A 121,896-nucleotide genomic window follows, 5' to 3' on the forward strand; every position below is an offset into this window, starting at 1 on the left:
AAATTGCATTTGGCATCATGAAACTAACAAGACACCCCCCTTTAGGAACCTCCTTTGTACTTTCTGGAACCTAAAGGGGAAGTTGCTATTGTGTTCCCTATGAAACAGGTTATTGTTTTGTTTGTCTTGTTTGTTTTGCTGTTGGGGAAACTCCTCCTCCTCTGACCTCCCCTGACCCTTGTATCCATCCAGGGGCAGGATCTCGAGGTGGCTCACTCCTATAAATACCTCGGAGTGCACCTGGCTGACACGCTAGAGTTGCCTTGAAACACAGGGGCCCTCTATAAGAGGGGCCAGAGGTGGTGCAGAGGCTTCAACATCTGTGCTGATGTTCTACCTTTCTGTGGTGGCCAGCGCTATCTTTTATGCTCTGTGTGCTGAGCGTGAGACATCAACAATACAGCAAGTCAGTTAGAAAGGCCAGCAGAGTGATTGGATGGGGAGTTGAGCTGGATTCTCTGGAGGCGGTGACTGAGAAGAGGATGCTGTCAAAGTTGGTTAGCATTCTGAACAACGTCTCTTGAGAAGAGCAGTGTCTTCCTCAAATAGTACGTGAGATTATTCCTCCCAGTGGTCATCAAACTATTAAACTCACTCCTGCCTTGTTGCAGTATGGACATCAGTGGACAGGGCGGCTGCCAAGGGCTTACTAGACTTGCTAAATGGACTTGCAAATGCAAATCCATCCATCCCTGCTCTGTCTCCACACCTGCACAGCCTCCCAGTCCTTTCACAGGTGTATTTATATGACTGAAGGCAGAGGAGAGAGACCAGGGAAATGGGTGGCTTGTCCAAATGCTAACATGACACCTATTGTATCTGCTTGACTGGATGCCCTCAAGTGTCTTCGTCTGTGTCTAGGTAAATTTATGCACCAACACTGTCGCTGCATGTGTGAATTTCTCCTCCTGTTTAGCTTCAATTTGTATCTTACAGCATCTTTTCTCACAGTATGTTCTGTAAGCGTGTGTGACTGCTTCAGTGTCTGGCGACCATATAGGAGGTTCTCAGCTCTTAAAGCCACTGTGTATAGACTTTTATTGTGATTACAGCATATTAATGTTAATCGCTGATGTTACTGGTATCATGGGCAGATGTAAGCATGCTAACACGCTCAACTGAACCTGCTAGACATCAGCATGGTAGCACTGTCACTGTGTATGTTAGCCCACTGATTTATATCATCAAGGCACTGCTTCACCGATCTTGCCTCAGAGCTGCTAATGTGACTCTTGACTCCTTTTCAGTAATGTCAGCTTGTTAATGAACAGTATTGTTTCACAATCCACTATATTTTCTTTTACTGAATTGACCTGATTTTTTTAAAATGTCAGTCTCTCTTTCCTTGTTTCTAGCCTGGTTGTTGTGGTCTCATCCATTATTTGCAGTGAGTTGTGACCACACTGACCCCAGATCTGTCTGGCCTGCTGCCCCAAACCCAGATAGATTCTCTTCATTTCAGTTTTGGTATCTTGTCTGTAATGACGCTAACCTCAGCTGTCACATAAGAAACTTTCAAAACTATTGACTACAGTCCATGTGTGTTAGTTGTCTTCTTCTGAATTTAAAAACAAGATCAAACTATCGCAGAACTGTCTCCAGTTCACTGATCCACAGCCCCCGCTTAAGGACAGATACTGTTGCTCAAGGGAGCAATTTAGTAGCTCCTATAGAGAACAGAGAAAAAGCTCTTGTTACTTACTGGAAAATAAAGATATAAAAGCAGATATATGAGTCATATCTTGAACCTACATCCACCCATGCATTGCCTGTATGGCCCTTTGGATGAACACACTGAAAACGCTACTGGAGCTTGTGCAGCTGGGCAACTGCTTTGGAAGACAAAGACTACAGATTTGGAAGATGCTTACTTTCACTGCTATGCCACATCAGTTTGCTGGAGATTGATGCAGTGGTGTGTTTGCCCTAACATTTGCAGCATCTCCCGAGTGGCAAGGATGTGTCAGTGAGGACCGGCAGCCGCAAGGTGGAATTTTAAATTACCAGGCAAAGGGGGGAGTCTGGTCTGTCTTGCTGTTGAGAGATGGAGAAAGCTTTTGAATCTAGGCCTCGGAGACAGTGCACTTTGTGAAGCTCTCCACATACTCTGCACCAGTTCCAACAACACATCTAGAGGCAGACCCCCACGAGACATCAGGAGCCAGCTTGTGGCTCAGTGTCAGAGAGAAGTGGCTCATTGCCCCCTATGGTCCTCCCTCCTCTCACATCATTGCCATGAAAGCTTTTTCATTTACCATCTGATGACTCTTCTCTTGGAGAGAATTAGACAACTACCAATCATTCTGGCAGCACCCTCTTGCACAAAAGCCCTGTCGTTTAATATGCAGAACTACATAGCATAGCGAAGCACTTTTGGGGGCCTCGCCAGAAGCAAACGGTGCCTTGACATTAATATTGTGCATGCTTGGCTCACTCACATGAGGCACAAAGTGTAAGTTAATACCAGGCTAAAAATCACTTTTTCACTGCACTCTCGGGTTTAAAGTTTCCAGTCTGTTGCATCTCTGTTGCATATGATTCGGAAGTGGGTCTGCATGTTTCTTTATGGACTCATTTGGTTGGTTTTGTAGACACATTGTTTCTTGACATGTGCAGCAACAGACAAACACATCTGCAACATCCTGCTCACAATAACTCGCCTGACCTGAAACTGGGCCATTGGATTTGAAGCGAATGATTACTATTCTCAATTCCGACCTGCGCATGGACGACGTAGGACCACGGGATAAAAGAGAACCCTATTTAACCTGAACAGGAACAAGTAAGGCTGAAAGACAAGGGGGGTCAAGCCACACAGAGTGGTATTGTTTTGGCCTTTGCCTTAGTTGTGTTGTTTGTATAATGCTACTGTTGTGCAAGTCCAGACCCAGATTCTGATCCTCTTAATATCAGCCAGAACTCTCCATCATGGGACCAGTTACTTTGTGGGTCTTGCAGCTGCCAGAGGGCTGTGCCTCTTGCCAATACACACGCTGTACACATAAAGTCAAAATACACAACACCCGTGCAGGAAGGATGTGTTTGTTTGCTGAAGACTTCAGGGAGATGGAAAGAGGATAGAAGTTAAACGTTTAAACATGTTGCAACCTCACATGCACTTTGTGCGTGTGTGTGTGTGTGTGTGTGTGTGTGTGTGTGTGTGTGTATACTTACTAGTTTTTAACCAACAGAATGAGGACATTTCAGTAAGTGAGGATTTTTTGGCCTGTCCTCACATGCATCTTGTCTTTGAGTGTCCTCACAAGGATGGAAGTACAAAGATCTGTGAGGAATTGCTACTGCAAGGTTGAGGGCTTAAACTTGGTTTTAAGGGTTAGGTTAAATTTAGGTTCGGGTTAGGGGCTGGAGAATGTATCATATGAGTGAGTGTCCTCACAGGAAATAAGTGTGTGTGTGGATGGATGTGTATAACTCATGTTATGGGGGCGTGAACGTGTTTGCACAGTGATGTTATGGCTACTCACCTCCCTATGGGGACATAACGCAAAAGGCAAGCGGTGGTTATGGTTATGGTTAGGGTAAGTCACCAGGACAGTGAATGTAAGTCTATGTAATGTCTCCAGAAGTGTGTTTTTTAAGGATATTTGGTGATGGAGAAATTGTTGAAAATAAATACTTGATTTGGTGCTGTGACATGAGAGATGCAAACGTGCAGAAAGCATGGCGACCTCAAGTGCACAAGGAGAAAGGCACTAGATACACAATCCTCTCACTAACCTTTCCTGTAACTGTGCAAAAAAAACTAAGTTAAAATTGATCTGCTGTCGTCCTCATACTGTATCAACACTTCAACACTTAGCATTCCAGAGGTGGATTAACTTCATTGAGTTTAGGGGAGTTGAAGAGGCACTTATTCTGTATTATGGAGCATTAGACAGCATTAGAGAGCATTAGAACTATATTGTTGTTGAAATGGAAGACTTCGGAATAGGACGTTATGCAAGCAGTGGAGTGGGTTATGAGGGAAAGGGTTGGTGTGCCTCAGTGTACACAAGCTGGAAGGCAAACAGCGTGATGGAGTAAGGAGAAAAGGAGGTTAGGGAATCTAGGAGAAGCATCATAAGACGTTAGTCTTCCTGGAAGATGCTTAAATTCCTCAACATCCTTCTTCTGCTCTTCACAATCGGCCATTATTCCCAATCCATCTTTCAGCCTCTCTGCCGCTCTCTCCGTCCACATGGTAGAGCGCTCTCGGCTAAATGTCATCTCGGATGTGTAGAGATGAAAAGCTTGCTGTATTGTTCACCCGGGAGCTGTTACAGTCCCAAACAACCGTGTTCCTGCTGCAGGTCGCTCTCGCTCTGTGTATCAATTCAGTTGTACCCTTTCTAGAAATCATGAGACTGAGAAATTAGTGCAGGTACACGCAGATTAATGGATCTCTGATCTCAATCAGTGTCCTTTCTGTGATTCTGTCCTGTGGCGGCGCTGAAATAACATTAGCATTAAGCTGTGTGTGCGCTCAAGTACACAAATGTGCTTTATTATAGGTCAGCGGCACATAGAAAAATGTAGTTCTTCATTTAGAATTTTGGACAAGAAATGATTTATATTTATGTGTCTAGATTTAAATAATCAGTATTTTTTTTATGTGAACAATGGACACAACTGCCTGTATGTGAAAGGGGTCGCAGTCGACTCTCATGTGGTCGTGTACCGACAAACAGGTGAGTGACATCATCTTTTCAGCACCATTCAGCAACATCTCTTTGGCACGTGTTTGATCAGCTCCCTGAAGATGGATATCTGTCGCTGATCCGGTGCATCAGCTATTGCTGCTGTAAATCAATTTATCTAAAAGAAAATTGTCCTATTTTTCAACTTGTATTTTCATAATTAGAGTCCAGGTAACACGGCACTCACCACATCTATCGCAGAGATCAGGTAAAACAACAAGTATCGATGCAACAGGACGACAGATTCATCTGCAGTAATGATAAATGAACAATAGCCAAGTTAGCATAACCAAGAGAGAAGATGAGAATAAGACTCCCTTTAACTTTCCTTCAAGTCTTCATGTTTCTGTTAACACCTCCCTCTGTTTTTCATCTGTATTCTTACTTCCTCGCTCCGTCCTTCTTTACCTTGGGATTAAAACATTACATACACACTGAATATCTGGCCAAATCACCCCAACCCCCCCAAAAAACAAATACTTGTTTAATCCTTCCATTATCTACTTGTTTCTCCAATCCTTCTTTAGTCTTTGCAGTAGCATGTTCTGATGACCTCGACCTTTCTCCACAGATGCGTTCAGAAGCCAAAGCCTCTCCCTGCCCCTAATGAAACACGCTCCAGTTGTCTGAGTCACATCTCTGCAATACAATAAATATAGATTTTATTCATTATTGCAGAAGATGTGAGCAAGCAGCACATGAAAATGGGCTCCTCTTCTGCATTAAGGGAGTCTGTGAATGTGTTCCTGCGTTTGATGCTTCTTTGCATGATAGTAGTGTTCATTTTTACCCTTTACTTGTCTGTTAGCATTGGAGAGAGCACAGGGGAACTGAAAATGGGAAGGAAAGGGCAAAGAAAACATACAAGGGGGGCATTGATGTGAGAAGAAAAGCTGCTCCATTGATTCCTTTGAGTTAAATAAACAAACAGAAAAATGGCCACTTCTATCCATGCACACATGCACAGGCTTACCGACACATTCAGAGGCATCCCCAGAGCAGGGATTGGACAGAGGGAGGGAGAGGGGGGAGAGAGAGAGGGAGAGAGGGAGAGCACTCCTTTCCCACCCTTCCACAGCTGCTGTACTACCAGTAGCCCTGTCAGAGTGAGACATGAGAGCAAGGTGGCAATGATGTTGGGCCACTTGGACTCCTAGACCACTTCAGAGAGACTCTTCACCTTTCCGGTCCACTTCCTCACACACAGCCGCTTTTCATTAACCACCGTGGACCGGGAATGGATTCCAAGCTGCTGATTGGACCGGGGATCCCCACGCCGGACCCGACCGCCCGGGCACCCTGGAACATCAGCTCCATCAGTCCGCACCGTCTCATGGAGCTGACACCAGTCGCTACAGCCGTAAGTATCATGCCCCATTTTTTTTAAACTTATATTTTGTTTGTTTGTTTTGTTTTGTTTTTGGGTACTTGGAGGAATACCCCGCGGTGTGGCCGGAGAGGCTCCGTGCGCTGCAGCTATGCGTAACCGCTGCAAGAGCCGATCCGGAGCAGCTAAACTCCCCACATCTGGCGCAACAGCGAAGAAACTGTCAGGTTCATGCCTGCAGTGGTTGCTTTCATCCCTCCACCAGATCATTCATAAAATTTGAGGAATACCGTGTGAGGGGAGGTGTGTGAGGGAGAGGTTAACTGTGTGTGAATGAATGAATCGCACCATCCTCTCCTGCGCGTCTGCGCTCCGTTCATTCAGCACCGGCCCTGAATGAAGGCAGGAGTAGAGCGCAAATCCCCTTATCTCCTGTGTTTCTGTAGCTTGTACTATTGTAGGAAATGGCTGTAAATCGCTGCAGTGTTTGTAGGTATTTGTCGTCTCCGCGTGCGCTCTTTTGTGCCCGCGTCTGCGCGCGCGTCAAAAATATCATTCATGAATTACTGTTACGGTATTGCTCAAAATTACATGAATTCGTGGTCTGTTGGTGGATTTCATCTCCCGTCAGAGGACACGTCTCTTCTCAGGAGTGACTTTCGCGATCTGGTGATCTAAACAGCGTTTATAGACGATTTTGGTCATTTATCCTGACAGCTCCATACAAACCCTGTCACTGACTTCTGTGTCCTGATCTTAATTTACCACATTTAAGCTGCAGGCTAAGACCAATTCAGATCTGTATTGTCTCACAAGAACAAATTTAGCAAGGCAGCATAAAAAAACATGAACCATCTGATTTGTGTGTTGATTTGGATTGTTGGCTGTAGTTAAAACACTTTAATGTAAAGGCGTGCAATCACGTCCTGACATCCTTCACATCCCCTCTGCAGTCTCACTGACACATTTTCACTGCTGAGAGATGTGTGGTCACCAGCAGGAAGAATGTATTCATTACTAAGTCTCGTGAATCCATCAGGAGTCCATCTCCCTGTGTCTCCCTCTGTGTCTGAGAGTGGGATTAGTTTACGCATTGCTTTCAGGGAAATCCTTTCAAAAAGATGCATATCAGTGTATCCACCTCTGTGGTGTATGGAAAAAAAAAAAAAAACAGCGTAAAAAAAAAGAAAGTACAGCCCCAGGAGCCCGGACATCACCTCTGATTTGAGAGACGCAGCTGTTTGAAAGACATACTGAGGAACACATGGGTGCACCGCTACATTAAATGCAGTTCAACAAGTGTGAACGTTGACTTTGAAGTTCAGTCCTGCAGGCTTCAGTCTCTGTAGCTTTTGTGGTCTGGCCTTCATGGTGGGAGTGCTGGGAAAGCCGATACTGAAGCAGTGCCTGAGGCGAGCTTCGGCTGAGACAGATGGGATCTTCTATAAGTGTGGTTTCCATTTAAAAACCCTTTAGAAACGTTCTCTCCAGAGTCCTCTTTCCCTTTTACCACTGTTTGTTGCTTTTTCTCATGTAATTATCCATCAAATCTACAATCGCTGGATAATTAAGGAAATATGGGTCGAATTTCTGAACGCTCATGTGCACAGGTGTGTATGCACACACACGTTTGTGCAGGGGTGTGTCTGTGGAACGAAAGTGATGTGAGTGCTGATGTGATTGTATGTGGATTTGTGTGTCTCTGCAAGGGGACAGTGATACATTGTGTGTGTTTGTGGGGACATGTTTTCATGTTGTGGGGACATAAATCTGTTTACACAGCCACAGTGTGGGGACTTGCCTTCCCTATGAGGACAAAACACAAGTCCCCATAAGACAAAGCATTACATTTTAGGTTGAAGACTTGGGTTAAGGTTAGGTTAGGGTTAGGTTTAGGCGAGTCATGGTTATGGTTAGTCTCCTGAAAATGAATGTAAGTCTATGTCATGCCTTAAAAAACACTAAAACACGATTGTGCGTGTGCTCCTTTGTGATCATGTTCTCTGATCTGCAGTTGATTAGAGTGTGGTAAACAAATGGCTTTGCCTCTGAAGTCACAGATAACATTTACGTGCAAACTCACTGATAGGCTGATTAACGACTTGACGCACGGCAGATTCAGTAGGCAGATAATCAGCTGTGCGGTTAGCGAAGCATGCATGAATACTGCGAAGCCTCTGGACAACTGAGAAAAGGGTAGCAGTCGTTTTTGGTTTTTTCACATTAGCATTCAGTACGACAAAAACGTGGTAAAAGGTAAGCTGAGGGTTTAATGTGTGCCAGTAAATAAACTAAAACTAATGAAATGAAGACTCCATTAGCAACTAGTTGAAATCTCTGACTGTCCGTCTTTTAATCTGTGTACATTTTCGGCAATATGGTGGAAATCAATAACATCATATATAAGGAAAAGATTATTCCAATACTGCTTTAAATGAGGATATGACATGCATGCAGAATCAAGTGATCATTTCAGTGCAATTAATTTGGTTCTGCTGTTATTCAACTCATTTTGTTTTGCTTCTTAATTAGAATTTGCTTGGCACACATTATTTTGGACAACAGGAACGACAATACCTGCTTCGCCTTAGATAATTGAAATTAAATTGAGAGAAAGAGATTTAACAAATACCTCCATCAGAGGTGTCTGGTCATACTGCCTGGTTACTAGAAATGAATCAATACGTGACAGCCAATGAGAATGCAGGATTCTCACTGACACTGAATTATCAGCTATAGCAGCACAGTTTCTATATGAAAGTGAAAGCTCTTCATTAAGGTGCGTTCACTGACTCACGTTGTTGCTCTCTGTTGTAATCTGACACCTGAGCGGCCACAGGCCTGTTTCTAATGAAGACACATTGCTCTGCTCTGATGAACCTTCGCGCTGATTCAAAGTATGATGATGGTGTTTTTTGTGTTGAGAGGGAAGCCCCTCAATCACATCTGTTGAATGAGTCTTTGGTGTTACAGAGTGATGTAATTTCCTGCATTTTGTTACATGTGCATACAAATTCATCGGTTTGGAAGCGCTCAAACACATGTGAGCACAGCTGTTTTTGCTTACATGAACATGCATATGCTTGCATTTTAATTCAGATTTAATTCCTTCAATGCACGTTTATTTGTCCTCCCCTCCTTCACCCTGTCTTTCACTTATTTGTCTCTGCCTGGTCTAAATCGCTGTGCATTAGATAACCACAAGACCAAGAACATTCATATCACTTGCTCTCCACTGACGAAGGGAAACCCAGAAACGCTGCCACCACAGCTTCAGTACGTGCTCACAGAGGGGAGAGTAAAGAGAGATATAACCACCCACCATTTCCATCTTTAAATCCCACACAAACATACAGTGGAGGAGACTTCACTTACACAGCGCCTCTCCTTCCTCCTCACCGTGTGATCGGCATTAATCTGGCCCTGAGCCGCTAGAGCTAGGAGAGAAAGGGAGGGAGAGGAAATGAGAGAAAGCAAGGGGAAGGAAAGGAGTGATGGACACAGTTAGGGGACAGAGGAGCAGGCGTGAAGGAGGAATTAGGAGGGATCGGGAATCTGGGAAAGATCCAGCGGGGAGAGCGGCAAGAATGTGGAAGGTAGAGCCGAAGCAGGGAGGGAGGGAGACCTTGAGGGTGATCCACCACATCACAGCTGACAGCTTCAGACTGGAAGTGTGTTTACATTCCACACACACATATGCACACACACACACACACACACACACACCACATCTGCATATCACCTTCACTCACTGCGCTCGCCCGCTCCTTCAGTAACACAGTGACTTTTCTCTCTGCTAATCAGATGCCGTCCTTTCAGCAACAGGAGCTCGTGACTCCGCAGAAATGTAGGACTGCTGAGACAGATGTCAGACACTCAAGCACACGCGTGTCAGCAGATGCACACAAACACACACACACACACATGCGCGCTTAAACACGGCATCCAGGATTAATGAAAGGAGACGTGTGTGTTCCAGTGGAACACCGGGGCGAGGGAGATTTAGCTCAGTGGAAGCAGTCCTGGCGAGTGGGCGTGTGCATCTGTGTGTGCGTGTGTGTGTGTGTGTGTGCGTGGGCTTGAAAGAAGACAAAAGGAAGGTGTGAATGCAGGGGAGTGTGTCACCATCTCTGGAAGGAATTCTCAAGGGAGCTGTGTGCTCTGAGGTGTAGCAGCGTCTCACAAGCTAAACACGCCTGTGAACTGAAAACCCAATATTGACAAAAAGTCAGCTTTTAGGGAGGTTTTTTTTTTTTTTTTTAGCACATTAATACTTATCGTGAAAATAATAGTCATTATTCTGAAATGGGTACTTTATTTTGGTGCTAATAGTTTTGTACTTTTACTTTGCAGCTTGCAGCGTATTTCTACACTGTGGTATTGCTACGGTTGCTTAATGTAAAGTCTGAGTACTTCTTCCACTACTGTATATAGGTGTGTGTGCGTGTGCGTGTGCGTGCGTGTGTGTGTGTGTCTGTGTGTGTCTGTGTGTCTGTGGGGAAAGTTCTCTTCAAGGTTAAGCTGTCTAGGAGTTAACAATCCGAAACAAACGTGGCACCTTCAAGCTCTTGAAACGTGTCCTTGCTGCGTTCAGAAAGGGACTCGCAGAGAGGCAGAACATAGAAACTTCAGAAGAACGGTAAACAGACGTCGTCCTTCAGAGTCACTATACGTTCGACTGGCGTCTCCTCCGGACTAAATTGAAAGTGTGTGAGATATTTTCGGATGAAAAATGCAATTTTTCAAGTACTGAACTTCAAGATGTCTTGCGGTGTTTTCTCGTAAACAAACAAAAACTCTGTTTCTGTTCAGTGTTCCTCATCAAACCACGTGTCGATCCATTTCCCTTCCTCTTAAACAAAAGACGGTTTTTGAAGTATTTAAAATTGTTTACATCCATGTTGACGAGCTTGCCGTCTTCTTTTCTGATGCATTGCACTTAACCGCCACCTACTGCTGATCGCACATACATTTTAGACAGAAATATGATGATAGAGGAAAAGATCATGGGTCAAAATAAGTATGTCACTGTTACGTATCTGATGTAATTTAAGCACGTTACGTTAAAACAGATCAGTGTTGAGTTTAGCTTTCACACGGGACATGAACAGCAGTCATCCTCCGTCCTCATGCAGACTTTCTTGCTCTTTATACTACGTCACCTGACTTCCTCTTTCGCTCCTGACATAATTACTGCAGCCACTAGAGGTCGCTTAGCATAACACTGGCTAACCCTCGCCCTATTGTTAAGTAACTCCAGTTTTTGTGTAACAGCTTGTTCCTTTGCCTCTGGTGAGAGCTTCTCTTCATGTGGACGCATGTCTTTTGTGTGGACTTTATACATTTCTGATGATGAACAAGGCGCTGTAACTGACAGTAAGCTCGTGTGCTGGAGGCCTTGTTAAATGTCTTTGTTGCTGTCAGGGATCGATGGGCGTCAGTGTCTTCATGACCTTCAAAAACAAAACAGTTACTGGAGCATAAAGCACAGATAGATACTTTCATCTTCTCTCAGCTCATGAAAAGGGAAGAGCTTGCTCAGAGTGGGTGTTTCTGTTCTGTGTAGGTTGCTTGAAGTCCCAGCGTGATGTTTTAAACCTCATACTAACATTGGAAACCAATTATTATTACCCTAATTATATTACTGAATATCCTTTTAAACTATAATTTGAATGGAATGGATTTGTGGTTTATGGACTGGGCTCCAGAATAAATGGATTTTCTCTCACTCCGGGGATTTGTCTAACAGTTGTTGACACTAAGTAATGCGTACCCACCAACCAAAGCCACATCTGGAGTCATTATGGTCTGGTACAGATCCAAGCTTAAAATACAAATCAAACCATGTAGAAAACCAGTCATTGTAGTTTTTTCGAGGCAGTGGTACAATGAAAATAAGAACATGTACTCAAGTACTGTTCAGCCCAATGAAGGCACTTCACCTGAATATTTCCATTTTCTGCAACTCTACTACATTTCAGAGACAAATATACTTTTCACTCTACTATATTAGTGTGGCTGCTTTAGTTGTATTTCATACCATTTTTGTCCAGCGAAAAGTGAAAACCATGTATCTCCAAACGTGTTTTTGAATTTAAATTGTTCCTTTAGGTGTTTCTCACAGGACAGAAACTCTACAAACATCCTATAGAATAGATACATTGCTGTAGATGAAACCACCCAACAGCATATAAGCGGCTGAATTGTAGTATTAGTTTTTTTTTTTTTACATGAAGTAGAGGATCTGAATACTACCAAGAAAGGTTTATTTTAATGAGATATGTTGATTTTGTGAAACTAACAATAAAGTTGTGTGATATTACAAAAGAGATATGTTGTTAAAAACTAGTGATAATTGCAAAATATGTCATTATAACATGAAGAACATCTTGCTATGATGTATTACAGTGAAGAAAGTTTCTCATAAAAACAAGAAACGGATCCTAATACCACAAATTAACCCGCTCCCTCCTGTTTTCCTGTGGCTAGGGTTCCATGGTTCCGAGCCACCCGTTTCCAACGGTGGACGTTCCGGACCACGCTCACTACACCATCGGCGTGGTCATCCTGGTCGTGGGAATCACAGGCATGCTGGGAAACCTCTTGGTCATTTATGCCTTCTGCAGGTATTGTAAGCATCCTTTAATGAACTTGTTCAGTCACATTTTTTATGTATCTGTGATAACATATGTGATAATGAGATGACTGGTTTATCCATAGTTCTAATTAGATGAATGGTAATATTTCAACAACTGTGTGTGTGTGTGTGTGCGTGCGTGCAGGAGCAGGAGCTTGCGGACACCATCCAATATCTTCATCATTAACCTGGCAGTCGCAGACTTCCTCATGTGTCTTACTCAGACGCCCACCTTCTTCATCAACAGCATGCACAAGCGATGGATCTTCGGGAAGAAAGGTGAGACGTGCACACAGAGTGACATGAGGGATGAACATTTCAACTTTACGACCTAACACACTCCACATTTTACACTTGTGTCATATTTCAAACCGCTGCACAGTGACAACGACAACCTGAACAGACTGATGATACACTCGTTTACACGCATGTGCACACATACACATCATTAACGCTCGCGTACACACATGCACTTCAAATTCCACAGGGACGTGTGTTGTTTGCCGACCCTTTTGAGTGTGACCTTACAGTTCAATTAAAATTCTGCACACACACACACACACACACACACACACACACACACACACACACACACAAACCTGCCATCCCTCATCACCCTTTTCTGCTTCAGTTTAAAAGCGACACCGAAGGCTTACTCTGAGAGTATCCAAATCCCATCGATCACAAAGAGCAAGCACGAATGCATGTCGGTCGTGTGTTTTGCATGAGTGCATTGGGAGGGGGCTGTGCTGTAGTGTGTATGTCAGCATGCAACCTAGTGGGAACAGATATAGAGCGAGAGTAAAAGAGACTCCACACTCTACTGATCAAACGCTGATAGTCAGAGCGCTGTGTTTTCCTTCAGGAGTTGTCCTGACCTTGATGAAGACAGCCAATCATTGTTAGATCTGGAGCTCAGCTCTCAATGGTGGTTTCTTTTTTCCTAACCACTTCCAACCCCCTCAACCACTTAGAAAGCATTTCTTTTTTACCTCCTGCCATTCCTTTTTAAAAGACAGGGAGAGAAAGAGGTGTGGATCATAAGAGAGGTCAAGAACGAATCAAGAGCCACAAAGCAAAAAGCCCACTGCGCCCGGCCTTTTATTTGTCTTTATTCATCCTGTTTTACAAGAATTCATAGAAACTCCCTGCGAAATCTTTAATGGTAGGGCTTATTAGTAGCACTGTGGCTTTCAGGACAGCAACACCCAGCCTGTGGTTTGTTCATTTTTAACAGAGGCGATGGTCCAGTGTGAAGGTTAGGGTTATGGTTAGAGTATATAGGCAACAATATAGTACAGAATTAATTATTTGTAGTATATAGTTTAGATAACATAGAAGATCAGAGATGAAACTGACAGAAAGGCAACAACAATGAATAAGGGCATCATTTATTCTGACACTGTTTCATGCTAGCCCTTCCCTGTCGGGAGGGGTTGTTAGCAAGTTAGCGAGTGATGAGTTCTATTCGATGTCAAACTGTGGGAGAGAGTTATTAACAATGTGGTACAAGACATTCACTATCGCCAAAGGATGAATTCAATATCTAATCAATATCAATTCATGTCTTCAGTGACATTTAAGCCGCATGCTTCATGTATGCCATGATTTATTCGCTAAGTCCGTTTCCATTGTGCTTTGTCTCATTTTGGTTTTTGTCAGTACACCAACATTTTTACTTAGAAAATCTTTCACCTTTTTTTTCTGGACTGAAATTTCTGTGCTTCCACTTTTTTTCGTTCAAATTGAAAATGTGCATAAAAGCTGGTGTATGGAAACACACTTACTGTTTAATGCTTCCTAAAAACTCATGGTAGGACCTTATTGAATGACCTTTCCATGTCTGAGATGTTTTACATATACTTATGTAGAGTATGTTGATTTGGCCACAGTGCAGTGATCTTCGCTGTTAGACGAAATGCTCCAGGACTTCTTAATTATTGTTCCTCTCTGGAGAACAGCTGCTGTTCTTTGGGTTTCAGTCTGGACCTTATTAGCTTCAGTAAGGTAACAAGGGCTGTCAAACACACGCAGACGGTCAGGATGACGAACGTACAGGCTTTGTGATTTATATCAAGTTGCCTTGAGTTTCTTCACGCGGGCGACACATTTCACATTTTGGATGTGAGGACTGTGATTTCAGGATGTGTGACAGGTCGGCGGTAATCACACACTCAGGGCCTGAAGGGACAGCAGCTGATAAAGTGATGATGGAGTGTTTGTATTGTCTTCATGTGTATTGTGTCAGTGTGTGTGTGTGTGTGTGTGTGTGTGTGTGTGTGTGTGTATGTAGGCTTGCACTTAAATCCGCAAGCGTGCATGAATGTGTTCATCCGATTTCTTCATACATAATGGATTGATGCAGCATAATGATGGACCATAGAAACACTGTGGCAGTCCCTGAATGAAGCAATGCACAGTATGTCAGCATAAGAGTTTAGGTTTATAAACCGTTATACACACAGTAAGTATGTTCAACATGTACTAAATATTCCAAAACTACATTTAATATTTACATTTTTAATCACTACTATGCAGTTTTTACATGCTCCACTTTCTCCGTCCTTCCCGTTTCCTCCCTATTTGTCTCCAGTCACCATCCATCTTTTATAATGCTGCTACTTGTCTTTGCCTGACACCCTGACTCCTCCTTCACCTTCGCCTCCTCCTTCACCTTCGCCTCCTCTCGCTCAAACTCTTCTTCGCCCCTTCTCCCTTCCGCTGAACTCAATCCAAATGGGCTTTTTTGCAATAAAACACAAAATGCTCAAGCAAAAGATATAATTGAAACTGATTTTTTTTTACCAAACGGAACATTAAAAGTGAAAAGGAATGCAATTTGGAGATGCCTAACAAGTCTCAAAACAGCCTTGGCTGATATCTCAGAGGTCTGAATATGCTGTGTACAGTGTTTAATTAGAGAGGAAGTTTATATGCAAGAAGTGTGCTCAGAAAAGACTGACGAAAAGGCAGAAAGACAAAACAAAACTGGATGACAAGTGAATCGGTTCCTTTATAATTCCTTCATCCCTACGAGAGCAGGACTGACCAGAGGGCAGTCATGTTGAGCTAATGGGTTAACACTGGTGGTGCTACATGTAAATTCAGAGGATGAACAACATCATCAGGAGTTAACAAAGTGTCGCCCCAAAAGACTTTTCTTTTCGGCCTTTCTCGTCATCTATCACACAACTCATTCGACTGTAGCTTGAGTGGAGTCAGTCAGTCCAATTAAATCAGCTGTTTGTTAGCTGGCCAAGTAATCAGGATTCAAACATGTCAAAGAAAGTAATGACTCCTCATCATCGTTGTTGTTATTTTGATGATTATCAATATCACATTGTTTTCTCATGTTGTCGATTATAGCTGCTTCAATGCTGCATGTAACTTCTTGCCGTGACAATTTTCTTAAAAGGAGTTATGGAACGTGGGTGTGACACATGTTCTCTAGGTAATACGATGTTAACAAAGAGTACAATAGATCCACTGTGGCAGTTAGATGATCACTTGACAAAACACCATCGAAATTACCCACCAAACAATCTCATACAGTCCACAAATCTGAGGCGCAGGTTTAGAAACACAATCAGCCACATTATTCCCAGCTGTTGTTCAAGACCTGTACGACCTACTGGTACAGCTACAGTCAGTAAACATTTGTCCATCCTCTCCACTACCCCTCTCTCCCCCTCCTCACCTCTCTCTACAGGTTGTGAGTTGTACGCCTTCTGCGGAGCGCAGTTTGGTATTTGCAGTATGATGACACTAATGGTGATTGCAGTGGACCGGTACGTAGTGATCACCAGGCCTCTGGCCTCCCTGGGGGTAATGTCGCACAGGAAAGCCATGAGCATTGTGGCTGTTACCTGGGTCTACTCCATGGGCTGGAGCCTGCCCCCCTTCTTTGGCTGGAGTGAGTACAACTGAGACGGTGAAGCTGAGTCATCATTGATCTGTGTGATTCCTCTGAAGGATTCAGTTTGTTGAGTCTGTCTTAGTGCTTCTCTCTGGATGTTTTTATTTGTGTCAGATTCCTGATGAAAGTCGTACTGCTATGTCGAATGGATCTGAGTTTGCCTTTCGTCAACATGCCAAACACATTTCATGTAAAATCAGTCATCAGACGCCGGATCACCTCGTGATTTCCTGTCAGCTAACCAACAATAATCGATGATGAGGTCGTGTCCGACTGGCTTTTCTTTTTCCTTTGTTGTATGTGCTCCCAAATATCTTTGTATGTTCGTGTTAACATGTCAGCATCTATTAGGCCACTAAAACTTTGTTCTACTCATTCTACCATCACATTCAACACAAGCTGCTGTCACGGTCACAGGTTGTCATTTGTCATTTTGATTGCCTGACTATCTTTAATTGGGTGGGCACTACCTAATATAAGCCTGTCAGAGGGCAGACGCCAGAAAGATGGAAATTAATTTCCCAAGGGTTAACAACAAACGACAAGGACACTGCGTACTGAACTATCAGAAACTAACAGCGAACAGCTCTGTGTTCTCAAAATGCACTTTTACAATAAGGTGTCTGTCCAAACGGGGCATAAATTATGGCAATAGGCACAACAAAATACAGTAGGTTTTAGTTTACGAACAGCACACACATTTGCACTCAACTGTATATATAATTTAGACACTCATTGAGGTCAAGGGAAAGTACAATTTAGTGTCAGCTGTTTAAGATTTTACCAGTGTTGTCTGTATAGTGTCGCATGCAGAGAACAGTGAAGGACCGAGTATAGAGCCCTGGGGAACTCCACAGGACAAAGGAATCTTTGATGAACTCAAAGTCCTTTTTGGAAGAGCTATGAATCAAAGTTCAACCTGACACTGAGATTTATACATACAGTACATATGTAAGAACATACAGCATTAATTATTCGGATTTTCTTGTGGACAGCATTTAGCTATAGGCTCTGTCTCTATAATGTGTTGCATTCTTGTGGACAGTCCGTTATAGTGCATTGGTTTTCCCTTTGTTCCTTACAAAAAAGGAGGGTTTAGTTCCATCTCTACATCCACTGAACTGAGACTGGACAACAAATGTACGAGGTCAGACTTATTGTACATTCAAACAGAAAATATATGACTTTTGGACACGTTTTGCCACCCTGCTTCGACTCTGCTGCTGTGGCTGCTTTCCACTTAAAAACCTCTCTGAGGGTTTGGAGCCCCACTGCTACAACAACTGAACACATGTAATAAAAGTGACTTATGGCTTCCCTCCATGTCTGGAGAAAAGGGAAGTGTTTTCCAAAGTCTGCTGCTATGTGATAGTTAGAAATCGTTATGTGTGTACGTGCATGGTTAGTTGTGTTTTCATGTGTAAGCCAAGACACAGTGGTGTCTCTATGTGTGTGTGTTTTCTTTGTTGATTTTGTGTGAAATGAAAGATGTAGTCCAATATGGAAGGAACCCGTGGTGTGCATACCAAACACTACGAGTGTTAGTTTTCACAGCAGAAACAACCAGAGTGCTCCAAAAGCTTTTTCTGATGGATTATGCACATGGGCCACTTAGGTCCCACAGTCATATATTAACGCCTCAGCTTGGCAGGTGGTGTTACATATAACAAAATGCCGCATGAATTTGCATGATACACTTTTAGTCAAGCAAGCTGCTGTAGGTGCTTATTAGCAGTGTGAACAGCATGACTCTACGATGGTAATGTCATTTGGTCAGTGTGGTGGTCAAACAGGTGACTGTGGAATGTCAAACGAGGTACAAATTCAACTGTACCTACAGGTTATCGTTATCAAGACTGCGTACCGGAGGACAGTAGGATGGATGTGTTCCTATTACAGATGCAAGTAGTTCAAGGTCTTACAGATAGGGAAGAAGCAGGAAGTTATACAATACAGATGCAGAACAATAGGAACCACTAATGTGTGTGTGTGTGTGTGTGTGTGTGTGTGTGTGTGTGTGTGTGTGTGTGTTCTCCCACAGGTGCCTACGTCCCAGAGGGTCTGATGACGTCATGTTCCTGGGACTACATGACGTTCACCCCTTCTGTCCGCTCCTACACCATGCTGCTCTTCACCTTCGTCTTCTTCATCCCCCTCTCCATCATCATCTTCAGCTACTGCTGCATCTTCAGAGCCATTCGACACACAACGCGGTCGGTACATGCACGCACGCACGCTGTGCACCTCTTCAAACACACACTCCCATATACATCACTAAACACATGGGTGTCTGACAGCAGACTGTGCAAGTGTTGACACTGATGTCTTGTTGATTAACAATGTGTCTGGGTTTTCTATTGATTTTCACTGATGTCTCACTCAACCTGAACACTAATACTGCCCGTGCAGGCAGCGCTGGCAATGAAGTTGATGAGGAAATTGTGTGTGCGTGCGGAAGAACAATATGTCTAAGTCATTTACCTTAGCTGTCAAAATAGATGAACTGAAAAGAAAAACACACTCGAGAGGGACGAAAGATTTGAATGGCAAAATCTAAAATTACAAATTCCATTGAAAGCAAAAGCAAAAAAAAAAAAAAGAAGGCTTCATAACTATGTGTATGTGTGCGACAGGGCAATAACAAAGATCAATTGTGAGGGAACCAGAGACTCTGCAAAGAGGTTCAACAAGATGAAGAGCGAATGGAAGATGGCCAAGATCGCACTCATCGTCATCCTGCTATTTGTCATCTCCTGGGCCCCTTACTCCTGTGCAGCCCTCACTGCATTCGCTGGGTAGGTGTGTATGTGTGTGTACTTAGCCTGCAAAAGAGACATTTTTACAGTCCGGTGATGTCAAAACAGCTCCATAGGAACTGAAAGCCGGCGAGGCACTTTATCATCCGGGACTACGGTTCATGATAATAAAACAGTACTGGTAAAGGTCATCCATCTATCACTCCAGTTTAAATGGGAAGGGGCTTTGGAGGCAGGAGAGAACATCCAGTGTCAAGGCATACATTTACTTTGTGTTCAATCTGGATGTATCTTGAAGGATTACGGTGCCTGCAGTTATCTCAGCCAAGCCCCCGCACGTTGGTCGTTGCGCTGACATGAACTGAGAGCGCTGGCTGCCTGGAAGGTGGGATATTAATCCTGATGCAGACACATTTTTAGATGAAATGGTTATACAGTTAGATTAGTATCTGCTGTTTAAGGGCGCTCTAAAAGCATCCGAGCCGCAGCGAGGATTCTGGGAGAGCTAGACTCCATGATAGCAACCATATATGTACATGAACATGGATCATTGGACAGATCTTATTTGAACAGCGAGTTACTGTTTTGGCTCAATCTCACAGCTCTCATAGTGTATTTTCAGACGCAGCAGGTGGCTGTTTTTACTGACAGCTCTTAAAAAAAAAAAAAAGCACTGCGCAGTACCTGCTCAGCTCCAAACAGCAGACAGGCACAGTTCGCGACTCGCTGGTGAACATCGTGGATCATTTAGCAGCTAAAGAGCCAGACTTCCCTCTGGAGTTGGTAGAGACTAAAAACAGAGCTAAAAGAGGGAATACTGGACTTGTTGATTTGGACTGTTGGCTGATGGAGTGAAAGGCAGCTTAATAATTGGATGCTACAACTACTGCAGAGTCAATAAAAATACAGTTTTCAGTTGAAGTGCACATTTTGTGGTTTGATCTTTGTTTGATCTTCAAACAGCAGCATGACTCCAGTGAGTGACATCCCACTCCCGTGTCACAACATTAATTCTGTACCAGGAAACACACCCACCACTGCCCTCCTCACATCAATGTGTCTCATTTCCTTCTCTCATTTTTCTTCGTCTTGCCCACATCTGTCCCTGCTCTCCTCTCTCCTGCCTCTCAGGTACGCTGACATGTTGACTCCGTATATGAACTCCATTCCTGCTGTGATCGCCAAAACATCTGCGATCTACAACCCCATCATATATGCCATAACGCATCCCAAATACAGGTAGGATGCACGTCTGAAGTGTGGCGTTTCATTTACAGCTGATGAAATTAATGGCGTGGAAATAACATTAGGCTGGATTTACCATTTACTCAGTCTTTATTGGAGACGCAATCATGCTTCTCAATCTCTCTCAAATTCTAGTCTGTTTTATTTGTGTGGCGATAATCAAGCACAGCATTGCCAATGCACGAGGTTTACAATGCAGGCAGTGGTGTAGCCCACCCTGCTGCCACTGAGCAGAGACAGTGGAGGTCCTAGGCCACATACGATACCATACCGCTTGTCAAGGATAGGTGTGCAACTGTTGCTCTCAGACTCTGTCTTTCACTTTTCCGCTGCTCGTCTAATACAGGCTGCATCAGCGTCTCATTTCTGTGAAATATCAAAGTGCTAAGGTGCTAAAGGTTTTCAGTCCGGATGCTGTAAAGAAGCTGCAGATTGTTGTACTTTTCTTCTTCTCTGGCTATGAGAAAAGGGGCTATTCTGAGGTCATGCATTGTTAAGATTTATTCTTGACTCTAAGGGTTAAGTCTTACCGTATTAAACTGGATTTATTGTTCAGTGTCAGATTCGGTCGTTGGTAGCACCACTGGAACACTACATGTATGTATTGTACACGATCATGTCGGATCACGTACAACAATGTATTCCTCGTAGTAACTATATAAAAATTCATTATTTTGTGATACAGCGTGGCTCGTGCTGTTCAACCATCAGCGCTGTGATGGAGAGCGACAAATGGAAAAGGCTCTGCTAGATGTGTTCTGAATTACCGTTTCTCATCATTTCATGTCGTCTTCCTATCAACAATCTCAGAAAGTCGGAGGGAAAAACACAAACAGCTGACCGACCACAGTTGCAGAATAGAGTAGAATACAGTTTGATGTCCCTGTGGAGAAAGTTCTGAACACAATACATCCAATATACAGTTAAGAGACATAAAATACGATACAACATGTAATTACCTTTTTGACAGCTACATCATGGCCTACGTAGTCTTCACCCGCCGTGTGCGAAGGAGAAACTACAGGTCCTTCCTTCCTGCTGCTCCCAGTAGACCATACGCACCAAAACTGACAAATCACCCGTGTGTGATATCAGTGTGCACTGAACTGCAACCTGAGTGTTTCCTCTGTGTATTGATGTGAACTCAACCATTGCCTTGTTTTACTGATGTTGTTTATTTAAGTATCACCGCTGATGCTTTTTATTATTAGACTATCCCCTTTGCCGCTGTAACACTGCAAATTACCCTGCAGTGGGAATAATAAAGGATTATTGTATCTTACTGCCTATATGGCGTCTAAGTGGCTCGGTAGCTGTGCCGCAACCCCTTAATGCACAACTATAAACCAGCTGCCTGAGGAGGTTTTTCTCCATTTTCTCCTCATGGCAGCGCAGAGCTGTGTAATGCCGCCACTGGGGTCACTGGTTTTAATGTGTTGAAATGTGCTTAGTGTAGAATTTGATTGCTTTTTTTAAACTCCTAATTAAAAGGTGAAAATGACCTAATTTATCTCGGCATCCAGCGATGTCAGGGGGCCCCCACACGTCACTATCATATAATGTTTGTTCAATTATGGTTTGAGCATTTCTCTCTCTCTCTCAGGTCAGCACTCAACAAGTATATTCCCTACCTCGGGGCACTGCTGTGCATTACTGGCAGAGACCGTTTCAGCAGCAGCAGTTTCCTGTCCACCCGTCGATCAACCCTCACCAGCCAATCAGAGAGCAAGGGCCCCAGCAAGCCCCGCAACTCCTCCCTGTCTGAGAGCGAATCAGTGAGTGTATCTCATATCTAATATGGTATGTCGCCGTCTTACACTTCCCACGACAAATGCATCGAGTTACGAGTTGATGATTTTAGTCTCGTGTGTCTGTGGTTTTGTCTCAGGCCCACTTCTCAGACACGGAGGACGACTGCTCGTCTCGGACGCCTGTCAGTCGTCAGTTGTCCAGTGATGTCAAACAGGTGCGTCATAGCAGCCAGAGGTCAAAGGTGAGAGGTCACAACATGGGGGAATTTGATAGAACTGCCGCCCACAACCCCACTGACCCAGCCATATGTCTCCTCTCACAGATCACGGTGAGTGCTGGTGCCTGGCTTATCTAAACATACTGTTTGCTTACTTTAATATGCTCCAGCATGAATTAAACTGAAGATTCATGCAGTCTTAAAGTCATGCACATCGAGCTCTATTACTTTAAGTGTGGTCAGACTGAGTGTCACGCGGGGCTCATCTGAACTGTTCCCACAATAGTTTGATATTTTGATGGGATGCTTTGCTTCTGTTTTGGCATTACGTCAAGACTGATCTTAATCCTCTCCACCTAAATTTGAGAAGTGAGGTCATATTGTTTTAGAGTCCTGTTAAATTCAATAGACGTCATGTTTATGTTTGGTACTCATGGCAAGTAACGCTGTGAGGTCAGGTTAGTAGGAGGCCTCTTAAAGTCCAGGCTGAAAAGGATTCCTTAGGGTGTAATCTGATAAGGTCATGTTGCTTTGGTCCCCTGTGGCAGTACGGTTTGATTTTGTGATCCCAGTGTTTCAGTGTCTAGTCCCATGTTGCTTTGGGTTCTGGATAACACTCTGACCTGCAAGTTTGTGGTCTTAGTATACATTTTGTTTATTTTATTAAGTCACAAAAATGAAGGTGCCAGGCAGAGTCCAGTTGCACCCAGACTAGCATGACCTCTACATGATTGTCTGAAAGGCACTACTAACCCCCATTGACTGGACTAACATGACCACATGGCATTAGGCTAAATGCTTTAAAGAAACAATGTGTAAGGTGTCACCAGGCCATGGTGGGGGGGGAGGGTGAGATGAGGGGTGTTCAGCTGGATCTCCACACTGGACCTTCAGCATCCTCATGAGTAGAACTTCTGAGTAATCACAGCATCTACAAAACCATTCAGTTATAGTATCATAAAGGAAGTAAAGTAAATAAAAAGATGATAATCCCAGTTCAAACTGGTGCAGTTTGATGGGATTTTTGATTTAAGGCCATATTCTGAACCATTTATTTGTAAGTAAGTCATCCAGGATGTGGTATATTAAGAAGGCATTGAAGACATCTCCCCTTTAATTCAAAGGCATTCTTTCGTCCTGACTAAGGGTCCAGTTTTGCTTGTTCTGTTGTCTGACCACTTCATCAGAACCACTTCATGGATGATCAAATAGCTTCAAAACCTCCCTCCTACCACACCTTTCTGACGTCAGATTAGACCATTTCTGTAACGGTCGGACACTCACGCCATGATTGACCAGCTGACGGGAGGTGACGCTTTGAACTTCTCTCTCAAGCGCTCTTTTTCCATTCTTTGTCCAACTATTTCTGTGCAGCAGCATGAATGACTTCCGAAAGAGACTGTCAGAAAATGTGTCATTCCCATCTTTAAACAATATCTGATGGATATGATGGTAAGCTTTTCACCCTGCCATCCCATCCAAGGCCCATTCACACCTTGACTCATACGACTCTAATGACTCTCACATGGCAGCCAGGTGGACTTTTGACCCACATGTGAACTCAGCGGCTCTCAAGGAGTGAATGACCTTACAGAGGTTAAATGATTTTGACTCACCACCAGTCAGGCAGAACGGATGAAGCCTCTTGACTGAAGGTCAAACATCAAGAGGACAGCGTTAGCTTGACCGATCAGGGAAGTCTCGCTTTCATGAGCTGACAGGCAGGGAAAGGATGGAAACATGCATTAATAGCTTCTTGATAGTGAATTGTTAATTGAAACGCTATAGAACTCTTTTTATGTGAGCGGTGCATCTCGGCGAATGTTTGAAACATTTCTAAGCATCGTGCTGTCGGGTCAGTGGAGAACAACAGTTCATTCTGTTCGGACTTCTAATATATGGAGCATTTCCGTCTCTCTGTAATCATCTTAGTTCACAGAAAAAACACAAGTAAGCCACATAAGCAAGTGCGCACACACACACACACATACAGGCATACTGCCATGCAGGTCAGGTTCGCTGAGGACTCCATTACAGAGGGTCCGAAGACTAATCCAATAATCTGGGTGTTTCAGTCTTAATCCGCAGCTTGCATGATGCAGCCCTGTGTTTCAAAGTACTGCACTTGGCAGCTGAAGATGGATGATTGTCTAGGAGTCTCTGACCTCCATCTGCCTCCATCTTTGCACAGAGCAGAGGATATTCACTTTTACTTTTGTCTGCAGTCACAGTTTACCTGCTTGTTCTCCTGTAAACGGTGTCATTTTATAAAATGATAAAGAAGAAAAGTGTGAAAATGTACTTTACTGTGAAATACTGACTGTGATTAGTCTCACCTTTGCCATATTTTGATTTTCTTCAGTTTAACACATTTTTACCAAATTATTTTTTGATGCAATTTTGCCCATTTTTGAGCAGGCACAGTAACTCTGAAGTACTTTCACTTTCACCTTCACCTGATACTTTTGGAGTATCCGCTCGTTACCTTTCCTGCAGAGTTAAATGAGAAGATGGATGCCACGCTCGTGTCTCTACACTAAATATGAAGCTACTGCTACTGTATGATGCAGCTGCTGGTTAAATTAATGTAGCATAAAAACTGGATACTGGGGAAAACAGCTAGCCTGGCTGCCTCTATCATCTTTCCAACTCACTTTAGATGAAACCGTATGAAACTGTAAAATCCAGTTTTATAACACCGCGGGTTTGGGTGCCCCTGTTTTCACTGCAAAGGCCGCGTGTGATTGTTACTTGCAAGCTGTGAACTATGGGAAGAAACATCACTACATAATTTTCAAGAGAGATGCTCCTTTATGTGAAGGGTCTGTGTCCAAGTCTCCGAGTTGAAGTTGCTCTATATGTAGTTATGATGTGACCTGGAGGCTCACACAGTACAAAAGATCTTGTGATTGTAGCCAACACTAAATGGCTGTGTTTATGTGCGCACTGTTCAGACTCTGACAGAACCTGAAGACATCTTCATGTCGGACATCAACCCGCAGCCAACCAGTCATCTGCCTGCTACTGTAAGAGTCCGTCCGCCTCGTGCTCTGTGCAGTGGATGTGGCATCTGTTGTTTTGCGTCATGAAAATCAACAAATCCCATGAAAAAAAACAAAAAACAAAACCATAATTTTTAATTGTACTAACTATTGTCCGTGTTGAAAAGCTTGGCGTGGCTTGTGCATAAGTTCCAAAGAACTCTGAGGAGTGTTGTCATTGTTATTAATTATACATGTTTCAGAATAAATGATTTGCACATTTTAGTGAAGGAATATTGTCAGTCGATGCAACATTTTGGCTTTGTATTTTATTCATAGTTTTTGGACAACAGTGGAGTTCAAAGGAACAGAATCCTATTGAGCGTCTCAAAACAGCACAGTAACTTTTTTAGGTTTGTGGAGGTGGAAAGTTGATTATTCGATAAAATGTGGAATGGAAAAACATGCATGAAACAAACAGAAATGCCACGTCTCTATCGTTTCTGACATTGTTTTTCATCGTTTGAGCTCATTTAATTATGTCATATCCATTATGTCATCAGCTCCTATAGGTTGTTTGCAGTCATGTGACGTACAATTCAGACGGAGGGCAGGAAGTGAAAACTGCAATGGACGAGATGGAGGAAAGTTCTTACTGGGCTAGTTTAGATGAAGTCACAGGAGAAAGGTGTCCTGTGGATTAACCGAGCAACAAACTCTGAGCGCTAGGTTAACCACCGGCAAAGGTCCGGTGAAACGCCACTACAGACGTGGATCGTTGCTAATGAGACAGGGTACGTTACTTACGTCCAGCTGTCTTCTGTGAAACCCTTAACGCTGATTTAACAAGTGTGAGTGATTGTTGCTTGTAGCTGTTACTTTAAATCTATCACCGTAGATTTAGAACAATAGCTAATGTTACACCATTTCCACCATTAGCCCACCCAGCTCCTCCCATTAGCAAGGCTTTTTTTTTTTTTTTTTTTTTAAGCATTTTTTTCAGTCAATCTCTTGCCTTTTTCACCATTATGAACAATTTTTGGTACTCGATAAAAGCTCCTTGTGGTTTCTTGGTTTAATTGATTTGAGTAACTTCAAAACATCGGCATCTTGACTGTGTGTTATAGTGCATCCTATGGAGAAAATCACTTCCTGCCCTCCATCTGCAGTTTGCGCCACAACAAAAGAGTGACGTTACATCATCTGTAAGCAACCTCATAATTGCGCAACGGTAGTGGATGGAAACGTGCATCAATTGGCTTTTTTTGTGTGTAGATTTTCTTGGAATGTGGTTAAAATGCGAGCTACATGTCGCTACTAAGATAAATTCCTTCTTTGTTTTGTTGTCTGTTAAGGGATTTGTCCACTATAAAAAAAAGCTCCACCTGCCAAATGGTTGGCATATCTCTCTCGTCCTTCCATTTTTCCCCTCCTGCCCATTCTAGTTCATCCAATCAATCGTACTTTCCGTTCTGTCCGATTTCATTCACTTCCTGCTGCTCTGACATCAGTGCTAATCAAACCTCGTGGAAAATCAAAAGCCGGGGCGCTTCAGCCTTTCATTATCTGTTCATTTTTCACACCCACACCCCATGTTTCTAATCGTGTTATGTCTTTTGGATGCCCCCTGCTGTCAATGCAAAAGAGTAAATTGACAATTGATTGATTCCTCACAGACGTTATTGACCAGCCGCTCTACAGAAATGAAAGGAATGCTGTACTAAGAATTACCCAACTTTGAATAAGCTGTTTCACAGTAAAAAGAATATCTATTGTTATACAAATAAATCACATTACATCAGTTTAACATGTAACTTATTTGTCTTTTAAGCAAAAAAGCCAGAACGCAGAACACAATTTTGTTAAATTCCATAATTGTGACATTTCTATTTAATGACTTCCTTCCTGTGTATCTACAGACAACTTTGGACATGCTTGTGACAGGCTAGCTGTTTCCCCCCATTTCCAGTCTTTATGCTAACTGGCAGCAGCTTCACACTTCAGTCATAAGAGTGGTATTGATTTTCTCATTTAATTTGGGAAAAATGCAAAGAAGCACATTCCACAATTACTAGAATCAATCACTCTTTCACTGATTGTAGCCGAAAAAGACCAAAGCTGTTAAACAGATTCATCCTTTCAAAACGATCTACTTAATCATGCTTGGTTAGAGCACTTTGCTCCTCTAGAGCATAGCCATTGATCTCAGGGGTCAACCCTGTGATACAGTCACACCCCATCAAGAATACTGGGAGAGCCATTCATCAATCCACCCAATCAATGCCTTTGATCAGCTGTGACTGGTTCTTGTCTTTTGCTGCCAGGCTGAATGGAGGAGAGCTGCATTGAGCCAGATCCCAGCAACACTTCATTCTCTCCTTTAACCTCCATCTCCATGTGTTTTTTTTTTTTCTTCCACACAAGCATTCAGCCACCTACTCACATTCAACATGCCAAGTCTCAGCCTCAACACCTGAACATCTCTGTCTCTGCCTCCCTCTGCCTACACAGCTGGAGAACGTGATGGAGGAGTCAGGGCCAAGGACTGCACGGAAGACCTCGTCCGTCATTGTCACCTCTATATCCAGCCCGTCCATACTGCACAGCCCCCCAGGTTTCCATGGCAACATGAAATTGACCAAAACTTACAGCCCGGTTGCCAAGGAGCCCCTTGATATCACCAGGCTGGAGACGACAGCATTACCATGAACAGCTGGACAAAAAGAGTAACGACAGTGTGTAATGTGTGTGTGTGAGTTTCAGTATTTCCCCCATGAGACTTTTCTGTACCAGCATGCTGTTTGCTACTAATGCTAATTCAAAACCAGAGCATGCTCTTCTTAATTTTTCTTTTTTTTTTTTTGCACAGCACAGTGTGAGTATGCCAGCGTGAGTGCCCAGTAAATTTAAATGCATGTGTGCATATTTGCGCACATGATTGTGTTTTACTTTTTCCGACATATCTTGGTGGCTGGACTGGAGATGGTTTACCTCAGAGCCGGAGGCAACAAAATTAGCCTTAAGAACACAATATGAAAAGCTCTTTTTGTCCAGGGTTGAGCATCAATTGGATTTTTATCATCATAGCTGAGTTGAAGAGTCATGAATGACAATGTATTGTCTTATTTTTTCAGTTTCAAGGTGAAATCTCTTTGTATTGCCATTCAGCAGTTGAATGTTTGCTGTTCGAAACACGTTTTTTCCTCGAGGTTTGTTCAGTACGGTTAGCTGATTCTTTGACTACGACTGTGGACATAAAAAAAAAAAAAAAATTATGAGCCATATTTTAAACACTATATGCGTTAACGCATACCCAACTTGTGATGTAGACAGAAGCGCAGTAGGTCCAAACTTTATAAAAACATCTTTTTTCACCAATCTTTTAATATGAAAACATTAACAATTCAGAACCAATTCTCAGTACCCGACCTGAAGTCTTTCTATTGTTTGTATTCTTCCTTTTTCTACTGTACTTGAGGATGTGAGACTAAACACACTGACATTAAAAATGCATTTAGCAGGAGTTTTTATATTAACATTGAATAAAATGACTCCTGGTAGCACTACTGATCCCACTGTGAATCAACACCGAACTTTGCATCTACATGCAGATTGAAGCCGCTTAGAGCTCACAGTTTTGGTTCTCAAAATTTAAACCATATGAAACTGTGTGCATGCTCACCTGCAGACTCCACCGGGCACGGCTGTGTTGTGTTCTGGCTGATCGCACCCATCCAAGATGATGCTTGAGATTCCACCAGAAGTGCTGCAGTGCATTGCAGAAGCATCCCAGCAGCGGCTCTCTGCTCTGAAAATATGCCGAAGCATCAAAAGCACAGAGCACATCAAACTGGGCAAGCAGTCAGACACAGGAATGGCTTTAGAGAATTCAACCAGTTTTCAAAATAAAACAGCCTGTGCAGACTCCCAATCACATATCAACAATAAAAACAGTTACAAAAAAAAGAAAGCACTTAATAACTGCGTAGCCTACTCCCCCATGGTGGAAGCGCAAACACCTGACGAAGACAAGCTCGGGAAGGCGTGCCGCTTCTGAAACGCTCCCAGCAACCAGAACACGACACATCCATGCCCAGTGGAGTCACGTCGTAACTGCACCTACATGATGCAAAATGTCAGTTAGAGTAGACAAATAACAGGTGATGACTGTCGCAGATTTGGTCACAAAGACAGACAGAACTCTTGCAGCCAGAGCTAAAGTGACCACATTTAACAGGTGAAGAGGAAGAGACCTCCACAGGGAAGCTCACGCTGCTTTGTTTCTACCAGTAAACGCTGGTGCGTTTATTTAAAAATGCAAAACTTAAAAAACAACCTCCCTAATGCTGCTCCCCAGCCGACTCTAAAACAAAGCTACTGCAAATTAATTAAAATTCAAATCAGCCTGAGACAGTCTGCCAACACGGCATGTTAGCAAGGAGAAACTGATGGCTCATCTCAGTCCTTCTGCCCCCTGCTGGTCAAAAGAAGCTTTAAAGCAGCTTTAATATGAGGTGAGTTCTGAACTGGGTAAACAGACACACATACACGCACACGTTAGTTTTGTTTCCCCTCTGGCTCTTTCTCATTGATTTTTCCATCCAGTGACACGAAGCACCACAGATCAGACAAATCAGGTCACATAGGTCTCAACACCACAGTACATCAGCCAACACTGTAGTGTGAGAGCGAGTGTGAGTGTGTGTGTGTGTGTGTGTGTGTGTGTGTGTGTGTGTGTGTGTCCGCACTGAAGAACTGGACTCAGTACTGTACTTTGCATTTCTCTTGATGCCATACTTTGCTGTAGTATCTATGAAGATCTACAGGTGAGCTCGCTAAATGACTTGTGGTTTCAGGATTGTCATGGCTGCCCTCCTCATAGATGGATGCACAGAACTGCATCACGTTTTAATGTCTTTTCATTAAGCGCCACATTTCCAAACCTCTGTACGTTGCAGCTCCCTTTGAGATTTCTAAGACTGCTGCATCGTTGACTATGATTGTAATAACCGTTCTGTTCTCATGTCGGATTAAATCTGACACGTGGTCATTGCTATGTTTGTTAAATGATAAACCGTCAAATTAAAAGGGCAACAAAGGTCGACGCGTTCCCGCTGTTGCTCATTTAGCCCTCCTGCCCATCAGTGAATGTACAAAATGACATGAAATTATGGCATTATGACAAAGCTAACGTGATATTATTATTATAAATATGAAATTGAAACTCTGCTTTAATTAAGTGATGTTTTATGAAGTGGTCGTTCCATGTTGATTTTGTTTTCTTTGTACAAAATGTTTTGTGTTGTTATTTATTTTTCTAAATAAAAAAAGTTTTTAAAATGCTGAGTTCTGGCTGCGTCTCCATGTCTTTGCCTTCGTCCATCACAGTTTGCAAGGCTCCAAACTCCAAAGTATTCAGTTTTTTGTTATAGAAAGATACAAAAACAGCAAATTCTTATATACAAAAGCTGGAACCAGGATAACTTTTGCTCGAAAATTACTGATGGATGATCTAAAATGTTGCCAATTAAGTTCATATCATCGACTGATTAATGGACAAATCCTATCAGCTCTACACTAAACGTCCTTCATTACACCATCCGTCCTCTAAAAAAACAGTTGTTTCACAAACTCCACCTAAATTCACACACACAAACATTGATGTATGCATCATCTGTCCGTCAGTGTCGACTGACCGATGCTCTCATTGGTCACTGGATCTGTTTCCTGAATGGAAGAGGTCCATCCAGCACAGCAGATAACAGCTGGAACATCCTGATCTCAGATAACAGTGTGGCATTAGTGTAGGTCATATCTGTCCAGCGTGTGAGCAGATATCATGGACAGTTATCCTGCTGGCTGTTGGACCTGAAAAGACCTCCCTGCAGAACTATGGCGCCCTGCAGAGGTGAGAGTTGGTACTCAATTTGCATAAGTGAGAGGGGGCAGACAGACACAGAGATTATTCATTCATTCGCATACATTAGTATCACAGTACCATCCAGGTCGGAATCACCTGTTATCAGTTAAATCAATGTTTTTCTCCTTTTCCTCAATAGTGATGATCCAAAAGACGAATATTTAAATGGTTAAAACTTCCTTTTAGTCCCCACAGTGTTGCATGATGGGAGAATACTGTCACGACCATTTGTCCCCTAAACAGCCTTCATTTCTAAATTCCTTGTCCTGTCCAGAAACACTGGTGACCCTCGCTCATTACTGAAGCACGGCGGCGCTTCCAGTCGTGCTCTGAATATTTTGGGAGCCAGTTTGTGTTTGAGTCCTCTGCAGCGTGCTCAGCGGTTGGATTGAACGGGTTTAAACTCTGATTTGTCGACGTTCAGCCAGTTCAAAGAGTGCTAACCCCAGACTAATCTTCTGTAAGCAACATGTCTGTTAATTCCAGCCTGTTGGAGGAAGTATTCTGCACTCAACACTGAAAAAGAAACCTGTTCCTCTTCAAATCGGACCTGATTCTGATGGTAACAATGTTGCAATATAGAAGTAAATACTCAAATACTAGTAACAGTCCTGGGCTGTAAATGTCACATAAATAAAAGTGTGGAATCTTACCAATATTTACTTTAAGTATCAAAAGTAAAAGTACTCATTTTGCAGAAGATTTCCTTGAAGTTGCAGTTGTATTATCACAGTACGTTACTGCATTATTAGGCCTGCAACACATTTCTGTACAACCCTGATTCCACGTAAATAAAAGCAGATAATTTGCAATAATTTACATACAAACTGTGTTTATTGACAGAAGTTTTACAGTGTTTTGCTGCATCAAATTTAGAATGAGCAGATATTTACACAAATCAATGAAGTTAATGAGGTAAAACATTAAATATATTAGGTTAGTTTAGTAAACTAAATTTCCCTGGTGTGGGATCAATAAAGTCCTATCGATCTATCTATGCATTCTGTTCTATTTGTATTTCACACAACATCCCAACTTTTTGTTGGTGGAGCTAATTCTAATTTCTTTATATACTGTTAGTTTGTCTGATCAGTCACAGCGCGTCATTTTTTCTCAGCTCATCAAACATTTTCTAAGTAAAATCTTAATCTGAGAAGCAACTAGCCGACATCGGTCTGACAAATGTCGTGAAAACTACAGTTTCTCCTCTGAAATGTACTGAATTATGAAGTAGCATGAAATGGAAAGTACAAATTTGTACTAAACTTAAGCACTTCAGTAAATGTACTTTATATTGTAATGAGACAAAAATAAATAATGGAATACAAGTAATCGAGCGATGGGATATGCTGTAGTTTGAAAACTGAATGTCATAATATTGGTGAGAAACACCAGAGAAAGAAGAGACAGGTTTGATTTCATGTGACGTTCTGCTGGATTTCCCTTAAGCTCCAGCATAATTCGATGCTTTCATGGCAAATTCGGTCTTTTCCCCCCATATAAATATCGAATTTTGTCTTTTGGTCTGACAGCACTTTATTCTGGAGGACGATTTGCTTCCTCTGATGTGTCTTTCTTTGCCCTCTCTGTCCCACTCTCTTAGAAATCTCCATGAGGTCATACTACATAAGCGGCGCAGCAGGCTCTTTGGTGGCCACTCTTCAACAAGTGTGTGTGTGAAATTGTGTGATGTGCACAAGTGTGACAAGACGGCGCTACAAAGGAGCGTCAGTGGCATGTCTGGTGTGTAATTGCGCTCGTTATCCGTCACACCTTTCCTGGAAAGTAAACTCCACTGAGCATAAGTGCTCACGTGAGTGTGTTTCAGCGTGTGTGTCTTTCTGAGGCGGCAGAGATGTGTGCGTGTGCGAGCGGTTCTGACTCTGATTACTGTCCCCGTGTGGAATAAAACTAAAATAGACAACATAGAACAAAGTATAGAACGTATATATACACACACACATGCATGAAGAGTGTGAGGTGTCTTGTGTTTCTTCCTCCCAGTTCTGTGCAAAACTATCCACCATCCCATCATCCTCTTCTACTTTGTACCTCATTAAATCCACTGGAGCTAATAAACAGACAGGTGTCATTGAGGTCCTTGATCAATCAATCATTTGTCACTAACTTATTACTGATTAGCTAATCGGCTGTTGACTAGAAGGCTCGTGCTGAAAATTGCTTTTTTAAATCTTGGATCAGTGCAAAGCTGGCTGTTTCCTCCTCCCTCCAGGCTTTGTGCTCTGTAGCAAATGATTTTTAACACACGTCTACTGGAGGAGATTTGGACTAAAGGTATTCAACGTGAGCTCTCCAACTGAGTGTGTCATCAATAAGGACCGATAAGGTCTGTCTGGAGTCACTTGCTGCTTAGGGGCCATCTCCTGCGTCTTTCTCAGCATCTAGAACCAGGTGTTAAGTGTCGCTCCGGTGCACAAACATCTCCATGTCAAGGTGTGTGAGTGTGACTAATATTCACAAAAACATCAGGAGCTGATTAAAAACATAAATCCACCTCTTAAACTGTCTGAATCCGCTGTTTGCGTTCGTTTAACCGTAACCGCTGTGGCCGGCTGCAGATTGAATTGCTCCGTATCACAAACACACAGAGGCCTGGCAGCTCAGCGGTGCGGGTGTTTCGAGGGAGTCGGCTTTGGGTAATTTGTCGTTTCCTTTCTCGAGCAGAACGAGAGGCTGCGAGGCTGAAAAGCGACTGACATCAGTGCGCAGAGGCTGATTACGGATAATAAGGTGCTAGCAGCATGAACTGATAGCACGGAGAGAGGGAGGAGGAGGAGGAGAGAGAGGGAGAATGTGTTGCAGTAAGAGGGGTCTATATTGGCGACGTGAATCGGCAGTGAAGCATTCTGGGGCTTCGTGTTACAGGCCTTATAAGGGCCAGGGCCCCTGTGTCTCTGCTCACCTCGGCTATTCTTAGGCTGTCTGTCCCTCGCCCTCAGCAACTCTGCAGGCAAGAAACTCTGCTCCATCTTAACATTAAGTTTGAAGTTGACTTTTGAGAGTTCGCACTTTCTCAAATTTGACTCTTTCATTTCACTGTGGGCTTTTTTTGGGGGCTCTAGAAACGGTGTTTTTCTGCAGCGGCTCAGCTCGGGTATACACTCTCCTTCTGTGCATCTGTGTGTATTTGTGTATTCCTGTGTGTGTGTGTGTGTGTGTGTGTGTGTGTGTGTGTGTCACAGAGGTTCCACAGCACCTGACCCACCCGCCCACCACCACCCCAGGGTGTTTGTCCTGAGAGCTGGGAGCAGACGGGGAGAGACGGTAGTGAAGCCTGGGCTGACGGAGGAGAAGCGACCACCGAGGCGCCGGCAGGGACAAAAGGATAGCAGGGGAGGACGGAGAACAAGGGCACCGCAAGCAGGAGGAGAAACCACGCAGCAGGAGTTGTTAGCAGGAGGAGTGTTGACGTTTAACCGAAGATGAGTACGTACACAGTGACTCTGAATGGCCCGGCTCCATGGGGCTTCAGACTACAGGGAGGAAAGGACTTCAACATGCCGCTCACCATCTCCAGGGTAAGAGCAGAGTCACCCTCACAGGCTGACATTGGTTGTGACAAAGCAGCTTATAAATAAAGAACGAGTAACTGGCAATGTGGCACTGACAAGGTGGCACACAGACAATAGCGGACTGATAATCTGCTGTGACAAGAGAAAGCACCAGCGGCTCACAAATCACTTCAAATTGAAGCGTCCTCTGCAGAGATTGCAGTGCACTGATTGACTGACGTTGGCAAATTGTGCCCCTGAAAGACGATCAAAAAAACAAAATACGTGACGCAGAATCATGTAAACAGACTCCAGAAAGCTTCACTTTTGTCACATTTTCATGCATGAATATCTGATTGAACAACAATACTGGTGATTCGCAGGTGAAAATATGCACAGACGTCCCAGTAAAAACCAAATGAGGTTGAAAAGCAGAGTTTTTTTTAGACTTGTAGTTTACATCTGACTTCCGCTTCAACGTTTTAATGGACTATAAGTGGAGCATGTTTATTAAAGGACCTCCTACACCGTATAATGCAGCCCTTTGAACACTCAAATGTAACTTAGAAGTCTGTAAAAGTGACTTTTTTTCTGTCCTTTTCACCTGAAACTAACCTTTTCACCTGGTTGGACGTGTTGCATGTTCAAACTCCATCAAGCTTGTGTGCACGCATGCACATACTGTATATGCGTGTGATATGTGTGCGCGCAGGTTTGATATGCGAGTGTGTGAGCGGCGGTTATGTAATGTTGCTGTACGTGATGATGACAGGGAGGCTCAGATGTAATCTCCAGAGAGATTTCTAGAATAGAGCAGCAGTGGAAAGACTGGAGTAGTTTTACTGGAGTTGAGGCGCTGCGGCATTAGTCAACTTATGCGGTTATTACACGGTTAGTTCAAGAAATCTGAAATGCCTGGAACTTCCCTCAAACTTCAGCCGGTCGTAATCAGCTCAATTAATCACCAGTAAAGCGAAATTAATTCTTTATCTTTGCACGGTGAGCAATTTGGATGATGACCTGACTTATTTTAACTGGAACATCTCTCAAAAATGACATGATTTATTAAAAAAAAGTTATAGTAAGAACAGAAATATTCTATTTCATCAGTGTAGATACACATTATTTTCCTAAAATTAGCAGAATTTAAGAAAAAAGGTGGAACATTAGGTGTTCTGCAGCAGATTGACTGGGCGTCTCTCTCTCTCTCTCTGGCAGGACTGCTGGTGTATTTACAGCTTTTCCTTTAAATAGCAGGGGTGGAGAGGTGGACGGATGGAGAGGGAGAGGGGTGGGAATGGGGCAGGAAAGAAGCGGGCAGAGCGAGGAAGCTAACGGGCAGCTTGTGTTACCTTTAGTAAGCTTTATTCCTGCTCAGTTTCAGTTTCACCATGAGGAGCTGAGGGGACGCAGCTCGTCGTTGTGAGGGAGCGGAGCCTTTCATAGACTGAGATGAGGAAGAGGAGAGGAGGAAGGTGGAGGAGATGAGGTTTACCTGAGCGGAGCATTAACTCTGCTCCCTCCCACCACCAGCTCCTCATCTTTCAGTCCTGATTGATGCTCAGCTGGTGATATCAGCCTGCGTTGCATTGACTCACGGCTGCAGACATCTGTTACTTTATTGTCTGCTGATCCTGGTCTCAGGTGACCGGGGGGAGCTTTGGTCCGGGGTGACATTGTGTCATCGGATTTGTGTTCATCCTGTGGTCAAGTTGGGCTCTGACAGCTTAACATAAAACACTGCAGCTTGATATGACAACTCGGGGCGTCATTACTGTCCTTTCTCTTGCTAAGAAAGGAAAGAGGGATGAAGAGAGCGGATTTATTACGTCTTGTTAGCCAAGCTGAGGCACTCGCCATGAAATATGTAACACACCAAACTGTTTTTCTGCTGTCCCGTGATTTTTATATGACTATAGGTGGGATTATCCTCGTTAAAAGCATGAAAAAGTGCAGAAATATGATTTAAAATTAATAGATTCACAGCACATGCTAAGCTAGCTAGGCTAGGCTAGGTTAGCGATAATGTTAGCTAGCAGGTTCGGCTAGCCCATCAGAGAGCTGCAAAGCAAATGTAACGGTCTTTAAACTTGGTATAAAAAGCAACTTATAATGAAATGTGACATTAGCTACCTGTTGAATTTACCAGTGGTAAATTAAATTGTTGATGTCTAGTCCAACTGCAAATGGTGACTTAACAATATGACATAAAAATTGTGGATTTAAGTCATTTTAGGTTTATTTACATGCTGTCTTGAGGCTAAATGAACAAACAGCTCTCTGGGGATTGGCTACGGTGATACGCTGACATATGTCAGTGATGGTTTTGAGATATAAATCTTGCAAGAGACATTTTTTTTTTTCCAAAAGCAAATCCAAGATAATGTTGCTCTTTCATTACTATCCAATTTTCAAGGAATCCGCCTTCATATTCACATTTCCTGTTTCTCATCAGTTATGTTTGAAGTGTCTGATGCATATGAAAACATGCATGACGGAGCGGTCGGGCAGGGTTATGTGTTTACATGTGTGTTTGATTACACCGAGGCAGCCGTGCAGAAATCAATTTTTCTCCTGTCAAGTTTCCTGCTTTCTACGCACACACACACACACACACATCTACACACAGACGCATAATAAGTGTAATTGAAGTACAAAGAAAAGGACAATAAAGGAAAAAGGTGGACAGGAGGGACAAGGACGAGGTGACGGTCTAAGACGAGGCAGAACATAATGACACGTGAAATGGTGACACAACAAAGGGAAAATGTGGACTGTAGAGAGGACGGCACTTAATGTAAATAGAAAAACAAAATCTAGGAAGTCTTGTATGAATGTCAGTAGCAGGTGTGTGTGTGTGTGTGTGTGTGTGTGTGTGTTTGGGTATGGAGGGGGGCTCAGCAGGGTCAATCACAGTGAAGCCGGGCAGGCATCACCAGCATTGCTTATTTTTAACTCTTTAACGAGTTGACTGTAAGCTTAGACCCAATACTGTACGCCGCGGTCCTCTGGGTCCTCTCCGGCCTCCTCTCCGGAGTTCAGGTCCGGCTTTGTAACAACTGAAAGTCAATACATGGCTGACAATTGAAGAAAAGTGTGGAAAAAGTTCTGCAAAGTAACAGTAGTTTACTGGATTTGAGCTTTCAGCCACTGTGCACGCGCTGCATGAACAGCTTGAGTCTTCACCTCACTTCCCTGTCCTGCACACCTCACCTCACTTTGGCTTTTATTAGACAAATCCTGCTGTTTCTACTTATTTCAGCGTCAGATCGCCTAACGTGCAGCTGTGGAGACTGATAAGACTCTCAGATAAAATGCGGCTGCGCTCTGTTCACGAGCCCTTCATCTGCACAAACACAGCTTTAGGATTTATTTTGCTTCATCAGCTGGTTTCTTCTCCACCTTTAAGGCCTGTTTACTGACCTGCCACACACTCACACGCAGCATAAATAACGATGTGAGCTGAAGCGACACAAATGTCACCTGAGCCGTGATGCTGTTTTGACCTGAGGGTTACAGCAAACATGCACTTTTACATTTTATTTTCTCATTTCACACCCACCCTGGGGGGTTAATCCGGCGTTCATAAATACCCATCTGTACTGTGTGCGTATGTTTGTGTAACTGCACATGTGTTTCAGTTGCTTGTGTCTCCTGAGGAATCTGGGTTAGCGGTCCTGGTGTGACCTGCTCTTTCGACCCCTCCATAGATAACCCCGGGCAGCAAGGCAGTGGGCGGGAGCCTGGCCCAGGGCGACATCATCTCAGCCATTGACGGGGTCAGCACCGATGGGATGACGCACTTGGAGGCCCAGAACAAGATCAAGTCTGCCACCAACAAACTGTCACTCACCATGGTGAAGTAAGCAACCAGCTCACTGAAACACCCGTCCAAAAGACAAACTGGTGTGGACATTTTGGGAGATGAGGAGGATGTTAAAGCTTTAGAAAAGGCTGTACATGTTGCTTTAGTTGAGTCATGATTTGGTTATAGTTTCTTTGTAAAAAAAAGTTTTGTTTTGTTTTGTTTTTAAAACTGACTAAATGTGATCTAACAGTATATTATTTTAAGGATATTCTCTTGTTTAATCTTCAGATCGAGACGTCCTGCACCGGTTCCCACAGCAACCCCAAGGATGGACTCACCCATGCCAGTCATCCCCCACCAGAAGGTATGAACAACAACCATGAACAACATGAACAACAGGAACAACAACATATCAGCTGTCCATGCAAACACAACATCTGCGCACTCGCACATAACTGTCTGTATGTCTGCAAAACATGTTCTATGTTCTCGTCCATCAGTCACATACGGTGCCGTAAGTTAGTGTCCTGCTGCCCTCTAGTGTCAGATATTCACAGTGCAACTGCGGGAGACCCTGTGCAGAGGTCAGAGGTCGGCGCACCAAAAACACCGACCAAATGAAGGGAAACGAAGACGAAACAAGCTGATACCTTCAGTCTCATTTCACTTTAAAGCTTCCTCTTCTATCAAAGCTCCTGCCTCCTCCACAGCACCCGCAGCACCTGCCCCAGGTCGGGCGCAGCAGCACAGTTCCCCAGTTGGCCTTTACTCTCTGAAACGTCCCGGTTTAACCTCACATTAACAGGACCGTGATGAGACAGTATGCTCAGAACTTTCCCTGCATTCATTCCTCTCGCACGTGGCACTATTTCTGGAGCGTACACACAAACATACCTGCACCTGGCTGCACTCCAGGTAACAGAAAGGCAGGAGATCAGACTACGGGGTCATTTGAGGATCTTTAATACAAGCGGGTCCGAGACGCTTTACTAAAGGTCGGGTGTCCTCAGCACCAGATTCAAAATAAAGTGAGATGGACAGGAGTTCGTTCGTTCTTGTGAATGGCACCGACTCATTCACTGTGCAATGAAAATGAAACCAGGGAGATGATGTTGAAAAAGATCATCTCTTCTGCTGATTCAGCTCCCTGATTTCGCTCTTCTACTCGAGGCTTTTTATCTTCAAGCTGTTGCAAAGCCCAGGACAGACTTTAAACCCTGTTTTGCCTGGAAAACCGGAGACTTGCTTGTGAAGCTTTTTTTAAACTGCTGGCGAGGTTACAGGAAGGGGATGATTTGTTGCTACAGCAGAGTCGTCTTGGGGCAAAAGCAAACTGGTGGATACTAGAGGTCTCTTAAATCATTTAAAACAAGGGCCCTTTGCTTTGGTTTTCATTAATATTTTGGTCATAAAATGTCAGCAAATAGTAAAAATTGCTCATCATAAGTTTGCGGAGCTCGAGGTGTCACGTTCAAATATTTAGTTTTGTCCGACCAACTGTTCAAAACCTATTCAGATTCAACTGACAGCAGCATACAGACGTCACTTCAGGCACTGCCACTGGTGGCTTATACAGAAAACAATGGGTGCAGATGTTGTGACTCACAGCACACATGTCACTGCCGCTGTTTTGGGGTTTGAGGCTGCTAAAACGAATCAAGATCATTATTTAAACCACCAGTGAGTGAATGCATTTCTCCCCCAAAGACCTCAATCTTCCATGTTTTTAAGGCTCTGTAACTTCCTAAAACATTGTAGTGTAGTTTTTACTGAAAAATACTCAAACGGGGGTAAGTAGTATATTTGTTGGGAACTATTTTCATCCGCGGATGAATTAACATTTCCTGCTCTAGTGTATTTACAGTGTGTGTGAGGCCATGTTGCAGAATGAGGAATGAACTCTGTCAGGTTTTGGTTACACAAACAATAATTAGTTGAATCTATTTGTTGATTTTTTTATTTATTTACTTATTTTTAATTGAATATAAGAAAAATACACCAGATTTTAAACTTTTTAAAGCCTGTGTTTTTCATTTTACTCCTTTTATATTCACACTTTCTATTAGGATCAGTCAAAAACAGGTGTTACTTAAGTTTGACCGGGTTATTTTTAGAATACACATTTGCACATTTGGGTCTCTCAAAAAGATATTTACGTTATCTTTGCCAGGACTTCAGGGCCAAACCAGCAGTGCCTTTACCATGACAGTACTGCATGTTGCAAGGACTCGAGTTCGTTGGGAGTTAAGCTGTGCCACGGTTGAGGGAACTCTCCTCAGTGAGATGGCATGAGTTACAGTGAACCTCAGTCATGGAACACTTGTAGATGTTAATTAAGGGCACAATCTGCTTGGCCTCTGACATATCACATCCAGGTATCAGTCCTCACTAATGTGTTTCCCCTCTGGAGCTCAGCTGCTCTACGCCAACGGTAAGTCAGGTGTCTGGAAACGTGCTCCAGGCAGGACGATCACGTCAGTGTCATGCCAGCGGCCCCACCTCACCGCGTTCATGGAGACTCCAATTCCACTGGCATGCACACGCACACACGCACGCACACTCACGCGCACGCGCAGGAGAGAGCAGCTGTTGTACACGGAGATGGAATGTTCCGCTCTGGTTACACGGCATCATCCTGAATCCCCTGGATGTCCCCTCGCCAAACCTGAGATAGCTCCATCAGGTCCCTGTTGAGGGATGCCTCACGTGCGAGGTGCTGCTGAGCACGTTCCACTTTACCTACTGTACCCTGAACTCATCAGCGCTCCGTATGGACCAATCCGCCGGCTGCCTTATGTGTTGCACTCTCAAGCGCTGCCGCCGCCGCCACCTTTGCTCTAAACGGAACTGAACACATTTAAACTGACAGTAAAAGCAGAGATGTTCGGGATGAAGGTGGTTTGTGTTAATGTGGAGGTTATTAAGTCTTAAAGCACTTGTTCGAGTCTAGACGTGACGCAGCCTTTGGGAATGAAATAACATGAACATGCTGCTCCTGTCCGACCTACACCGTCTGGATGTGTCGAGCTGCTCATTAAACCAGGCAGGAAATATTTGCTGCATTCGCTGATGATTTAAATCATCGAACTCCTACACAAAGCTACAAAGAGATCCCAGCCCATGTGGGTACATCGTTTTTTCCTTGAAGCTTCGGCTGATAACGTTGGAGAAACCAACAAGAGTAATCTAAATTTTGAGGCATCCAATCAAAAAAAATCATCCCCTCCCTTCAGGTCTCCATCCAAAGCAAGTCTCCCAAAACACACCAAACATTATCACAATGAATGTAAACAAAGAACATGGCTATTGTTAGTACTCACAGCTAAGTCAAGCTAGCATGCTAGCATTGGGAAAATTCTTACTGCACAAGCCAACGCCGAAGTGTCAAAACTTTAGTTCCTCAAATGGCCACTTGAGTCTGTCCCCATAGACTCCCCAATACCCAGCCTTACAACAAAAACTTGTAGATTCTAAACTTTATTTTATGACAGTATTTTCAATAAGTAAGTCTCTCAACAGGGTCTGCTGGACAGAGTAAATTTAGACACATACAGTGCAGTATTATAGGCGAGCTTGTGAAGTGAGGTACCACCGCAGTAACGGCAGCTTGTCTGCTTCCGCCCGCAGCTCGAATTCGTCTATATGCATCGGCTGCAGTCCTGACATAAGTGGATCAGGTGCTGTGTTTGTGTAGTTGTGTATATTTGTGGCTGTTCTGTGCTAAAAGTGTCCCCGTCCTGTATCATGTGATTGAGAGACTTCTGCTCTTGTCAGTCACTCCTGGTGATGCAGGGGAAGCTGGGAAATATCCCAGTGATGACAAACGGCTGCTATTCTGACCCGTACGTGGGATTACAGCATAGCACTGGAGCTGGATAGTTTCCTACAAACACACACGGTGCTGTTGTTATCGCCCGTATACCTCTGGTGATTCATTCTCTCCTTCTCTCTTCCTCTCTGGTGTGTTTCAGGTTATCGCGAACACAGCTGCAAAGTCAGTATCGTCACATCTCCCAGTATTTAATGTGCATGGAGTATGTGTCCGTACAGAGAGTACTGGTGTAAAGTAACCGTAACCGTAACTCACAGGCTGAAAACCAAAGACGTGTTATTAACAGCATCTGGTCCCCAGAAGTGGAAATTATTGAAGTATCAGTACATGTTTAAGGTACCACTTCTTTTCTACTTTTCCTTCACAACATTTCAGAAGGAAATACTGTACTTTATACTTCATTACTTTTTTGCAAAACATTCATGAAGTACTTTTACTTGTGATACTTTTTCATGCAATTACTTTTAATACTACTTTATTTTTAAGTCATACTACTGTGATATCTACCTTTGTTTCCACCTCTGCTGGTCCTCTTCAGCTTTCATATTCATTTTGTTAACATGAACAGATTTACAGTGTATTACTGTGTGTAAATGCATGAGCGTTGGCATTTTGTGTGTCCTGTATACGTCCATGTTTGACAGTACTGCGTGTCAGTAAAACCTCGACTGCTCTGTGTGTTTGTGTTTCAGCGTGTCAGTTTGGCCTGACCGTTTTAAAAATTAGCATGTCTGTTTTTTCGTTGGACTGTTACGTCCACTGAAATCCATCCATCAAGTAAAAGCTTATATTTTGATTTTAATCGTCTCACTGTTGCCTTGTCTGGGGAATTAATGTGCTTCCTTATGACTATGTTCTGAAAAACTGAGTCGAGAGTCTATTCCAGTGTGAAGTCTGTACGTCCTATAAAAATACTGAGAGTTAGTATGTAGTATGGAAGTGGGACACAGCTACAGTGTAGTGTGAGGAGCATTTTTTCTGTGTAGTTGAGTGAACGTACAAACTGAGAGGACGACAGCTCTACCTGTCTGTCGGCTGTATCACTGCACGCTGACCTGGTTTCCTCCCATCACTTTAGCATATTCTCTGTCATTTCTCCCCTCTCCTCCCCCTCATCTGTCAACCTGTCCTTCCCCCCTCGCCACCTGAAACCTCCCCACCTCCTCTCCGACCCACCGACCTCTGACCCCGACACTCACAGTGTGGAGTACACTCCCAGCTTCAACCCCATAGCTCTAAAAGACTCGGCCCTGTCCACCCACAAGCCCATCGAAGTGAAGGGTCCGGGGGGAAAGGCCACCATTGTTCACGCCCAGTACAACACACCAATCAGCATGTACTCACAGGACGCCATCATGGACGCCATCGCGGGGCAGTCGCAGGCTAAGGGACATGACAGGTGAGGTCACACAAGCAAGCTAATCCCCTCTTCGGTCTTTACGCTCTCTCTCCACTCACACACATCACATCACACTGATCAAACCGGCCCACGCGGTGACAAATTAAAGGGTCTGTTCGTCCAAATTACAAAAAAAAACATGCTTTCCCACTTACTGCCAGCATTATCTAAACATGAAGATAGTTTTTATCAGTGTTTTTATTTGCCAAAGTGTTGAGATATACACTTTATTTTTAAGAAGTCAAAGTCTCTTTACAAAAACCTTCAAAAGAGAAGTGAGCCATGACTCCTGAGGAGCATTTCAGTGATGAAATAACTAGTTTTATTTAATAAGAATTTTGAGGGACTCCAAAATGTTGAAATGGGAATTTTGGAGCCATTGTACTCGATAAAAATCTCAAAACCTGGACATAAAACCTCCCAAAACTACTGTCATGGCTGAATATCATCAGCAGAAAGTGAGAAACTATTTTTTTTGTTTGTCATTTGGAAGAACCAACCTTTTTAAGATACTTTGCCTGAAAAGCGCAAACACAGAAAGCAGCATTTGAACATTTGAGCCTTCCTTAAGCCCACGCTGCTGCCACTCGGATGTCGACTGTACGCCCGGGCTTTCCCGTGTTGTCTGTGTCCGAGTCTCGTACTCCTCCGTGCCTTTCACCCACTTTCCTCTCCTCATTCCATCCACAAACAAACAACCAACCACACCTGTGCTGCGCTCCACCCATGCTTCCCCATCCTTCCTTCCTGGCTGTGACCTCAGTGAAGAGGCAGGCTCCCCCTTGGCGTAAGTACAGCGGCACTCCTTCTCCATCCCTGTGTCTCCTTCGTCTCATGAGTTCATAACAGCTTGTGCATTGCTCCACGTGTCTCCTGAACTAATATCCCACCGAAAATGTTTTGAACTCCTACAGCATTTACTTTGATTTATTTTGTTGTTTTCATGTTTTTTATATATATTTTTTTTTTTGACTTGTTATATGTGTTGTTATTATTTGACAAAGTACTTAGAAGTACTTTGTCAAAAGTGTGAGAGTGTTATCGGGATTTTTTTTTTTCGGTTCCTCCTCTAAAGAGCAGCCAACATCTTCAGGAAGCTGACGGGATGTCATGGCATGGGAATGTTCTGAGTATCCAGTCACAGGGTTTCAGATCAATACTGCCGATTGGTATTGACTCACTTTTCTAACACATGCTAAAAAGTCACCATCCGGTCATGTTGCTGTGTAAACTCACTCCAGTATCTACGGTGCACCACAGGACAGACGCCTTCACTGTGGAACTATGGGACAGCACAAACACAGCGTACATGAACAATGAACACGCCGACTGTGTGCAAAGCAACACAAATGCAATTATTGATCTGAATGTAAAAACTGCCCATAATGACAGAAAATCAGATTCAACAGTATTTATGAAAAACAAAACAGCCTTTTTAACTTCTGATGCTCTCTGGTGCGTTGTGCTATTTCAAAATAAAATACAGTGCCAAAGGAAGCCCCACCAGAAACAGAAGATGTTTCAAGGATTTATACTGTCTCATGCATACGACTATGTCCACAAGCAGTAGTGGAAGAAGTATGACTATGTTTTACTCAAGTAAAAGTAGGAATACTACAGTGCACAAATACTACAGGATAAAAATTTGCATCAAAGTATATTTAAAGCAGCAAAAGTAGAAGCGGTGGTTATGCAGAATAATAAATATCACATGTATTCATCACTAATGTAGCTGGTAAAAGTGAAGCTAATCTGAACTACTTTGCTGCCAGGTGGCTAAATCTATAAAAATACATTAGAATTTATTAGCTGACTTCTGCTGAATGTTAGTTGTATTTTATCAAAGTAACGACGATATTTCCCTCTGAAATATAGTGGAGTAGAAGTCTAAAGTAGACAAGTACAAGTACGGTAATTGAGTAAATGTACTTCCACTGACAATGCTTCCAAGACGCCACAAATTAATATGAACCAGATCAGTTTAGCACGTACATACTGATCAGTGTCAAACAATACTACGAAGTGCGTCCAAATGTGTCCTATTACATCAGTTAAATTGAAGTAAAGACGAATTAAACATCCCTTCTTTCAAGGGACAAAGTAAGCAAAATTAAACACATCAAAATTACTATAAATTTCTGAGAACACTGACAGACCTGCTCAGCTTTGCCCTTCTACAGCACGGACAGGCCAGAGGATAGTCTCATTTGACTTGACTGTGTAAGAAAGCAATAAAGCCAAACTTTCTTCATTCTACAATACAGCGGAGTTCAGATCTCCCTTGTTCTCTTATTCAAGGTATCCATGCATTTCATTCGCTCACCTGTCAATGCCGACATGTCCCCTTCACGCCCTCTAGTTGCTTTAACTTCCAGGGAAACACAGGAAACACCAAACAACACTTTCAGAGTGAGGAAGGAAGTCTGCGATCATGACTAAACTAACATGAATTAAACTCTACTACATTGGTGGTTGTTTAACAGTGAAGACTCCCATGATCCCATGAAGTAGATGGTAGCACACCATGGGCATTTCCTACATTATGATCATCTATTACATTTGGGGGCTTTAGATACAGTACATGCGATGCTCTCAGAGCTCTGACAGAACTCTCTGCCCTGCAGTGGAACTCTGCCCGTCAAGGACCCTGTGGTAGACTGTGCGTCTCCCGTTTACCAGGCAGTGATCAGGCCAGGAGAGACCCAGGACATGTCTGAGTGGGCTCGTCGTGCTGCCAACCTGCAGTCCAAGAGCTTCAGGATCCTGGCCCACATCACTGGCACCGAATACCGTCAGTACACCGATTCGCCTTTCTTACCTTCATGTTTTCTCTCTTGATCGTCCTGATAGTCGTCTCTGCTACGACTTGTTCAGATTCAGTTTTCATCTCGTTAGCGGGTCCTTACCGAATCCTCTTGTTCATTTCTCCTCATGCAGTGCAAGACCCAGACGAGGAAGCCCTGCAGAGGTCGAGGTAAGATGGGAGAGAAGTGAGAGGATTTTCATGGTATATGTTCATTAGTTTGGTACTTCTAAATTAACTGGCTCCTTTACTCCATCCACTCACTCAAAATTTGACAAAAAAGTATTTAAAGGAAGGGTCCCTTAAACATCTGTCCATTCAGTTTGAAGCTACAGCCACGGGACTGTTAGCTTATCTTAGGAAATGCCTGGAAACAGGAAGAAACAGCTCTGTCTGGAGGTAAATCCACCCACCTGCACCTCTAAATCTCACTGGTTAACACCTTATTATTTAATGTATAAAAGTATAAGAATGATGCACCAGGCAGCCAGCCGAGACGCGGGGAAGTTAGTGGACATGTCCAAGAAATATCCTGGCACGAAACCAAAACTTGTCATTTTCACTCTTTGTCTTTTTCTGTACAGCTTAAACAAATGAGATGTAATGTTTTAATTAGTGAGATTTAGAGGTGCTGTTAGGCGGATTTCGGTACCTTCGGACAGAGCCAGGCTAGCTGTTTCCCCCTGTTTCCAGTCTTTGTGCTAAGCTAAGCTAACAAAGTGCTGGCAATAGCTTCCCATTCCCAGTGCAGACATGTACTTAATTCTGAACACCTGTGGTTAAAAGTGCACATAATACCTGATGTCACAGCCTCATCCGGCCTTCCACACCCTCAGGGAGAAGTTTGAGTCGGAGGTGAAGGGGCCCCGCTTTGCCAAGCTGAAGAACTGGCACCACGGACTGTCTGCACAGATCCTCAACGTCCAGGAATAAAGAGGAGCTGGAGAGGAAGCCAGAGAGAGGACATGTTAAGGAGGACATGGACAAAAGCACAGAGGTTAACAAGGAAGAGGGGATAAATTAAGGAGGGGGAAAAAGGTGCAGGAGGAGGAGGAGGAGGAGGAGGAGGAGGAGGAAACTCCTCAGGAATGTGAGACAGCGTTGTAGCCTACATTAGTAGAATGTGAGATATTAAGTGTTAGTGTGAGAATGCTATGTGTTCATAATCTCGATATTACTTGTCAAACGTGTCTGTCCCCTGCTAAGACCTGACCTCGCATTTGGGTTTTTCTTCCTTTCTTTCTTTCTTTCTTTCTTTCCTGTTTGTTTGGGTCCTGTCTCTCTTAAACGAAAGGGAAATTGTACAAAAAATAATAAGTATTCAAGTGAAAATGCAGAACTGACGATGTTTCTTTTAGTACATAAACCGCACTCACGGGCGTATGAATTTTAACACTATGAGCATGCTTGTGAGAAGGCACACAAGGACAAACACACACATAGAGATTTACCTACATGCACAAATACAGTATGTAAAAAAAATGCACTCAAAAAATGTACTGATATCAATGTGAATAAATGTTTTCTTTAAACCACACGGCTGAGCGAACTGTTGCAAACTCACATCAATGAAATAAACGTGTCACCCTCTATTTTGGGAATCAAAAACTGGAGGCGAGGCGTAGCGGCGCCCGCGGTGGGGGCACTCCTCCATCAATGAGCAACATTTGCTGTCACTTCGAGCGCCGCCATTCAGAAGAAGGAGCATCTAATAGCTCTTGACGGAATAATATGTTTATGAGCTGGTGGCGACATGGACGATGACACGTCTATGGCAGATGGGGCTGACAAAGCCTGAGAGCTGAATATTGTTGCTGCTTTCGTTTATATGAGATGAGTCTTGAATCAAAATTCAGTTTTCATGCGATAAGAACAGCAACTGGACGATCGGAGGGAGAGTCAGAGGTGTAGACTTGAGGTATCCGTAGCTTCTTTGGCGAACTGGAGCAAGATTTAAACACTGATAGAGCTTCAAGTTGATGTTAGCAAGTTATCTGCAAATCCAGCAAACACATAGCAACGTTAGCAACGTAAGATGGCTATTCACGCTCCTAACTCCGTTTTGGTCTCCCAGCTGAGCATTCACCTTGTCAGGCTTGAAGTCACAGGCTTGTGGACGAACCACAGTGGTTCGGACCAGTCAGCGCCCTGTGATCGACTAATGGCAGCAGCTGTTCGTCTGAAAACAACAATGGCGGCTCCTAAAGGGGTTAGCATAGCTGCTGCTGTTAGCATAGCTACTGCTGTTAACATGAATTATGTCAGACCTGGAGAGTGTTTCCAATGAACGAGGAGCAAAGAAGGACACTGAAGGCTTTCACTGTTTCACCATTGAAAGTTTCACCAGGCTCAGATTATGAAAAATGGTTAATGGGGATTCTACATATTTAAGCAACCACTCAACAATCAACGGTCCGTGTGTGGGCCGTCAAAGTGCCCGTCTATGTGCACAACTGCTATGTTTAAGTTCAAACTCATGCCATACATTGTTGGAAAGCTAAGATTCTTCCCAAAAGCAGGTACAGTCAACAAGAACAAACAACAAACAAACAAACACCTGATTATAATTGAGGGAACTCACCAATGAAGTCTCCTAGTAATCCAACAATCAATAACACTCGGACAAAAATGGTCTGGTTACATCGGTGAAGGTCCAGACGATCCAATCCAGTAAAATATTTAGTCCAAAACACGACGATAATTAATAGAAAGCTGTTAAATTGTGTCAAATTAACAGCAGAGGTGCTAATCAGTTTGTCTGTTACAACCATGTTGGTTTCAAGATGGCCGCCGCTCTTTGACCTTTCCTTTGACACACTTGACCAATTAGAATCTCCATGTATGCAGCTGACAAGAGCCAATGAGAGTCCTTGTTGCTAGGAAGTGCCTTGTTCTGGTCTTTTGTGTAAAGATTGAACCAATCGCATTCGATTATGCAGATGACTGGCGTTTCTGACGTCCAATGAAATTCCGAGAACTAGGAATTGTTCCTTCAGTGGGTAATTCAAACAAACAGGGATGTTACACAGCGTTTGACCTGATAAAAAATGTGAATGGCCTCAATATTTAGATATACAGTTTAACAATGAGTATATGTAGCTAAATTCTGAATATAGATGATGTAAATACAGATTAAAAGTAGAGAGAGATCAAAACAGTAAAGTTGTGGACCAGGAAAACAAAAGAATGAGCTGAAATACTGTAAAAAGCTCTGTAGAGCAGAAGAGAACTACACATCAGTGATTTCTGTCACCTTACATGCGGTCTTTTAGCTGCACCAATCAGTAAAAATACTGATTAGTGCAGCTTTAAGTCACATGAATGAGGATTTGAGACTTGACCAGGAGTTATTGGCTGTTTTACTTCCTTGATTTTTGACTCTCTTCAGATTTTAATTGAGACTTCGAGCAAAAACATTTAAGCACTGACATGACTATTTGCAGAGCTTTAAAAGAACAACGTGTGATTTTAACAGTCAACATCAGAAATTTTTGTACTCAAAGAAAAGCTCTACAAGTCAAGATTTGACAGGTTAAGTATAATTTGTCCATTGCTAAAATAATCTTTTACATGTCTAAAGGCAACCACCTATCAGCATAATGCTGTGTCATGATGTTATATGTGTTAAGACCACCAGAGGGCAGTAACATTCTGCACAGGCAGACTGACAAGACAGGCATCCTCTCTGCAACAACAGAACCGCACTATTCAATATTCTGTACATCACTTTACTCCTCTACCCTTTATCAGGTTTATGGACCAAATGCCAAAAATAAAGCGCTACAGCACCTTATTCTTATCTGTTTTGCCAATTATTTCTCTCTGCTTGCGTCCTTCCTGGTTTTAAAAAATGAATAAGAATGAAACAAAATGGAGCATATCAAAAACAGAACTGCTGTGGTGCTGAGTCGGCATGTCTGGGAGAAATGGGACGATGGGGAGGAGGAGGAGGAGGGATGGGCAGTTGTGACTCATTCAGGTGGAGATGACAAAGCATTTTCTCTTCTCTCACACCAATAAAAATAGCTGCAGGTGCTCTCTTTTTCTCTCTTAATTCAATTAAATTCGGTTCAGTGACCCTTTATTGGTATTAAATCTTGGTCAAAAAGCACAATGCATAAACAGAGATACATGCTGTAAATATACACAAATTAATTATATATAATGAATAAACAGCTGGTGAGTTAAACTGAGAAATACTCCCAATCAGAAAAAGGAAGAGGGAATCATATCTTTGCGACAAGCCGCGTGATGAGATTACAGATTACACGACAAAGTCTCACAAGTCATATGATGTGGGGGGAAAAAATCCTCTTCGCCTCCAGTGCCAGAGCTCTGCTGGTTATGTAACAGTGTTCACGAGCTCAGCATCTACAAAGGTGTGTCCACAGCAACGTGCCAATCAAAATATGAGGATGCGCTGAGCATGAGTGAGAATCACCGGGAGAAAGATGGATGATGGGTGGAGGGGTGGTTGAGGCGCGGAGTTGCAGCATGACTTGAAAATGCTGCAGCATCCGGTCGTGTCTCCTCCTCCTCCTCCTCCTCCTCCCCCTCCTCCTCTTCTCTCCATCTCGTGCATACCGGCTGTTTCCTCCCCCCTCTTTCTCTCAGTCTGCGTGCTGTAGCCCTGCTGTGCGGTCCTCTCAGTCCTCTGTTGTAGCACTGAAGGGAGGAGGAGCCACACACACACACACACATACACACACGCACACACACACGCACACGCATACTCACACAGACAAACACACACTGTGACATCTCACATCATCTCTGCTGCACACTCACTGTAAGCACCAGCCAGCACGCCAGCCAGGCCCGTTTGGAGCAGGGGAGCCCAGCCGTCTCGTCACCCAAAATGGATGTACTGATGAAGGGGTTCTCCATGGCCAAGGAGGGGGTGGTGGCCGCTGCAGAGAAGACCAAAGCCGGCATGGAGGAGGCGGCCGCCAAGACCAAGGAAGGGGTGATGTATGTAGGTACGTAACACTCTGACTGTGGAGCTGCACTGAGCTGCAGGAAAAAAGACAGTTACATTTGAGGGGCATGCATTCAGTTTTTGGGATGCATCATGTGTTTTTGCACCGTTTGAGGTGGGGTCCCATGGGTGTCCACGTCTGGGACACTCGTGCAAAGTGTCAGGGACAGAGGGAGGAGGAGGAGGAGAAGGAGGAGGAAGAGGAGAGGACGGGATGGAGTGAGCACAGGCAGGATACTGCTGCAGGACTGGTGCAGGGCAGCGGGTGGGGGTGTGAAAGAGAGAAGGATAGACAGAGTGAGGAGGGGGTTTGGATGGAGAAGGAGATGGAAAAAAGTTGTAATTGGGCAGTAGGTGGAGGATTGGTTTATCTTGGAAAAAAAGGAATAGAAGAGAAAGAGGAGAAGAGAAGAGGAAAGAAGGAGTCTGCAGGACCTTGTGATGGTGCCTCAAGCTTTTATCACCTGTCCTGTTTCATTCAGTGGTTTGTGGAGCAGTTTGCAAAGGGACGTCCAGTGATGGACATAATGTCCCAGAGACTCCGTTTATGCACTTTTCTTAATTTGAAGAGTAGAGCTTACATACATTGAATAGCCTGTCATCCTTTTTTTTGTATAGATTCACAGGTATTAAATGCATTAAATTAAATGCATTTAATTTAATGTATTTAAATTCACAATTAAGATGCAAAAAAGACTTACACTGTTTAAAGATGCTGCAGACGTGTTTTTGTTTGGTGTGCTTTTATATTAGCTCAAGCAGCTAATGCGTCACATCTCAAGGTTACCCCGAGTAGCAGGCTTTTAGGCCACCTGAGAGGGGAGGGGGGCGCTGTGAAAGTAGGAGGCTGGGTGAGGAGTTAGCGGAGTGGAAGCCTCTGTCGTCATCTGCAGTCCGTCCTCTCCTCACTCTGCCTGGCCGTCACACAGCAGCTTCAAAATCTTGCTGATGATGATGATGATGATGATGAAAGTGGAAGGAAAAAAAATGCAACGGTATGCGTAAAAGAGTCTGTGTCACTGGCTGAAGGGGGGTGGGTGGGTGGGTGGGGGGGTGCAAGGATCACTTGAGCACTGCAGCAATTTGCTCTCCCATCAACCCCACCCACACCCCCCACTCCACCCTCATCCTCACCCCCCACCCCCACCCCCCTTAAACCCTCACCCCATCCATGTGTTGATGCAAGAGTGTGTGTCTTTGTGGCGTTGCAGCAGCAGGATTTGCCTGCCGGCGAGCGCCGCTTTGATGACTAACCACCTTCCTCCCCCCACAGCCCTTAAAACAACCCCCCACCCCCACCCCCTAGGAAAAGATGGAAGGATGGAGGGATGCATGGGGAGAGAGAGAAAAGAGGGAGAGAGAGGGGAGGGATGTTACGTCAGAAAAAAGCTCTGAGCTTCTAGTCTCGTGGCTCCTGTGTGAACAGATGGAGGGACAGAGAGTGAGAGCGTTGACATGTAGTGATGGAGGGGGATGATGGAGGGATGAGACTCAGGTAAAGGACAGACGACGGGGTCAGAGTCAACTGAGAGACGGATGGAAAGGCGATCGGGGTATAAGGAAATGGACATGCAGATCACAAGTGGCAGAACAGGAGGGGGGGATGTGATCACTGAAGTGAGGAGGGTCGATGGCTCCGATAAAACACTGTATCTGCCTGCAGCAGAGTGCACACGTCAGCATGAGAGTGTGGGTGCACAGCATCGAGGTCTGCACGCCCACTTTCACATACAGGCCATACCTGGACAGAGAAAAATAAAAATGAAATCAAATTAAACATCCCACAAGCCAGTGAACACAAGCTGCTACAAAACAGCTCCAAAAAACTTCCTTTTTTACAGTTTCTCACCTTTTCTTGCTTCACCGATTGTATAATTTATGTAGTTTTTTTGAGTTTATAGAGGAGGTCTTTGCACAAGACCTCAACATTACCTGTCCTGCACAGCTTTCTTCTTTACATATACAGTAAATGTGTATATGTGGTAAATGTATGCCCTTGTGAGTGTCTCCGTGCATATATTATTGAAGACATATCCCCACTGGTCGGATTTTTCATTAAATACCTGACATATCCGAGCTGTCATCTCATCAGGACTGCTAAGGCACAAATCCTCCTCTGCAAAAACTGACTGCAGCCATATTTTTTGCACGATTAACACATCATTTCATAAGAGGAAAAAGCATCCGCACAGTCTAATCCATGCAATCTTCATTTATTGAGGAAGGCTTTGGATCTGGATTATCATTTACTGTCTGGATTATTTTAAAAAATTGCTTTCTTGCTCTTGGTCTCACATGTGCATCACCTGGAATTCTGCCCAAAGCTTGTTTAATAATTAACGAGAAGGAAGTCCGAAGCTCTGTCAGAAGAAGAGGAGGAAGACTCTTTCGTTGGTACAGTTTGTTCTGTGGGATGTGACAGACAGATCACCACAGGCTCACACACAGACATTCACAGTGACAGTCTGGGGGCTCCCTCTGTTGACTGGGAGAAAGAAGCTGTGTCACTGCAGTGTGTCTATGTGAGTGTCGGGCTGTACTGCAGTACTGCTCAGTACTCAGGCACGTGGCTCATGTAGCACAGGGAGCGTGCAGAGAGATGGAGGGATGCAGGAGACAGAGGGAGGACGGGTGGATGGCAGCATCTGGGTGAAAGAACGAGGAGAGAACAGTCGGCGTGCACGAACTCGTCTTATTCTGCAGATGCATCCTTCCTCTCCTTCCTTAGTTTCTACCTTCCTCCCATTATTTCCCTTCATCTCTTTGAGCAGATATTTCTCTCCTTCTATCCCTCAATCGGGCAGATTATATAAGCGCTATTTAATCTGCTTGGGATCATACTATAATGAGCACAGTGATGGCGAGTGCAGAGGGAAGAACAGAGAGGAGCCGCTGTCCACGGGATGTTTTCCAATAAAAATTATCTCCACAAAACACAGCCGAGCCCCATGGAGCTTGAAATGGAAAGAGAAGAGAGAATAAAGGGATGGAGTTCACTTAAAAAAAAAAAAAAAAAAGCAGGGAGACACATCAGTCACACAGAAAGGACGATGGGTAGAACTACTGCTTTAAATGTATTTTTAGAGGGAGCGATGCTGATCCGATACTCTCAGGAAGGACATGTCAGAGGTTTAGGGGGCGACAACAGCTAAGAAATGTGCGTCATCACTAAAACTTCCAGAATCTAAATGTGTGGCAATTAAAACGAGTTTAAAAATGTCTTTATCAAAGTAAAATTAAGGTAGCTAAACATGTTAATGTCATAAGAAACATCACATTATTACATCGATGTGATAACTGTGAGGCGAAACCCCTTTATATAATCATGTAATTATGATTTGGAGCATTATCTTAATTATGTTTGTTCTCTTCTCATTACTGCATCATGAATATGTTTTTATGTTTCATTTATTTAGTCATCAGTTGGCTGTCAGGGCCATGGTTTGATTTATTGATGAATAAGAAAAAGAAACATTTTAAGATCACATCCTAAACATCCCTCACTGAGTAAAAGCCAAAAAATGAAACAAATCAAGAGCGAGTAAACCAAAATCATGGAAATATGCAGCAAGCTCTATTTAACAAAAGCCATTAAAGAACACAGGAACTGTAAACTGGGTATTTTCTATTAAAGCAGGAAACTGCACAAACATGAATTTGATTATAATCTCTGTTTGATCCTCAGGCAATAAGACAAAGGAGGGAGTTGTGTCATCAGTAAACACAGGTAAGAAAAGCTGCGCATGCGCTCGCAGCATCTGTGACCTCAGCGCTCCAGTCGCATCAACTTCTTAACAAGCCGTTGGCGGGAAATACAAACGTTGTTGTGTGATTTGCATCTTCACGTGTTTTCCTGATCTGTACAGTTTCCTCTGTTAAAAATCGTTCCTTTCTGTCGCTTGATGAAATTTGTTTTCAAGTATGAAATGGGCTCATTGTTGCCCCTTGTGGCCGTTATGAGAAAAACACCCACTACAACTGCACATCTCGCCAACTACGAAGTACCAGTGAGTGTTTTCCACCCTCTGGCCTCAGGGGGGCAGTAATGAGACCATCATATCAGCCCAAAATTTCACCAACCGGCCACCACTATGAAAAATTTCGGGGGGCACCGCTGGTTAAAGGGCAGTACTTGAACGCTTCGCTGATGTAACCATGTAACCATTAAAATTTATCTCAAGACACAAACAGCTGCAGATCAATGCACGGAGCGTCGAGGTCACCAAAAGGGCAACACACGTGTGCTGTGTGTGTTTTTTCAGCGCACACACTATGAATGTTTTTCACTAACCGTCCTCCACTCTGCGCCTCAGTGGCCAACAGGACCGTGGATCAGACCAACATCGTCGGAGACACAGTGGTTGCCGGGGCCAACGAAGTGTCACAGGCGACCGTGGAGGGGGTCGAGAACGTCGCCGCGTCGACCGGGCTGGTCAACCAGGTCAGTTACCATGTTAACATGGCTTACACTGGTCGTGTTTCCACCTGGCGTTAACATGCCTCTTTGGTGATCCGATCATAAGAGGAAAAAACAGAGAATATGTTCTCCTTAAAACTTCAGCAGAACCAGTGAAAACGTTTCTGAAGCTGTTTTTGAGCAGTAATCAGTGGGAACAGCAGGTGTAGACGGAGCCACAGGCTGCTGGGTTAAACTCTGCCACCAGGTCGAGCTCTGTCTCCACATCAAACACATCAGAGAGCTGCACAACCTGAAAGAAATCCAACTCCCAGTTTCTCCCTTTAACAAAACGATACACCAACATAATGCTGAGGTTTACATGAATCCACTGATGACTCTGCTCTGACTGATCAGGATGCACTTCACCTGGAGCTGCAAACAATGACTATTTTCTTTATCAGCTTACTGTTTTCAACCAGGTCTCAAAATATTCTATATGCATTAAAGCTCAAACTGTTACTGGAAGATTTTTCCTGAATATTCCTTTAATTTGCGACCCTCCCTCCTCTTGTATGTTTTGAGCTCTGTTGTCAAACCTGTTCGTCACACGTTAGATGGCCTTACATCTAACTTTGGAGTCTTTCTCGCATGTCTTTCTGGTAGTTTTTTCTGTCTCGTGTGTTGCCTCTTTTGTTGTAGCACTGTGGCAAAGCTTCTGTCTTGTGTGTCGCTCTGTGTTGCTGTTGTTCTCACCTTTTGTTGTTTATGTTGTTTGTTGTTTCCCTGATAGGAGGAGCCCGTATACGAGGTGCCTATATTGGACAGAGCAGTGTGGGGGTCATAGGTCACGCTGGGGTGGGCTGGGGTGAAGGAGAGACCGAGAGGGGACATTCTGCATGCTACATGCACTAGAGTTAGCAGTTTATTAGCATTGCCTGTACAGTCTAATCCAGGAAACCTGCAATAAGCCTGCAGAACCATAAGGTAGGACTTACTGCAGGACTGTAGCATTGGATTACATTAAATGGTAGTACCTAATGAACTGGTGACTCAGTGTATATTAGCTAAAAGCCCAAAGAGTGAGCGTCAAGAGGGGAAAGAAACAAACTAAAATGGACAAGTTCATGCAGCATTTGGGACTTGAATCAAACGGACTGCAGACCAGCATGAAAACACATGAAGTCTTCATGAGTAATTCACTTTGCAAACCTTCTTCCTCTGACCTCTCAGACGCTCACTCACTTGTGTGGTTTAGGCAACAGTGATACTAAAATTCTCCATTTCTAACCACGTAGCTCCTCCTGTAGCATTAAGTGACATACAAGCTCTCGGGCGCATCTCCAGCACGCCAGTGAAAATCTTCATGGCATGCACCGAAATAGCTTCCTGCACTGCTCAGGCTGAACGAGGCCTGTGCACCTGGAGCCTCTTACATGCTGTAAAGCTCTAATCGAACTAACTGACCCCCCCGGAAGTAGCTTAAGCATGATAATAAGAGTCGAGTTGATCCTGCAGCATGGTCTTTGTAGCCTTAACTGCTTTTTCATATCAGAGCTGGAGGAAAACGAAAGCTAGATGGCGCTTGAGGCCCCCCCGCCCTGCTCTCACCTCATCCTTTCATCCTCTCAGACAAACTCCACCTCTTTTTTTTGTGTCTAATTTATTCTCACGCTTCTTGTTTGCACCTGCAGGGAGAATACGGAGGAATGGAGCAGGGTGGGGAAGGAGGAGAGGTAAGGAAACCGGTCTGAGTGCATTCCATTAGTTTAAACAGTGCTTTCACTTTTGATATTGAAGTACATTTTGCACGTAAAGGCACAGAAGAACTATCAGGAAAATATACTTCAAGTATCAAAAGTTCTGCAGAAAATGGCCTCTTTTTATCTGATGATGTTATTACATTCTTAACTCTGATGCATCAGTGCTGGAGGTGGAGCTACTTTTATTTACAGGTGCTTTTTAGTCCAGTGGTTGCCAACGTAGGGGTCGGGCCCCTTTAAAGGGTCACAAGATCTCCTTTTAAGTCAAGGATCTAGAGCTACTTCTTCCACCACTGACATGTGTCTCTGTCTCTGTTTCCTTCCTTGCTTCCAGGGGTATTAGCCGCCTTCAGGATCCCCCCTCCCGTGCTCTCCGGCGGCCCCTCGCTCCCCTCGCCTCGCCTGTACCAGACTCCAGATGTTCCACATATTTTTTTGTGACTTTACAGAGCCAAAACCAACTAAAACAGACTCTTCCGGATGCCGCACCTCAGCAGCCACCTGCCCTCACCCCTTCTCCTCCTCCCCTTCGACTTTCTGCAGCCTGTAGCTTCTCCTCCACCCGCCCGACTTTACCCTCGCCTCACCCGTGTGTTAGTGTTGTCCTGATATGACCCCTGGTGTACTTACCTCCCCACGCCTACCAACCTATAGGGAAACCTCACACACAAACACACACATGCACACACACACACACACACACACACACACACACACACACACACACACACAAAGAGATGCACCTTCATTCCACACATGCATGAAACACACACACATGCAGTACATACAGTCAATACCAGCACAGACGCACACACTGGGCAAACATTTCGGTTCAAGCCTCTGCAGTCCACAACAATAACTCACTGCCTGACCGAGGCAGGGTGTGTGATCGGCTGTTTGTGTGCCTGTGAAAGCTTATATATATATATATATAGATACATATATATATATGTGCGTGTGTGTGCATGTGTAGCTGCTGGCGTGTAGAATAAACCTCCAGAGGCTTGTGCAGGGAATCGTACATCGAGGACAGGTATCACTCTGTTGTGTGTGCAGTAGTTAGTTAGCTACAATAGACTGCATGATCAGATGTGTAGAATGACTCGTCTCGTGTCGCAACTGTAGAGTAGCTGATCTGTGTAGCTTTGTATGGCTTAGCGTGTGTTCCGCCTCCATAATGTAGAAACAGGGTTAGCGCAGTGTCATTCTCCGTGACGAGGGAGAATCCAAACAGCCAATAACTGCTAATCAGATCTGCTTTGAGTCTTCGATTCTAATTGGTTCATGGAAATCTCCACAAACACAACCCAGCACCAAGAGCGCAGACAAAACACAGTGTTTCTCATGTTAAACAGCCATTCTTGCTCTAACTTTGGCAGAAGACATGTTCATGCGTGTAGTCTTCAATGCCACCGGTGAGTGTGAGCTGAATTTCTGGGAAAATGTGCCTAAAATGCTGCACAGTGCAGTCTGATTCCATTAGACAGGCAACAACATCTCATAGCTTCAGTGAAGGGTTCAAGCAGAATTTATGTCAAACATAAGGGAATAATTTATTTATTTGTTATTTAAAGCTGCTTAAGGGGGAATTAAAAGGGAAAACTGGGTCTTAGGGGTTAAAAAAAGCTTAATTCAAGGAGGAAATATGAGCAGCTGATGACGATCATCTTGTTGTTGTGTAGTTGCTTAGTGGTCTTTGTGAAACTGGTTTGCATGCCGTCAGGAGTTATTCAGATTTCTGTGCTGAGGGAATGAGGCCGGACAGCTTGAATCGTGGGATATGCTGTTTGTTAGTTTGCTAGTTCTCCTGCCCATCAAGTGTCTCAGCCAATCACAGGATCCCCTTCGCCTCTCTGTCAGCGTGATGCCACCGCTCACTGCTCGTCCGCCCGGCATCAGTGTGTGTGTCTGTATGCACTCTATTTGTGTGTGTATATATGTGTGTGTTAACATAGAACCGGTTCAGCCAGCAAAGTGTGTGTGTGTGGGTGTGTGTGTTTGTGTTTGTGTCTGGAGCAGGTTTGTGTGTTTTTACTTTGAGGCCAATGGAAACTGATGACTGCATGTTGCCTTATCAAGCAATCTGACATTCACACTCACACACACACACACACACACACACACACTGACTACACACCATACTTGTACGGACACACACACACGCAGCACACTCGAAACGACACACAATCACAAATCCCACTGAAAACACACAAATCGCACACCATGTTTAAGTTGGCATCAAAGCAGACTCGCTGATTTTATAAACAGTACCGGTGAAATTAAAAAGGTTTTGTTGAAATCCAGCAACTGTGTCAAGAATTTCTTTGAAGAGGTGGATGATGGGTAACGGCTGAGCACCGCAGGTTATTTCAATTTGATGCTACTTAATGCTTCTGCTCCACTGCATTTCAGAGGTAAATACTGGACTTTTTACTACATTTGTCAAACGTCTGGAGTTACACACACACTGCGTAAACTATGACACTGTCAGCCAGCAGCTGTAACGTTAACGTACAGTTATGTGTGAAAGCATTAGTAACAATATCCTAATAATATGACATGTATAATAGATATATGGTATAATACAAAGGGAAAGGGCCCATCCTGGCTAACGAGTACTTTTACTCTAATACTTCAAGTCCATTTTGTAGTTGATACTTTCATACTTTCACTTACGTCTTTTCAGCTTCCTGTCACACTAAATCCCTTTTACAATCTGGGACAGAAGAGCATAGAAATAAACTGATGCGACACACTGTTGTTTTTTTTTCTGAATATTTTATTGGTTTCCAAAAAAAAAAAATGAATAAAATAAAAAATAGAAATTTCCTCTAAAACAATTTCAATGTTGAGGAACTGGACGATTAAAACTGAGGAAAATTCAACCGGGGGACGGGCGGGCGGTCACCGTGACTCGAGCCCCCTCCCTGCTCCCCTTTCTTGGCCAGTGGAGGAGTCGGGGGAGAAGCTGCTTTCAAAATACGAGATAAAGCGACGGGGAAATGAGGGGACGAGGAGGAGCGTCTATCGAACCTTGAACAGCAAAAACAACAACTATGAAATACTTTTGGGAATCCTAAAGCTTCCAACTTCACTACTAACCTTTACGGCTGATGAGTGAGGAGACGAGCTCGGGGGTAATAAAATGACCATTCTCTTTAATTTACATAAAATTAAGTCTAAATCCCTTTTAATTAAAGTTAAACTGAAGTGGCCATCTCGCTTTCAGAGCACACCGCTTTCTGAAATAAGGCATCTGTAGTGTCGTCAAATGAAACAACCCAAAACAGGGCGCGTTAAACGTGGCTGCCATACAACAACATCATGAAGGCTGTGACGAGGTCTGCCTTCTCTCAATACAACCTCAGGCAAAAACAAGAGGAGGGCAGCACTTAAACGGGGACACAGATACGGACTAATGGCAGCACAGAGATCACGGGACAAACACCAGGCTAGCCAATGTCTCGCTGTGTGAGGGTGAAAGAGCCGAAGAGCAGCGATACACAGTGATATGTTCTGAAGGCTGTTTGGAGGGTGGAAGAAGGCAGGAGAGGGTGATCAATAGCGGGAGGGTGAGGGGAGGGAGAGGAAGTGTGGCTCCTGATTGGCCTTTTATGTGAAGGTAAGCCCAGCCTCGTTGTAGACCTTGAAGACCTTCTCGATGGCGTTGACGTAGGCGGCCGTCCGGAGGTCCAGACCCAGGTTGTACTTGCTTGCCGTGCGCATGATTTGCTGGAAGGGCAGAAGAGAACACGTCACACCACCGCCGTAGGACTCACGCCAACCAGACTGCAGCAGGAGGCGCCGACGGGTGCTGACTGACGCTTAGCAGCAGCATGGCTGATCATCCCTTTAGGTTCTGTGCTGCAGTGTTCATCAAACCAGACTTCTTAAAGACCTTTTTGATATATAGGAGGCAATGAAATACCTTTTTTTATGGTCATAAAGACCAAAGAATGACAGAAAACCAGTAGAGGCAATAAGGCCTACAATGATTTATTCAGTGCCTTCGTTTTTTCAGATTTATATCCCATTTGTGCCTTCCAAGCTGAATGTAATAATAATCCTAGTGATAGAATTGCTCAATTAAAATGACAGTGGCACAAAACTGACAAATCAACCAATTAAAAATAACGATATTTGTCAAAACTGACACCTATTATGAGAGAAGGTGAGCGTCCGAGCTACTGTAGCGGACTCGAACGCCACCCAAAGGACAGAGCGGCCTAATCCACTGTCGCACCCGTCTCACTTGTTGACTGATGTCTTGTCTCCCATAACGTCGTCTGATACCAGAATTTTAAACTTTGATACCATACTAGTATAAAAAAGGACACCTGTTTTGAAGAAAGTATCAATACTTTTGACAACCTTCGCCTCCCACCAGCCAGACACCACATACATAACGTATGAACGAATGTTAGCGCCTGCAGCAGGAAAGAAGCGACATTAGAAGCCTCTCTAAATTAAACTGAAGACGTTTTGAGGCCTTTTAGAGGGAAATGAATTCAGGTCTTTTTAAAACTTTCCAAGACCTGCAGATAACCTGCTGGAAGCGTCAACTGACCATCCAGTTTATTAGAAACTAACGAGCGATGAATGTTTTGTCACAGAACGGTTAATTGTTTTATAGTGAGCTGAGGACAGAAAATGTCAGCAAACCACTGCATTACACTAACATTTCCAAATTTCTGAAGTGCGAGTCACGTGTTTGCCTGTGGTCTGTGGTGCCTAAAACACGCTGGACTGTGAGATGTCCTGTACCATCACTTACCCGGGCGGACCTCTCCATGGTGTAGGCCAACCCAGAGTGGACGATGTCCTTCTCGGAGGCACCCTGCAAGGGAAGGTGGACGTTACATATTCACAGTTACACGGTCAATCTCAGCCTCTGTCTGACTCTGTCACATGTTAGCAGAACCTGTGCGTCCACGTTTGGTCAGATCTAGTCTGTTCATGGATAGATGGGTGTCAGCACACGCTACTCACAGCAACTCTGGCCTGGAAGTCAGCGGTCGGTACGACAGGGATGGGTCCTCCCTGCTTTCCAAACTTCCTCTCTAAACTCTCCTGCACAGACACTGGAGGAGAGAAGAAGAAAGGAAAACCGTGTGTTGGTAACCACACTCTCATGATTCGTCTTGTTTTGTAGCCTGGTTTGACATTCCTCTGCTGTTTATATAACCATATAAAGAGAGAAGAGGTTCTGCTCTTTTCTGATTGGCTTTAAATGAACAAAACATGAAGGGAAATTAAAAACAGTTGATCTGACAGAGATCTTTGTTCTTGCAGACTCCACATCGACTGACACCAGTCGACACTGAATTTGGAGAGCAACATCATCGACGCTGCCTCACCTGCCACGGATTCAGTAAGAGCACACTTATTTATCTGTCCTTCAAATTCTTGTTGACTGAACTGTTGATTTGATTTTGTCTATTTCTTACAGCTAAATAACAGTTAATCATGTATTTAAAATGCATTAGCAGCCTGGTCAGTGGTTTATACTGTACAGCCAGCTAGAAGAGCAAGAAGAGTTCAACGTAAATGTTTCACACAGGGCAGAGTAAAGCTGGACAGGCAGGCTTGATATATGATGGGCAGGTTAGACTGAAGTGAATCCTGATCTGAGGTTCGTCTTGCGGCTTCAGGAAGCAGCTGCAGAACCCGAGTGTCTGCCATCAAGCCGAGAAAACCAGAGCGCCGCAACATCAAGAGAAATACGAGGTATAACACCACAGCAAGCCTGAATACTGAATGTGTGGTACCACTTATCAGCAGCATGTCCCTTCACAGAAAATAACCATTCTCTTTGTTTTTATATAGATGGCTCAGAGCTTCAATTACGAGCCAGGATGGAAGGATAAGAGAAGGAAAGGGTTTAGAGAGAGAACACTGAGAGTCAATCGAGACAGGCTCTACTTCGATGAAAGACAAGGTCAAAGACACGACCTCCAGTTCAGCAGCACGTTTGTCAGAGAATGGCAGGATGTCCTGAAGAACCGATATCCCGAATTTCAGGAAATTCAAGACGACATTCGATTCAGACTGCGGTCTGTGGATGGTACCGGTACCATAACCTTATATCCTTATGTGAGAGTTCTGGTACACGGCCAGATAATGGAAGGGTTTGAGAGAGATTTTGCACAAATGCAACAAGCAGCCCGGGTTAACATCTTAGCAGCAGACATGGAAAGAGTTGGCCTTAAGGATGAATGACATCCTGATGAGCCTGCTGGGTGGGGGCCCTCTGGCCACCCCACCAAACTCCACCCCGGCTCCCAGCTGATGTTAAACATACTATCTGATGAATAATCAATTAAATTTGCATGCCTCCAAAAAATAAAAATCTGTTACTAAGTTGTAAAATCAATTACATTTCTTTCCTTTTTTTCCTGATTTGCATGTTCTCTACATCTGTACAATTTCCGGTTCTGGTGTTTATGTATCGTTTTAGAAATGTGTCACAGAGTTACAAACGTAATGTTAGAAATGAACTGATGGATCTGTCTGCAGGTTATGGAGGAAGGACAGAGCAGCTTTGTACTCACTGAGCAGGTGGTAGTTTGAGTCTCTCTCATATTTGAAGGTCAGTCTTCCATAGCTGACATGGTTGAGATTCTTCAGCCACTCGAAATAAGACACAGTCACACCGCCAGCATTCAGGTACATGTCCTGCAGGATCAGGGTGAAACATCATGAGCATCAGCCTGGTTGGAAATCTTCACTCGACTGTGCGCAGAATTATGTTGATCGACTTTCCTCTGTACTCTCAAAATGTCTGTAAGATTTGATTTGGGAAAGAAACCTCTTTTTTGGTGAAATAAAGAGACTATAAACGGGAGCCGTTTGTGAAATCATCATTTTTATGAGCCCACATCAGCACAGGTGCAAGGACGAAAAGTGAGGACTAAGTTTGAGGAAACTTATCTGCTTCCTTTCACCTTCATGGTTTAAATATTAGATTCACAACTGTGTGCTTTCACTCTTTAAATAAGAGAGCATCATATTTAAAGTCAGGAAAAAAAAAACATCCTCAGGTATTCTTCAAGAGGAGTTAAGGGAGGTGCTGGCAGCCCCACAGTGTCATCAGATTTTGATTAAAACGCTGCTAAATCCTGATTGGTGCTCAGACATATGTGACATTGTGTTTTCGTCCACCTTAAAAACCCAGATACAAAAATCTCTCATGTGAAAAAACCAAAGCTGCTCCAAGAAGTTGACTTCGCCTTCACTGCACTTAGCTCGCCGCCGCAGTGCAGTCTGGTAAAAACGCTCTTGTTTACATCATACCTGTGGCTTGTTTTGACATCCAAGAAATCAAATTATTTACTTGAAGTGAGCTGAAGGAAACGATCAGTGGAGTTCAAACGCTTCAGTCAGCATCACGTCTGAATGTAAAACGTGTTTCCATTCGAAACCTGCTGAACTTCACAGCTGTGTGTGTGCGGGGTGTGTGCTTACAGGAATAACCATGACGTTGTTCTCCAGGAAGACCTTGTCAGCATCTGGGGTGGTGGGACCATTGGCACCCTCCGCAATGATCTGGAGGAGACAAAACACACACTTCATGACTGCGACCGTCTTTAACCGTGTGGATTCAAACGCGAGCTCGAAGCACAGCGCTGTGGGTAAATCAGAGCGAGGGTTTACCTTGGCCTTGATCCTGCGGGCATTGTCGCGCTTGAGCTGCTTTTCTCCGGCAGCAGGGATCAGGATGTGGCAGTCGGCTTCCAAAATGTTCCCTTCGTAGGGTTTGGCTCCTGGGAAGCCCACGATGGTGCCGTGTTGCTGCAGAGACGCACACGGGGGAAAAATATTAGTGTCTCCAGAAGCAGAGAAATCATCTGACAACAACACTGATACCTGTAAAAAAGGCAACAGAAAGGATAAGGTGATAAGAGAAAGGAGAGGGAAGTGAAGGCAGCTGTGCTGGTACCAGTTTGTAATCTTCCAGCTGTTTGGGGTCGATGCCCTCTGGGTTGTAGATGGCTCCGTCAATCTCACCGATTCCCACGCACTTGGCCCCAAACCTGTGCAGATACCTCATGGAGTGGAGACCCACGTTACCGAAGCCCTGAGAAAAGTGACAGCGAGGGAATTATCACCACAGTGTTTTCACTTTCAAATCATTAAATAATATCAATAGTTAACATTTGGAATTGTTCTACTCAAGGATAAACTGTCTCAGCTCAATGCAACCACATACACTAGTGCCCCCATGTGGCTGGTTTAGGTTATAACATCATCACAGAGCTTCCATGTGATTAAGATATTCTGTTCAAATGCTGGCTGAGAAAAGGAAACAGGAGAAATAAAACAGGCACATAAAGACAGGCGGGATGTTGTCTGGGGCAAATCTGTTCTCTACTTACAACCTAAAATGTCCACAGACCAAAACACTTAACTGCTGATGCCAAGCTCCTGTAAATACAATATTTCCATGAAGCAGTCCAGTCACTGATTTGGGATTAGGGAACCAGCATCTAGTGGCCCTTTGTGGTACTGCACCTCTCCTCCCTGCATTCAGCTATGGCGGCTACTGCTTGACATACACACAGTAAGAGGAGGTGTAGTACCACAGTACCAGACAGTGAGACAGCTGACTGCACCTCAGTACTCACTACCCATAATCCTCTGCCCTCAGATACCCAGAGCAGGAATGCGTCATCCACTCCAAAGCCCTGCCAGGGGTATGTGGAACAGAGGACACAGGACTACTGTGGGTGAGATATGCCTGACCCTGATTCCACTCAGACAATGTATATGGTTACATAAATACATGTATTTTATTCTTGGCTGAACACATCTAAGTGTCAGCCATAAGAACAGAAGTGAAATTGTAAAAATGTGAAGGAGGGACAAGTAGCTGCTCACATTTTGCTTGTCTCACGCTAAAATCACGTCACCTACAGTAACCTCAAAAAAATTTCCGTCAAGTTGAAACCGTATCACGGTGCTTTCACGTTGCATTAAAGCTAACAAAAACTCATAAAGACACATCTCATGATATATACTGGCATATACAGTACCACCACATCACACATCCCTGACATGGATTTAACAGAACTGCAGGACGAGAGTGATTAGAAGATCAGACTTCACTGATGTTTGTTCATTTATTTTAAATTAAGTGCGACTGGGGTGTAAAACCATGGCCCTGTGTTGATCTTGATACCGTACCACAGATCAGCTGCCTCCTCACTCACTAATAAAACTCTAAGAAAATCTAATCTCAGCACAACATAATCCTCAAACACACACACACAGAGGGATTAGCTTTTTCAACACCCATGTCATGATTCATCTGCTGTCACCGCTTCTTCACCTCTTCAGCAATGCCCTCACTCAAATACCCCCTCCACGAACGTCATCCCCTCACCCTGAGTGTTTCTGTAGTGCTGCGGGAAAAAAAATCTGCTTCTTTGCAAAAATATAAAGGAAGGAAGGGATATGTGCGGGTGCGTGAGGAAACGAGTGAGAGCAGATCTGCTTTCCCGTGTCTGAATGTTACCTGACAGACGTTTTCACTGAGTTAAATGCATCTAAACGTTGTTATGAAGAAGACCAGATTACATTGTTGATATGAACAAGTAGTTATTATAGAAAGTATTCTAAGAAAGCAGCTGAGGCCCATGCCTGGGGGTCCCCAGCCATGTGTCAGTGTTGCTATGTGTGTGTGTGTGTGTGTGTGTGTGTGTGTGTGTGTGTGTGTCCTTGACACGTGATGAGCTGCCATGTGACACACAGAAGTGAAACTGCGAAGGAGAATAAACTGCTTTCCGACTTCTGTTCTCACAGATTCACAGTTTAAATCAGAGGTATCCCTCTAGAAAGACTGGCGTGAAGTTCATTTTCATCATCTTTCCCTATAAGATATTCCACTGAGCAGCTGAGGAGTTTCTACCAACAGACTTAGCTGCTTCCACTCTCTTACTGAATCATCATTTCTTCTGAACAAAGAGGAGACGCTCCTTCAGTTCACTGCTGTCTGCTTGGAATGAAGAGATCAGAGCCGGGATGAAACAGATGGCACAGCTCTGATTGAGGCGCAGCTCTAAAACCCTTCATCATGAAAATCCTGAGAGTATCTGTGAGCAAATGTCTGCAGCACATTTAGGGTCTCCATCTTTCCTCTTGAGTAAAATGTCTCTATATAATACAATAAATAACAAAACCATGCGTTTGTGTGTGTGTACCTGGATGACGAAGGTCTTGTCCTGGAAGCCCGGTGTCAGACCCAGCATGCTCATGTAGGAGGCCTCGTTAATGAAGTTCTCGATGCCGTGGAAAACTCCACGACCTGTGGCTGAGATACGGCCGTGGATTCCTCCCTGGCTGATGGGCTTTCCTGTCACACACGCATGGGCGTTGATGTCCTGCGCACACACACAGAGAAGATCAGACCGCACAGATTAAAGACAAGTTTATCAAAATTTCCACTGAGATGCCCAGAAAATCTGCTACTTTTTCAGTGGAACTCAATACAGTGTGACACTTTGAGGAACCAGCATCTAGTGGCCTTTTGTGGTACTGCACCTCCCCTCCCTGCATTCAGCTATGGTGCCTACTGCTTGACGTACACACAGTAAGAGCTTGCGTAGTACCACAGTACCAGACAGTGAGACAGCTGACTGCACCTCAGTACTCACTACCCATAATCCTCTGCCCTCAGATACCCAGAGCAGGAATGCGTCACCCACTCCAAAGCCCTGCCAGGGGTATCTGGAACAGAGGACACAGGACTACTGTGGGTGAGAGGAGGGCGGAGAGGAGAGAGGAAGGGGGAGCTGAGAGACATGGAGAAAAGAGGATGTGTAATAAAATATGAAACTGAGAACTACTAAATCACTAAATGCTGGTTTTAGTAGAAAATATAAGATTCATCCACAATAATAGATGACAATGTTTATAGTCATTAACATTATAATGATGCAGGTATATACTGTTGAGGGCTTGGTGTATATTGATTCTACATACAACTGATCACACACGCACACACCCAGGCCTTAGTGTGTAAAGCTGCTTTGAAGAGAGGAGGAATGACTCAGTGGTCGGCTGAGAAGGGAGCGGCAGGAAACCACTGTTCATGCTTTACATGTGACTCATTCCTTGCTTTTAATTTGACCTATTTCAAAAATTGTACCCGCCAAGTCGTACAGATCGGTCGTGCGTGTTTGGGAACTCACAGTGTGTGCGATGGTGTTGGCGTATGTGTCGGCGATCCAGGACATTTCCCTCTCTCCTGTGCTCATGTCCGGGGCCGGGACATCGATGCCAGGCCCTGGTCAAGAAAGAGGGGTAGGAGAGGGCGGGAGGTAGAAGTGACAGAGTTAATAAATCAGTGCATATTTCACACATGGGACGGTCAGTGCAGTGAATTTTTCTCTTACAGTATAACAACCAGGTACCTCTGACGATCCCTAAAGTTTAAACACCATGTCGACAGCGACATGAACGTGGACGACGGAGCGACATGTGAGTGCCAGGCTTGGTGTCCTTGTGTCATATATACATGTCCCCTCAAGGACCTTGTATCATAGAACAAGGTCCAAAAACAGAAGCAGGCATGCAGAGAGGTGGGTGGGTGGGGGGGTGGGGGACTACTACAACCTGGATTCCAAAAAAGTCAGGACGCTGTGGTAAGCATAAATAAAACAGGATGTGATAATGTGCTAACTGCTGTTTGGAACGTTCCACAGGTAAACGGGCTCATTGGTTACAGTTCATACAGGATTTACATTTTACACAGCGTCCCAACTGTTTCTGGAATCGGGGCTGTAAGAGGGAGAAAAGGGCGTCTTTCTCAACCGGAGCAGTCTGACCATGTTACACTCACACTGACAGAACAGGGCAGTGATGTGTGCAGCTTTGTCTCCAGGGTGTACAAATACCAACAACACAACTTTTGCTGTCTACAAGCGTAGGACAGACGGTGTCATATCCCTCTTTGCCGTGTTTGAACTGAACACATTCTATACACATCACATGCGTCCAGGCAGGGTAGGGGCTGTGAACTTGCTGAACCAGTGGGTATGTTTATGTGTGGCCTTGCACTGCATATTTACTACTGCAAGGTTTTTTCAGCAACTAATAATTAAATTTCCAGTTTAGCCCAACCATGTCACCTGATGCTCTAACCCCTCAGTGATCTCACACAGTGGTGACATACATCACAAATCCACAGCTGAAATATATTACGATCAACAAATAAATACATGTATATACATTAGGAGATTGGTTATTGTATCTGCTTTTTCCACCTCTTAAAATCGGCTCAAGTTGAATTTGTATCCCGATCCCCTGCTTCTTTTTCGCCATAATTAACAGCCTCAGTTGACACAGGCACACCCAGAGCTACCCCAGCCTGAATAAACAGCATTCGACGACAGGAAATGTTGACTTCTCTGGGTGGAAACATTCACCTCTCACCGCCACAGCCACTCTAATGGAGTCAAATAACGTCAAGAACACTGTCACGCACCAAATACCAAGCCATGACCAGTGAATACTCCCACAAGTTATACAATTGCTTTTGAAGTAATAGCAATTAATCAACCATTTGGAGTCACACGCACACAGAAACTCACCAATAAAACCCTTCTTGGCCAGCTCAATAGTGAACCTCCTGGTAATCTTCTCCAGCTCATTATCCTGCGACACACAGACACAGTATGGAGTTTAGGAAAAACATGCTGGATATAAACAAGAAACCACCTCCGTCTCTCTCTCTTTGATCGTTCTGTCATCTCATTAATCAAGAAGTACAACGGATGTGACAAAGAGAGACAGAGAAACACAGGAACACTTATGTCCCTCATATGACTGCCAGCCTTGTCAATGTCGGGTGCTCATCTTAGGCTTTGCTGATGTCCCGTGTGTATTATAGCACACAGATAAACATGTCTGTGGATCTCTACGTGTGTGTGTGTGTGTGTGTGTGTGTGTGTGTGTGTGTGTGTGTGAGTGAGGGGCGAGAGGATTGACATGAGAAGGCTTACAGAGTAATTCTTGGGGTTGATCTTGACTCCAGCTTTGGCTCCCCCAAATGGCACATCTGGAGGACAATAATACAGCTTAAAACCCACAGCAACATTCACATGTGTGCACCAAGCAGACAACATTAAGATAGACATGTAGATGCACACTTCTTTATGCGTAATCAGAGGAAAAAAGAAGCAGAACAGAAGATGCATAACTACTCTCAAGCACTGTTGCATGACCAATAATGCAAAATCCTGGCAAATGAAGTCAAAAGTAATTCCCTGGTAGCTTTTGAACACTGAATATAAGGGCATAAATGACAGCAACTTGGTAAGTCAAACAGTATTACTATGCACAGTATGTGGAGATCCAGCAGGAGGCTTTGTGGAAGGCTAAGACTTTAATACTTACCAACAACGGCACACTTGTAGGTCATCAGAGATGCCAGGGCTTTGACCTCATCGACAGATACATCTGTACTGTAACGGATACCTGAAGGAAAGGAAACACACACACAGACACACACAGAGGAAGAAGTTTACAACAGGGCGACCATACAAAGAAAAAACAGAACATGCTTTCCTTGTGTTCAAATAGATTTTTTTACATGAATGAATGTGCACTGGCAGCTCGTATATTTGCTGCAGTATTAAGTGTTCAGACTGAAACATGAGAAACTTATTTGTCTCTACAGAAACTGCCTCCACCACATGTGCAGCAGACCTGCTAAAGACTGGACCATTTTGTTCTCTAAGATCACATGAACAGGTCACTGATTGCATCTGGCATTCACGGGAGCAGCGATGGGCAGGTGGAGACCGCATGAACCAATCACAGCTCTCCGTTCTGACCCCGGCTGCAGTCATTCTTTCCTGTTGTCTGGGGTTTACTACCGTCGCTGTGGTAACATGCGTAGGCCAGCCTGTGTGCGGCGTTACATGAGCTCATACAGCCAGGCCTGCCCAAGTCACAGCGCTCCATCTCACTGGCACAGTGTGGGTGGGTGTGTGACGGTGCAGCACCACCAAATATAGCTCATCCAGAGTTAGCTTACACAGAGAAACCCAAGGGCAAACAGCACAAAGAGGAGGCGGCAGGCTGCTTTAGGAGGACAAAAGCGCTGTATGTGTCTTTTTTCATGCGTTCAGCTGCAAGCTAATAAACAGGAAGCAGAAGCAAAAGCCCACCCAATATGATGTCATCTTTCAGTGCCCTGAAATGACTCAAATTTGTGCCCACCTCCTTTCATTTGCGTTACTGCACTCAGAAGATCAAACGTCTCAAAACAAAGCTCCTCCTGTCAGAGTTCTGCTGTGGTTCTCCACCCCCCATCTTTATTTCCATTCATCCAAAGATCAGCTGAGTTAACTCCGACAATCTTGAGCTCACTGATCAAATTAAAAGGAAAAAAAAAAGCCTTGCTGCCTACCCATCCCCCATCCTACCATCCATTTATCCACCCAACCAACAGCGCACCACAGCAACAAGATCCAGAACCGATCTGTAAACACATTCCTCTGAAAGGGAGGGCAGATTTTTGGGAACTGAACTGAGCCCATGCTGAAATTCAGAGTTTCTGCAACAGTTAGGCCAGTTTAATTTCTACAGTCTGGCCCAAAGTTTTCTGCTCCAGAGCCTGCCAGTTCTAAAGCACTGTGCCACATTTCTAGACTCCAACAAAAACAAGTTTTTTGGATTTGGCCGGAGTAACGCTGTGTATGGTTTGAATTACTGGTTCAGTTATTCAGTGCATTTGCCCTAACGTGATATTTTTCTCTCCATTATTAATGGTTTCTTCTTATTAACTGCTATTTTTTTCCTTTAGTGCACACATAATAGTGCACGTCTTTTAAAACTGTGGTATTTTAATTCAGCACACAATTATTCATGCTATTAGAAGCTGTACTAAAGCTAGTGGTGTTCCATTTTTTTTATTGTCTTCCTCCAGAAGTGTACAAAGAAAGACTGATTCAGTTCTATTAGTGGTAAGTTCTCTCAAACAATATAATAAATATGAATATATCTGTTAAAACTGATGAACCTGACATGGTTATAAGCAGGATGTTGTCTGCGTGTAATAACCCATGAATCATTGTTAAACGATGTTCAGAGTGTGATTTTTACATCTTTATTAAGTGGCTATGACTCTACTTAACTTTGTCCCTCCATACCTATGCAACTATGACATACTGCTACACTTATGGTTTCCACGTGAGAACAGTGAAATGAAACATCCCCAGATTTATTCCACTTCTGCTCAGAAAGGAGAAGGATGAAGACAATTTTGCAGACTATGCAAAACTAGAGTGGTTGGCACTATTTAACGATGGGACAACTTTGCACAAACACCCCACACTGAGTTAAGATGGTCACTCAGTGGTCAGTAGAGAGCAGTGTGGTCCTGGCCAGCAGCCGTCGCTCCACATGGCTCTGAAACGAGGGTGTCTGAGCATCGCATGCACACGCAAAAACAGCTTTTGCACTTTGCAGTTTGACCTGCACACAGCCAAGGGTCTATGCGCTGTATTAATGATTAAACCCACTGAAAAGAACTGCTGTTACTCGTATTTACTCTACGCTCTGCTCTCCTCAGGCTTTTATGAGATGGATAGAGGCAATGATGCTCTTTTAATGTCATTATTTTTACCAATATGGCTTCTCTGAGTCTCACTGATAACTGCTTGAACAGCCTGGAGATTCATAATGGAGGCACTGATCCATTACAGTTAAGTTTGTTGGCGGATAAATCTGTGATTAATATTTTATCTGGGAGCCATAATTGATGCACTCTAATTCAACTTGTGAGAGAGTTTACTTTATCTTTCTCTTTTTTTAAATCATGTGCATACAGCACATAGTGATGTACTGGAGTTTCAGTTCAGCTCTGAGAGTCCTCACTGTGTTTTGCTGTCATTTACAGTTGATATATTGTACTTTAACTCAGCAATTTCATGTTGAGTGTTGTATGTATTTCAAAATTTTGTTTAAACATTACACACATTGAATGGTGTTTTTAGAAAAAAAGAAAAAAAAACATTGGGAAAAGTTCCTTGCCTTAATAGTCTGATCTACGACTCAAGACCGTGATAAGATCACAACCGTGAGTTTTGTGATTCGTTGCACCCCCAGCAGCACAGTTCCCACCCCTCACGTGCATGTCTTCAGCAGAATTAGGCCTCCCCAGAATAGGTCTACATTTGCTACATCGTGTAGACGCAGTGGAGGGGTTTCATGGTGTTAATAGCAGGCCAATGTCCACTCAACACCATTCAAACATGCCCTTTGACTGAAAGGCCTGTCTCTTTCTACTGAGAATGCGTCCTCTCCACAGCACCCTCCCCCACCTGTCACGCTGCTGACAAATAGGAGTGCCTGGAAACTCAACCTCCCCCTCCCCAGCTCTCCCACCTCCAGTTTTCCTATACATCATATCCTTCTACTCATGATTTACCCAGAATGCAATGCAGCAGTAGCCATAATGCCTCTGCGTTGAACCTTGAACCAAAGAGCATATGTCAGTGTGTCATATATCATACTCTGCCCAATGCTGGCAAACTCTCTATAGAGCTTGTTTAAACAATGATATTTTTTTTTTCCATTTGTCTGCAGAATGAGAGAGGACAACATTGTGTGTATTTCCTCTTCTTTTTACACGTCTGGGTTTGAGGTGTGCATGAATCACCTGACAGGACAGTGCCTGAGCAATAGGTTTTCAAGAGTCAAACATGTGTTTTGTGCAGTGAAGGCCTGAATTGCTCAATGACACACAGTAACACCTGATGCTTTTAGGACTGCCCCCTCCATTACATCAAACTGACACACAAATTAGAGTAGATCAGTAATAGCAAGAAATAAACCAGTGCATCCTTCCAGTTTTGAACCAGATCAAACCACAGGATAGTGAGAAAATGTAGTATGAGCTCAACTCCCCCCCAGAAAGTACGTGGGCTGCTGCAGTTTGACGGTTACCTTGCTGCTAGCCTGCCAGCTGACAAAAGTACAGTAACATTACAGTTACAGGTGAGCAGGAAGGTCACTGTAAACTGCACAAACGTCTCATGCGACCAGTGCGCAGTTGTGCGATACAGGAAACAAACAGGACAAATATGCTGCAACTACAAAAACAAGGGTGTAGTTAACTGCACGGTGAGGATAAAACACAGAAGCTGTGTGTAACGGTGCAGTGACGTTAGCAGCCGTTGACAACAGATGCCTTCCGTGCTGTGCTCTTAATTAACTAGCTACTGTCACTGCTAACTGATGCTAAGTAGCTGGCTAAAGCTAGCTGTCATAGGGGCCAGACGGAGAGGTTTGGCTCAATTCTTACCCCCTTTGCAGGGCGTTCTGTGCTGGCTGTGCTGGGCGCGGTACCCCTCCACCACCTCCCACTCTCCGTTATCCCTCTTGATCGGGAAGGACACGCTCAGGACGTGGTTACAAGGCTTGATGATGCGCAGGATGCCCCGCACACGGTTCCTCTTCTGCTCGGGGCTTTCCCTGGTCCTCAGATCCTCTACCAGCTTGTCCTCCACGATGGAGGCGCCGCGGTCGAAGAAACCCTCGACCATCTTAAAGAAGTTAGGGTCGTCAGGCTGGTCCGCTGCATCGGCATAGTGACGGACCCGCATCAGGGACGAGGACACCGGGAGAGCGGAGTCCACGCATCCCGAGGCCAGGGCGCTACCCGCAGAGCGGCTCAGCAACTCCCCGAAATACCGATACATGACTGACACTAGCTAACCGTGTAAATTAACTAATAAAAGGGCAACTAAACAAGGACAATGGGGGTGACGACAGGAGAAGGGGGGTAAAATGAGCGACACAGCAACTCCTCACCGTGTCCCGTCCTCTGGCCGAGTGGGGAATGACATGCCGTGTCAGTTTGCTTAAAAAGGCAGCACGAGCCAAGGAGTGCGGCAGGGGCTTCTCCGGACGCACGCGGAAGAGGAGGACCAACGGAGGCGCGCGCCCGTGCGTTCCAACTGACAGCACGCGCCCCCGAGTTTGTGCCGTTGAGTTTGAAAGAGGGGGAGAAAATGAAGAAAAGGGAAAGTTAAATGATAGAAATTAAATTATTTTCATGTAGGCAGCAACGTTTGGGTTGTAAGCACTGCATTAAAGGATAAAAGTGGATAATATGTGTTAGTTAATACTATAGGAAATAAGGCACGCTTACCAGATTGAATTTTTAATTAATTTATGACAAAGCATTAACACTAGAATTAAAGTAGGATCATTTCCCTTCATCACTTATTTTCTTTCTGACCAACACTCTTTGAATAAACAAGACGTTTTAGTTACAGCTAGTCATTTCCAAGGAGGACTTGAAGGTAGCATTAGAGACCGAACAACCACTGAAGGCAACATGAAAATGCTAATATTTAAACTGACTGCATAAAAACATGTTGAGGTGAATGCAAAGCACGTAAAAACAAGTGGATGCTTTATTGAATATATCAGAATTTCATTAAGTTTATAGGACCATAAGCTAGTTGATGTGAAGTGTGTCAGCTTTGTCTTTCATTAGCCTTTGTACAGCATCCATAGTGTTACAGTTTTGTACTTTGTGGTTTGTTCAAAGGATCTGTGCCATGTTTGCTGTCATCAGCAATTCCCTGATCTGTAGAGTGAGATGACGCAGACATGAGGGAAAAGAGAGAGAGAGAGTCAGGTGGGAGATGCTGAAAAGGCCCATTGTATCAGTCTGCATCAGTCATTAACCCCCCTCGTGGGCAGTTACAGTTAACCAGGTGGTTAATCTGGTGATGTACAGTTTGTGATTATAGCTTGTGATATAAAAAATATCTATAATGGCCTTGATAGGAAAAATAATCCGCAGCTGTCTCAGGCTGAACTAGCCGAATGCTAACAGCAGCATGCTAACACATCTGCACTGACAATGCTAACATGCTGGTGTTCAGCAGGGCTAACGCTAACCATATTCACCATATTAGATTAGCGTGTTAGCATGAGCTCTAAACACTCTAAAGTATGGCTGATGGGAGTGTCATTTGTTCTGCAGATGTTTGGTCAGAGTAAGTGACTTTTTTTCCTTTATTTTCTTTTTTTTTTATTAGTCAAAACGCCAATGAAAACTTGAAGAAGCCATCAGTGGACAGAGCTGATTGTCTTCCTGCTGTGGTGCATTATGTGTGTGCATGCAAGCATTTTATGTGTGTGCAATTATTTCCAAGTGAGAAGGCCTAATTTAGGTCAGCAGGTCATTAGTGATGAGTGTGTGTGTGTGCGTGTGTGAATGAATGGGGATTTGCTGGGAAACATTTCAGAGACAGCTGGAACAAGATGGAGGGGTGTGTGTGCGTGTGTGTATGTGTGTGTGTGTGTGCGCGGGGGTGGGGTCGGACAGTGAGCGTCTTCCACTGAGCTACGATGGCACCACCAGGTTGCTCAAGATGACTTTAATCTCTTGACTCAGAAACAAGGTGTCATAAGTACAACCTACGGATCAGCCAATCAGCAGAGGCTTTTAGCCACCATCACGTCAGTCAGTTAGTCCACCTCTTTGTTCCAGACGGAAATATTTCAACAGCTATTGGATATGTTGACATGAAACTAAGTGTGGACATTTATAGTCCCCAGAGAATGAATCCTAATGTGTTTGGTGATCCCCTGACTTTACCTCTAGCGCCACCAGCAGGTCAAAACGTTCTCTTATGTAGTGAAATGTCAGTATTAAGGAAACATCTACTGGTTGGATTGGTGCAAAGTTTTCTGGAGCATGTTAGGATACTCTGTGTGTTTTCTCAGAACAACATGAGCACCACTCTCATGAAACGGCGACTTTTTTTTTTTTTGCTTGTTATATGTTATTTTAAAGCTGTGCTTCTGCTCCCATTGTCTAAGAACAGCTGAGATAGCGGGGCTCTTATGTAACATTGCACTCATTGCATGTTCACAGTATTTCACACTTATGCTTGAATATGTATGTGCGTTAACATTGTTTACCGCTCTGCATGGCACAGCGAGAGGATCTTAGTGCTGAGCTCGTCTGAATGAAGGCCATACACCTGTGGACTCTGCACAGATGATAAGATTAGATCCTGACCCCGGGTGCAGGTACAAATACACTCTTATGCCTAAACAGTGGTACAAACACATCATTACACAATATGAAAAGCAAACTGAAGTGTGGCTTTTTAAAGTGTGTAATATATAAGTAAGTGCACACAGGTTTGGTGGAGATTTGGTAGAGAGTAAATGTTCTGAACAGCCTCTATTGTCACTCTGATGTCACAAAGTAATCAATAGTAACCGGGTTGCCAGTTGAAAGTGACACAGCGTGAAGGCACTGTTTCACTTCTACTAATGCAATAACGGTAGTGCTTATCTCCTCATTCTTCTATCTGTGTACTACAGGGCCATATAGCTTTATTGTCTCTTAAAAGTTTATATCCGGACTGCAAGGTGTGATGAAACAGTTTTCCTCTGTTTGAACAGACGGAAGAAGGAATATGATGTCTGAATATTCACGTGCCTGTTTGTTCTCTCTGATCTTTTTTCGGAGGATAAGCAAACGGCACCTAAGATTTTCAGCAGCTGTGTATTAAACTGAGGCCTCAGTCACTCCTCAGAAGTTAATCCCTAACAAAGCAACAGCCTTTCAAAGCAAATAAGGTGGGTAGCGTGTACATCCAACCCCAGTCAGGTACAGGTGCCTGACAAAAACAGCATGCAAAGAAAAAGCATTTGCAAGTTGCCGAAAAATGGATTGATGCAACATGATGACCTACAAGATCTTATCAGGCAGACAAAGCAGGATACACAATATATACAGACAAAAATGGCCGCTTTACCTACAATTAGGAGATTGCATGATGTAAAATAACATCCATTATCCTCAAATAATTTACTATGCACATAAACAAAGGCCAGCATTATTCTGAATCTTACAACTTTTCATGCAGGCACAAGGTTTTCATGTGAGGTTCAACCATCGATTTTGAAAGGAAACTGGTCCAAAAATGACAGAAAATGTCTTGTTTTAATGACTTATTTTCCAAATGAACTAAAAACTCATTACCTTAAAGGACAGGTTGGTAAGTCTGTCTTAAAATCGCTCATCCACGGAAGCTATCTGGGGAAATAGAAAGAGTCAACTTCATACTAAAGGAGACGGTGTTGTTTTGACGCCCAGGCAACACAAAACGTGACACAGGCATGTGGACCGACGGGTGTATTACACAGTTTGGTGTGATTCTGGGTTGAAAGGAGCGATTACAGCAACCAGACCTGTTTCAGTGTCTGGATGTGCATGTGAGTACTGTTTTAGTTTTAAAAAAAACATGAAACTGTCCTTCACATATCTAAACTTCAAACAAGCCTTCAAAGCTCTCCTGTTTTTCTGCACATTTGATTGATTCCCCTCCTACTTTTTAATGGAAAGCATGTTGACTTGCCTCAGTGTCTGAAAGGTACTTTACAAACTTCCTACAGTCATGCAAAAATCCCCAAAAAACCATGTAAAACAGGTGAACTTTGAACTCTGACCTTTACACCAGAGGTCAGTTCTCTTCTCTCGCCACTTTCCTTTATCTACATACACATTGATATTGATTCTGCAATAAAACAATGGCCAATAAAAGACAATTGATAATTCAATAAAAATAGCTGCATACTAGTACTTCATTGTTTTTTGATTCGAACAGTCTCTCCCTGCTTGTGTGCCTCCGGTTTATCTTTGATCGTATCACCCTCCCCCTGTCTCTGCATCTCTCAGTGTTTTCCTCTCCACAGTGTCACACACTGATTTATCATGGTTGTGTTTCAAAGGGTGAACACTGTCATGTCATTGGCTGAAGCCCTGACAACACCCCCCCAACCATAGGGGTGTGACTGGGGGAGGAGAGCAGGGTTAAACAAGGGCTTGCTCAGTCAGGCCACATGCTGCTGTCACTGGAAATGCACGAGAATTTGGAGGAACTGGGACCTTCTTGCTGTCTGGGTTTGCTCCTTTAAAATGGTAACTCGTGGTAGTATGAAATTAAAAACCCTCAGCCCACCACTATGACCTCATATCTCCGCCCTCTGTGCCTCTGACTCGCTCATACTGGAGCGATCAGGCTTCTGCGACAGCAGGCAGAGACGCAGATTCACCCAACAACTGCCAGGGTCACCTTGAAACCCGGCATGGTCACAACCGAGCAGAGCGTGTCGCTTCAGCAAACTGATGTTGAGAAAGAGTTCCCAGAGCCGAGTTAGAGAAGCACAGTGAACACAGAGGGCAAAAAACTGTTTCTTAAAAACCTCGTGTCACTTTCCTCAGCCTCAAAATCGACTTGATGAACAGATCAAAGTTTAGAAGATCAAATGTTTGAATGAAAAGATCACAAACAAACTGCTTTTATTCCCTTTAAGCAAAGAGAGCGAACAGGGGGGATAACCGTTCAGCATGGATAAGACCTCATTAAACCAATTCATGCTGTGCGTCTGTGCAACTTGTATATAGAAAGACGTCATTTTTATCTCCTGTTTTCATACACAAATGTGCATCTTATGCACGTTACTGTATATTATGTATGATTATCTAGTGCTCTATCATACAGAATAACTTATTTAACTTTCCAAATTGAATAATCATAATTAGGATAATGTCTTATATCTGGTCAAACATTGGAAAAATACAGTTTTATGGATGAGAAGTTACATTTGGCTTTATTAACTTACATTGTTTTACCAAGAAAAACTGACTGATGGGCTGTTTTGTGCCAAACTTCACATTCCTTTATGATTTAAAACATGTGGAGGAAGAATTTTTTTCTCGCAAAGGTTTCATTTCAGGTTATTGGATGACAAATTGGTACTGTACTTTGTTTAATTTTATTTATTACCTATTTTATATGTAAATATATTTACCATGTCTGTGCATGTGCGCATGTACTGTATGCAATCACTTTCACTTACTTTTATTTACACAGTCACATGAAGTTGTTGCAGCAGTTTGTTTTTCTCTGGAGCCCAGGAGGTGTCGCTGTTACGCTTGTTAACAGCTACTGGGGATCCACATCAATAAGCAAATAAATAATTAAAAAATAAATCAATAATGGCAAAGGCAAAGCAAAATCCACCGTAAGAGTGTGTTATGTTTTCTAATGGGCTCACAGCAGTGCTTGCTTTTAAGTTAAATTTGCTCTCTCCTTAAAACTGTACAGAAAAGTCTGTGGAACAATGTTTCCGCCTACATGGTGACCACCTGTGGGACATTCAGGACATGACACTGTCCTGTGCAAAGCCTGAGGAATATGGCCGCCTTGCAGCAGACGCTGACTGGAAGTTCAGCATCAGTGACTGCAGTTAAACACTAGATGGCGCAAGAGTGTTTCTCTTCTTGCCTGTGATGTGACTGCATCAGTGTGAGGGTGAGAATACAAATCCGCAGCTTTCAGAGCAAACTGAGCCTCCTGGGTGAAGCAAAAAAATAAAAATAAAAACCCATGATATAAACTATCATTGAAACACACGCGAGATACTGATGTGACACTGAATTCTACTTAAAGGTCCAAGAGAATGAGGACTTTAAGAAGCCACGTATTTGTCAACAAAGAGCTGCAAATTAAAGAGTAAGTTCACCCAGATTACAAAAATTCAGGGTTGTTACTTACCTCTAAATTTATTAACTTACTTACCATGAAGATAGATTTGGATTTATTGGTTTCATTAGAACTGCTGTCTGCCAGATAAATACAGGAGCTCTTAAGACACCAGAGGAACCAGGAAAAATTACATTCACCTCTGCTGTATTAAGAGTGTTGGCAGAAACCTCCCAGTCAGATCTTTCCACCTCTCTGTGGAGAGACAGCAGCAGATGTAAGTGAGAAAGGATGTTTAGGGTAATTTGGGTGAAGCGACCTTTCAATGAAAATTACTATAAAAGTGTAATTAGCCAGAGGGTTCATTATCCAAAGACCCTGGACACAGTCACCATTAAATATGAACAGAAAAATCAAAATAAAGCTGCTGTTGGAAAAGGACACTAACAACCACAGCAATAAAAGAAAAAATAGATATGAGTTCATATTAATAAGGGCAGTATGACAGACAGGGTATGACATGGTGCTATCATTGGAGGCTGTGTTTCATCAAAGTTCTCCCTGAAGATAGAAGGTTTTGTATGCTGCACAGATTTAAAAGCCCTTATTAAAACATATTTGTGATTTATACCTTTAAAACATGCTGAGTGTGCAGCCTTTCTGGGGATTTATCAGTCTGAGCAACACCCAAATGTATCACAACATATAAAGTAACTGTGCATCAATATGCCAAAATGTTGCACATCGGAAGCGAAAAGTAGTTGCTCATGTTGTAAAGACCTCAGTAAGCTCCGATTTGGTGATTTGCAGGTCAAAAAGATTTAAAACTAGGCTGAGTTTAGTGAGAGTCGATTCAACAGCCTGTAGATCACTACGCAGTCGATTCACGGTCGAGGAAATCTTTTACTTGACTGAAAATTATTGCAATGTAAAAATACTCCATTACAAGTAAAGGTCCTGCATTGAAAATGTCACTTGAGCAAAAGTATTTTCATCGAAAGTAAAAGTACTCATGGCTCCAAAATATAGTTCCTGTTTTATACTGTTATAGATGATATTACTGGGTCGCTTTGAATGCAGTGGGAGTAGAGTTTAGACGTGACTCTGGTTTAAACTCTTTTCTGCGTGTAAAATCTTCACCTGCAGCTGTCAAATGAATGCAGTGCTGTAAGAAGTACAACATAGTGGAGTAAAAGTATAAAGTAGCGTGAAATGTGGTCGTGACTACACACTGAAATGCAGTGATTGAAGCACCTGTAGTCGTCGTTTGCTGTTCCCTTCTTTTCATTCTGATTATTGTCTCCATTTTAATCTGATTATTTCATTTCAATTGTCATGTTGAGTTTCATACTAGTTAAGCAAACTGACACTTTAAATAGTCTCATGCATGCATGTGTGTGTGTGTGTGTGTGTGTGTGTGTGTGTGTGTGTGTGTGTGAATTTAGAGGTCGAGAGGTAAAAAGTTGAAAAAGTTCCCACGAGAACTTTCCTCTAGAGTGTCTCTGTTCAGGAAGCTGTGGCTTTGACTTGCGTCTGCTCACATCTCCTCATCAGCACAATGCATATCTCTCTATATATACTCTGTGTGTGTGTGTGTGTGTGTGTGTGTGTGTGTGTACTGTATATTATGTCTATGCTTGACAGTCAGATGTCACCCCATGTGTCAGGTGGCTCAGAAGGAAAACCCCACAGGAAGTACGGTCAGGCCCCCAGAGGTCAGGAAAAAGTCAAACTGCCTGCTTTCGTTGACACGTTTCAGCTCTCACTACGCCCCGTCAACTGTCTGTCAACCACAGACTACATTAAAACTTCCACTTTCTTTCAGGAGACACAAGTCAGGCAGAAGTGGGGCCGGTGCAACGATTATGCAAAGCAGTGTGAGAAAACTGCGAAGTAAAGAGATAAAAAAAAAAAACAGCATTTGTGACAAATGATCTGCCTGAATTATCAAAACTTACCTGATACTTAAAAGCTCTAAAATACACAATATTTTCCCAAAGGTTTGGTGTATTTGTCTGGTGGTGATCAACAGCTCTGAGCGGTCAGATATGTGAAGCGATGTCCGAGTACTATGCGTCAAATATCCTCAGAAAGATCACAGCGAGGCGTTTTCAGCAACAAAGTTTTATATTTAATAAAAGTGAGATCAGTGAAGATGGCTGATGGGAATTCACAGACGGAGGTAGAGGAGATTGGTGGTGTTTTTTTTGCTCTTCAGACTCCAGATTCACCTCGAGTGTCTGTGGACGGTCTGGTCTAAAGAGAGCTGCAGGGACGGCTGCTCCACTCCGCTGTGAGACACATGCACACAGCATTAAACCCTTCAGACACAATGATACCCCGACTCATGCTAAACACACCTGCAGCCACGGGATTTACTATGAAGCCTTCAAACAGCGTCACTTTAACAAAGCAATGAGTCACTCAGCACAAAAACTAATTGCAAACTATTTTGAAATTCATTTAATCTTTTAAGCTGATGCATTGAGCAAAGCTGCTTTTCAAACGTGACATTTTGCTGCGTTTCACAATTTCATGACATTTTATAGTGACTGATGGAAAAAATAACCAGCAGATTGATGTTTAGCAGGTGCAGCGTTTACAATGTTGACCTTAGCTTAGCATGTTAGCATGCTAACATTTGAGAATTAGCACTAATCCCAAAGTCCATCTGAGGCTGATGGAGACGATTATTTTTGCAGATGCTGATGATAAAGTATTGGACAGATGGAATTTTAAATAATAATCAGTCTGATTATATTTCATCTTTGGGGGACATTAATGTCTGAATGAGTTAATAAATCTAATGGCGATCCATCCAATTGTTAATGAGAAGTTTCACAGACACACACACACACACACGCACACACACGCACACACACCTGAGGACATATGTGACAGAGAGGATGCAGAGCGGCTGGTGGGCGCCCGGCCTGGACTTGGAGGGTCGGACGCTGGGTATGACGGCGCTGTGGCTCTCCACCCAGACGTACCCTCCACCTCTCACCAGCATCCTGTACTGACCGCTGACCGACTGACTCTTAAAACACACTGCAGAGAGAGAGAGAGAGAGAGAGAGAGAGAGAGAGAGAGAGAGAGAGAGAGGTGGAATGAGATATTCACATGTGTGTAAAGTGTGTGTGTGTGTGTGTGTGTGTGTGTGTGTGTGTGTGTTGCTACTTACAGTTGAGGTGATTTTTGGTCAAGCAGTTTGTGTCGAGTGTGTGACAGAGAGAATAGATCGAGCGTCCCAGCAGCTCCTCAGGACTGTAACCTAAGAGCGGAGTCACTCTGCAAAACACACACACACACACACACACACACACACACACACACACACACACACACACAAAGCAGAAAAAAACATGAATTTCTTTTAGAAAAAACAGCCTGATGAAGCAGACTTTAAGCTCAACCAAACACATGAATGACTGTCCTAAAAGATCTTCAAATCATCAAATCTACTCTTTAACTTTAACTTAGCAGCAAAACATTTCATATTATGCAGCCGTAAGGTCTAAAATTAAAAAAAGGGGAAGGGAAAAACGTAAAAAAGTAGTTGATTTTTCTGTTTGGTCAGCAAAAATTAACCCCTTTAAAATGCAGCTTTCTCTTTTCGTTTCCCCATTAAGAAGCTTGTAGGAAGTTAAAGTCCATGTTTCTATCACAGGGAAATATTAGTTGATATCTCTGGAATCTTTAAGATCTTCACTTGAATTTTAAATAAAGGTCTGTGGCTTTGAATGATGTTTGGCTGCGCAGCATGAATCTGTAACGCGTCAGTAAGTTTTCAGCAATAAAAATGAATCTTACTTCACACAGCTGCTAATGGTTTGCCTTTGCTGTGCTGTTTTTTTACTCATGCACTGAACCAGCAGGGCAAGCATCAGTGCAGCGCAGTGGCAGAAGAACAGGGGGTGGGCATTAATCCTCCTTCCTTTTTCTTAATAATTTCATAATGTGCAACATTGCAAAATGAAATCACAACACACACAGCATGCACAGTGCTGAAGTGCTGCTGACTGAGCTCTTATTCTGAAGCACAGTCTTACACCACTGCGCTGAAGCACTTTGGTTTTTGCATCACTTTTCTGCATCTATATAAGTGTGTGTATGTTTACATTAGTGTGAATCACCTCTGGTCACAGTATGTGAACTTCATGTCCATGCTGTGCTGGCTGGTGAAGGTGTGTGTGCTGAGGAGTGTGTGTGACAGGGGCAGAGGCTGGCAGGTGAGCACCAGGCAGGAAACTGAAGACGGGGCGACACACACCTTCGCTCGACCCTGACAGTGGAGAACCTGAAACCACAGAGAGGGGTTAGAACGTAGCAATGAGATATTATCAGGAGCTTTTTTGCTGCTTCATGATGTTTTGAACTTTCAGTACGAGCTGCAAAAAAAAAAAAAAAAAAGATAAGAAGTGTGAGTGTTTGTTTCGAGTGGTATTGTTTCTCACTAACCTTCCACGTAGCTGACTTGAGGTTGGCGCTTCTTCCTCTGTGTGTCAGAGCGCTTTTTATCCTCATGACAAAGTCCCTCTTTGCGCCACACCAAACTTCCTCTAAAAAACAAGCAATTTAAGAAGCTACATGAATAAACCTGTTCAAACCTGTCCGATCTTTAAAAAAAAAAACTATACACAAGCACATGACATATACAATGAGCATTGCTGCTGAGAGTCCGTGATGCACGCACGCACGCACGCACGCACGCACGCACGCACATTCAGAGTACACACCTGCTGTTAGACGTAGATTATTTCTGATTTCATCGTGGTCACAAGGGTGAGTGAACTCGAAAATATTGTGTCCCATCAGCTCAGTCTGTCAGAAAATATAAAGTATTCATCTTCAAATCCCAAATCCTAAATGTGTCATTACATCGGGTGTGTGTGTGTGTGTGCGCGAATGTGTGTGTGTGTGTGTGTGTGTGTACCTGTGTCAAGCCCATGTACTTGCTGACGTTGTCAGACAGGAAGATCATGTCTCCCTCAGTGGACAGAACCATCAGGAATCCCTCCAGGATCCTCAGGTACATGTTCGTCTCCTCCGAGGCCTCGACATCCTCCGTGTCTCTCTCCTCCTCTTCACATCCTCCGTCACACTCTTGCCGTCCCTCTCCACCTTCCGTCACTTCTCCGTGTTTTACTGCGTGACTGGCCTCTGCTTTTGGCTCCATCTTGCCTGCAGGAGTGAAAGAAAGAGATTTTACTTATCGCTGATTGTGACAAAATGACTGTGACATCTAGTTCCTGTCATGGGAAACGACATGATGCTCTTCACGTGTTCAGTGAGGTCGGTGTTCATGGGAACTTTGATCAAAGGATGTGGTATATTTGTGATCGCTTTTATACTACACGTGTGTGTGTTTAACACCTGTTTAAAACTCACCAGTCTTGTGACAACAGTTTACCACAACAGACTGATCTCATTCACACTAGACATGTTTTTTTTTTCAGTTTTCTGTTCTGCAAAAAAGCCAATTATACCTCAGAACACTCTGATGCTTAGAGTTCACCCAGCAAGTGTCTGTATGTGCAGGTTCAAAGGTTCATTTGAAATATAGAGCATTTTGGACACTGTACCACAAATTCCTTCAAAGCTGTTTTTTTTGTACAGCTCCGGAAAAAAAAAACCCTGTGCAGACTTAATTAATCTTTATTTGATTAGGTATTGATGGAGCAGTCAGACGTGATCAAGAATCATTATTACACAACCAAATATTCATGGTTGAATCCGTCTAACTGCAAGAGAAGACGTTAATGAACTGAGACACTTACTAAGTATTATTTGCTGCCTCTTTCTTTGCACATAATACAATACTGCAAAAATACACTGCAACAAATGTACAATATCTACAGATATCAGTGAATGTCAATGTCAGCACATCTATCGGCCAGTAACACCGTCGGTGATGTTCGCCTCTGTAGATGTGGTGAGTGCCTGATGACCGCTCGTACCTTTGAGCAGCGTGTGCGTGCGCATGTAGCTGAGGGTGAGGCGAATGACTGAGGGCTTGTCCAGGTGAGCTTGGACAGAGGGCTGGAGCGGCAGGAGACGACATAAATCTCCAAACACGTCAGACTCCACCCGTCGTCTCCTTCTGGCTGCCTCACGGCTGATCGCCCTGCAGAGGACAGAGGTCAGGAAAAACTGGAAACTAAAAACTACGCCCCTCGCAGCTGTGTTCCTCCACCCAGCAGCACGCCCAGACTCAGCTAAAATATGAAGTGAAAGATTTTAAAACGTAAAATGTGGATGCTTTACACACATCGTCCGACCTGCACGATTTCAAGGTGGACGCCCAAGATTAGTGTCACCAGTTCAGTATCTGACCAAACGTGAAATATGGTCCCAGTCTCAGTCAGACTGTCATCTTAATAAGTGTTACATGGATTTTATGAAATAAAAATGGCATTCAACTCACAGAACATGACCACAGATATTTTGCCACTATATGAGTACAGATGGGAAACACTCTTTCAGTGTGTATTGGCTGATGACAGAAATATTAAGCTGTATTAGTTCAAATTTTAACTGTAGTTATAATAACAGTAAAACAGAAAGTACCAAACATACTTACACACTACCGTTTGTTTGTTTTGTGCAAATGTTGAGATTAATTCAATAATATTTAAGCAGAAATTCAAGTTTTGCAGAGAGCATATTCACTCAACGACTCTTTGAGATACTTCCGCTGGAAAGGAAATGCTGCATTTTTTACGGTGTACTCTGCTCACTGCAGGTGTAACTTTGCAGATTCAGATTCTGCCTTCAGCGCGACCTAAAACTGAAAGCACATCAGTGCTGTCTAGTAAAAAAAAAAAACATTCTCCAAAGCAGACAAAACCTTGCAGGAACTCGTTGTTCAGCCTGACCTCACGGTGACTTTCTGACATTATGTGACAGGTCATAGAGAATTTCTCAACATTTAGGGAAGTATGCACCACTTCTACTAAGATTACACTGGTGGGAGAGGAAATCTCCAATTTGAGCACGCTTACTTTCAGCTTTGATATGACTAACTGCAGATACTCTTTTTACAGTTTTGATTGCAGGGCTTTTCCACTGAGGTGTTATTCTTACTGATGTTTTTTAAAGGTGCTTCTTCCACCGCTGATGGACAGATGGGGATGGAGAGTAAGTGCGTTGTGGTCAAAACTCAAGTTATGAAGATGCTCTGCACGGCCACAACAGCATCTATGGGCTCACCACATCACCTCTGCTACTCACAATTACACAGCAGCACAGAAACGACTCAATTACAGCTAAAATAGATGTATAGCTTGCATCTAAACACACACTGTGAAATGTTAAGCGAAAAGTGCGCACAAAGCAACATGCAGCTTTACCTTCTCTTCTCCTTGTCAGCTGTCATCGTGTCCCACAGGCGTCTCTATCCGGTGTCATGGCGAACGCTGAGATGAGAGAGATGGTGGCAGCAGGAGTTCACAGCACAGCAGGCAATGTCCCCGCTACAATTTGCACCATCGCAGGTAGTCTAGTTAATCAGAGAGGCAATTAGTGGCGCCAAATGTCACAAGGCAAGTGGCTGAACAGCCTCCGGCGAGCGCCTCCTCTCTCTCTCCCCTCGGCGTGTGCATCACCTACAGGCCTCCACAGAAGTGAGCGTGGTGATAGGTTGATAGGTCAGCAGGCCAGGAAAAGCATCACCCTCCCCTCCCCTCCCCTTCCTCCCTCCCTCCCTCTCTCCCTCCACCCTCTCCTCTCCTCTCACACAAACTTTAAAGCATCCCACCGTGACAAAAAAAAAAAAAATCAACTTGCCTCTGAACAGCAGCAGGAGAGGCTCCACCACAAAAAGCGAGGACGGAAGGACGACACACGGGAGTCTGAGGGTGATGTAGACAGCTCAGTGTTTTATTGGAATCAGACCAGACAGGACTAGCCCGGCTGTTGCACTACATTTTGGCACAGAGTAAGATAGTGTGACCAGGAACAGCCCTACCCCTGGGTGCACAAAGCTTCACTACACACCGACTCTACTGCACACAGCAGCCAGCTCGCCTTCAGATCACTGTACAGTACACGAGACAACAGTCCTTCTCTGTGTGTGCGTGTGTGTGTGTGTGTGTGTGTGTGTGTGTGTGAAAGAAAGAGGGAGGAGGTAAAGGAGGGAGTCTGTATGTGGTGTTTTGTGTGTGTGTGTGTGTGTGTGTGTGTGTGTGTGTTTGAAATAAGAGGTAATTCAGCTGCTGGTTTTCCACATTTCTTTTCACCTGGCTGTAACAGACCTATGATAGTATAGTTATAGTAATATACACAAAGGTTTCCTCCAGATACACTTTACAATAATAATAATAATAATAATAATAATAATAATAATAATAATAATTATGATAAAAAAAGAAAGAAAGAGAGCAATAAGAAAAGAAAAAGCCATTCTTGAAAAAAAAAAGAAGCAAAAGTCAGAGAAGCAAGTGGTTTTGGCTGAGTGAGACGGCTGCTGGGGGCGGGAAAGGGGAAATGGTGCTTTGGAGGAGAGGGGAAGGGAAAAGGGGGGGCTGAAAACACTGATGGTAACTATGGAAAGAGAAACGCTGAGGACGAAGAGTCACACACCAACAGGGAGAGAAAAAAAAAAAACGCATTCACACCTATGGAAAATGTACATTCACGACAAAAGTGCCGCCCACGGGCCGGCAGGTTCGCGCCGGCAGGACAGGCGAGCAGATGGGCGAAATAGCGGGAAATCGGGCTTTTTAACTGCTACACAGGCCGCCTGTAACACTGTGCTCCGCGTAATTAGTTCAATAGCCTGTAACTTGTAAGCTCGACATTCACTTTGCACACACAAGACAGGAGGACGCGGGGCGAGCGTGCCGGAGGATGAGAGCAAAATTTCAATCATACCACGATTAAAAAAAAAAAAAAAAACATTTGAGGAGAAATAAAAGACAAAAATAACACATGAACAATCAAAACTGTAAAATATATAGATAGTCAGGGTATTGCACAAAGGGTATTTGGCCCTAACTGGTCCACAATAAGGACAGTAATAACACAGGTAGGGTGCTTGTCCATGCGCCACTACTCTCCTTTACTAGCAGACAATACCAACACGATACAGCCACTCGACACAGGCTATATACAGGCCTCTGCACCCAGCACCTACTGCACAGTCCACATGTGTGCTGGGGAGAGAAGCAGTGTAAGTGTGTGTAACTGTGTGTGTGTGTGTGTGTGTGTGTTTGGTCGTCTGAGCGCGTGCAGTGAGCTTGTGGGGGTCGTGTGTTGAAAGTGTGCACGTGGGAGTGTGTGTGTGTGAGAGCGTGTGCAGGTGTGTATATTCATATTCATAGTCATAGTCATATTTATATTTATAATAAACCCAGGCAACAAGAACAACACAATGCAAGTAAAGAATATTCCAAAAGTAACAACAACCAATAGCTTCAAAGTAAAGGAGTGACCGCATGTGTGTGTGCGCGGGTGTGTGTTTTGTAAAGGGATTTATGGTCAGCAGTGTGTGCGTACGTGCGTGCCAGGTTTAGTGTTATCGGATCTGTGTGTGCGTGCGTGTGTGCGCGCGCGTGTGTGTGTTAGGTCTGCGTCTCCTCGGGGGCGCAGTAGGAGAAGTCTTTGAACTCCTCCTGGTTGATCTGTCGGATGATGGCCTCGTCCGTGGGCGTCAACACGGGGTCCTCCTTGGTGAAGTCCTGGTCAAAGTTATTCACATCTCGCTTGGTCTTCTGCAGAGGCGCGCACACACACACACACACACACACACACACACACACACACACACACACACACAAAAGACATCAGAGGAGGAAACTTCTTCAGTAGTGCTGTCAAAGTGATTTTAGAGCGACACCTTCTGACCAATGACACTTACTGCCGTCTCAGTGAGAACACACACCTGTGCATGTTGTCACCGACATGTTCTACGAAAGTGGTTCCCAACACTGGGATGGGAACACACCCTCAAGCAAAAAAAAAAAAAAACTGCACAGAAAATGTAATTATGAATTTTCCCTCTGTTTTCCATCATTTCGGAGCTGCTCTCACCACAAGACGACCTCGTTTTACTGTGAACTGCAGAGCAAAGTGTTCCTGCAGCAGGACACGACTTTTACATGTGTGGAGAGTAAAATCTAAACATCGTCTATAAGTAAAGGGGAATTAAATTAAAATCCTCAGTTATGCAGTGTGCATGTGTGTGTGTGTGTGTGTGTGTGTGTGTGAGTGTGTGTGTTTCTTACAATCCGGGGTTTAAAGGGTGGTTTGACTTTTCTCTGCTCCAGCAGGACCCAGTCGATCTCTCTGAAGAAGGCATGGGTCTTGATGGCCTCCTCACAGCCTTGGCTCACCACGCAGCCCAGACGCTTGGCCGGGTTCTTGGTCATGAACTACACACACACACACACACACACACACACACACACACACATTTAGTTATAAACTATACCGTCTAAAAGCAGCCCCTTTAAGACGCTGCGCTGCGGTTAACAGTTTCATCCATAAACCGACGAGGACAGAAGCAGAATGAGGGTCGAGCAGAAAGCATTTGAGTGCTAATAATAGCGCCGAGGCATTAATGGCTCTGTGGATGGTACAAACAAAGAGGCGTAGCGGCGGAGTGATGAAACAGGTCAGCAGAGTGCTGGTGTTATTTACTGTCACTGAATGCTGGCTCTCTTTTGTTCTGTGGTCCGCTCAGTACTGTAAGAGCACTTTGTGATCTGCTGTGCTTTTATGATCGCGTTGTCATTACTTTGACCTCTCTGACTGACTTTTTCATTCTTCTCAGTATCACAGCAGAGTGAATCGTAACACCTGTGCGTTAATGACCACAGGAACGCAGGACAGAGAATCCATCCTGGAAAGGCTCAGTCGTTCACAGGCGGGGATGGAGCGAGGTTCAGAAAGTTGCTGAGTGTTGTTACGGGTATTTATTTTTTAGGATGTTTGGATCCTGAACGGTAACTAAAACTAAACTAAAAACTAAAATGGTTAACTGAAATAAAAACTAGACTTTAGAAAAAAGCTTACTGTGTAGGAAACACCAAGCATGAGGAGGCATTGCTGCATGTGTTTACTGTGAGACCTCTGCATGACTTCAGATCCACTGCCATCACAAAATGTTTTTTATTGTAATAATTATTCTGAACTTCTGACACCTTTCCCCTAACAGATGCTGCTCACATTATGATAAAAAAAACTAATACTGAAACTAATAAAATCAGCCCAAATTCCACTCATTTTATCCTCTGTGCCGTCACATGAAAGGAAAGGTTTTGTCTTCAGACCTCCTCACAGGAAGATTTAGTTTCTGCTGATTTGGTCATAAAAGTCTCAGATGTACGCGGCAAGAAGCAAAAAGCAAAGCACACAGTACATTTTCGAAATGGAACAAAATCTCCTGAATTAAATGATGCTAAAATTAAACATGGACGCCTTCGAGCGCCAGCAGGAAAAAGAAGAAGAGAAGCACTCTGGAAGAGAACTGACTCCTAACTCTAATAATCCAATGAAGGAAGTGTTGGAGGAGGCGGCGCGGAGACGCCACGTACCGCTCTCAGGATGGAAACAGCTTCTTTGCTGAGCCACACGGGGTAGAGGACGTCGTCATGGAGAATCGACTCGAACAAGTCGTCCTCGTTATCGGCCTCGAACGGAGGCTGTCCGGCCATCATCTCATACATCAGCACCCCCAGGGCCCACCAGTCCACCGAGGCTCCGTACTCCAGCTCCTGCAGGATCTGAACACCGACACGACACGGTCAAAACAAACCTTATTCACTTTCTTCTCGATGAAACATTTCTAACTTTAGCCAGTTTTCCACTCACGTGTAGAGCAAACTTTAACCAAATTTACAGAAAAGAAAATACAAAAGCTAAGCGCCTGGAGGCGAACAGCTGGTGGCGCTAATTCTCCATCAGGTCCACTAAACCATAGCACAAGAATATTTAAATAATTGATTAAGCATTTGTCACTGTTCAAGCGAAAATGCCAAAAAAAAATCCTCTGGTTCCAGTTTCTAAAATGGGAACATTTGCTGGTTTTCTTCGTCTTCTATGAAATTAAACTTAACATCTTTCGATTTTAGACATCTGAATATGTTGAGTCGGGGAAATAAGGTTTAGTACTTTGACTATTTCCTGATATTATATGGACCAAATGATGAATCCAACTGCTCTTGAGCACAGAACCAAAGGAGAATACGCCACAGCGAGGCTCACCTCAGGGGCGATGTAGTCGGGCGTGCCGCAGAAGGTGGTGGTGGTCACTCCGTTCATGATGCCCTCTTTGCACATGCCGAAGTCTGCCAGCTTACAGTGTCCCTCTGCATCCAACAGGATGTTATCCAGCTTCAGGTCCCTGAGAGACGAGGACAGGCAGAGAGAATCAGCACCACCTGCTTTCCATAACAGTTGGTCTCGCTGGGAGAAGTGAGCATGAAATTCCCAAATATGTCCTGGAGGTCTTCAAATAACTGATCAAATTCTCCGGACAGACTGAATATTATGAAGAACCTACTTTGGGGTGTCCTTGGCTGAAATTCCTGTAGATAAGGGGGCGTTTACCTGTAGATGACCCCGTTACGGTGCAGGAACATGAGGGCTGAGGTGACTTCGGCGGCGTAGAAACGAGAGCGAGGCTCATCAAACTTCCTGGATCGCTGAATCTGGAACATCAGGTCTCCTCCGTTCACATATTCCATTACAAAAAACAAACGGTCCTGCAGAGAGAGAGACAGAGGAATGAGACAGAGGAAGCAGAGAGGAACCATCAGATCTGTCTGCGCTGTCTGGTGGTCCCACCCGTGTCTGGAAGCAGCAGTACAGCTGGGTGAGGTAGGGGTGTCGGCGGGCGAGGGCCAGGATGCGCTTCTCGGTCATCGTGCAGTCCACGTCGTCGTCCTGCAGGATCACGTCCTTCTTTAAAACTTTGACGGCGTAGACCTCCTCCGTCCCCTTCAGCTCCGCCAGCATCACCTGGACGAGAGGATGACAGACGAGAGGACAGAAAGCAGGAGATGTTAGCACCATGAACACATCTCCAGTCTGGGTTAAGAATGCATTCGTGCACTGAAAAGGCGTCATCGTCGCCACTTTGTGAATGTAACTTCAGTATTTACACTCCTCTAAGCTCTGTTTTTGTCTCCACCTCAGCGGCTACATGTTCACAAGCTAGTCGCTAACTCACTCCAAAACAAGCAGCTCCTTCTTGTGATCAGCTGTTAATGGAAACATTTTGATTTGTGCAGCTTTAACCATAACTGCATGTTTGAAAGATGGTGGACTTGGACGTGGACTTTCACGCAGGCGAATTAAATTAACTTGCAAGTTGCAATTAACACATCACAAATTCATACAATTTCATGCCTGCTGCCTCCAAACAACGTCATTCACATGTGAACTGGTCTATTCTGAGCTCTGATATTCCCTGACATCTCCTGATAATTCAGCGGTTATAAATAAGAAGATTCTGGTGATAACATGTTTCAATAATGAAAACAATGAGCTGTAAACAAACAGACATCCCCCTCAAACGCCTCCTCCGTGTCATCGCACCTTCCCGAAGCTGCCTTTGCCGAGAACCTTGATAAAGTTGAAGTCCTTGAGGCTCCTCCTCTGGATCTGCCCGTTCTCCCTGCCTGCCGAGGAGGAGGACGAGGAGGAAGAGGAGGTGGTGGAGGAGGAGGAAGAGGAGGAGGAGGAGGAGGAGTGCTGGGGTCCCTGCTGGTCGAGCGACAGCGCGTCCTGCAGGCGATCTAACCCTGCCAAGTCTGTGGGTGTCAACGGAACAGCAGATCAGCGAAGAACGTCTTTTTATTCCCCGTCAGCGTTCAGCTCGTTATGCAAAAAAAGAGTTTCGATGGTTTTTAGAAATGTTGCTCATCATTTCTTCCTGATCACTTTTCAATAAACTTTTCAAAAACGATGATCGCATCCTCTGTTAAAGCCTGGGATGACTCAGTTACAGTATCTCTGAGATTAAATAGCAGCAGTGACCGGCGTTGTTACCATCGGCTCCATAAAACAAAAATGGGAATCTTTCCAGGAAGAGAAAGTTAACTTTTATTTCTCAGCTTCGAAAGTGTGAGAGGACGATGACTAACTGTGACAGCCAAATGGCGGTGGTGGGCGGTGGGGGAGAATTCTTAGATAATTCAAGCTAAATCTTACATCCACGGCAACAATAACAGATTTAACTACTTATTTTTTAAAAGGAGCAATAATATTATTCCTGAAATGGAAATACTACCACTCACTGGTAAAATTAACACATTAACACCACCTGCTGCTAAGAACGCATCTCAAAGGGCTTTGAAATGTCCGCCTGCTTGTGTCAAATCTGTGTTTTCTGATGGCTGGGTGTTGGCGTGCGTGTGTGTGTGTGTGTGTGTGTGTTGCGCTCAGCGTTACCCTGCTGTGAGGGGGAGGTGGGGACAGCTGGCTGGCTGAAGCTGTTCTCCTCAGTCTGGGAGAGCTCAGGAGGAGACTGGGGAGGGTCCTGCCCTGGAGTCAACTGGAGAGAGGGAGAGACAACATGACCGTTCTGTCGCGCTGCCCTCTGACTTTTATTTTTGACTCGCCCGTCCACAGAAACACACAGATTAAAACCCTGAGCGAGCCGAAGCGCCTCAATGATTTCTCAAAAGAGGAAGCACTTTGCTCATCCTAGAGTTCGTTAAGATGATTGACACCACTCCCATGTCCGTACAGTGAATGTGAAGCTACAGCCAGCTGCTGGTTAGCTTAGCTTAGCCTTAGAGGCGCTTTAAGTTGAATTTTGTTACCTTTGCGGAGAGTCAGGCTAAGTGTTCCCTCCTGTTTCCAGTCTTTATGCTAAGCTAAGCTAACCAGCTGCTGGGTCCCACAATGTCAAACTAGTGGTTTAAAAAGATAAAACTGTAGTAAAGAATTTGTGTTTCATGCGACACCAAACATGGCGACCACCCATCTGTTTTAATGAAGTGACTGTTCAATGATGATAAGAATATGCAGCCAAACAGGGGCAGATACCAGCGTGGAGGCAGGAGTTTGTCATTATTTCAGGGGATGAGATGCTTTCAAATATAATATCTTAATAATGGAGATATCTTTACTTGTGTGGGACCACAGTGCGAGCCGTTACCTTCCTCCTGCGTTGTGCCGTGTTGGAGATCTTATCGGGCGTGACTCCCAGGTCAGACAGGACCTTCGCGATTCCTCGGGCGTCCACGCCACAGTTAGGAGCTACGTTGGTCTCACACCGCCTGTGCACATTCATCTTACACACTGCCAACGAGAAAAACATGAAAATGGCTCAGGCAAGACAAAGAAAGGACGTCTGACTCAAACGCTGTTTTAAATGTTACCTATTCATTAAAGACATCAAACTGCGCTGGGAGGTCGCAGGTGTGATGAATAGCAAACAGGTGTCTGTCAGTAGACTGCAGAGTGCTGCTTGGTATTTTTCTTTGGAAAGATACAGTTTAGTCTGGATATATATGTATGATAATAATAATAATAATAATGCATGAGAAAACAGTATAATAAATAAAGTTAAAATGCTAAAAAAATCCTTTAAAGAGTCATTTTTCATGTGTGGTTTTACTGTTTTGTTCACAGCCTTTGACTTCAAATATATGCACATATTGCTTGAGCTCCAGTGAACTTGCAAAACACGAGCACCTCTAGATGCATCTATGTGCGCTCACTCTGAGAATCCCCACTGCACTTGAACTCACCTTTGCACTGCAGGCCCTGCCTCATGAGGCCCCACAGCAGGGAGCCACAGTGGTCACAGAAGGTGGGAACCTTGTAGTTGTGGATACTGAACTTATGGGGCATGTTAACACTGAACCGCTGTGAACCCACCTACAGAGGGAGACACACACACACACACACGCACACACACGGTGTTAGAAAGAGGTCACTGTCGCATTATCACAGGAATAATGCATGTGGCTCAAGTGTTAGTACACAGTGTACACATGTTACCTTAAGTGACACAGATTGGTTCACGAAAGGCCTGAAAGGCTCAAACATGATTCGGTGCGTGTGGCGGTCATTAACGTCACAGAGGACATTTTCATCTGAGCTACAAACCAACAGGCTCCGCGTGCACCCTGATGTTTGCATGTGAGTGTGCGCACCTCCTCAGGTGTGTCCTCCTGCTTCTTCATCCCGGCACACTTGGTGATGATGAGCTCATGGCAGCGTTTGTGGACGACACACGTGCACACTGGAAGCATCAACATCAGCGTTCACAAAATTAACAGCAGTCGGTTTCAGGTCTGATCAGCAGAGGGGCATCAACACAGCATGTGATGCGGATATCAGCGTTATCCCCAGTTTGGATGAACCGGGCAGAATAAAAGTGATAATATCCTAAAAGGTAATCTTATGTTCTGCAGGGATTCTGATGCAACACTGTGGCACTGAGCGAAGCATCGATTTGATTCGTCGATTTAATATTCGTGCCAACGGTGACCTCATTAAAGGGGTCAGGTATCAGCCAGACGTAACTGACCCACATCAGATGCCAATATTCAAATGTACAAATGCCATTTTCTAAACTTTCATAAACAACATAATTAGAATCTACAAAAGCATTACAGGGTGTTGTGGAGCTGCAGCCTCACACATATGAATGATCCCAATTAGGATCACACAGTGAGGTACTGAGGGGTTACCAAGAGAAGGAATCGATACTCAGCCCACTCGCAAGAAAACACATTCATGTTGGATGATTCTGCCAAACCTGGATCACTTTCAATGTTTTCAATGTCATTATTTCGACAGTAGGACAACTACAACGCAGATTATCTGTGGTTAAGGAAACACAATGTCACCACATTGGAGCGGCATGTTAGCGGAGCAGCAGTGGTCCTCAGTTGGGATCTACACACGGTGCGTTCAGGCACAGTGTTGAGTGTGGGTCACCTGTGTTTGGCAGCGCTCAGAGCCCAACACACCATCACTGTAGCCTGTGTGGACAGCTGCATTAATTAAAACAGCTGAAACAAGCCTTGACATTTGGGAAATATCTTCCTTGTGGTCAAATATTTAAAACAGCCAACGTCATTTGTTGGTGGGCATTCAGAGCGAAAACAGGCCTGTGTTGAAGCAGTGCAGGGGGCTGCGTCGGTGGGCGCCTGTGGTTTAAGGTACCGCTGAGACATGAAATACGATCCAGTTGGGTCCATTTGGAGAAACAGATGAATACATTTAAAGGCTTATCAGATGCCAAAATCCTGTTTCTAATACTCAAAGACAGGATTTTACAACTCCACAAAGACTGTAATCGACGCAAAACATCTGCATTTTGACTGTGTGTTATAGCGCTTCCTATGCAGAAAATCACTTCCTGCCCTCCATCTGCAGTTTGCATCACAACGCAAGAGTGACGTGCCGTCATCTTCAAGTTTGTCTCCGTATGGCTGTCAGTGACGACGGCCCGTGACCAAATCACAGCTGGCATTCAGCAACATGTAATCCCTCTTGTGTTCTCATTCTTCAATAATACATGACGTGCAGCGTTACTTGAGAAATTGGAATCGGGCAGAGCAAAGTACTCACCCTGACACTGGTATCCCTGCTTCCCCAGCACGCCCCTATCAGGTCACACACAGAGGAGTCAGCGTTTCAGCCAGGTTGGTTTAATGAAACATACTGGGTCAGACAGATCTGTGTGTGTGTGTGTGTGTGTGTGTGTGGCCTACCAGATAAAATCTCTGCAATGTGAGCAGTAGGTTGGTTGTCTCAGGTAGGTGGCCATGAACTTGTGTCCATTGACTTGATGGACGCGTCTTCGGACGGCGCCCTGTCGCCGGCGAGGACCGATCCTCTCTCGAAACACTCGCTCCTCATTCTCGTTGGTCCCAGAGGCTGTCGGGTAAATACACACAAGTTTATCAAAGACTGTGTGAAGCATGGGCGTGGCCTACGTGACCTCACCTGTCAACCTAGCAGCTAGCTGTCACTCGGAGCGCCCCCCGTACAGTCGCCATGAACGGAAAATTGAATTCAACGGGAATTGACCGGCTTTTGGAGGCAGCCATCTGAAAAACTGCAATTTCTGACATTTCACTTTTCATTTTTGATTGATTTGCTTGAAGTTTATCGACGAAAAAGAACCTGCACAGAGAACTTCTGCGTGTTTCTGAGTCAGCTTTCGATGAGTTATCGCACACGTCACCGAGGATGTTTCCTCATGCACGCTGATTTTACTTCCTGAGACTGTACAAATACGGATCATTTGCATCATGTTGCTCGAGATGTTTAATCATTCAACGGCCTCTCATCTTCCTCCCCCCCCCTCCCCCCTTCCCCTCCCCTCCCTCTCTCTCGCAAACACCCCACACCTACCAGAGGCCTATGCATACGTACGTGTGTGTGCTATTTATACTTCCATGTGTGGGCACTAAAACGAAGGACAGCATATTAAAATACTCCTCCTCAGCGAGCACCATCCAACCAGCCGTTCCCTTCCTCTCCGCATCTCCCCGGAAACATAAATGCTTTCCGAGGGTAACCTTAAGACAAGAGAACCACCTCCACGCTCACTCCCACACACACTCCTTCTCTCCGCGCTCCTGTCCTAGTTTGCCTTTCTTTCACTCTCCCTGCATCCCTCTCCTGGGTGCGTTATAGATGTGGTTACCGCTGAGCCTCTCCAGAGTTCGAATACAGACAGGCTGTCTAGGGACCTGGTGTGTGCGTGTGCGTGTGTGAGTGGGAGTGTGTGTGAGTGGAAGTGTGCGTTTTTGTGTATCTGTGCATGTGTGTGTGTGTGTGTGCGTGGAGACAGCTTAACAGGCCATTATTGGGATCACTTTGTTTTACATAATACATCATCCATCTGTCCAGGACACACACATACACACAGGCATGCTGACGAGGCGGGGCGGCGAGGCATAACAACAGTTAGGAGTGTTCGCCGTGGAGACAGGCGTGCTCGGGTTCTGCGAATGGCCAACTGGAAGATGGCCGTCCAACAAACACACGCATACGGACAGACAGAAGATTCACATGTGACACGGAGGAGACCAGCAGACAGTGGAGACAAAGAGGACGAAGGACTGAAGTGCAGATGGTGATACAAACAAACATGACATACAAATGAGCAGCAACACAACAGAAGTCCATCCGCCTCTCCAATAATGAACCGGAGAATTCATCATGGACTGGTGGAAGATTTGAGTTGGAAAATCTTTTGGGGTTAAAGATGAATTAAAGCAGAAGAAGCAACATTTTCTGAAAAAATACAATGAATCTGTACTAAAAGAAGGTGAAGCGGTTCCTCAAATGTTCAACAAGGTGGTCGACGTGCAACACTCAGTTAAGGTGAAGCACTTGGAGGAAATGAAGCTGTAGCTTCAGTTGAAGTGGCTCCTCAAAGACTGTAGACACATTTGCAAAGTAATCTTCCTACACTGAATCAAAATAAAACCACAAAAAGCTGCATTTACTCAAAGAAATGAAAGTTTGACACGTCCTCACATTTTAATTCTTTGGCTGTTAATACTGACCTCTGCAAAATCTGATTAAAAACATGTAAAATTTGGATTCTTTGGAGCTTTTGAAATGGCAGCAATAGCTGAAGTTGAAGCATTGGAACAAAATGACGCAGCTAAAGTGATGTGAAGTGGCAGCTGAAGTGGTTCCTAAAACATTGGGTTGGATTGTAGAAGCACTTATTAAATAATCTTTTGATACTGAATAAAAATAAAACTGAGATAGAAGTGACTTCTGTGCTAAAACGTGTAGCTGAATCATTTGAAACGGCTTAAAATTTGGATTATTTTGAGAGTTTCTTAATGGCAGCAACAAGTCAAGATGCAGCTGAAACACTTACAGCAAAAGAAGTTAAAGTGGCTCCACAAAATGTTGGATTTTAAATGGTTTTTACTTTCATTTCCTTTTAGTTTTCATAAATGTCTTTCTCTTTCTTAATTGCATTGTATTCTATTTGGTACTTACATGTAATTTTGTACTTGTATTTCTGTTTTTATGTCAAAAAATCTAAATTTTGCACTGAATCTATGTAATTAATTCCTAGATGTACGAAAAAAAAGAAGTTTTTCATGTTACTCCAGTTAGTTTTTTAAGTGCTCAGTCATTTAAAATATTTAAAACTAAATATAATAAGTCAATATTTAAAGAAAGGGATGAAGAAAGAGAGAGCAGGGGATCCAGAAACAGAGAGGAAGAGACTGCAGATGGTCAGATTAGGTCAGATTACTGAAATTTGCTTCCTGAGAACAACAGATGCAAAAGGATGAAGAGGAGAAAAGAGTAAAAAACAAGAAGAAGAACAAGTCCTCCCAGCCTCCGAAGCTGCAGAGAACAGATTGCACCGGGGGAAAAAAAGTATAAATCTGCTAAAAATACCACCTCTTCCTCTAGTTCTCTCCATCCCTCGTATCAGCACACACACACACACACACACACACACACACACACACACACACACACACACACTCACACCATTTGTTTTTATCAGCATACATTAACGTGACGAGCTCTCAAGCCGGCTGAACTCAGGGAGGAAGTTCAGGAGTGGGAGGAGAGTGGGTCGTGAGGTCACAACAGAGTGTCCAATCATCCATGAGGAGGGCAAGACACGGACGCCTGAGTCTGCATATGTGTGTGTGTGTGTGTGTGTGTGTGTGTGTGTGTGTGTGTGTGTGTGTAATCCGTGGCTCAATCTCACCTACTATTTTAAGAATCCACTCCCTCTCTCTTCACTCTCTACTGCTCGCTTTATCCATCTTTATACAGAGAAACTAACCTCTGTGTCACACTGCTGGGGTTCTCTGCTGCACCCGCACACACACACACACACACACACACACACACACATAAGCACGTGCACACCTTCACTGGAAGGCAGGGAACTGTTTCTATTTATAACCAGGTGCGAAGATGCACAGGTGCAGGTGAAAATGACTCTTATCAGGCAGGATGTGAGTGAGCGTATGTGTGCGGAAAGGGTAATTGAGGGAGATATTCTGGATGTTTCCATGTTTAATCAATACAAACAAATAGAGGAAGGAAACAGAGGAGAGAGAGAGAGAAGGAGAGAGAGTTCAGCTCTGTTCAGTTACTTTCTAGGAAAACAGGAAGACCTAAAGCTTCATGTTTTCACAGTAATCTCTTCATCTCACTCTCTGGCCTCTCTCGTTTCAATGCTGGAGGATGGATGTACAATATGTTGTGTTAAACCTGGAATGACTGATGTTTTGGCCACTTGGCGGCAGTGGAAACAAGTTGTGAACGCGACGTCAGTGTTCATTGATTGTGCTCAACTGTGAGCTCAGCTTGTGAAGTGTGAACTTGCACATCACTGATGTATCATCACCTTTTAAGTTGAAGCTGTTAGCAGTTAACAGCTGCTAACAGGGTGCAAAATTATCAGCTGTCTGGACTTGTGTTTCTGGCCAAATATAAGTCTAATATTCGGTCTGTTTTAGCTCAGTTTTTGGACTCCACCACCTCCTGAGTGAAAAATCTGGCTCTTTAGCTGCTAAAGGCTGGTTGCTGACTGTGTTTGTCTGCTGTTCATCTGCTTAGCATGTAGCATACAGTGGGTTTTAGAGCTTTTTTTACTGCCTGCTGTGGCTCTAAACAACAGCCTACGACACTATGTGAGCAGTAAGCTAAACAATGACCTGAACACACGACAAAACTGCTGCAGCTTCAGGTGAAAATGGTCTGCAGGTTATTCAGTCCTGCTGAATAACGCATTTCCTGCAACCTTCATGTTTAAGCTACGCATTTTTTTATGCAAAATGAGATGGAATTGGTTAAAGCTGCACTAATTACTATATTTACATGAACAATGGATCAAATTATGATGAGTAATGTGAAAGGGGTTTCTTGTAGTGATAAATCCACCTGTCCATCACCAGTTTGCAGACAGACAAACGTGGGGACTCTCTGGTGAACACAGTGTAACGTTCAGCTGCTAAAGAAACAGATATTTAATTCAGGAGCTGGAGGAAACCAAAGCAGAGCTAAAAGAGGAGTCCAGGTCTTCAATAAATTTAAACTGTGATGGAGTTCATGATGTTAGCAGTTGATATGGAGGAAGAGGGACAACACCCGCAGCTTACTATCTTTAAATAGCTCCACCTTTCCAGACTCATTACTGTCCGCTTTGGCCATGTTGTTACTGTACTTCTCAGCACCGCCATGTTCGGATGCGTGATTCCTTTGCTTTTCAAGACTGAAACCGATGGTGGTTTTACCTTCGGTGGAGGATCCGGACAGATCGATGACCACGTACACCTTCCCCTCCGGCTCCAAGTCAATCTGCAGAGACAAAGAAAGAGAAACGGAGAGTAAATCAGTGAGAAATAACACAGCTGAACAGTGAGTGCAGCAGGGGGGCTTTCCTCCAGCACAAACAAACACACCAGTGCACATGGAGGAGGTCATTATCTTCAACAGCGCTGCACTCCGCCCCACCACTCGCATCATTATCAGCATTAACATCACCATGTTTATCGCATTTACTCCTGGTATCAACGCTCTATTTGTTTCTGATACGTTATCTGGATGAAGATTTCTTAGAACAGGGCGTTGCATTATAACACTTGGTATTTACAACAAATATGACGTCCCACAAGGGGGGTGGTCCGGCTGAAGTAACACAACTTGATTTTCTTTTGCCGAGGAAAGGCTTGTTGTTTAAGTTTAAGTCATTTTTCAGGCAAAAATGCCAAAAATACAAGTTCAGACTGTCAGTTTTGCTGCATTTCTTTGTCTCACGTGATGATAAACTAAACATGTTTGGTCTGATGGTCATCATCGTCTTGAGGTAATGTGAAGACAAGTTTAGCTGTTTTCTCAAATTTTAGAAACCAAAGGATTAATCTGTTCGTCAATCATGATAATCTTGATACAATTTATTCTTTGTAGGCTTAACTGCAAGTTGTCACCTTCATCACCATCAGTGCATTATCATTAACACATCAGTGTGTCCGGCATTGCTAGTCCCACCATCATCCTCATTTATATCATGATCATCATCCCCTTTACCATCATTATCATCAGCATCATTATCAATTACAACTTTCATTACCATCAACATGAATGATGCTCTGTCAGGGCTTGATTACAGCTGATATTTGCTTTGGGTTTTAAAAACAGAAGAAGTAGGCTTTAGAGAAAAGACAAAGTACTGATAATCAATCATTTCAAATATAGACCTATACACTTAAATATGATTGAATTAAACATTCAACAACGTCACCTTGACGTCGAGGAAATTTTTCACTGACGTGCATTTTTAATGGTTTTCTGGTGTTTCATCAATAATATAAATAATCATTAGTTGCAGCCTGACTCAGTAACTGGTCCATTTCAAGGTACTGGTACATAGTGAGGGACCAGGGATGGACCAACAGGCCACACATTGGGCCTGTGGTCAAACCTGAAACACTGAGGTTCAACGAGGATTAGCTAAAGTAAGAGGAAAGAACTTCCAGATGCCCAATTTTAAAAGTGGAACATGATCAAGTCAATGAAGCTGCAGGTGAGCAGTGAGTCCCTTCCCAGACTGGGGGAAGATAACATTGAGCACCCTCATTTTCATAAGGTTTAACATTAACTTTCTGTATATCATCGTGTGAATATCAGGTTATTATTAACAACAGCAGCGATAAAAAGGTTTAGGGCTGCATTAAACCTTTAGAAAATACTAAACAAATGAAATATTAGAGTCAAATCAGCCTCCCTGACAAAATGTTCTGTTTGTGCTGAGTTTGCAGCCAACAAATCTGCAGCATTGCATGTTGGATAAAGTAAACGCTCAGATGCTCGGAGACTCATCCAAAACTCATATTTTTAGATCACCAGTGAGCCCAGTCCGCTGTGTGTCGACAGACTGGAAAACGGTAAGAATCAATATCTGTTATACTGCCAAAACACAGAGTAGTCGTTGGAGGACAACTGAGGGGGAAGTAAAGCTGCTGAAACAAGGAATGATGTCACTGTGGCATCTAAACTATCTGAGTTAGAATCCATTAATGCTGCACGAACGTGCCATAAAATACATACAATACAGAAGAGTGACTTTAACAAAACTACGGCTGATTAAAACATCACATTTGTATTTATTCTTAACGCTACAAGTCATAATGAGTTCTGAGTGTGTGTGAGCAGGTGTCATCAAAATGGAGGCTAATTTATTCTGGGAACCTCACATGCGCACAGAACAGAAAGAAATGTTCCTGCTTTGCACGAGCAAAGATACGACGGTCTGCATACGCACAGACTTATTCAACAAATAATGACATCAGCCCCCCCCCCCACAATATGCATGCAGCTACAGAGATTAGAGAGAGTGCAACAGAGAGCGCTGAAGAGACAGACGACACAGGAAGAGAGAGAGAGAGTGAGAAAGAGAGGTTTAAATCCTTAGTTAAGCTCTGGGACAGCAGCAGATCCTCTTATGCAACAGACAGACTCACACACAGGCAGCGACATACACACACACACACGCACACACACACACACATACATGTCCATGCATTGCTGAACATGAGACACAAAGATGGCACAGAAACAAATGCGAAGCAGCGCCAGACAATCGGACACGCTGCACGCGTCCGCATGAGACGCGCCGTCGCATGGGAGGGAATTCACAGTCCTGAGATCTGCAGCAGGACTCGTGTGTCAGATCATATGGAAGCTCAGACACAAGCACGAAAACTACCGCTGCTATCAGATGAATAATGTGAAGGCAAAAACATCCGAATTTAGAAATTACACAAATACACAAATATGTTTTGCTGCTGTTTGATTGGATATTTCTACTGAAGGTCCACTGAACAGCAACAGTGAATAAAAAGGTGTGCAGATCCTTTTATTTTGTTATTTCCACTGCCTACACATATTTCCTGCTCCCTTAAAAATGAGATAAAATAATGTCTGTGTGTTTCATCCAATTGAAGTTGGTCACCCAGGAGAGAAGACACATTTTATTATATCATCATTAACTCATCTGTATTTTCAACCAGTGTGAAGGTGATCACAAATGAAGTGACTGTTACATCAGCTTTATGGGATTTTTGTCAACTGATAGAAAATCTGCCATGATTTTGATAATGTGATTAAAAAAACAGGAAATGTTCTCTGGTCCTCTCAAACGAGACGCTGTCCTTCGTCATATATCGCTGTCCGTTTTCAGGTCTGGAAAGTTTTGAAGGCAATTTCTCTTTCGCAGTTTAAATTATTACCCTGAAAAGAGTCAATAAAGACAATAACAGAGCTCAGACTGACACATGCAATGATTTTGCTTATTGCAATTTAATTTGTGCATGAGAGAGGATTTAAGGGATGAATCAGTTATCAGAACAGGCGCTGATTAATTATTTAATCACCAACGAATCAACCAGACTCGACTGATTAACTGATAAATGGTTCATACGCTGTGGGGAAGCTTCATTGTTAAGTAACAAGTAACTAAAGCTGTCAAACAAGCAAAAAGTACAATCTGAAGTGTAATGGAGTAAAAGTACACAGTGATGTGAGTTCATACTTAAGTAAAGTGAAGGTAAAAGAAGTACTCGATTACAATCCACCGCTGGTTGCGTCCCTAACGTCAATGAGTCGATCTGAAGATAATGGGATAAAAACACAGAGGATGCAGTACTTATGAGCGTATCATCCTTTTGTTGCATGTACAACACGTAACAACTGCATGGGATTTGTGACCTATAAACGCCACTGGATTCTTGATGTCTACCCTTGAAAATGATGTGCTAATCCCCAAATGCAACCTCTTGCATAACCGCGCATCTCAGCGGGGATTTCAGCTGAAAGATGGACGATTTGGAATCGAGTGGAGCAAACGGACAGCGGCGTCATTGATTTGGTGCTCCGGTCCTGAGGCGGCGTGCCAGCCAACAAGTGCGCCGCTGAGGTGTCTTCCAGCTTGCATTTCCTCTCCAAGTCAATAGGAATTACTATAATTATCACTGGAATTAGGGTTTTTACACACATGCAGGTTTTTGAAGATCAAGTGTGGTGGTGCTTCAACTCAGCGCGCAAGTTTGTTTAAAGTTTAAGTTTAGTCTGTCAAAGTGTGTCTGTAGTCTGATTGTAGACGCATGCACCCTCAATGCCCAAGACAAAACAAAGGCTGCTCTAATTCTAAAAATATAAAATAAACACATGCTTTCCATGTATTCTTGGCAGGATTAAAAATCTCTTCTTCTGCATTTACACCATCGCTTAAGACCAAAACAATGCACTAAAACCCACAACACGGTACATTTATTTCAGATAGGTAACCCAGAATAATCACAGGCCAGAGTTGGACTGAAATGTCCCATTGGTTTACATTCACCAGCGTTTCTCAGCGGGAGCGTTCAGAGCATCTCAGACGCCGCTGGAAGCAATACGGTTGAAAGTGAGGCATTGAGGTGTTCTTAGGGAGTGTTTGTTTATTATTGTTTCTTCATTTTTAAGTGACTGATGGACAGACTAGCAGCTTACAGCCAGAGGCACACCTGGTCCAAATACCAGGGCTTTGTACCTGATTAGTAAGTTAGGCCTGTGTTTATATGAGGATATCATATGTGAAGAAAGGTGCATAGAACTATAACCATGTACACATTGGCAGTGGTTGCACAACTTGCTTTGCGTTAGTCGTGCTACTTCCAGGACCTCCTGTCCTGCATTCTGGTCTCATGGCACTCCCAAATGGAACAGAGCCATCGTTAACGCTGTTGCTCGAGTCGACATGTCGGCAGTGAAAAAGCTCTGCTAGAGTCAACTGACAGGTAATTCAGGATAAAATAAGAACTAATGCACCGGTAGTATTTTGATTGCACACCCCTTGGGCCTTTTAATGGAATCCGGTCGACTGGGGATTGCACCGGGCCAAACCTTTGGTGCATTAATTAGTTTAATCATACTGTATTTAAAAAGCTGAATCATCTCTGGTCAGGGTTGGCTAATGTAACAATACACACTGGGAGAGTTTGGAGTATGATTTCTAACTCTTCCTTAAAGCTGCATCAATTAATATTTTTATACAAACAATTCAGCTGTGCAGAGCGCTGCAGCAGATTTTACCGCTTTGTTTTTGTTTTCAGGCTACAAACTCTCATTTTCAGCCACAGCCGGCTGCTTTTAGCTCGGATAAACCCACCGCACCCCACCAGCACCAGACAGACGAAGCTGGTGAACTCAGCCGAACATTTAGCGTTTGGTGGATACCAAGGCAGAGCTAAAAGAGAGTGACTATTGGACTTCAATTCATGAGGTGGCCAAAAACATAACTCCAAGTGAATGTTGCTCCATAACTGCTGAATGAGTAAATAGTCTGCTGTTAGCTAACATACATGTCAATGTTGTGTTTTTGTCCCATCGCCTCCTAGTGGCCAAAAACAGAATTAATGCCATGTTAAATATCTGTTTTTGTATTGGGCCGTTGCAACAATGTGACGATTGAATTTTTTACCTAATAAGCCAAAACAATTAGGTTTTATTTGAAATACATTAGCGCTGCACCTAATGATTATCTACATTGTCGACTACTGTATTTATCGCTAAGTCTGCGGTGAACAGGCTGGTCACAATTTGCCATAATCTGTCCAGTCCGACACCAAACGAAATTCAATTTACCATTAAATAAAACCGAGAAGCCGGACGAGGAATGTTTGCCGCGTTTTCCTGACGAGTGGCTTAAACCATTAATTGGTAATTACTTTCATATATATACACCATGATAGAAGATTTTATCCACATCACCACCAGCTGTTAAACTGATCGTAATGTGACTTGGATTTAACCTGCTGTGCGCGCACACACACACACACACACACACACACACACACACTCACACACACACGCATGCATGCACTGAGGTTCTCCGCCCCGACAACAAAAGATGGGAGGAGAGAGAGCTGGAGAATCTAGTTCGCCTCATTAATCTTGTTAGTCCAATTAGGACACTGATACAGCCAGGGAGACGGATAACTTCACAAACCCTCTCACACACACACACATACAGGAAGCTGAGTGTGTGTGTGTGTCTGATAGAGTTCGGTAAGTGTCTGGGGATTTTAAAATGGACTTCAGAGGGAGGTTAGCCTTAAACACACATACAAGCTTAACTCCGTTGCGTTCGCCCCATCACAACGCACACAAACAGCCACCAAACAGACACGCTACTGACAGAATCAAAACACACACACACACACACACACACACACACACACACACCATATGCAGCAGCACAGAGAAGCACTCAACCAAGCAGACAGGGCACTCAAAGCTTGCATTATATCAATACTGTGGAGCTAACCCCCTCCCACTCTCCGTCCATCTCGCTCGCTATCTCTGTCCAACCAGACAGCTCTCTCTGTCTCTCTCAGGAGCGTTTAGTCTCAGTGACAGCCTCCCACATCCATCTGTCAAATAACAAATTTCGGCATTGAGAGAGCTCGACCGCAGTCACACAATAACATGCGTGTGTGCGTGTTTGTCCTTTCTATCACTCAGCAACTCAAGCGTGTCGTCCTGCACACACACACACATGCACACACACAGGAGGCCCATGCTGAGTGAGACAGCATGAGAGTCATGCATCTTTAATGTAACATCACAGACGGCTAATAATGTAAGAGGAGCTGGGCCGTGTGGCGGTGGTGCTGGTGGCGAGGGGAGGATGGGGGAGATTCAACAAAGCCCGCTCCCCCATTGCGACGGGTGGCCTGTCCGACGGTCCAGTACCATCAACTAGACGGGAGGAGAATTGGACTTAGAAGACTGGACATTCCCGATCAAACCGTCCAGTCTGTTCAGCGCACAAGCGTTCAAGACGAGTGTGTGATATCCAGATGGACTGGCAGACGGCCTGATGAGCAGCCTCTGTAGATCAGTCGTCAGTGTTGGACGTGACTAAATGAAAACACACTTCATAGAAATCAGAGGAAGCCTCGGTGTCCTGGGGCTGAACCATCTGAGGAAAACTGAGAATTTATCCTGTGATTTCGAGCTACTATCAGATAAGGTTGTGTCAATAAGCACAAACCTTTCTTGTTTTGTAAAAAGAGAAAACAGTGCAGCAAACTTTGCTAGTTTTCCATAAAAAGACTAAAAGCTTTAGTTTATATTTACTATATATATTTCATTAGTTGCATTATGTAACTTGACATTGCTCAATTTTAGAATAATATTTTGGTGCTATATTCACCAGCTACGCTCTGTAGGTATTATTGTAATAATGATAAACTGTTGGTTGGCGGTGTAGCTAACAGTTTTGAGGAGGTGCTTCAGGAGGAGCTGCTTCATATTCCCAAATACCTGATGTACGTCATCATAGCTATTTAAAGCAACAGTTCAACATTTTGTGAAATGTGCTTTGAAGGTGCCACAAACAGCTAGTTAGCTTAGCTTAGCTGGAAACAGCTGGAAATAGCTAGCCAGGCACTGTCCAAAGGTCACAAAATCAACTTGCCAGCACCTCTAAAGCTCACTAATTAGCTAACATGTTATATCTTATTAGTTTAATTAGTACAAAAAACAACATATAAAAACGACTCTTTCTTCATTCAGAGCAGTTGCAAAGTAACCATCTGAGACTCGAGGAAGTTTCTGGTCCTGGTCGAGCACATAACCAAGCATATAAAGGCAAACGGTCTTTTTTACATCTCAGAATTCATATGATTTTAACTTTAAACAAATGTGTGCTAAGCTAACTGGCTGCTGGCTACAGCTTTATATTCAATGGAAGGTTATGAGATTGGTATCAATGCTTTCCCATTGGTTCACTAACCACCAGCTGTCAGCCATCTTTACTCACTAACACCCAAGCTAGCTGCTAACTGCATGTGTGACAATAACATGATGCTGTTAGATTGTTTATCTACAGAAAGACACCGCTCAATTCCCAACCCTACTGGCAACATCATGGTTGCCAAAATCAGTGGTTGCCAATACATTTTTCTTACAGCTTGATTAAGAAAATGTTATTAATCTAAGTTATAATTACAATTGAAGCTCATGTGATTTGAAAACTGCCCTTTACAAGTCACAAACTCAATTAAAAAATATATTTTTCAACTATTCTGTCCACAGCTATAATGAAAGATGTTTAAAATGTGTTTTTCTTTATGCAAAAACAGACACACTCATGGGTGATAGAAAGAGAAAGGGGACGAACAGCGTGGATTTCACCTGCTGTCCCAGACCTCAAATATCCTCCCATTTCTTCTCTTTCACTGAGAACATGCATTAAACACCCTCCAGCATACAGTCACACACCAAAGGTTGACCTGATTTGGCATCAGTGGGCAGAGCACCGTGCTAGCCTTTGTGTCTGTGTGTGTGTGTGTGTGTGTGTGTGTGCGTGTGTATTGTCACGGTGGCAACAGCGCATCTTAAATCCAGTCTGTCCTACTTAACCAGCAGGTCACCGAGGGGTGGAGCCTATGATGTCATGTAACTTACCACGGTGAGGGAATGGAGTCTGAAGCTCAGGAAAAAGAAAGGGACAATGACAATATGGCAATATGGCACGTCTTTGCCAAGGATGGTGGCACAGTTATGGCAGGAATGGCAAAAAAATACCGTAAAGGCCCTGTCACATCAAAGAGGGGCACAGCAAAGTCATTGATAAAAGCTTTGTCACGTATGAACTACTTGCAAGGCTAGTAAACTACTGTAGGTGGTGAGCTAACCGCTAACACACTAGCAAGCTGGGAAGTTGCTAGTCAGTCACAAAACTCTCCAAACTTTATTTATTGTCTCTGTACTGTGCCATTACTTTGTGTTTCTGGATGCCACATTTCATTCAATGAAGCGCTATTAAAGAGATAACAACACTCCGCTAGCTGTCAGTTAGCAAGCTTGTTAGCGGCAGAGCTAAGAGAACAAAAAGTTCACAGTGTATCTCCTGTCTCATTACTGTCTGGAAACCATGGCTCTTTTGTGGAGCAGTTTATACTCTACAAGACAGAGGAGGGTTCAATGAAAGTGTACGGTGCAACACAGCTAAAAAGTTATGCTAGCTTCCTCCATTTTGGACTCTCAGGCTTTCAGTTCCCTCCACAGGTAGCACTGAGAAGACCGCTTGACATCAGTCTACGGCACAAATGTGCATGTCAGAGTACTGGCCATGCTGATCCCCTTGAAATTAACTAATCAAACCACAAAATTTAGCTGTTTAAAATGCTGGTGTGACCAGGCGTTAACATACCTGTTTGTGACAATAACACTGGTCGTGGTACTGAATTGCAAAAATGGATAATTCATTTCGTATCATACATGCTGTATTTATGACAGTCTGACATTCATGTCAACTTACGAGCAGTAATTCAGAGCTGGGAATTGATGATGGGAAAGACTACAATAAAATGAAAACTGCTGCAAAGCCATCATCGCCGGTTAGACTTCATATGTGAAATAAGTACTCTGAGGCCAGAAATAGGGTCGACCATGTAAAATCTTTTAAAAATGTGTGTTGACTGGCCTCTAACTGTAGTCCTTCAGTCATTAATCCTGGCTCCTCTAAGTATGAGCATGTGAGTGTGTTGATGCCAAGTGTCAAACAGTGGCTGGTTGACATCTGGCATGGCCCGTGTCCCTGTTAGGAAACGTTGTGGTCATCACATCTCAGACTTCAGTCCTGGAAGCTTCTAGCAGCCTCACAGCTCTCAACCTCCAACCTCATATATTTACATGTACACAGAGCTTATTTCTACACCTCATGTCATGCATTCTCTCCATCACTAGCTTCCCCTTCTGCACAGCATTTTGCTCCTTCCATCTTTGTATATGCATTTCCTTTACAACCCCCAAAATCTTCCTTTTTAATTTCTACCTCCTCTGCTTTCTCTCTATGTCTGTCTGTCTCCAGGGCATGCCACTTACAGAAAGCTTAATTGAAGACTTTTACACCCTTTCAACGATACCTGTAATTGTCTTTAAGACTAATTTTAGTACCCACAACAAAGTGGATGAAACAAGCCTATTTCCAATTCAAAATCACTAATGGAAGCTATAAAGCACACGATAACTGCAGTAATTTAACCAACATGCTTTGTATACTGTTACACAAAACCTGTTTTGGTGCATTCAGCATATAAAACACGACCGTAGTGAACTCCCTGCTAATCCAAAATGCCCATAATTACACATAACTTTAAGCCTTAATATAATTGAACTTTTCACTGAAAAGTTGGGTATTTTAAGACGGGGGTCTATGGGGACTGACTCGCTTTTGGAGCAAGCCTCAAGTGGACTTTGGAGGAACTGCAGTTTTTGGCACTTCTGCACAAAATCAGATTCCATAGCTAACAAGCTAACAACATATTTTTAGAATCAGATTCCATAGCTAACAAGCTAACAACATATTTGTAGAATTAGATACCATAGCTAACAAGCTAACAACATATTTTTAGAATCAGATACCATAGCTAACAAGCTAACAACATATTTTTAGAATCAGATACCATAGCTAACAAGCTAACATATTCGTTTTATCTTGTTAGCTATCACAAAATGAAACAACATAGCTAACAAGCTTACAAAATTATTTGATCTTGCCAGCTAACGTTGACCAGATACCACAGCTGACCATCTATAATATTATTTTTTTCTTGTTAAATAACACAACCATGAGATACCATAGCTAACAAGCTAACAAATTGATTTTATCTTGCTAGCAAATATAAAATAGATCAAATTTCCTTATCCAGAGCCATGATGCCTCAGAACTGAGCAGCTATAAAACACGGCTGCCTCATGATGTATTCCTGTACTTTTAAGTCCCACGAATCCTGAATATAAAATGCTACTAAAGCAAATGTTCATGCTCATTTTTGCTCATGTGAAGTGGCTCTTTCACATGGTTTTGTTCCCTCCAGCAAATCTTATCATGGCGGGTGGTGAAGAAAGCATAAAGAGTATTTAAGGAGTATTTCTCTTCAGTTACAACCAGTGCCAACAGAAAACCATAAGAATATATTCCAAATGTTTTTAGAGCAGCAGGCAAAGGACAGATCTGTCCCAATTACGTAATTTTTTACTGTTACTTCAGTATTTACAAAAACCAAATTCAAAACCAATCAAGATCATTTTGGCCAAAACAATTTCACTGAAAATAAATACAGTATTCTATATCCTCACAGTCACAGTCATAATACCACATGTTGCTCACTGGCTGCATTGTAGACAAGCAGGATTCTACACACAGCTTTACAATAACACCTGTTTTTATCAAATATAACCCATTTATCTAAACAGCTTATTTTGAAGTGAAAAGTAAAAGCTGAGATCCCATCGCCTGTTGTAATCATCCAGTCTCTGACATACTATAGCTACCACAGGAATGCACAGACACGGATTTGTTCAGAGGAATGTGGCTAACCTCTATATAAAGGCGATGCAAGGCAATTTTATTTATAAAACGCATTTCAATACAAGTAAGCTCACTGTGTTTACGTTAAAATGCAAACAACAGCTAAGAAGAAAATGTACATTAACTGCAGTGTGAGACAGGTGCAGCTGGAAAGAAAGCTTAGATAAAAGACAAATGTTGCTCTGAACTGTGTGCACAAATAAAAAGTATTTTGCGTCAACGTTGGTGCAAGAAGTACACCGACATGACGGACAGCTGGGGTTACAGGTTTTAACTTGGGACATCATAGCTGTGACTTCAGTCTCAATTCTCTTTTTACTTCCAAATAAGCGTAAATCACTGAATCAAACGTGCCTGAACGTGTCTGAAGCTTGCGTACGGTCCAGTAACCACTGTTGTATCTAGCTGTGTACTTGCATGCAATCTCTACAATTATGCTGGTGAGTAAAATGGAATTTCCCTGAAAGAGAGAAACATGCAGGACAAAGAAACCTTTTAAGTTTCTCTACCTTTGAAGGCCTTGGATTTAAATTATTCTGACTTCTCAAAGAACCACCAAGGCACTGTTTTACTTTGCTTTTTTCTCTTCTTGCCCCCCTCCCTGCCTCAACTCTCACCTACCCATCTCTCTCTCTCTGGTGTTTCTGTGGGTGAGAGGCTGTCACCAAGGGGACGGGCTGTCATTGTCACCATGGGGATGGGCTCCACAGAGCATCTCAATTACTGAGTGGGACAATTAATAAGCATCAAAGCCTGGTTAATATTTCACCGGCGGCACAGAGCAGCAACCTGGCCCACAGCGCTCGGGTCCACAGGAGATGTATCGTGGAGAGGCGGCGGAAGACAAAAGGGACCAGGAAGCAGGCGGGATGGGAATAACAGAGCGGAGACGAGAGGCATGATGAGATGAGACGAGTGAGGCAGCAGAAGGGCGGAGGAAGTGAGAAAGCGTTCATCTGAACAGCAGGAAGTGTACCATTTGGTGCGACTTTATGGCATCAGATTGAGGAATGTTACTTTTAAACCAATATTCATTTTTATTGCGACCAAAATTATTACGATTCATCCTGAGGAGCTGATGCACGCCTGTGACAAATATCAAGGCAAACCATCCTATAACTGTTGAGATATGTCGCTTAAAAACAAAAACGTGCATCTCATGACGGCTCTAGAGGGAAAGTCGCAGGATCATCAGAGTCACTGGGAGTCGTCCACTGGGGACCATGACCATCTGCACCAATTTCAAAGGCAATCTATCCAAAAGTGCTGAGATACTTCAGTCTGGAATCAACTGAAGTCTGGAATCTTGAGCCGTGCCACAAGCATGGCTAAAACACAAATACATTAAACTTATTTAAGTGTTGGTGACATTGCAGAGGGCAGCTGCTTCGTACTCTGTTTGCATGCCCGTATTTTGCTTTCCACTCTCTCTCTCTCTCCTATTGCCAATACGTCCAAACACACGTTGTATTGATATCAATGCAAAAACAGCTGTCCTCCTCCTCTCCTCCTATTAACTCCTATATGACACTTCCCAGCGTTTCCTTGTTGAGTCTGAACTTGACATTCTTGCCTCCCCACTGGAGGCTGAATGAGAGTGAATGACAGACGGAGCATCAGCAGAGATGAAAGAGGAGGTGCACAAGTGAGGCAGGAAGAGGAAGATGAAAACGAGGGGAGGAGGGGGGAGGGTGAGGAAGATCGGGGGGAATTGCTATTGGAGAGGGGAGGACGAGGGAGACACGGGTGGTAGAACTTGTGGGTAATGGAGTAATGAAGGGAGGAGGACAGAGGGGAAGTGGGAGGGACTGTGTCGCTGTGAGGCAGATGTATTGACGAGCCGACTGGCCGATCAATGGGATGTGGTCAATCAACAGAGTGATCCATATGCTCTGACCTTACTCTGGATGGCTGAGGGACGAGGTGTGTGCGTGTATGTGCGTGTGTGTAACTATTTATATGCCGGTGTAAACTGATATAGTATAAGATTACATAACTTCACATCAATGAAACCCCTCCGAACGAAGCCTATCCTTTGGTTTTTCATGCATTAGTCCACAAATCACACGCACGTCTACATCATATATAGATTAACAAAGCTTTCAATAACACCTTAGAAGCAGTGCAGTATGAAAATAAGTTTCCTAAGACTTCAAATTTGAGATTCACCACAATGAACATGTTGTTGCCTCTCTTTTCTGTGTTACGTCATGGTCATATGTTAATCCAGCTGAGAGCAGGGTCTCTATTAAAAACTCTGGCATTACAGAGCCTTCAAAACAGCATTATCACGCTAGAAAAATGCTGTTTTAACTGAGTAGATAGTAAAAATACTGTAACAAGCGCAACTAAACGTTGTGGTTTAAGGTTTCAAGTCTCTGAGAGTTGATTCTCATTGTGTTCTAGCTTAAAGTGAAACCAATGGCTGCCTGAAAGGTGGGAAACACCTGTAATAACTCACAATATGCTTTGGAAAATGGCTGGCAGTATTGTAAAGTGTATGTGCTTTGTGGGTAATGGGCTAAAAGTGAAATGACACATGCTGTTATTTAAATTGCATGTCCTCGGCTCCCAGAATGCCTGAGCTGAGATCACCTTCGTCAGCCTTTCATCTAACGTAAGGCGGGATGAGCTACAGAGAAGCACAGAAGTGGAACAAGATCACATGTTAAAGCTGGAGTCAAAACTCGCAGACCCAAAACAAATAGCTCTTTATGCCCATACATACAGATCTAGATGCGGTCGGCCGGCATCACAGTCCCAGCGCAAATGAGATTACGAGACAAGAAACTGTAACAAATGAAACCTCAGTCTTTCCCGCTGCTGAGCGGCTCTATTTGTATCTTGAAGACACTGAACCAGGTAGTGGTGAAGTCTCACAATATGTTGTGTTTGCTTTACAAATGTGTCTCTACACTGGGCACCTCAAACTTCTTCGAATCCAAAGAGGCAGGAAGAATGCAAGGAATTGAGGAAGGGTGGCTACAAGCTGGACGTGAGATGTCCAAATCAGATCTAATGCGAGTCCAAACAGCTCCTGTGTCGCAAACAGAGGAGGGAAAGCTGCAGAGTGGAAAGACGGCAAAACCAAAAAAGCTCTAGACCCAACTGGACATCCATCCAACACGTGCAGCTGAATTCACCATTAACTCAGACGCTTCTGTGCTGTCAGAGACATGAAAGAAGAAAGAGGTGATGATGATGATGATGATGATGATGATGATGATGGGGCTTCTTTTACTGCTAGAAAAAAATTTATCACTTGGAGGGCCAACACTTGATCTTAACAGTGGGCCACAGGCCAGAGGCAAGCACGTACAGCACTGTATTGTTAAGGTGCACAAGCCCCACTTTGGGCAGCCCCATCCCAAATTCATCACGGAAGAGACGGCACAAGTCCAAAGGTTTGACATCTGAAGAGAAAACCTTTGATGAAAGGTGAGCATGTCAGCTATAAACACTACAAACCACAACCACAGAGATGGACATGAGCAGGGACACACTAGACTGTGATCAGCCCCGGTGCTGATCTCATTAGGTGGATTAGTTATCAGCAAGAAGTGACACTAAATACAGTTTCTGCATTCACTGGTGTGATTAAAAGAATCACTGTTTCATTCAGATTAATCCTGTCGTGTACAGATTTCAAATTAGGGAAACAGAGAACGGCGGTATCGATGAGTATTCAGTATCAGAGGGAGCCCTGAGTTGGAGAGCGAGGCAGCGAGCACCCTCAAACTGCTCACCGGCCATGCAAGCAGCTGTGCTGGGAGGCCCTCAGGAAGCGATGTGTGTGAATGTATGAATTTTGTGACGCAGCAAACGGCCCATTGGTCTCTCTCCTGGATGAATGAGTAAAAAAGAAGTTGGTTTTGGTTGAACGCTCGACAACATCTATGCATAGTGCGGCCGGGAGACACTGGGCCAAAACATACCATCGGCCCATTCCATTGTACACTGTGCAGTAACCACAAGCACAGTATGCACCACATCAAATGTACCAGGCAAACTATGCGATGGGAGGGTTGTTGTAAAGGCTGTGTATTTCTAACACTGGCGGCCCCGTTTGTTTCTTCAGGGCCTGGGTTTGATTTCACCTGCACGAGCACATGCTGCAGATTTATCTACAACCTGTGGCTTTCAGAGACCCGATGACTTCTGCCCCAGTGCTCTGTGGGTAATTGAGACATACTGGGACAGTCACACATGAAACTCTTACCCAGTCTTCGTAGTGTCTGGTGCCGTTCTGCAGCAGGTCCTCCAGCTGGATGGTGCAGTTGGCCACAAAGTCATCATATCCGATGGGCGCATCGTGGAAAACGGACAGCTCCAGACTCCTTCCCTCTCGGACCTCAGTGCAGAACTCCTGGTGCCAGGCGGGGCTGTTGGTCTTGGTCCTGGTGGCGGTCTGGCCAAGCCGGGTCTGGTCCAGATTCAGAGCCAGGTAGGGGTCCAGCAGGAAGGAGCCGCTCTTCCCCACAGCGTGACGCAGGGCCCACGGGGTGGGCTTCAGGTCCACCGCCTCACACACTCGCACCTTCAACAGGCCACTGAACACAGGCATGGCTGCAGGCTCCTGGGATGTGTGTGTGTATACAAGGATGAGGGTGTGTGTGTGTGTGTGTGTGTGAGAGTGTGTGTGTGTGTGTGTGTGTGTGTGTGTGTGTGTGTGTGTGCGTGTTTAGGCTAGTCTGCCTGTTCCTGCTCCTGTACACAGAGTGTTTCCTTCCAATGAGCGGGGTCACTGCACAGTCCTGCTACATCCCATAATGCCGCTGGCTCCTTGGGCTCTCAGTCTAGTACAGCCATATCAGAACACTGTTATCCACACACACACACACACACACACACACACTCACACACACGCTCACACACACACGCGCTTACAGTACAGCTGATGGATCCCCAATGGGCTGCAAATCGCGGTAACAACGCAGACTCGCCGCCTTCAGAGGTCGCTTGCTGAACGCTCTCCCACCGGAGCCGCTGCCTTGTTTGTTTACGGTCGGTCCCGTGCGCCAGACAAGATTACCGTTTCGGCGGAAACAGGCCGAGATATAAAACGGCAGCGAGGCGGAACGCGGGTTAACAGGCTCCGGCTGGCTTCATGTGGAGCCCCGGAGCTTCCCCGCGGTCCTTGTGTGTCTCTCCCGGGTCAGGGTGGAAGAGAGCGCGAGCAGCCGCGCCTAGCCATCCGGGATTGGTGCTCCGTTTCCAGCCCCTCGCTCGCTCTTCTCCGGGATAATCTCCGTGCTTCGACCTCACGGTACCGCGATATCTGCGCGTCTTCTCGGAGAGCAATGCCTTTTTGCCCCCTGATGCAGTCTTTTTCGGGCTCACGAGCACCCCTAACACATCACGGCGCTCCGCTCCCGTTCGTTTTTTTTTTTTCCTCCGTTCGGTCCTTGCGCGCGCCCCCCGTTTCCCGTCCCCTCTCTCTCCCTCCTGAGTCCGTGAGTGAGCGCGAGCTGCAGGAAATGCGCAAAACGCGTCACCCGCGCTGCCGGGCTCCCGCACCGGATGAGAGGAGAGAGAGAGAGACAGAGACAGAGACTGAGACAGACTGTGTTCGTGTGTGTGTGCGTGCGTGCGCGTGCAAATGGAAGAGGTGTTTTTTGAGCGCAAGAGACGAAGAGGGGGATGGAATTCACCCGCAGGCGTGGAGTGTGTGTGTGTGTGTGTGTGTGTGTGTGTCATGGCCAGACAGCCAGTGGAGCCAGTCAATCAGTCAGTCCTTATGCATGGTCACAGACAGCTCACACACACACACACACACACACACACACACACACACACACACGTACAGAAGAAGAGAGTCTGAAGACACAGAACAAATGTTAGAGCGACACTTTGCTGGAATAGTATCTTAAAATATCTCCAGTTCCACCATCAGCTCGTCAGAATACTACAGAGGTGTGATGGCTGTTTCACTCAGCAGTGACTGTTTGTCTATGTCACTTGTCTCTCTCTCTATATATATTTATATAAATTTATATTTAGAATGTCCTCCCTCCCTCTCTGTGTTAATCTCTGTAGTATTAAAATACCTTGCATGCTTACATTATTACAGACCTATATATACCCATACATACTTGTTTATCTTCAATGTCAAGTACATTTCTGTGCAGTTCCAATTTACCACACTAATACATGACATCAGTATACAGCGTACACAACTGACTGCAATGTGTTACCAGCTAGTACTGTACGCTTTAATCTTACATTTACGTGTACTGCTGCAGTTTTGTTGTTATTTCCAGGAGCTGTTGCACTTTTGACATCTATTTTTGTTTTTGAGAAAACAAATAAAACAAAAACCAAGCTTGCATTACCAAGCTGCTCTATATTTTCTGGTATTAATATTGCACAGTGTCATCTTTAACAGGTCGTCTTAAAAATAGCCTGATTTTCCTTTTATCCTGCTTGCAGTTTGTGCTTTGCTTTTTTTTTTTTTTTTTACATTCTCTAATCTTAAGCTGTTCCTGTTTAGTGTTTTTGTTCAAGGAAACAGTAAAAACAGAATGTTCAATATATAAAAGCAGTTATTTTTTTCCCCAAAGAGAAGACATAACATACAACAGGTTAAACAATGTGCTATATTACAGCCCCACACCTTCAATCAAACGATGCTAATTTAAGATTACGGTTTAATTATTATCATTTAAATTAGTTGTGTTTGGAGCTATTTCCCTTATATGAAGCACTTCACGACACACTCTACAATTATTATTATTATTATTATTATTATTATTATTATTATTATTATTATTATTATTATTATTAGAGGACACATGACACGTGATCGTTTTGTTGCTTTGATGGCTGATTGGCCACAGACACAAATGAGGGACAAGCGGGTCGCCAAAGCTACTGTCACTTCCCCGCATTGATCTCTGTTGTGTCTTCAGACATTTAATTGACACACAAACAGGGAGCATTGTGGACGTTTTTTATTGGCACAATAAAACAGTCCTGAGGCATTCCGACAGGGAAGCTCAGCAGAGTTTGTGCACAAAATCCGGATTTTGAGAGCATCTTTTTATTTTTTTCTCCAGCTGTTTCTGTTTGGCTTTATTCCAAAATGTT

At 43.8% G+C, this 121,896-nt stretch overlaps 6 protein-coding genes and 1 long non-coding RNA gene across 10 annotated transcripts; 4 read left to right on the forward strand and 3 right to left on the reverse strand.

The window, feature by feature from the left end:
- Positions 1–5,788: 5,788 nt before the first annotated feature.
- On the forward strand, positions 5,789–30,809 carry LOC143339306 (melanopsin-A-like). 2 transcript variants are annotated; one of them, XM_076760476.1, is made up of 11 exons: positions 5,789–6,057; positions 12,514–12,650; positions 12,807–12,940; positions 16,371–16,574; positions 18,619–18,790; positions 19,211–19,372; positions 20,465–20,572; positions 22,182–22,353; positions 22,467–22,658; positions 25,502–25,573; positions 28,040–30,809. In XM_076760476.1, the coding sequence occupies exons 1-11, from the start codon at positions 5,935–5,937 to the stop codon at positions 28,235–28,237; spliced, it is 1,674 nt and encodes a 557-aa protein (XP_076616591.1). In that variant the 5' UTR covers positions 5,789–5,934; the 3' UTR covers positions 28,238–30,809. The 2 variants fall into 2 exon arrangements, with proteins under 2 accessions (XP_076616591.1, XP_076616592.1); XM_076760477.1 differs by lacking the exon at positions 25,502–25,573.
- Positions 30,810–34,382: 3,573 nt separating this feature from the next.
- ldb3b (LIM domain binding 3b) lies at positions 34,383–48,278 on the forward strand. The gene is made up of 10 exons (XM_076760478.1): positions 34,383–34,419; positions 34,652–34,987; positions 38,671–38,822; positions 39,057–39,132; positions 42,740–42,762; positions 43,802–43,999; positions 44,763–44,786; positions 46,624–46,790; positions 46,937–46,973; positions 47,639–48,278. Exons 2-10 carry the CDS (start codon positions 34,892–34,894, stop codon positions 47,733–47,735), a joined length of 870 nt encoding a protein of 289 aa, XP_076616593.1. The 5' UTR covers positions 34,383–34,419; positions 34,652–34,891; the 3' UTR covers positions 47,736–48,278.
- Positions 48,279–51,241: 2,963 nt separating this feature from the next.
- sncgb (synuclein, gamma b (breast cancer-specific protein 1)) lies at positions 51,242–60,242 on the forward strand. 2 transcript variants are annotated; one of them, XM_076760665.1, is made up of 6 exons: positions 51,389–51,781; positions 55,466–55,507; positions 56,094–56,221; positions 56,970–56,987; positions 57,871–57,912; positions 58,274–60,242. In XM_076760665.1, the coding sequence occupies exons 1-6, from the start codon at positions 51,661–51,663 to the stop codon at positions 58,280–58,282; spliced, it is 360 nt and encodes a 119-aa protein (XP_076616780.1). In that variant the 5' UTR covers positions 51,389–51,660; the 3' UTR covers positions 58,283–60,242. The 2 variants fall into 2 exon arrangements, with proteins under 2 accessions (XP_076616781.1, XP_076616780.1); XM_076760666.1 differs by lacking the exon at positions 56,970–56,987 and having other exon boundaries at positions 51,242–51,781.
- glud1b (glutamate dehydrogenase 1b) lies at positions 59,608–75,851 on the reverse strand. The gene is made up of 13 exons (XM_076760664.1): positions 75,251–75,851; positions 71,335–71,415; positions 70,941–70,996; positions 70,530–70,593; positions 69,129–69,223; positions 68,139–68,318; positions 65,879–66,016; positions 65,593–65,730; positions 65,404–65,484; positions 64,491–64,614; positions 62,929–63,020; positions 62,714–62,776; positions 59,608–61,671 (listed from the first exon to the last, which is right to left on the reverse strand). The coding sequence occupies exons 1-13, from the start codon at positions 75,645–75,647 to the stop codon at positions 61,552–61,554; spliced, it is 1,629 nt and encodes a 542-aa protein (XP_076616779.1). The 5' UTR covers positions 75,648–75,851; the 3' UTR covers positions 59,608–61,551.
- Positions 62,985–64,497, forward strand: LOC143339437 (uncharacterized). The gene is made up of 3 exons (XR_013079325.1): positions 62,985–63,310; positions 63,591–63,666; positions 63,766–64,497. It is a non-coding gene; the product is annotated as an uncharacterized LOC143339437 (long non-coding RNA).
- A 7,334-nt stretch (positions 75,852–83,185) lies between the features above and the next one.
- epas1a (endothelial PAS domain protein 1a) lies at positions 83,186–89,205 on the reverse strand. 2 transcript variants are annotated; one of them, XM_076759308.1, is made up of 9 exons: positions 88,823–89,205; positions 87,431–87,597; positions 86,407–86,654; positions 86,210–86,294; positions 85,932–86,032; positions 85,607–85,770; positions 84,655–84,761; positions 84,353–84,521; positions 83,186–83,761 (listed from the first exon to the last, which is right to left on the reverse strand). In XM_076759308.1, the coding sequence occupies exons 1-9, from the start codon at positions 88,846–88,848 to the stop codon at positions 83,698–83,700; spliced, it is 1,131 nt and encodes a 376-aa protein (XP_076615423.1). In that variant the 5' UTR covers positions 88,849–89,205; the 3' UTR covers positions 83,186–83,697. The 2 variants fall into 2 exon arrangements, with proteins under 2 accessions (XP_076615423.1, XP_076615422.1); XM_076759307.1 differs by having other exon boundaries at positions 83,186–84,521.
- Positions 89,206–89,330: 125 nt separating this feature from the next.
- prkcea (protein kinase C, epsilon a) lies at positions 89,331–119,374 on the reverse strand. The gene is made up of 15 exons (XM_076759306.1): positions 119,030–119,374; positions 103,682–103,745; positions 99,152–99,317; positions 99,009–99,043; positions 97,583–97,671; positions 97,175–97,304; positions 96,580–96,722; positions 95,868–95,970; positions 95,013–95,227; positions 94,260–94,433; positions 94,023–94,177; positions 93,678–93,816; positions 93,008–93,196; positions 91,697–91,843; positions 89,331–91,183 (listed from the first exon to the last, which is right to left on the reverse strand). Exons 1-15 carry the CDS (start codon positions 119,372–119,374, stop codon positions 91,034–91,036), a joined length of 2,244 nt encoding a protein of 747 aa, XP_076615421.1. The 3' UTR covers positions 89,331–91,033.
- Positions 119,375–121,896: the final 2,522 nt, after the last annotated feature.

Source organism: Chaetodon auriga, chromosome 20, assembly GCF_051107435.1.
Source record: "Chaetodon auriga isolate fChaAug3 chromosome 20, fChaAug3.hap1, whole genome shotgun sequence".
NCBI lineage: Eukaryota > Metazoa > Chordata > Actinopteri > Chaetodontiformes > Chaetodontidae > Chaetodon > Chaetodon auriga.

Excerpts from the sequence above, each read along its gene's own strand:
- sncgb (XM_076760665.1), top strand. The coding sequence starts at position 51,661 with ATGGATGTACTGATGAAGGGGTTCTCCATGGCCAAGGAGGGGGTGGTG. Across the intron at positions 51,782-55,465 it reads GGAAGGGGTGATGTATGTAG|GCAATAAGACAAAGGAGGGA; the intron begins GTACGTAACACT and ends TTTGATCCTCAG. Across the intron at positions 55,508-56,093 it reads TGTGTCATCAGTAAACACAG|TGGCCAACAGGACCGTGGAT; the intron begins GTAAGAAAAGCT and ends TCTGCGCCTCAG.
- ldb3b (XM_076760478.1), top strand. The coding sequence starts at position 34,892 with ATGAGTACGTACACAGTGACTCTGAATGGCCCGGCTCCATGGGGCTTC. Across the intron at positions 44,787-46,623 it reads GAGGCAGGCTCCCCCTTGGC|TGGAACTCTGCCCGTCAAGG; the intron begins GTAAGTACAGCG and ends TCTGCCCTGCAG. Across the intron at positions 46,974-47,638 it reads GAAGCCCTGCAGAGGTCGAG|GGAGAAGTTTGAGTCGGAGG; the intron begins GTAAGATGGGAG and ends CCACACCCTCAG.
- prkcea (XM_076759306.1), bottom strand. The coding sequence starts at position 119,374 with ATGCCTGTGTTCAGTGGCCTGTTGAAGGTGCGAGTGTGTGAGGCGGTG. Across the intron at positions 95,971-96,579 it reads CGGCACAACGCAGGAGGAAG|TTGACTCCAGGGCAGGACCC; the intron begins GTAACGGCTCGC and ends CCCTCTCTCCAG. Across the intron at positions 91,184-91,696 it reads CACCCTTTAAACCCCGGATT|AAGACCAAGCGAGATGTGAA; the intron begins GTAAGAAACACA and ends GCGCCTCTGCAG.
- LOC143339306 (XM_076760476.1), top strand. The coding sequence starts at position 5,935 with ATGGATTCCAAGCTGCTGATTGGACCGGGGATCCCCACGCCGGACCCG. Across the intron at positions 16,575-18,618 it reads GCCCCCCTTCTTTGGCTGGA|GTGCCTACGTCCCAGAGGGT; the intron begins GTGAGTACAACT and ends GTTCTCCCACAG. Across the intron at positions 22,659-25,501 it reads GTCTCCTCTCACAGATCACG|ACTCTGACAGAACCTGAAGA; the intron begins GTGAGTGCTGGT and ends CGCACTGTTCAG.
- epas1a (XM_076759307.1), bottom strand. The coding sequence starts at position 88,848 with ATGACAGCTGACAAGGAGAAGAGAAG. Across the intron at positions 87,598-88,822 it reads GCTGACAAGGAGAAGAGAAG|GGCGATCAGCCGTGAGGCAG; the intron begins GTAAAGCTGCAT and ends TGTCCTCTGCAG. Across the intron at positions 86,295-86,406 it reads AGTACATGGGCTTGACACAG|ACTGAGCTGATGGGACACAA; the intron begins GTACACACACAC and ends ATTTTCTGACAG.
- glud1b (XM_076760664.1), bottom strand. The coding sequence starts at position 75,647 with ATGTATCGGTATTTCGGGGAGTTGCTGAGCCGCTCTGCGGGTAGCGCC. Across the intron at positions 69,224-70,529 it reads GGCCAAGAAGGGTTTTATTG|GGCCTGGCATCGATGTCCCG; the intron begins GTGAGTTTCTGT and ends TTTCTTGACCAG. Across the intron at positions 64,615-65,403 it reads ACAACGTCATGGTTATTCCT|GACATGTACCTGAATGCTGG; the intron begins GTAAGCACACAC and ends CTGATCCTGCAG.